General features: G+C 47.6%; 11 protein-coding genes and 1 non-coding gene across 19 annotated transcripts; 4 read left to right on the forward strand and 8 right to left on the reverse strand.

Annotated features, from left to right (window-relative positions):
• The first annotated feature begins 7,273 nt into the window (after positions 1-7,273).
• LOC120656262 (protein POLYCHOME-like) lies at positions 7,274-10,395 on the forward strand. Its single transcript, XM_039934301.1, has 4 exons — positions 7,274-7,585; positions 7,688-7,758; positions 7,853-8,122; positions 9,642-10,395. Exons 1-4 carry the CDS (start codon positions 7,477-7,479, stop codon positions 10,017-10,019), a joined length of 828 nt encoding a protein of 275 aa, XP_039790235.1. The 5' UTR covers positions 7,274-7,476; the 3' UTR covers positions 10,020-10,395.
• Positions 10,396-11,068: 673 nt separating this feature from the next.
• On the forward strand, positions 11,069-15,177 carry LOC120656264 (protein POLYCHOME-like). 4 transcript variants are annotated; one of them, XM_039934304.1, is made up of 5 exons: positions 11,069-11,249; positions 11,344-11,401; positions 11,652-11,817; positions 11,914-12,193; positions 14,339-15,177. In XM_039934304.1, exons 4-5 carry the CDS (start codon positions 11,933-11,935, stop codon positions 14,735-14,737), a joined length of 660 nt encoding a protein of 219 aa, XP_039790238.1. In that variant the 5' UTR covers positions 11,069-11,249; positions 11,344-11,401; positions 11,652-11,817; positions 11,914-11,932; the 3' UTR covers positions 14,738-15,177. The 4 variants fall into 4 exon arrangements, with proteins under 4 accessions (XP_039790238.1, XP_039790240.1, XP_039790237.1 ...); XM_039934306.1 differs by having other exon boundaries at positions 11,748-11,817; XM_039934303.1 differs by having other exon boundaries at positions 11,070-11,249; positions 11,924-12,193.
• On the reverse strand, positions 15,177-16,701 carry LOC120656263. Its single transcript, XM_039934302.1, has 3 exons — positions 16,228-16,701; positions 15,373-16,110; positions 15,177-15,205 (listed from the first exon to the last, which is right to left on the reverse strand). Exons 1-2 carry the CDS (start codon positions 16,545-16,547, stop codon positions 15,618-15,620), a joined length of 813 nt encoding a protein of 270 aa, XP_039790236.1. The 5' UTR covers positions 16,548-16,701; the 3' UTR covers positions 15,177-15,205; positions 15,373-15,617.
• Positions 16,702-17,634: 933 nt separating this feature from the next.
• Positions 17,635-33,328, reverse strand: LOC120656261. 2 transcript variants are annotated; one of them, XM_039934299.1, is made up of 18 exons: positions 33,220-33,328; positions 33,049-33,148; positions 32,542-32,598; positions 32,398-32,444; positions 32,211-32,244; positions 31,976-32,066; positions 31,511-31,602; positions 31,156-31,230; positions 30,616-30,710; positions 29,634-29,763; positions 29,250-29,339; positions 28,598-28,657; positions 19,583-19,674; positions 19,326-19,391; positions 19,141-19,204; positions 18,859-18,944; positions 18,595-18,715; positions 17,635-18,363 (listed from the first exon to the last, which is right to left on the reverse strand). In XM_039934299.1, the coding sequence occupies exons 1-18, from the start codon at positions 33,291-33,293 to the stop codon at positions 18,304-18,306; spliced, it is 1,434 nt and encodes a 477-aa protein (XP_039790233.1). In that variant the 5' UTR covers positions 33,294-33,328; the 3' UTR covers positions 17,635-18,303. The 2 variants fall into 2 exon arrangements, with proteins under 2 accessions (XP_039790233.1, XP_039790234.1); XM_039934300.1 differs by lacking the exon at positions 29,250-29,339.
• A 1,460-nt stretch (positions 33,329-34,788) lies between these two features.
• On the reverse strand, positions 34,789-36,723 carry LOC120656267 (60S ribosomal protein L6-3-like). The gene is made up of 4 exons (XM_039934308.1): positions 36,430-36,723; positions 36,242-36,348; positions 35,238-35,419; positions 34,789-35,141 (listed from the first exon to the last, which is right to left on the reverse strand). The coding sequence occupies exons 1-4, from the start codon at positions 36,642-36,644 to the stop codon at positions 34,986-34,988; spliced, it is 660 nt and encodes a 219-aa protein (XP_039790242.1). The 5' UTR covers positions 36,645-36,723; the 3' UTR covers positions 34,789-34,985.
• A 447-nt stretch (positions 36,724-37,170) lies between these two features.
• On the reverse strand, positions 37,171-40,306 carry LOC120656266 (ribosome biogenesis protein BRX1 homolog 1-like). The gene is made up of 8 exons (XM_039934307.1): positions 39,967-40,306; positions 39,740-39,881; positions 39,308-39,386; positions 39,048-39,172; positions 38,550-38,651; positions 38,359-38,427; positions 38,173-38,271; positions 37,171-37,513 (listed from the first exon to the last, which is right to left on the reverse strand). The coding sequence occupies exons 1-8, from the start codon at positions 40,173-40,175 to the stop codon at positions 37,379-37,381; spliced, it is 960 nt and encodes a 319-aa protein (XP_039790241.1). The 5' UTR covers positions 40,176-40,306; the 3' UTR covers positions 37,171-37,378.
• A 307-nt stretch (positions 40,307-40,613) lies between these two features.
• Positions 40,614-40,774, forward strand: LOC120657786. The gene has a single exon (XR_005668323.1). It is a non-coding gene; the product is annotated as a U12 minor spliceosomal RNA (small nuclear RNA).
• A 14,168-nt stretch (positions 40,775-54,942) lies between these two features.
• On the forward strand, positions 54,943-60,855 carry LOC120656268 (AP2-associated protein kinase 1-like). 3 transcript variants are annotated; one of them, XM_039934312.1, is made up of 8 exons: positions 54,943-55,136; positions 55,713-56,272; positions 56,616-56,781; positions 56,863-56,913; positions 57,198-57,380; positions 57,509-57,605; positions 59,401-60,098; positions 60,180-60,855. In XM_039934312.1, exons 2-8 carry the CDS (start codon positions 55,809-55,811, stop codon positions 60,537-60,539), a joined length of 2,019 nt encoding a protein of 672 aa, XP_039790246.1. In that variant the 5' UTR covers positions 54,943-55,136; positions 55,713-55,808; the 3' UTR covers positions 60,540-60,855. The 3 variants fall into 3 exon arrangements, with proteins under 3 accessions (XP_039790246.1, XP_039790244.1, XP_039790245.1); XM_039934310.1 differs by having other exon boundaries at positions 55,740-56,272; XM_039934311.1 differs by lacking the exon at positions 54,943-55,136 and having other exon boundaries at positions 55,153-56,272.
• Positions 60,856-75,564: 14,709 nt separating this feature from the next.
• LOC120656269 lies at positions 75,565-82,789 on the reverse strand. Its single transcript, XM_039934313.1, has 9 exons — positions 82,362-82,789; positions 82,043-82,270; positions 81,470-81,591; positions 80,569-80,629; positions 79,343-79,483; positions 77,286-77,393; positions 76,808-77,036; positions 76,241-76,489; positions 75,565-76,110 (listed from the first exon to the last, which is right to left on the reverse strand). Exons 1-9 carry the CDS (start codon positions 82,770-82,772, stop codon positions 76,028-76,030), a joined length of 1,632 nt encoding a protein of 543 aa, XP_039790247.1. The 5' UTR covers positions 82,773-82,789; the 3' UTR covers positions 75,565-76,027.
• Positions 82,790-83,658: 869 nt separating this feature from the next.
• LOC120656270 (armadillo repeat-containing protein LFR) lies at positions 83,659-88,129 on the reverse strand. The gene is made up of 8 exons (XM_039934314.1): positions 87,834-88,129; positions 86,472-86,641; positions 85,752-85,885; positions 85,414-85,661; positions 84,691-84,796; positions 84,465-84,603; positions 84,247-84,374; positions 83,659-84,153 (listed from the first exon to the last, which is right to left on the reverse strand). The coding sequence occupies exons 1-8, from the start codon at positions 88,015-88,017 to the stop codon at positions 83,892-83,894; spliced, it is 1,371 nt and encodes a 456-aa protein (XP_039790248.1). The 5' UTR covers positions 88,018-88,129; the 3' UTR covers positions 83,659-83,891.
• A 4,517-nt stretch (positions 88,130-92,646) lies between these two features.
• LOC120656272 (DNA mismatch repair protein PMS1-like) lies at positions 92,647-104,890 on the reverse strand. Of its 2 annotated transcripts, none has more exons than XR_005667854.1 (12): positions 104,517-104,880; positions 104,083-104,406; positions 102,413-103,861; positions 101,777-102,024; positions 101,557-101,683; positions 101,135-101,203; positions 100,941-101,014; positions 100,689-100,754; positions 94,670-94,773; positions 94,409-94,582; positions 94,151-94,250; positions 92,647-93,058 (listed from the first exon to the last, which is right to left on the reverse strand). XR_005667854.1 is itself a non-coding variant. In XM_039934315.1 (12 exons), the coding sequence occupies exons 1-12, from the start codon at positions 104,763-104,765 to the stop codon at positions 93,039-93,041; spliced, it is 3,012 nt and encodes a 1,003-aa protein (XP_039790249.1). In that variant the 5' UTR covers positions 104,766-104,890; the 3' UTR covers positions 92,647-93,038. The 2 variants fall into 2 exon arrangements, 1 of the variants encoding a protein (XP_039790249.1); XM_039934315.1 differs by having other exon boundaries at positions 94,409-94,590; positions 104,517-104,890.
• Positions 104,891-108,404: 3,514 nt separating this feature from the next.
• On the reverse strand, positions 108,405-110,711 carry LOC120653604 (translation initiation factor IF-2-like). Its single transcript, XM_039931312.1, has 5 exons — positions 110,425-110,711; positions 109,575-110,331; positions 109,367-109,423; positions 108,919-109,099; positions 108,405-108,847 (listed from the first exon to the last, which is right to left on the reverse strand). Exons 1-5 carry the CDS (start codon positions 110,709-110,711, stop codon positions 108,405-108,407), a joined length of 1,725 nt encoding a protein of 574 aa, XP_039787246.1.
• Between the last annotated feature and the right edge of the window lie 28,455 nt (positions 110,712-139,166).

A 139,166-nucleotide genomic window follows, 5' to 3' on the forward strand; every position in this document is an offset into this window, starting at 1 on the left:
GTAGGCGGGAGGCATAGAAGCATGAAACAAGAGGGTGCGCACCATGTTGTTGAGTGTGCGCAACATCCGTTCAGCCTTGCCATTCTGTGCAGAGGTATAGGGGCACGAGGTGCGAAGCAAGACACCGCGACTAGCAAGGAAGGTAGAAGTGGCGTTGTTGATGAACTCGGTGCCGTTGTCCGCCTGAAAACACTTGACAGACAAGCTGAACTGGGTATGAGCATAAGCAACAAACTCAACAATATGCCTGTGGACCTCAGATTTATGCCGAAGAGGAAAAGCCCAACAGTAATGTGTGAAATCATCAACCATCACAAGATAGTACTTAAAACCTGATATGCTAAGCACCGGTGATGTCCAGACATCGTAATGAACGAGTTCAAAGGGGGCAGAAGTGCTAGATGATGAACAAGTAAAGGGCAGACACATGTGTTTGCCGAGCTGGCAAGCATGACAAAGACCACGTGTTGCATTATTACATGAAATAGCTGAAATTTTATTAAGTTCACTAATGGCGGCTGGTGCAGGATGACCAAGACGTGAGTGCCACAGCGAGGACGAAGCAGAGGCGATGTGACAGGCGGCTGCAGAGGAGCTGGCGTGGGCGGGTGGAATGGTGTAGAGATCCCCGCCACTATTGCAGCGAAGAATCACGGTCTTGGTCTTCAGATCCTTAATAGAGAAGCCAAAAGCGTCAAACTCAACGGAACAGTTATTATCGCGAGTAAGCTGTTGAACAGATAACATGTTACGAACAAGATGCAGAGCGATAAGAACATTATTGAGTTGAAAAAGATAATCAGCTATAGGAATACTGGAAGTGCCACGACAAGAAATTGGTATGGAATTTCCATTGCCGACTGTGATGAAGGACGGCGAATGGGAAAGACGGGATAGAAGTATACTGTCGTTGGAGGACATATGAGATGTCGCTCCAGTGTCGAGGACCCAAGGGCTGTTGCGCTGCTTCGCTATCTGGTTGAGGGCGGCGATGAGACCGGCCTGGTCCCATGCGCCCATCATGGAAGGGCCTGGTGCAGGGTAGCCGGCGGGCGCTGGCGCAGGAGTCGACACCTGCGGCAGCGCGAAGGCGGTGTGAGCCTGAGGGAAGTGCGCCATGGGAGGGTTCCACTGTTGCTGTGGGCCCCAGGCCCACGGGTTGAAGCAGACCCATGGGCCGGCGGGCTGGGGTTCGCCGCGCGCTCCTCCTTGGGAACCCTGGCCCGTCTGCTGTTGCTGCTGCTTGCGGCCGCCGCCGCCGCGGGGCTGCGAAGCAGGCGAGGACGTTGAGCGGCAGGACGCAGAGGTGCAGCCTGCTGTCGTGGAGGCAGTAAGGGCAGTGTTGGAGGCGACCTTTTTGTCATTGGCAAGGCAAAGTTCCTTCAGGCGAAGCATGTTCACTGCCTCGGTGAAGGTCGGTAGTGGCCTCGTGTTGGCGATGATGTCGGCAGTGTTAGCGAGGCGTGGGTTGATGCCGTTCAGCAGATTGAGCACCAGTTGGCGATCCAGGATGGGGTGGCCGATATTGCGAAGAGCGTCGCAGTCTGCTTCAGCTGTGAGGCGTAAGCCTCGATGGGAAGGTCGCTCTGAGACAAGGAGGCGAACTCCTGGTTCAGGATGACGGCACGCGGCTCCTGGTTCGCCTGGAGCAGATCACGAATGGCCGTGTAGAGAGCACGGGCGGTCTGATCTGGCGCCATGGCGAGGTCAAGAACCTCATCGGAGACGAAGCCGTACATCCAGCTGCGCACACAAGCGTCCGGCTGATTCCAGGTGGGATCAGTCGGACGGGACGTGATGGTGCCGTCGATGTGTCCTAGAAGGCCAAACTTGCCTCACATGGCGGTGAAGAAGGTGTACCACTTGTTGTAGTTTGGCAGCCGGAGGTCGAGCTCAATGGGGACGTGGGTCTTGACGTTGACGGAGGCGTACGGGTTGATGAAGACCGGGAGGACGGAGTCGGAGGAGCCGGGCGTCGTGCCGATGCCAGAGCTAGGGCTGGACGCCGACGAGGTGGACGAATCCGTCGACATGGCGCCGAATCAGATTGATCGGCACTAGGGGCGGCGCGGCCAGGGAAGCGGCGCGGCGTAGGGACAGCGTGGCCAGGGGGCGGCGCGGCCAAGGAGGCGGCACCTGGGGCGGCGCAGCCAGGGAGATGGCGCGGCCGGGTGGGGTGGTGGCCGTGCGGACCGGGTGGCGGCACACGGGAATTAGGGCAGCGGAGGGGTTGGGAGCCAGGGAATTAGGGCCCGGACTCTTGATACCATGTAGAGAGATAGTGAGAGGGGGAAACACCACACACCCATTGTGGGGGGTGACCTTTCATATATATAGCCGAGACGGCTTGATGTACAAGTAAGAGTCAAGTAGACTTAGAGTATAAGACAAGTCAGACTTAGAGTACAAGACAAGTCAGCTATACATATCTCTAATAGTGGTTCTGTGGCGATGTATCTGATTGTAAACGGTATGTGCATATGCTGGATCCTGGGTGTATGTTGGAGCACATACCGGGACTACCGGATTTGATGTTATTTTGGACAGATGACGTGTCGGTTATTCGTGTCTCTAGATGTGGGATAACACGTGGCACGCTCTCCAGCCAGCACGTGTTAACTTTCATCTTGGTGATAATGACCGGCGGTTCGTTTAAAATAGTATCAAATTGGGCGGTTCTCACAACTTTCTTGCAGTACTCAGGCCCTGTTTGTTTCCATCAGCTTTTTTTAGCCCCTGTCATATTAAAAGGAATCTTATCATTTAGGAATATCAAATAAAATTTATTTATAAAACCTTTTTGACAGATGAGTGCTAATTTGCGAGACGAATCTAATGAGCCTAATTAATCCATGATTTGCTACAGCGGTGCTACAGTAACCATCCGATAATTTCGGTCATTATATTTGTCTCGTAATTTAGCCCCAGGGTTCTGTAGTTAGTTTTGTAATCAGATTTTATTTAATATTAATAAATATCAAGATTCTCTTGAATGTGACATAGTCTAAAGTTTAGCTCCTGGAACCAAACAACCCCTCAGTAATGAACTAGAGTTCAGTTTTGGTTTCTTCCTCTATGTTTGTTGGGCCATGCTTTTTATACTCCAATGTGTTTTGTATTTTTTTGTAAACTTTATAAGCTTCATCCTCGATTGCAGAAAGGCTCACAAAACTTGCCTCCTCGCAAACATATAAAATAAAAGACGAAAGAAGATGTACCGGATAGGTCGATCTATTCAAGCTGAACAGAGCACTCTCCAGGCTGCACAGGATTAGGATGCATCAGAAATGTTTAGCGCTTCTCCTGCTCTCCTCTGCACGCACCATTTTCTACGCCGAAGGAGAGCGCTTCTACGCAACCCTTCTCGAGAGCAGATGTGTCACGGAGACGAGGCCTGGTGACAAGGACAGGGAGAAGAGGTAGTCGAGGCTATCTGAAGGATCGTACTAGGCTATGGAGTCCGTGGCTCTGATGCACCCAAGAGTGGCGTACTGTACACCGTTTTTCTGTCTGACCGTGTTTCAGCAAGGCACAAACAGACTCTAATAATCTTCTCGTTCCATCCTTCATTTTTCTCGAGTTACTAGCCATCAGGCCATGACGGCTGGCTTCACCAATGTAATTTATCACAGGTGCAGTGTTAGGTTGTTGCCATTATTTCATCACATGTATTCGACACTCTTTTGCAACAAGTAGTTAATCCGGAGAACCCTCTGATGCTCCGATTTCTCTCCCCTTATTATTCAACATGTTGTATATATTTAGTTGAGCTGTTTATAAGCTGCTCCTGCCTCAACTGCAGAGAATTCTCCTGAAGCTTATTGCTCCATCACAGTTGTCTTCTAGCCCAACGAAGGCAAGAAATACAAACATACAAGACGTGATAGGATTAGGATGCCTCGGCCATGTCCACTCAGAAGTGCTCTGTAGCGATGTGTAGGATTAGGATGCACCAGGATCGTGACTATCTGTGACTATCTGTCAATGGAAGCAGAGCAAGACTCTGCTGTCAGGGCTAAATCCAGACGTAGCACTGCGATCTCAGCGGACGTCAAGCCCACATGCGGATTCAGCTGAGAAAACCCACGGCACTGTGCAGGTGACCACCCTGTGTCGGCTAGGCTTAGTGTCGGCACGCGACAAGTACTGCTGCAGGGTGTCTGTATATGGTAATCTATTTCCTCCCAAATTGTTTCGTCGATTATATTTCAAACTCACTGTTTCCTAGCCAGGATTTGAGACCAGGTTCTGTTACTCTGTTGCGTGTTTGGATTGTTCCAAGACAAAAGAAAACTTAGAAGGAAAAAACATACCCCATACGCGGGTTCAACTGTTTGCTTCTGTATTTGGACCACAGATCTTCATGAACAATAACTCATACTGCAGCAAGCTTTGATAATGTTCTGATTCTTTCTTATTCTTTTTCTTCAAGAAAATAGCAATTCGGCTATGCCTTATGTTATTTATCACTTCACGCTAAAGGCTCCCTTCAGCCTTTTCTGTTATGTTCTCATTAGTTCGTCGCCTCATTTTATCGCATGCCATCAGCATCCTTTTGCGGTCACTAGTTAAATAGAGTACCACTATCCTCATTCCATGTGATCTCTTTCTTATTAGCTATACTAGAATTTGAAAATGAAAATATCAAAAAGCTTACTTTGACAATAATTTCTCTTACACGAATATATATATATATTGATATAACTTTCATACACAAAACAAATAGGCATATAGTTTTATTAATTGTTAGTCCAGATTTATAAGTTTGGAATTTTCAAAACCTAACAAGCCCTAAAAAAGGCACGGAGGGAGTAGAGAAGTAATAATAACATAAGCTACCCTTTTGTATTCATCTGCTGAACCACTGGTAGTAGTCATTGTAAAGCTACCACTGCAAATTTTAGTATGGATCATCAAAATTATAGCGCGCGCACACACAAAGGCAAACATATATAAGTCAGCCAAAGTAGGTCCAATATATGTCGCGCTCTAGAAACCATAGCTGGAAGCATTAAACTTCCTGCCTCTCTTCAAGTTCAACAATGCCATCTGAGCCTTCACTCTTCCACCTCTACTAACTCCAAGTGTCTCCTAAATTTAGAACTCTTTCACTCCAGCTGTGTATGACTTTTAAGTACTCCATCTTCATGGTCATCGATGGTCGGTCTCCTCTTCTTCCCATAATCCTCGGACACTCAACCTTACTTTCAAATTCGGTAACACAGCCCACAACTTGGTATAGACTTAGGAGGCATCGAGAATACATTTACCATACAAAGATGAAATAAGCCTGCCATTTTCCAGGGTGTCCCAAAGCACATCAACCCGACAAAAATGGTGGCCTTGGCTAGAAGTCGAATACCGCAACTTCTAGGATTCGAGTCCATTTATTATATTTTGTAAGCCTATGGCTATCTATCAGGGGAAAACGAGGCTCTCGCGAGCTAAGCGGCTAGCAGAGCGTGAGCATGCTTTTAGGCGGCCAGCCCAGGTTCGGGTCTCGCTACCTCCTTCTTAGTGCAATGCGGGGTGCCTGTCTGCCTCTTCCCGTCGTGTGTTTTTTTTTTCTATCAGGAAAAACAAGTAAGTGGTTCATCCATGAATTCTCATTACTGTCACTCCATTTTCATGATGCATTATCATTTGGGGCATTTCATTACATTCTGGAGTTCGACAAATAGATGAGTGCTTATTTTCATGTGCACATAATTATTTCTCATCTTCATTAACTAGATAAGAATGTTGGGCTCTGATGCTACTGAATATATACACCTTGATCGGAACAAGGATAAAGATCTCTATACTGTTATTTTGGTAGTTTAAGGTTATAATGGCATAGATTAATTTGAAGATTATGCACTTAGATAATTAACTTAATTGATTAGAGATGGGAATCCTTGACTTTAGAATGGTGCTCCAATGGGTTATTAACACATATTAGATATTCATAAATTTAGATACCAAAGAGTTCAGAGTGTGGGACGACAAATTTTCAGTATCAGAGAAGGACAACCGAAGCTCCCAAACCTCTCCTTGCATTCCAAATTTAAATTAGTTCCCTTGACATGCAAGTATTTTGAAGGATCCAAAAAAAATGAAATGTTCCAGTGTGGGCCACCTGGTAAGAAGGATCGAAAAACTTGAAACCCTAGAAATTTTTTTAATATTTTGATAGTATCGCCAACAAACAGAATGTGGGTAATTTGAAGTGAAGTGAAATGATCCATAATAAAAAAAATAGGGGTGCAAATGAGTGACTCCTTAGTGTACCTTCAAGTAGACCTAATTACGGACCACCCGACCCGCTAAACCCGACCCAACTCGTCTAAAAAATCCGACCCGACCCGATCAAGTGACGGGTCGGGTACATGCCAAAATATTTGATCCAAAACTCATAAAAAACCCAACCGACCATGTCATGGGTCGGACATGAGTCAACATTTTTTGACCCGAAACTCGAAGTGACCCGATCCGAACCCAACCCAACCCGATAAATGATCAGGTCTACCTTCAAGGCTCCAACTCTTCTTAGTCAAATATTTGTATTACTCTCCAAGTGGGATCCCATTTTGGAAAGAGCTTCAACTGAAATGGAAAGTGCTTCTTTCAAATCATCAAACCTGAAAAATGAAATCAAAGCATACGAACGAGAGAGAGAGTACCCCGGCCTGATCATACGAGGTCATCGAAATCAAAGCTCCCAACGTGGAACAGAGATAAACCAACCATCACCGGCCTGATCAGAGAGCATTCCGCCGAGCCTAACGGTCAAAAAATTCGAAACCCCGCAGTCCGCGCACCAGGTCCATACACCGAAACCATCCCATCCGTCCATCTGGCTCGCTGGAACAAACGGACGCCCGGATGCTACTCTCGTTCCACCGGCTCGCCAATTTCGAACCCGTTAAAACCCCCGCCGGCGTCGGCGCGTCGCCCTCCCCAAAAACCATTTAGAGCCGTAGGCCGTAGCATAGCACCACCAGGCACGCACGAACCCTAGGAAATCTACCCAGAAATTCCACCCGAATCGGGGCTGTATCGTAGGGAGTAGTCGTCGCGGGGATCGGACAGGCGCAGATCGGGGAGGAGCCGAGCTAATCGTGAGTAACTCTGCGGCTTCTTGGAGGATTTTGGGGGTGGTTTGGTTTTGTTGCGATTTTCCGAGCTGTTTGGTGATGGGGTTTTCCTCTGGTTCTTTCCTTGCAGATCTGCGGAAGGGTAAGGTTTGGCGTGCGGAACTCTGAGCGGCGCGGGAATCTACCAGAGGTAAGCATCGCGAAGCGGGTAGGGATGGGGATTTGGTTGGTTCTTTGGGTTGGTTTTGCTGGTTCGCCTTCGCCCCCAATCGCTCTCTTCAGAAGCGTTTCTTTGGGTTCTTTATGTGCGAATCCCAGGGAAGGTAGTAGATTGAGGTGGGATTATGAGAAGAAAGATCGCGAATTAGGTAGCTCGGATGTTTCATGAGGCAATTTCTTCATGCTGACGATGCTTATCCATGGGTCTTGTCTGCCCTGCGTCGTTCTTGCAGGAGGTAGGCATCTTAGAGCCGTAGGAAAGAGCAAAAACCTGACCTGGACCGAACAAGGTGTGTGTGTGTGTGTGTGTGTGTTTTTGGTGCATTATTTGTCGATGTGATCTCTGAATTCTACTTGCTAATTTGGTCCAAATAATTGTTGCATGGATACAGGAGAAATTTCGCGCATAGTCAGGAGAAGAACGACAGGACTCACACCAAGAACAGAAAAGAGCATAATAGCTGTAAGGAAATTGTGGTTCCTGCGCCCATTTATTGATCTGATGAGGCATTTATATGAACCTTGCATCACTGATGTGCTATATAAAATTCTTGCAGAACTACAAGATGCCTGAAGTGAGGACTGCTACCAGGCCGGCCCTCGCCGACATCTCTGGTGGTGGGTTCTTTATCAGGAGGCTGGCATCGCCAGGAGCTGTGCTGGTGAAGGGTGCTGTCAAGCCGCTGGCTCGAGAGGCCCGTACACCGTCCAGCAACAAGGAGAATGTGCCACCAGTGGGGGCTTTTTGGACTGCACCAAAGAAGAGGAGCCTCTTACCTGACTGGTACCCAAGGACCCCACTCCGTGACATCACATCAATCGTCAAGGTGATGAACTATTTACTTACAGTGTATGCAATGTTCCCTTAATTATGTACCTGCCGTGACCATTTCGAGTTCTCTGGTTTTGTTGTGTTTGGTGCATGAACTGTACTCTAGGATATGCCACAATGTCCCAATGTTGGAGTTGATGTTAGTCATTGAATTCGAAATCCTGGTTAACGGTTACCAAAGTAGTCTAAGGTGTAGATTAAAGGAATGAGCCAAGTCTTACCTTTTTTTCATTAATGTGATACTGTGATTCATATCAAAAGATTCTTATAATTCTAATGATCTAGCAATAATTTTCGCACAAGGCATAACCTATTCTCTTTTGTTCTGTCTTACTTGTCACTAGATAAGACTTGGCAATATTCACAGAATGGTCCGGTGAGCAATAATGCCAATTTTTTATCTGAATACATTTACTTCATGTTCCCTTATGGTCATATTAACCCCAGTATATTAGAGCTTGAATATTTAACCAATTGTATTAGAGGTTCACTTATCGCACGACTGTATTGCTGTACTTGTTTGGTTGTAGAAACTAGGCACTGCAACTACAAGATTGCACATGTCAGTCTGTTCTATTAAGAAGTATGTGTACGAGATGCAACAATTGGCATTTATGATATATGTTCCTAATAGCGAGTAAATTTGCCTGATATTAGAGGTTCACTTATTGCATGAATGACTGAATTGCTGTGCTTGTTTGGGTAGAAACTATCCACTGCAATTGCAATGTTCCACACGTCATCCTGTTCTGTTAAGATGAGTTACGACATACAACGATTGGCGTTAATGATCTAGCTTCATTATAAAGAGTGGATTTGTGACCAAAGGTTATGTACAAGTTCATGTTTAAAAGTTGATAGAATTTTAATTCAGCTGTAGAGGATCTTATTTGCAATGGCCTGTCTTCGTTGCTGCCAAAATATCCATTCATTTAACGTGACCTAACTGAGATTCCTATAATCACACAGTCCATATATTCGATGGAATGTCATCCTTTGTCACTGTTTTGCTGGTTTTGTCATCTTCATGGCTTGTATTATGAAAATATCTTCATGGCTATGATAGTTTTATGTGTTGACAATGGAATTGTTGAAATTACTAAAAGTGATCTTATTGTGTTCAACTGAAATCTTTTGCAGATAAAATAAGCAAGCTTGAAGTATGAATTAGTAGTACCCATACATGTAGACAATATTGCTTTCCATTTTGACAGTAATTTAGATTCTCAACAAACTTTGCTTCATGTTCAGAAAATTGTGATTTGTTCATTTGTAGTCATCATTTGCCTGTGATGTGCTTTTTTTAGAAATATATTAGAGGTAGTTTTATATTGCTATTTGTAAAGTGGGTCAAAATTTGTTTGTCCATTGTTCAGAGTAGGCAGGAAAATAACTCGACCACAGGGACAGCAGGAACATAATATTTGTTTGGATGTTAGATGCATACCTAGTTTGGATGCACTGAGTTGTGTTCCCTTGGAGATCTACTGATGTATTAACTGCAAAACTTGCAGGCTCTTGAGAGGAGAAGTCGCCTACAGGATGCTGCGGCTCGACAGCTGATCCAGTGGACAGAAGATTCTTCTGTGGATCCAATAACTCCAGTACAAGCAGAAAGCACGCCAACAACTGAGGAAACTCAAGCTGTTGCAACCCCTGCAACTTCTTTGGCCGATGACAAGCTGAAGACATATTCTCCATCTGACTGCTCCTTGCAAGCCACTCCATCCAAACCAAATGATCCAGCTCTCTCTGATCTCATGGAGAAGAAACTGTCCAGCTCGATAGAGCAGATCGAGAAGATGGTGAGGCGAAACCTGAAGAAAACTCCGAAGGCCGCTCAGCCTTCCAAGAGGGTCGTGCAAAGGCGCATCCTGATGTTCATGCGATAAGCTGAGAAAGCTCTGCTCTGCATGGTTTCCTATCGTCTGCGGCTTTCTTAGCCGCTAATCCTAACAAACTTTGTCCGCCTCGCCTGAATCACTGCTGAGCTCTCTGCTTGAGGACCTGGGGGTACAGGGCTTACCTAGCTCTCTGCTTGAGGGCATATAGCATTATGGTCACTGCAGTTTCTCTACGTTTATAGCTTCAACTGTGAATAGCCTTCTCTACGTCTTTACTGGAACATGAATCACTGCTGTGCAGTCATTTTGGTTGTGACACATTACTAATTCTTTTGTATCAGCAATGTAGTTCATCCAATGATAAAACCAAAATACGTGACAGATATTGATCCCAATAGAAAAACGGTGGACCATTACTTTGACAGATTGAATACTTTTATCGCCAAGTTTTATTGGCACTTTGTCGGTGACACTATTGGCTACATTGCATTGCTGAATCGTCGCTAGCATGACATGGCGAAGTTATCTGAAATTTGTTTTGAAATAGAATACAGCTTGGACTTTTGAACTTGTGGTAGATAACTAGTAGATATGATGTTGCCTCCAGCATCAGCAACCAATGCTCCTCCTTGCACATTTGACATATCACTCCTCCACTTCCAACTTTCCAAGACATCAAAACCGACACAAGTAGGATGTGAGTGCGCAAGAAGATGATCAATCCAACGTGGAGGGACGATTAGAGCTATCACAAATTCACAATCACTCGACTATTCAAAAATTTTTATTAGCGGAATCTGATCTTCACCGATCACGTTCACGCCTCTCCGAGACTCCGACCTCCGCCAAGGCCAACGGGCAACGGTCCAGCCGCCTACGAATTCGAAATTCGGGACGGCGCCCACGGCCACGGCCCCACGGGCCGTCACGCCGGCCCGTCTCGGCCGCGCGCACCAGGCCCGTACACCGGAACCATCCTGCCCGTCCATCCATCGCGCGTCGTCACACGGACGTCCGGATGCGGCTCTCAGACCACCATGCGGACAACCGGGCATCTCATTGTCCGCCTCGCCATTTCAAATCGAGCAGGCTAAAGGATCCCGCTCACGCCGCAGCCCCCTCAGTCCTCACCCCACACTAGTTCCCCAGCAGCCACCAGAGCGCAAACCCTAGTAAATCCGCCCAGGTACCCCACCCGAACCAGAGCTGTATCGCGGGGACTAGTCGCCGCGGGGACCGGATCGGCGCGGGCTGGAGAGGAGCGGAGCAGATCGTGAGGTGTTTCCTGCTGTTCCCCGGCGGCTGTGTTCTTGCATTTCGTTTTTTCGAGCGGTTTGGTGATGCGGGGTTTCTCTTGGTTCTGTTCTTGCAGATCTGCGGAAGGGTAAGGGGTTTGGAGGCGGATCAGGAGTGGAGGGCGCCTGTTCTAGGTGAGAATCGACGAAATGCTGGGGGTTCGGCTGGTTGGTTCTTTGGGGGGATGTTTCTGCTTCGGACCCAATCGCTTTGTTCTGTTGCATTTCGTGAGTTGTTGTGGTCTGGAACCCTGGAGAGGTGTGATTGATTGGAGTAGGAATGTGGGCAGAACGATTGGGGACCGGATGGTCTTGATGTCACTGATGGTTTTCTTGGGGTCTAGTCTGATCCGTTGGCCTCGTTTGCCTTGCGGCTTTCTTGCAGGTATCGTAGAGTCGTAGGCTCGGGCGTGCCCTGGATTCTAGTTTCCGATTTCATCCGAAAAAAAATCTTTGCATTAATCCACGGGAAGAGCAACAGGACTCAGGGCACGTAGATCCAGGAGAAGAGCAACAGAAATCAAGAAGCCAAGAACAAAAGAGGAGAAGAGGTAAGAAAAACTATGATTCATGAGTCAATTTGTTGACGTCATGATGCATTTCGTGGGTTATTCTGGCATCACTGTCTCACTGATGTGCTATAAAAGCTTCTTGCAGAACTACAAGATGCCTCAAGTGCGGACTGCCAGCAGGCCGGTGCTTGCCAGCCACTCTGGTGGTGGGTTCTTTATCAGGAGGGTGGCATCGCCGGGAATTGTGGTGGCAAAGTGCACCATCAAGCCGCTGGCCCGACGGGCCCGGACACCATTGAGCAACAAGGAGAATGTGCCACCTGCTGGGGCTGTGAAAGCTGCGCCAAAGAGGACGAGTCCCCTGCCTGACTGGTACCCAAGGACCCCACTCCGTGACATCACATCTATCATAAAGGTGCGGACCTGTTTCCTTGAACTGTTCATGTGATGTTCTCCAAATTACCCGTAAATGTAGTGATTATTTTGTGCTAATGTTGAGTTTTATGGTCATTTTGTATATAGTGCATGATCTGTTCTTTAATATGTGCTACAATGTTAGAGTTTTATGATGACCAATAGTGTGTGTTGTCTTTCGAGAAACATTATTGATCTTGAATCCAGAATGCCCCTTGTTACCAAAGTAGGTTCTGGAGTGGAGTTGCTATTGAGAATCTAAAAACCCTTACAGGACTGATGTGCAAGCCTTACACATTTGTGTCTATTATATCACAGTATCCATGAATTCAGTTAGCCTGTGTCCCAATTGCTTGAGTAAGAAGGACAGTAGCATGAAATGTGGTCAAGCAAGCCTTACCTTTCATGCTTAATGCAGTGACTACAACAAAAAGTTAGTGTAATTCAAATCAATGTTTTCAAATCGAGCGACTAATCGCGATTAATCGCGATTAATCGACCTTATCGGTCCAGCGTGCTCGATTAGGGTCCGCGACTCGATCATGAAGCCTGATCGACCGATCGACCGACTAATCAGCGATTAGAGGCGATTAATCGTCCGACTAGGGGTGTTCTCGATCAGGTTTGTGTAACTGGGCTGGATTGCTTGTGGGCTGGTGAGAAAATGAGAGGCCCAAAGCCCACTAGGGTTAGAACTTAAGAGGCAAGACTGGAGAGGCTCCCAGCCAGGCAGTCACCATTTGCTCTATATTCAGTGCTAGACATAGAAAACTAGACACTTTCTTGGCCTGAAATATATATGAGAATATATACTAGTACTTCAGGACTTAACTCCTATACTATATATATATATATATATATATATATATATATATATATATATATATATATATATATATATATATCCTAAATGTCCTGGACGACTAGGGTCGATCAGACCCGACTAATCGACCCTAGTCGACGACTAATCATGATTAGTCGTTTGGTCCACCCATTGTTCGATCAGATGATTAGGCGATTTAAAAACATTGATTCAAATGACATGGTAATAATTGGTTCTGGTTGTAATGAGCACCCTTTTTGTACTGTCCGCTTGGATCTTTCTATTCTCATTTTTAGGTAGGAAGCAATTTAAATGTGCTTAAAACTGGAGAAAGGTTTAGTGGGTAACAAGGCCAATTTTTAAAGTTTGGTTTTTGCCATTTAATCTATGTTAAGTTTCTTACTTTGCAATCTTTTATAGTGTCAGTAATCCAGTATCGTGTAGACTGAGTAAACTATTATGTTAAAGATTCATTAAACACAGGTTGCAGTACTTGTTTTAGTTGTAGAAGCTAAAGAATCAATAAGCTGCACATTTCAGAGTTCTTTTGACTTGTAATAAGTATACTTCAAGAGTTCAGCAACAACTTTATTTGTATAGGACACTTTTATAGAGGATCTTATTTGCGACAGCCTATCAGACCTATGTTGCCTCCCTTTCTCGCTTCTGAGATGACATAGTAAAATCATATACATGGATCCATTCAGGATATTTGCATCTTCAGTTCAGATTAAAATCACATAGAGTGCTCATTTTGTTTTTTGATGTATTCAAGATATTTGCTAGAGCATTGTATTTGTAACTTTTCTTCAGTTTTGACCTTTTACTTGTTCATCCATCATTTAGGTAGTACTATGGAAGTATCTTTATGATGTTGCTAATACAATGTAAAGCAACTTTTGCATGCTGTAATTCTTGATTTGAAGGCTAATATGATATCCATTGGAAATGGATTCTTTTTTGCGGATAAGTAATAATACTTCTGCCAGAATGCCAGATAAAGAATTATATGTGCAGTCACTGTTTTCTAAATCAAGACATAGAGTCACTGTTGCTTACCACATTGATAGTTAATTTCGATTTTGCAGTAACTTTTGCTTCATGGTCAGCAAAGTTTGTTTGTTTCTCGCTAGATAATTATTTGCCTCAGATGAGGTACCTTTCACTTCTTTAAGATAGTTCATACTTTTGTTTGCTGATGTGCTTGAAATTTGCTTCCACTGTTACTGTAGAAAAAAATGTATATGCATATGCATACCTAATTCAGAAGCATCAAGTTATGTTTCCTGGTTAATCAGCTCCTTTACTACTTGCTATTTGCAGGCCCTTGAGAGAAGAAAACGACTACAGGATGCTGCAGCTCAGCAGCAGATCCAATGGATTGAAGATTCTTCACAACAGGTGGATCCAAAAACTCCAGTACAAGAACAGAATGATCCTCAAAGCACACTAGAAGCTCAGGAAACACTGGGTGCTGTTGTCACAAACCTCACAACTTGTGTGACCGAGGGCAAGCCAATGGTGTCTTCTTCTCCACCTGACTGCTCCTTGCAGACGGTTTCATCCAAACCAAATGATTCATCTCTAGCTGATCTAATGGAGAAGAAACTGTCCAGATCAATAGAGAAGATCGAAAAGATGGTGAACCAACAACTGAAGGAAACTCCGGATCAGCCTTCCAAGGTGGCTGTCCAGAGGCGCACCCTGATGTCCATGCGATGAGCTGAACCCTGCTTGGCACAGCAATGGTTCTCCTCTATCTGCTGCTTTCTTAGCAGCTAAGTCGAAGCCTAATTTTGTATATGAACCACCAAATGAGGCATGGTGCCTGCACAGTTTTGCCTTTAGAGAGTGTCTTCCTGGTTCTCTGCACTGGGGGTAGGCTTGGTGTGCTCCTGGTTCTCTGCTTGAGGACCCTGGTAGTAGGAGGGTTGGGAGGGGCTCTAGCCTCTGGCGCTTCAGGGCATGATTATCTATGGATAAACTTGCCATAGTAAGCTTAGTGCAGTAAAACTTTATTTGTATCTTCTCTACCGACCAGAAAACGAATCTTTGTACGTCTTTTTGTTTGTAAAATGTGGCCTTACTACGTAGCAGTAGGATAGACTATTGGATCTTGATGGAATGGTGTTGTTCGGTTAACTAAATAGATAGATGCTGCACAGGGCCGTGCCGGCAAAAAATGGGGCCCTGTGCGAAATTCTAAAGTGAGGCCTAATATACTAGCCAAATAGAACAATTAAATATTAAACATACTATAGTATATATATATATATATATATATATATATATATATATATATATATATATATATATATATACATATATATAGGAATGAAATACATCAAGAATCGTACCTATTTATTCTTAGTTTTATAGTTTTTACTGAAACAACCTCATTCTTGTCGGGTTTCTTGATATGAAATCTTCAATGATAGACTTATAATCAATCTTCTCCAATATGTCACTCTCAAGTGCTATCATGGCCAAATCATTAAGTCTTTCTTGGGTCAGTGTAGAACACAAGTAGGACTTTAGTAGCTTCAATTTAGAAAAGCTTCGTTCTGCTGAGGCAACAGTCACAGGAATAGTCAATAGAACTCTATATGGGATAGTTGCATTTGGGAAAACAATCATGGTGCTTCAGAAACTTTAATATCTCAACAGGGTCCATATTTTCTTTTGGAATGAAATCTTGAAGAAATTTCAATTCGACATATAGATCATTAGCATCAATATCTGATTTTCCATCTTTTGAAAGGGCAGCCTCAAGATTTTCACAAGAAGATTTCAGACTCTGATTATCCAATGACTGTAATTCATCAGAAGTAAATAAGAAGCCAAAATTCTTTTGGTAACCTTGATACTGCTCAAATCTCGTTGTAAGTGAAGAAATAGCTTGATCAACAATAGATAGAAAATAGCTGATTCTAAATGATTCCTCTGGAGATTGAGTTGAAGCATTTGTGTCATCAGGGTTCTCATCAAACTGTCTCTTTCTTTTAATTTCTCGTTTCTTGCGAAATGTTGTACCAATATCCATGTCAAGTGCAATTCCTTTGGCAACCTCCAATGCCTCTAAGAAACCAGTTTCCCTATACCCTTTGAAGAAAGAAATCAGCCCTTGCACTTTCTCAATAGCAACATCTATAAGCATATCTTTTGCCTGCAATTGTTTGCTTACTAAATTAATGGCATATAATACTTCATACCTTAGCCGATTGCGTGATTCCGTGATGGCCTCTGGCCTGATCGATCGGCCTACACCCTGCCCTGCGGCTCTGACCGTCGCAGCGTCGCCCACTCGCCCGGGAGTCGGCAGTGACGCCTGGCGCCTGACCGCCTGTGGGCGGTCTGCCTCGGCAGGGCAGCGGCTCGGCGAAGGGCCCAGGAAGGACGGCGAGTCTGCAGTCGGCGGTTGAAGATGAATCGGCACACAGCAGCAAAGGAGACGATCAGACGAGCCAATGAACAGGCGGTCATGGCCTCGTGGGCAGTCGTGGGCACTAGGCAGGCCTGGACACCTGGTCATGGGCTTTAGTGGTTTACTTTGATCATTTGCACGTTTGGGCCTGTAGAAAGGAGATAAGTAGTTATACTACTTAATGGGCTACTAGAAATTTTTGGGCCCCAGAATTTTGGGGGCCCTGTGCAGCCGCACGGGCTGCACCCCCCTTGGGCCCGGGCCTGATGCTGCAACTATGACTTGCAACAGCATGAGTTATTCAATTGATATAGTTTGGCCTGCTTCTGATTCCTGATTTACTTTAAAACAACAGATTTTTGTTCTGCGTGCTTTACTATGACTTGTTTTTTGGTTTGCTCGTTTTATAGGATCCAGAATTCCAGATACCTTCAGCTTTGTGCCAGCTTCTGGTTTCTCTTGGCTGGTTGGGTGCTCCTGTATCAATTGTTCTTGTCTTTCATTTTCTTAGTGCGCAGAGTATTTGCCCATGCCCCCTATTACATTTCAAATACCACATCTTGGAGATGTGATGAATAATTTACGTTCACTGGGATTTGGTTAGCTGCAACAGCTGGTTCAAATAGTCTTTAGTAACCTGGTTGTGGGAGTTTCTCAGGGCAGAAAACCACCTTCGTGCAGCTGGTATCTTCACAATGGCGCTTGTGCAGTTTGCTGTAACCTTCTTCATCGACCTGGCGCCCTGGCGGTATGTGAAGCCATCAGATACTCAGATCCCGTCCGCCCTAGTGTGAGGGCCAATTGCTCGTAGCATTCCGGTATCTTGATGGCTGCTCTCTGTCAGTACCCGAGATGATGGATGATATCAACTTGGCCTGCCTTTTGGAGATTTTGTTGTTTGGCATTGAATTGATCACCAGTACACAACAGCAGTCAGCAGGCATTGCTGGCCGAGCCGCACCACCATCACCAGGCCACCGCTGCCGTGTCGGACACGAGCACTCGCCGGTCACAGAACACATCAGATGGATCGGCCCTGCAGAAGCTGATGCTATCCGAGTCTGAATCGAAGGGTGGCATCTTTCATCACCTTTAAATAAATCACGGTTCGTTCTTGGCTTCACTTTTAGTAACACAGGTGTCCTTGACATTGATATATACTAATAATGAACCTATTTGCTGCGGAATTGGACACTTTGGAGTCAAGAAATTGCTTGCAACTCATCCCTGGTATAGGGAGATGCACACATAGTACATAGCAGTACGAACAGAGATACTTCTACGGAAGTTAGGTCCACAAGTGACAAGATGCCCTAGCCTATTACAACTCTGCAACTAAATCTTGCTCACTCTGCAACCGAACCTTGCAGTTTAAGAGAGGCCTCAGCGCACATCTTGAGGTGGAAAATCGACCAAAGAATTCAGAGAAAAAGCAAAGATCATGTACAGAATTGAACACAAGTTGCAGAGGTACTACTACCCAGTTACATGGCATATACAGGTATGTCAGAACATAACTCATGTCAGATGAAATAGAATACCTTCCATCCCATGGAAGCATCAAGCATGCCATGAAGGTATGCAGCATCATTGCATCAAGGGCATTTGTGTGAACGGCTGTGTATTCATCAGATCTTCGAAGCAGATTACTGGCAGCATGTTGAATTTTTGTGGGCTGTAATGGCCTCAGATATCTGCCATCTGGTGACCGGCGAACTAGACCTGAAGCCTCTGTGGCACCAGCAAATTCTCCATGCATGCTGCACACAATTCTTTATCACAGGATGGCCATGAGCAAACACCGCTGCAATTCTACAAATGTGCAGTTGGAGATGCTGCTTGAAATGGAGGAAATAGCAGACTTTCATGACTCCAGATTTCTGACAGTCTCGTGTTTTTGTGATAATATGAGCAATGATGAGTACTGTAGAGGTAAATCAGCTGGTCAGTTTTTGAGTCTCGCTCAAATTGATGAGATTCATACGGAATGATATCTGATGCTTAACAAAAGAAATAGATAGATGTTATCACTAATTCTATACAAATATTAACACGTAGTATTATTCGGCATATACATATTTTTACTATTCACTGTCTTGACACTTGCAGAATCAGATTATGTATGAGCACTTTATCATGGCAATAGGAAACCAACCTGTGTACCAGCAATTATGGTGTGGCTGAGTGGATGGGCTGCACAAGAAAGCACCCTTTGGGATAAAGGAACAAGCTTGTTTTCCACAGGTTGATTTTCCTCGAGGCCTCCTGTTTCCTCTCTGATAAGTGGAAATCAGATGAGAAAACAATTATGAATAGCTTGCAATCAAATGAGTTTGATAAAAATAATATGCCCAGGCTCCAGGGAGAAAATGATAGGTGAACAACCCGAAAACAAAATGGTAAAAAAGGAGCAGCTTACTTGTCCACATGGCATGCGGAGGTCATATCTGGATGAAAATCCAGTAGATAAATTCCATCATTCGAGGAAGATCCAACTGCATAAATCTGGAAAGTACAATCATATAATGCGCATTAAATTCCTCAACATCAACAAAAATTCACAGTAGTTAACAGTTCATTAATCAGCATTCGCAAATTGCATTTTGCCTCATAACCCAATATCTCTTGAGCCTTAATTTTTAAGAAGAAAACTTGCAGAGTTGCAGGTGCTAGAATTAAGGGTGCTCTATAATATACTTACTGAAGATGTCGGCAGCCAGGTTGGTTTTCTTAGCTGTTTTTGCAATACCAAGTCTGTGCTCTCCCTATTAAACAAAAAGGAAGAGTATCGCAAGACAATTAGTTCCTATTAAAAAAGGCATACTTCAGTTAAGAATATTTGTAGGCACCTAAGCTTGGGGGACAAAAACATAGTGGGATACTTACAACCAAGCAGGAGGAGGGCAGTGCAGGTGAGTCACACTGAGGTTGTTAATATTCAAGACTCCAGACCTAACATGGGATGTGCATAGCAGAGATTCATTGAGATCTGGCCCATTGAGATGCGCAGAAATGCACTTAAAATGAGTGGAAGAGTTATCATAGACTAGTATGAGGACTTGAAAGGATCATATACGGAAAATTTCTAATAGCTTTTCAAAAAAATTTCTAATAAAATCATAAGGGATATCTGAGATACTTACCAGCCATCATCAAGATGGAAGGCCAATTGATATGAGCAACTAGGATTGAAGTCTATCGACAGAATTGCACTTGAAACAATGTTCGATTGTTCCTGAAAATATTAATGCCAAAATAATGGTTTACAGAAGATATGCATCAGATTGGAAATGGCTCCAAGTTTTATGAATCTTATTAATGTTAAATAGTATAGCACATTTCATGTTACATCATGTAACCTGCTATAAGAAAACAATATTTCAAATAGGAGGGTATATCGTATATGATATTTTTGGACATTTAGAAATGTATCCCAAAAAATGTTATCAAAATATCGGCTCAAGGAAGTGGTAAGAAGATACTTTTTGAGAGAAGATGGGTAGATATGGTGATTGAAATGGGAATTGGGGATTCAGGAGGTTCGAAAAACAATCTCTACTATTAAAACCGTAGTGTCCTCATGAACACCCGTGGTTCTGCCAAGGCCATGGCTCCGCCGCGGTAGAACCACAGGCGGTCGCCCCACGCGTCGACTGGTGGGCCCCACTCGCTCCCTCCCTCGCGCTTGCCCCCTTCAATCCCCAACCGCAAGTGCTTCTCCGCCGGCCCCCTATCCCGACGTCTACGTCTCGCTCTAGAGCAGCGGAGGCAAGCGAATGCCAGAGTAGAGGAGGTCGTCGTCGGAGCGAACCTCAAGCCAAGCAAGTCCCCCGCCACTGCGTTCCCTGCTCCTAGGCCTGGGGCCTCCTCCGCAAGCACGGGAAGAGAGTAGAGCCATGCGGAGGCCAAGCCAGGGCTGCCGTCGCACCGAGGCTGGCTGCGCGTGCGAGCTCATCCGCTCACGCTCGGAACCGTCCCCAACCAGTCCCCCCCCCCGACGTAGCGCGTGGGCTTGATCTGACGACGCGTGTGGATGGCGTCTTGTCTCTCTGTCCCTCACGGACGCACAACTACTGACAACGACGCATAGAGGGAGTGATGTTTCAAGCGAGGCGGTGCAGAGGAAGCCGAGGAGGCCAGAATAGACGAAGAGGACAAAGGAGCATGGGGAAAAGAGGGCGAAGGCGGCAGCAGGCAGACAGAGTGCCTCAACGGGGAAGAGGTGCCGAGCGTTGGGCTTATGGCAGTGGAATACGTGGCGGCATGGACCATCAGTAACGTGGACGAAGATGGAGGCAACACGAGATCTGTACGATGGAATTGCTGCTCTATGGTTCTGCCACTCGCTCCCCCGTCAAAACTCATGTTCATCCTCGCCCCGATACCTCCCAAGTCCCACCACCCCGGCCGCCATTTCTGCCGCCCCCAATGCCTCCACGCTCTACGAGAACACAGAGCTGCACCACCAAGCCGCCGGATCAGGGCACGAGCATGCCGATACGGTGAGGGCAGGGCCCGCCCGGCGCGCCCTACATAGTGCCATGTGCGAAGCTGGGGCCGGGCGGGCACGCGCGCAGCGGGGGTGCGGCCGGATGCCAGCGCGGTACTGGGAGCAAAAGGCGCAAGGCACAGTGCGCAGTGGCGGCGCGGCCGGCCACCGAGCCTGGGTTGCATATGCGGCCGGCATAGCTTAGGGGTGGAGGCCACGACCCGCGACCTCTGGAGCCGGGCTGGGACGCAGCGAGTGCGCGGGACTCGTCACCGTGCCTATGACGGAGGAGGTGATGGTCGCGGACCCTAACGGCGAGGACAACGCCACCGATGAGCAACCCATCATGCCCTTGCTCCTCCGTCGCGCCGCCAGCCCCCATCCTTCTGCCTAGCAGCGGAGCCAAGGGGGTTGCTGGGGGGCTCCAGCCCCCCTCCCTCTACCCCCATGCAGCCCATGGAGCCCCCCAAAGCACCCCTACAATTTTCAACCATGAATAAGAAGAGGAAGAAAAAGAGAGGAAGAGTAGGAAAATGAGCCCCTCTAAATTCCCATCCTAGATCCGCCACTGCTTCTGCCGTGCTTGGCGAAAATGCCCCGCACGTGTAGGTGCTCGTCAACGTGACGCGCGATGGAAAGGATTAGATGGACTCACGGCGGCTGGGAAGAACAGTCGTGCAGGGCGGCGAAGGTGACACGCGAGGCTGGGCAACGCGCTGCCTAGAACTACGGTGTCGGCGAGGCACTAGCAGCAGAGTGGCGCGGTGGAGCAGCAGGCGGGGTAGTAGTCAGCTGCTCCGCGGATGCATCCCGTTAACAAGGGAGCAGGGCGGCAAGGGAGCAGCATGTGGAGTAGCCGGAAGCGGCCATCTATTCGATTCCAGAGGACGGAGGAAGGAGCATTGTTCGGCGGTGGAGATACAAATCAAAGGATGAGCGAATAAGGAAGACAAAGGAGAGAGAAAAGGAGTATAGAAAATAAAAGGAGAGAAACAAAATTAAGAGAAAAGAATAAAAAGAGAATAAGATTATTAATCTACATTTATACTAATTATTTTTATTTCATATTATAGATGTATATAGCTGTATTTCACTTGTATAAGTCATGTAGCTGACTTGTACTCCAAGTCTATACGGCCTATATATACAAGAAGTCAACCCCCCTCCTAGGATGTGTGGTGTTTTACCCTAAACATATATTTCTACATGGTATCACGAGTCCGGACCTCCTCCTAGCTGGCCGTGCGCCCCTCTCCTCTTCCATTGCCCTAGCCGCGCACGTGGGATCCCCCCCCCCACACACACACCCACCTCCTGAAGCCGCCTTCTCCAAGTGTCGCCACCTTCACACCACCACCGGCACAGCCATCCCCAAGCTGCGCCTCTCCCCTCTCAACAGATCCAATCTGTTGATGTCCTCCGAAGTCACCAGCTCCTCCACTACTGCTTCTCCTGCCATGGGTGATTTACGATCAGCCCCTACGCCCCCATCGTCGTGAAGTCACACGTCCCCATGACTCTAGAACTCAGCTCCTCCAACTACACCAAGTGGAGCTCCTTCTTCCTTGCCATGTGCAGCAAGTTTGGGCTGCTCAAGCACATCGACGGGACTCCTCCCAACCCTGTTGATGTGACTTGGGCCCAGAACTACTGCTGCTCCGCACATGCAGCTCCATCTCCGACTCCATCCTCGACTTCGCCATGGCGCCCGACCAGACGACGCGCCAGCTTTCGGTCGCCATCGAAAATCACTTCCATGCAAACAAGGCTCCTCGCTCGCCATGACTCAAGGAGATCTATCTGTTGAGGACCACAGGAAGAAGTCGAAGATCGCCACCGATGCACTTCGCGACGTCGGCCAGCCCGTTTTAGAGGCCACCCCCACCCTCAACCTTCTGCGCAGCATCAAACCACGGTTCAGCACCACGGCCAACTTCATTGCTGGGCAAAAAGACATGACGTTCTCCACCGCACTTGATCAGCTCGCGCTGAAAGAGTTGCGCTTGGCGAACGAAGACAAAGTCGCCGCGTCCACTGCTCTCATCACCTCCACCGCTAGTTGCAGCTCTGCCTGCCACTCCTACTTGACGCCATCTGGCTCCTCGACGCCATCTAGCTCCTCCTCCCAGCAGCAGCAATAGCCACCGCCTCAATGCTCCAAGAAGAACAGGCGCAACGGCGGCAACCATGTGATGCACCCTCCCTTCCCAGTGGGCCCGTGGATCTGCTTCAACCCATGGGCCGCTCAGGGAGCATGGCAGGCCAGCAACCAGAGTGCTGGCTCGCGCACTGGGCCCTCTGGTTCGGACAAGGCGTGCTCGATCCTGGCGCACACCGCCTTCGCCCCATCCCAGTTCTCCCAGGTGTCTGCACCCTCCTGGGATCAGGCAGGCATCATTGCAGCCCTTCAGCAAATGTCTGTCCAAGGCTCGGCTTTGAGGGTCATGGACACCGGCGCCGCCACTCATATGCACTCCTCCGAAGGTTACTGCTCTCTCATACCCCTTCGCCACATTCTTCTATTGTTGCAGGCAATGGCACTCGTATTGCTATCACATCTCTTGGTCTGTCTTTTCTTCCTACCATAGCATCTAAATTTGTTTTGAACAATATCCTTGTCGTCCCATCCATAGTTTGCAATCTTCTTTCCGTTCGTCAATTCACTCGGACAACAATTGTTCAATCAAATTTGATGCCTTTGATTTTTCTGTGAAGGACCTCAGGACGCAACACGTGATTCTTCGCTGCAATAGTGATGGCGACTTGTACACCATCACTGTTGCGGCACCAGCCCCTGCCCACACCCTCCTTGCTGCTTGTGGCACCAGCGTCCTCGCTTCGCCAGAATAAACACATCGCTTGTACTAAAGCAGACTATTCTTCGTGTCATATCTGTCAGCTAGGCAAACACACGCGTCTCCCCTTTAGTACCTCTACCTCTCAGACATCCTCTCCTTTTGAGTTAGGGCACTGTGATGTTTGGACTTCTCATGTTCCTAGTGTTTCAGACTACAGTTATTATTTAGTTATGATGGATGATTTTACTCAATATTGTTGGATGTTTCCTCTTCATCATAAGTCCGATGTTTATGAGCATATTGTCCAGTTTATTTCATATGCGCAGAATCAGTTCAGCCTTCCGATAAAGTGTTTATAGACTGATAATGGTGAAGAAATTATTAATAATTCTACCACTACCTTCTTAGCGTCCTATGGTATTTTATTTCATCATTCTTGCCCTTATACGTCTCCTCGGAACGGCAAAGCTGGGCTTGTTCTTCGAACCATTAATAATTCTGTGCATACCTTGCTGATGCATGCCTCCATGCCACCCTCCTATTGGGCCGAGGCATTATCTGTAGCCACCTATCTTCTGAACATGCACCCCTCCACCTCCGTCTCTGGCGAGATCCCCTATGTGTCTTCATGGCAGCCCTCCCACCTATGATCACTTGCGGGTTTTCGGCTGCCTTTGTTACTCCAACCTCCAAGCGATCTCCCCTCATAAGCTAGCTCCTCGGTCTGCTGCATGTGTATTTTGGGGCTACCCTAAACATATCTCTCTACACACATTAAATCACAATGCAACCAAATCAGATAGCCAGGGGCACAACGGACATTTGACATCTTCCATCCATTTATAAAATTGTAGAAGAAGCCATTTTGCCAAACATTTTTCAAAATGGTTTCAACTCCATCAAAAAACCAGCTTCATCAGAGAAGCCATAATCGAAGCCATTTTTTAGGAGTCGGAACTTTGGCTCCATTTGGTAGGGCTCTGGCTCCTCCCAAAATAGCTCAGTTGTGGCTCCTTTGGTGGAGCAACTTATCTAGTGGAGCTGGACCCGTTTTAGAAAAATGTTTGGTAAAATGGCTTCAAGAGCACTTTAATACATGAGAAGGGAAGAGAAGCCGGTGAAGCCACGTTTTTTTACTCCACCTTTATAGTGGAAGCTGCTTTGGGGCTTCATGTGGGCTTCTTGGGTGAAGCTGTTTTACTTTTACCCGTTTAGTAGGGCTGCACAGAAGCCGTTGGAGAAGCCGGTGAAGAAGGCCTACCAAACGGACTTCTATCAAACAAGCCCTTAGTATTTTTTTGGTACAAGCGTGTTCATCCGTTATGTACAGCACTTTCTTGCAAAATCTGGTCAGGTACATATGTGTGGTGTGCTTATGTGCACAGTAAACATGGTTTCGGTGCAAAAAATATGTGGCTTTGAAGGGCAAAATTATAGTTTGAGGTATTATATGAGCAATGCTGGTAAGAGAATCAATCTCCAATCTGTACAATGGACAAAATACATGCTCTCTTGTTATTTTGACCGGTCAGATTGTCATTTTACATTAGGTAAATTACATCAACTATATTTTTTTAAAAAAAATACCTAATGAGCGAGCATTTACCTTGAATTAAGCGTCTGTGTTTTCTCATGTTTGCTTTGACATAGTTATAAAATTGATGCGCTATATTATAATGTGGCTCAAAACATGATGTTGTAAACATTGGATAGAATATAATGCATTCTCAAAGCACCATGTTTCTTTCATGCTTCTCTTATTAGTTGAAAATTTTTCAATTCTTGCGATATTGCATGGGGAAAATGGATATGAAATAAGGAAGCACTCTGTTTGATGAATAAGTCTTTGATGTAGTCTTTGTGGTCCCTGCAGCACATGGTCCTTGTGCAGCATATTGTCCATCTGTAGCATCTCTAGTCCTTAGCATCTTGGACTGCTTTTAGGAGGCAGGACAGCAGTTAGCATCTAGACAGGACAGCAGTTAGCGTCCTTTCAGTTTAGCATCTTAGACTAGTGGTAGAATATGCCTTAGTTGGCTGGCTGTATAAATGTGTTGCCACCTCTCCCGTTTGAGAGCATGGCATTGTGAGTGTGAACGAAGAAAAACCAGAAAATTTCCCCAGCTTGCCATCCTCTCATCAATGAGAGTAACCATTGAACTACTAACAACTGGCATCAGAGCCGTACTGTCCTGTAGGTTGGACATCTCTTGTTCCGCTCCTTCCCAAGCTCGTCTGAGTGTTCAGCCAGCAGCAGCAGCACCGGCTGCTCCTCCTTCCTCCTTCCCTTCCCCTTCCCCACGCAGCAGCCCCCTGGAGGCGCGCCATATCCGACGGACAGTCTCGGCGTTCGGTCGCCTCGAGCGCACGGCGTCAGCAGGACGCCAAGCTCGCTGCGGCAGAGGAGCGCAGGCGAGCGACAGCGCAAATCGCTGCAGAGCTGGCAGCGGCCAAAGCGGAGGCGGCGGAAGATGCAGCGCCTGCGGCGGCAGCTGAGGTTGAGACCTTGCGCAGCAGCATCAACGGCTCCATCGCCGGCGACATCACTGCCGACGGGGATCTTGAGGTGCTGGCAAGGGAGAGGGCGCGGGAGCGGACGGTGCAGTGGGCGGAAGCCCACCCCCACGGCGGCGGCGGCCCGGAGCCGCGCGCGCATGCCGGTGGCGAGCAGCAGGCAGGCGCGCGCGGCAGCGGCGGTCTGGAGGACCGCGCGCACGCCGGCGGCTACCTGAACCGCGGCGGTGGCTTGGAGCACGCAGAGGCAGTCGGGTCGACGGAGGGCGTGGCCTTCACAGGCAGCACGACCCCCCCCCCCCCCGCCCCCGCCGTGGCTACCACTTGGTCAGGGACGCTGGTCCCGGCAGTGGGTGGCCAACCCTCACCAAGACCAACTACTTCGAGTGGGCTGCGGTGAAGAGGGTGAGGCTCCAGGTGTGGCACATGTGGGATGCTGTCCAATACGACGACGTCGACTACGACGAAGATCGCCGGGCGCTAGATGCGCTCATTGCTGCAGTCCCTCCCGAGATGCAGTTCTCGGTTTCCTAGAAAGAGATTGCCAAGGAGGCTTGGGACGCCATCGCTGCGGCACGCATTGGCAGCGACCGCGCCCGCAAGTCCACAGTGCAGGCTCTTTGCAAGGAGTGGGAAAACCTAGACTTCAAGCCAGGTGAAGACGTCGATGACTTTGCTCTCCGTCTTAACACTCTGTTGCAGAAGATGGTGCTTTTCGGCGACGACACCTACGACGAGGAGAGAGCTGTGGAGAAGCTCTTCCGCTACGCCCCGGAGAAGTACCGGCAGACCGCTCGATCGATCGAGTCTCTGCTGGACCTCTCCACCATGTCAATTGAGGAGGCGATAGGGCGCCTCAAGGTCGTCGACAGCGACGAGCCACAGCCTCTCACATGAGGAATCTTCATCTGCGGGAAGCTCCACCTCACTCGAGAGCAGTGGGAGGCCCGGCGTGGTGACGAGAAGAAGGGGAGCCCTTTTCCTCGACTGGTGGCCGCAAGTGCGGCAAACCGCGCAAGGGGCGCGGAGGTGCCCAGGTCGGAGCACGAGGGCGCGCCGAGGGCGGCGCCCGCAGAGGCGCTCAGGGCGGCGCCGCCGACAGGCCCAAGGCAGCACGAGACGACGCTTGCCACAAGTATGGCAGGCCCGGCCACTGAGCCAAGGATTGCCCACAGCGGAGGCATGGGGGCCAAGCCCACGTCGCGGAGGCCCAGCCGAATGACGAGCCGGCTCTGTTCCTGCTCCACGGGGACATGAAGCTGCACCCGGCGGCACCGCCCGCCACCACTCTACTCCACCTCGACGAGCCGCGCGCCCGAGTCCTTCTCGGCAACGGCTCCGACGACGACAGGATTGACGGTTGGTACCTCGACTCCAGCGCCATGCACCACATGACAGGGCGGCGGGAGTTCTCCGACCTGGACACCAACGTACGTGGCTCCGTCAGGTTTGGGGACTCCGCCGTGGAGATCAAGGGCGTGGGCTCCGTGATCTTCACCGCCAAGTCCGGAGAGCACCGGATGCTCACCAGAGTCTACTACATCCCGACGCTGTGGAACTCCATCATCAGCCTTGGGCAGCTCGATAAGAGTGGCTCACGCGTGGTGATCGACAGCGGGGTCCTCCGCATCTGGGACCATCGTCGCCAGCTCCTCGCCAGGGTGGTGCAAGGGAAGAACCGCCTCTACATCCTCCACGTCGGGGTGGCCCAGCCTCTTTGTCTTGCAGCTCGCAGGGACGACGAGGCATGGCAGTGACACGAGCGCTTTGGGCACCTCCACTTTGAGGCCCTAAAGAGGTTCAGCGCCAAGGAGATGGTGCGAGGCCTCCCGTGCCTTGACCACGTGGAGCAGCTCTGCGACGTCTGCGTGCTGACGAAGCAGAGGCGGCACCCCTTCCCCCAGCAGGCGAGCTTCCGAGTCAGGGAGCAGCTCGAGCTCGTACACGGGGACTTGTGCGGCCCGGTGACACCGGTCACACCAGGAGGACGGCGCTACTTCCTGCTGCTCGTCGACGATCTCTCCCGCTACATATGGGTCATGATCCTCGGCAGCAAGGGAGAGGCTGCGGACGCCATCAGGCGCGCTCAAGCTGCTGCAGAGGCGGAGAGCGGCCGCAGCCCGCAAGTTGCGCGTGCTGCGCACCGACAACGGCGGCGAGTTCGCGGCGTACCCTTGTCTTTAAAATTTTGGATGCTTTCAACTATAGCACTGATGCAATTCTAAATTCTATTTAAGTAGTTAATAAGTACGGGGCTTCCTTTAACAAGTAAAATTCTCATTATCCGATTGTTGAAATAAGTACACTAATTCTATTAGCAGATAAGTCCAAAATAATAAGTCTCCTCTTCTGTGTACCTTTAGTGATGCAATTTTGCCCAACAATGTTGACACCTTCACTGATGATAATTGTTGAACCTAAAAAAAGTTCAGCAAGAAAACAAACCCTCATGTGTTAATACTGCTATACATTACTTCATGAGAAGGTTGGCATGAATTTTTCTACAGCATAGATGGCAGTAAAGTATCATCACATCATTCTATTCAAACTAATAAATAAGCTAGATCGACTAGCCTGTACAATTCCATAAAATTGTTCATCATAAAATAAAAGCTTCTGATGTTTGGCAGCTTTAAATTTATTTCGACCACTATATTGTATGAGTTAGTCCTTAAGAATCATAAGATTCTTTATATTCTCTATGTTTAAAAATATTTCATATAACATCCCAAGTTCTGAACCAACCATAACTAGGCTTCACTGGTTCGGAGATTATGTATTTTCATCTCCCTGAGAATCAATAGTTCTTTTTTTTTATTTTGGCACCTCTAGACTGCTTGTGCTATGGTTTTTTCAGTACATAATAAGATGGGCTAAACAACTATTGGGCGATATGAGGGCATTAGCTAGCATGACTTCCAAGCTAGATCTGCTAAAGCAAGGTGTAAAAGACTGCAGAATCTCGTGTGCTGCATGCATCATGTTAATCAGCTGAACAACTGAACCCACCTCATTGTGGCTTTGAAAAGCACCTGACGCCCTCCCTCCCCGGAGATCCCAAACATGAATTGTGCCATTTTTAGTTGCACCAAACACAGTCTACAAAACAAATGGTAAGTGCCCATCTAAAGGATGGCCCGGAATTTAAACGAATAATTAACTCCTTAAGTTAACAGAAAGGGTGTAAATCAGATGACCCAGCAAAGATAACAAAAAATGTACAGAGCATACTAAACAGAAAATATACATAGCATAAAAAATAACACAGGTAGAAAAGCCGTTTTTTCTTAAATTAACTCTTTAGCGTTAGGTTCATCATGACAAGTTATGCAACTTCAGGCTTAGTACAAGAGATTCATGATATAGATATAACAAATATAAGAGTTAGCATACCCGATTATCTACACTTATCTTGACAGTGTTGAACTGAGACTCTGGCGGTGCCATAAGCTCGAGACAGTGTGTCTTACTTGAGCGCCTGTCCCACATGTACACTGCCCCATCAAGGCAAGATGCAAATATCCTATGTCAAGAGAACTAATAAGTGCAAATTCCATGCATATTTACAACAATAAGATTTGTTTGGCACATTGGTACTTTTGCATTTCAAATACCACTAAGATATTGAAGCACACAAGTAAAACAGATAATCTTTATTCTACTTTACAAACCAACAGCAACCACAAAAAGGAACAATTTCAGTTGATGAACCAACCGGCACCATCATCTGAATCCACATGCTATCTCTTTTTGGATAACCCACCCAGCCCAACCAACCTAGTTGCATTTCTTTCATAATACATCATGTTTATCAGTCCAGGTTTCTTGGGTACCAACCCAGCCCAATTCATCTCACATCAATCAATCCTGATTAGATCGATATGGAACACAAGCCGACAAGCCACTTCTACAGGACAGCTGGAGCACAGCCTCATCTTTCATGTTATACCAAGCCGACTCCTAGGCAACATGCGAGGAGTGCAGCGCACGCCTGGGTGCACATCTGCATGCACAGTCTTGAGCTGCCCAAGAAGGACGAGGATGTCGAGCGGCCAGTCAACACCGCTGCTCCTCCACGCGACTATGCAAGCAAGCAAATGTGCCACCGTCAAATGAAAAATCGCACCTCCAACTATGTGTTCAATTGTTGATTTAATCGACATGGATGGGCAACAAAGGATTTGGACTTGGCAGGGGTGGGCAGGGGTTGTCCCAGGCTCAGGAGGTAGACAAAATAAAATTATCAATTAATTAAAGATGCTTCAGATTCATGCTGATTTTTTTAGTGGGTACTGGAGCAGTTCTCTTTAATTATTGGCCTCATTTCCCAGATGCATCTGTGATTGCATATGACAATCATGAAAATGTTACCTACCGCGACTTCTCATCTGAAGTAAAAGCTATATCAGTCAAACTCTTGCGGGATTCAGAGTAGAGTGCAGGAAATTTGGATTTGCCTTTCTGCAAAACCTAAAATAATAATAACTCAGAATCAGAATGATATGGGTGTTCAGAAAAACTTTAATAAATAAAGCTACAATCCCTTCTAATGTACAAAGATTTACAATATTTAGAAAGGTACTTCGAGATATTGTTTAAAACCTTTACATGGATGAATTTCAATTATTGTACATACTGATGGAAGCAGGTCTACCTTATCTCTGATTCAGATCCACAACACTATTTTTGTCAAATGTTTTTTGTACATCATGCAGCTACCATACTGATAAAAAAAATAGTGAAAAAAATTAAGTGAAAAAAGTAAGAGACAGCATTCGGTTTGGTAATTTAGAAAAAGAAAGAAAAGGGAAAGGATGATATATGATTTGATAGTAAACCAACAGCATGCATGTTTCAAAAGTATCCTTGAGTAAAATTGTGAAGTGCTTGTGAAGAACAACGTTAAAGGGCTTACTTCAGTCGGCGCAGATGAGACATAGCCAATATCAAAGAGGAAAACTTTATCACTTTGACTTGATGTGCAAGCAATCTGCAGCAGATATGTTCAACAATAAAATATACCAAATGAACTCATAAATATCCCAATTTTTGTTAAGAAAAGGAACAGACTCTCTGTTCTCAAGGCGGTAAGGCGGACGCCTAGCAAGGTGGGGCGGCTGGACGCCTAGGCGAGCAAGGCGGGCGCCTAGGCGAGCAAGGCGCAAATCGGTGGACGGCGCATGGACGCCTAGGCGTCGCCTAGGCGACGCCTTGAGAACAGAGAACAGACTGTAGTGCCTAACTTCATAAAGAATAAATATGCAGCATACCTCATCTTGGTTTTCTGGATTCCATCGGACAGCATTTAGGGAAATTCGGTTAGATATATGGAGCACATAATTTGATGAGTCATCTGGGATACCTACCATGAGGGGAAAAAAAGTAACTTGACCTGAAACTACAGACTAAGAACAAATTATAACAGCTTTGCAAAAGAAGATTTGCAGTGCCAATTCTCCTACATCTTGGAGTATTCAAGTACGTCACCATTTAAGTCTGGTGTGCGCAGTGGATACACATATTCTAACTAGAGTTTGCACTGGCAGGAATTTAGCAACAAAAATTGCAGGAGTACATCTGTGTTCTAGAAAAATCAGGTTCTTAACCAGACCTCCAATTTCTTTTATCACATGAAGATAGGAAATTAAAATTAGCTTGTCGAAGAGAAAAGCAATTTTGACTAGAGGACAATATGAATTAGAAAAGAGATCATCTTTGTTCTAGTTTTAACTTACTGCGTGATTGGCCATATATGGAGCAGTATAAAGTCTCGAAGTCATGCACGGTCAGACATCCTGAGAATGTCACTGATGCAAGGTAGATTCCCTGCACAACTAAGATCACAAATGAGGATGCTTTAATATTCCCCTGTATCACTACTTTGTGCCCAAAGATCTGTGGGGAATGAGTTGGAATTGGTAGTCATGATAAACTAGAAAAATTTACAGTTGTACAGAGTATGCATGTTACCTTTTTATCAAACTCTATTGCTGAAATACCCTCCCTGTTCAAATACAGTAGTACATGTTTATCAGTCCATTTAATAAGTACATATTACTACAAAACTGTTAAAGTGCAACTGTAGGAAGGTGACCGTAAACATGACTCTAAATCATGTAAAGTAACACTACAAAGAACTATAAAGAGAAAAGCAGACCTTGCTGGGAGAAAATTCATAGTTGAAGCACTAATCATTCGATCCACCTGATAGGAGCAACAATAGTAAACCCGTCAGTTGGATGAAGTATCGTGGTTTGGCATTACAATTTACAAGTAAAACTCAAATTAACAAGCAGCATACATATGTCCGACACCATTCCTCGCCATGCATGTAATACTTGTGATCAAAGGCTCCAATCTTGTCAAGATAAAAGTAAAGCAGAATATTAAGTCAAGATTAAAATTATATTGCAACGTAAGATCCAAACAGAATACGATGTCCCTTCATTTTCCTTTTTCCAGAGATCATATCTAAACTCCTAGTCCCCAGAGTATAGTCATTAACACCTAAGAACCCTAGGAGTCACCAGTACAAACTGTGAAGCTCATTAATCACAAGGAACCAAAGTATTGCGACATCATAAAGATATTTCTCTTTGATCACAGTAGCTTTATGCTCTACTTTGGCATTGAAACGGGCAGATCTTCCCCGTTATTCCACTAACCTACTTGAACATTTTATTTTTCGAGCAAACGTGGACAGCTTCACATCCTGTTTCTTAACCCATGCTACTAATAATCCCAACCGAACGCAACAACAGAGCCCAAATCAAAACGAAATCAGCTTTCCGCTTCAAGAATATGGAACCTCGGCGAAGGAATCGAGGAGGAGGCGCGACTCCCGGTGCCGGAACCTGGCGTCGATGCGGCCGTCCAGCTCCACGGCGATGCGCCTCCACCGGTGTCTCCTGCGGATCAACAGTGGTTCAGTGAGCAGTGAGAAACCAATGGGGTGTGGCCCTGGGGGGCCGCGAAGCACCTCGGAGGCGGCGGCGGCGGCGGCGCGGGCTCCTCGCCGGAATGAGGCGGCGCCGCCACGAGGAACTTGTCCATGGACGACGGCGAAGCGATGGCGCCAGGGCGTATACAGGGGGCGGGGGGGGGGGGGGCGGGCAGGGAATGTGGCTGTCCCCGAATTTGCATTCAACATTTAAATTTTAATTAATTTTTTTTATAAATTAATATGGTTGGCTTCCCTAATAATAAAAAAAATAAGCCGCCACTCAATTAGGGTTGGATTTTGTTCCCGCCAAAAGGAGTGGTGAAAAAGAGACCGGAAATGCAGCTCGTACCGGGAAAGCTATTCATCTCGCGCGCTACCCCGTGCCAAGCTATCGCAGAAACGCTTTTGTACATCTTCCACCTCCAGCCAGGGGAGAGGGGAGCGCCCGCCGGCGAGCTAGGGGACAGGGGAGGGGGTGGCCGGCGAGGGTGGTTGGTGGGGGGGAGCGGCCACCGGCGAGGTCGGGCGGCGGCGGCCTTTAGATCCGAGGTTGCTGGGTGGCGGCGGCGGTGGTGGAGGCTCCATGGCCACTGGACTTAGAAGAGAAAGTGGGCGAGGGGAGGAATCGACCGGCAGTGGGCAGTGGTGTGTGGGCGGGCGGCGAGGCGGCGCGGCGGAGCGCCGTCGGCGGGGGTGGTGGCCGTCGGCGGCCGGGCCAGGTCTCGGGCGGGGCGGGGCGTCGAAGGAGGGCGGGGATGCGATTTCGATTAGCATGGCGGCGGTGGAGGGCGGTGGCGGAGGCCGCCGAAGCCAGGGGCGGCGCTCGCTGCTGCGATTGGACGCCTTCCAATCGCAGAAGGCGATGAATAGACGCCCCCGCTCGCGCGGCGGCGCTCCGCAAACGCAAATGTGGCTAGTGCGATTGACGAAAACGCGTTCCTTTTTTTAATCCAACACGTGCGTAAAATTAGCTTTTGTCAATCAATTTTTTTCGTTACATTTCGCCATTAAATGTTGCTGTATCCCGCACAAACTTGAAATTTCGTTTGAATTATTTACATAGAATTTGATTCAAAAAGGTGAGAAACGAAACCAGAGAGGCAACAGCTAAGACTACGCACGGCTCGGATTCAGAACGGGAAAGACTACGCAGTATGTGTTAAACCAGTAAACCACTACTGATTGGGGCAAAATATGTGAAAGCTTGAAAATAGTAAACTGAAAGCAAGGAAAGGACTGGGATTATTTTGTTATCTGCTACCCCCTTTGTTCCAAAATATAAGACTTTTTTAGTTTTGGTCCCAAGTTAAAATTTTCCATTACACAATAATGTATCAATATCTTTTTTTTTAGTTTCATACACAAGATGTCGCAATACAAATCGAATAACATTTTTAAAGTAGCTTCTCTTATAATTCGTTTGCTACACCCTTTTGTCGACTTCAACTTAACAGCCAGAAACTTCAGAATCGGAGCGCCGTGCATATCATTGATCTTCAAAAGCATGGAACCACCATTCCAATTCCAAATTTCAAAACCCAGCATATCACGTTGCATCACTCAAGAAAATGTATGTGGTACTGGATAAATGGGATGCCATTAACATCGCATTAGAACTCGATGAACCCAGCTGATAACACATTCATAAACCACAACTATGGATAAAACTTTCTTAAATCTTCTCATAATATTTGACAGGCAGACTTCAATCAGGGATCAAAGGTCCGCTACCCGAGGTACAAAACTTAGAAGTACAGGAGCACACTAGGCAAAACGACTTCTTCAGAACTCCAAAACTAAATTTAGAAGACCATCTCATGGGGCTTGTCACCATCCCTGAGAGAGAACCGGGCACCAAGGTAGGTTTTCAGGTCTGGGACAGCCTCAATAGCCTTGATCAGAGCAGCATCCACAGCCTTCTGGTCATCCTTCTTGAAGTCAGGCAGAGACTTTGACGCCTGCAGATTCAACATACCAGGCAGGGTAATTATCACATGGATCAAAACATTATTGCAAATGAGCCAATGAAACAATTAAGGAACTTGGACGCCTACCTCCTTCTCTGTCTCAAAAAGCTCGCCCTCAGTCTTTTTCGCCTTCTGCTTCTTTTCCCGGGCAAAGTACTTGTCATCAAACTTCGCAGCATCAACACCAGAGATGTCGACCTTGGTGGATGTAGCAATGACGTAGGTCTGGTTCACACGGCGGATCGGTACTCCATTGATCTTGAAAGGCCCTGTAAGGACAACATGAACGTTAAAAATAAGGTTACACTATCAAGAGCAACATACCAAAAACAACTGCACGCATGAACTGAGGCATGTGAATTTAGAAACTACTGGATTGCAACAGTTAACAGAATCAATTTACCCAGTTGAATTTCCTTCCTGCCCAACAAAGGGAACAGTTGATAATTTGTTGAACTTCAAACTAAAGCAACATTCATAAAACGTGCATTCAATAGACAGGTTTCAATTTTCACCACTTAACAAGCATACACCAATAAGTTTCCATCTGTTCAATGCAACTAAGAAAGAGAATATATAACATGTATCTAAAACGTTTTATTTATTCTAACATCTTAAAAATAATCCATGCAAATACTTGCTCAAGCCATGCAACCTTACATCCCACCAAACTTAGATCAGAAACATAAGGCACAAGTGCAAGTGTCGAGACTTGACTCCAAATGAATTCCCTTAACCACTCAAGTCACCTATTCAAGAAAATGTACAGTACTTGCGAAATGACCTACATATAACCACGAAATCATTTTAATTTATGATAAATGAGATGATATCTCCAAGAGAATAAACAGCTACTAAAACATAAAAAAATAAAAAGATAGTTAAAAAACTAGGCAAAAAAACCACAAGCGTGAGACAAACTAACACGGCTCGCCACAATACAGCTTTATAGATCACTGACTAGCAATCACCTACAAAACTTTGCCCATCTATAGAACCATAGATCCACACTACTCAGCAGCTAAATGTAATTTGAGGGCAAAAACACACCAACCAACAGGGAACGGCACCAAAGGAAGAAGCGAGCTCACCAGAGATGAGGAGGAGGCCGGACTTGAGCTGCTTGAGGAACACCACTCTCTTGCCCATGAAGCGCCCAGCGAGCAGGATCAGCACCGTCCCGGGGGTGATGGTGGACCTGCACAAACGAATGTCCGATTCGGATCAAAATGAACACGAACACCACGAAGGCTGCCACTTGCAGGGGGCGATGGGGCACCTGAGTTTGGTAGGCTTAGGCTTGCGGGTGCTGGGAACGCGGGGCTTGACATCGTCGGCAGGGTAGAACTTGGGCTCCGCGGCGGCGGCGGGCTTCTCGGCCTTGGGGAACGAGCCGCCGTGCTTGGCCTTGATGGCCCACAGCCCCCGGCGGTGGTACGCGTGCGACCGGGACGCCCGCTTGATTCCCTGCGACAGCTTCGACGACGGCGCCATTGGATCGGGGCGGTGCGAGGCGCGGCTTCGGCTCGGGGGCTTGGGGCGGCGGCGGGCGAAGAATGGAGCAGAGGGTTTGGTCGCAGAATTTATATGTGTGCGGCGGCTTGGAGGTGGAAACCCTAGGTCCTTGGGCTCCTCTGCATGTTAGGAGTGGGCCTATTTGTTGAGGCCCATTAGCCGGCCTCTCGGGCGAGTGCAGCTTACATGAGTTTTTTTTTAATCCATTTTAGGATGCAGGGATTAAAAGAGCGTAGTACCCATCATTTCATGCAATTTTTCTGCGCTCCAGTACAATTTTTGCAAAAAGGAAATTGTAGGAAATGGGTTTATATGAATATAAAAAATTATTGCTGCTGGTGAACAATCGTGAATCGGCACTGCTGGCTTGACAAATCATCGCTGAAGTGCCATCAAAGGACAATGTCTATGAGCTTATTCAGATCAGCAGATAGCTATCTTAAAGCTTTTAGTTGCGATCGAGCTTCGCCGTTTACCATCCTCAGGAAACAATACGCAAGTGACATGCAGCAACTAAGCCAGTATAGATAAACACGAAAAGAGAACGTGATATGGCCTGATGTTGTCTTATCACTAAAATCCAGTTTATGTAAATAATCGCATGTTTTGTCATACAAGACTTCCACAACAAGGGCACCGGTAAACAAAATCTGTGCTTCCTTAAAAGCCATTGCAGGTCTTCCACACCTTTGACAGGGTCGATGAAAGCACATCTACTCCCCTTTCCAGAGTTCAGCAAACTCATCAGGCTCCAGGGTGTTCTCCATCTCATGCATCTTCCTCCTCACCTTGGCCTTAACCTTCTTGACATATTTGCCTGCCTTCTGCCGCTTCTCTAGTGCACGGATCTGGAGAGAACCAACCAAACGGTATCAGATGTGAAGTTTGGGAAGGGTAAGATGAGATAGTTGGATAAATTCATATGTACAATACCCTAACCCAAGTCCTCAACTTAAACCGCACGAGCTGATGAGCATATCATTTTGCTAGTCAACAGCAATCCAGAAATTTCTGCTTTTGATTGTTGTCTCCAACTAAATGGCAGACAGGACAGTACAGTGGTAACACAACAGGACAGTACAATGGTAACACAACAATGCATCTAAAATTGTTAGGGTGTGCTCTGCCCTCTACTCAATCTGAGCATGTGTGTAATGCTTAATAATGCCTTAAAAATGATGCCGGTGACAACTTTAGATCAAATACCATTCTATTATACTTCTGGCACTCAATTTTTAAAAGTGCATCATGCACTCCATATAAATGTTCCGTGGAATAAATTGTGTGGTATCACCTGCCTTAACAGCTTTCTCTAACTTCGGTTAAAATTTAAGGCTTTGTTTTGTTGTTTGGTTAACATCGAAGGAACAAAAGAATTCATAATATGATTATCCCTTGATGACGAAAACAAATACACCAAGGTTGCATTTACAAAAGGTAGGAAGGTCTACGGATATATTTCAAAAATAAGAATAATACTCGACAACAGATCAGTGAATCAACATACCTGATTGGGAGAAATATAATATGGATTCTCATACCACATAGGACCACCGAAACTACCACCAAATATTTTGATTGGATTCAAACAGAACCTGGGGCCAACCTGTATAGAGCAATTCCAGCAAACGTTATCGTTTAGAGAAAACTAAATAACATGTAAAGTACCCAGATAGAAGCTCGTTGCCAGTACCTCAATAAGTGTCATTTTATCGAGACCTCCTTTATCAACTTTGTCAATCTCATTGTGGGGAACAGAGATCTGTCAAAGTAGTTCTAAAATTCAGACAGTGCTAAGACATGACCAAAATTTTTATTGCATGAAGAAAATTGAAGCTCATCCAAACCAAAATCCAAGCTGACAAAAATGGAGCAATAGGTCACCTGGTAGTTCCGAAACCAAACATGACCATCAATGATGGAGAAGGCAAACACATGGTCATGGAAGGGTTTGGCTTTACGGTGATCTTTAGGAGTAGCAAATATCTGCACAAAAACAGGCAATGACTTCACTATCACCTCCTTAGCTTTAAAAGACCCTCTGATTTTTGTAAGAACTAATCTGACCATACAAAGCATTTGACTGGATAATCAGTATTAACTTCATAACACCATCATCTTTTTTATTCATAGCAAGCAATGGAAATGCAAAAATGAAAAACAGTAGAAGATTTAGAGTCAACACATGGAACTCTTCGGTGCTTATGGATTGAAATCCATCAAAAAAGTTATACACATTTGTTTTTATTATCATTACAAGACCTTCAACATTCAAGTTTGACCTCTTTTATCATCAAAGAGAACCAAATAATCCAGATTAGTTCAGTTCATCTTCATGTCCAAATATTCTTCACAAGCATAACATGTAAAACAGTTATGTACCTGAGTTATCATTTCCTTCACAAGCATCCAATGAGGTTGCTCATCAAAATTTGTAGAAAAAGTAAGAAGCGGCTGTGACCCTTTTAGATGGTTACCAGTAAGCTTCAACTCCTCCATAGTGTGAACTGCAGTGAACATCGCATTATGGTAATCAATAATCATAATGGTTAATGGATAATACTGATGAGAAAAGCAAACAAGTTATAAACCATAGTGCATAACACAGTCACAGAATAAGTAATGTTTGTGTTGTAGCATACCTGCATTAACTAGAAATTTCACTGATGGTCCTCCAGGAGACTTGACCATCCAAAGGTAAAGGTCCTTCTGTTTTCTGCACTGTAATATTCATGTGACAGAAAATTTAGCCACAAATCAAAACATTCTCAGAATCCACAACTCTAGTGTTAACTTAAATCAAAGCATTAGAATTGTGAGATGGTGCATATCTCGTCAAACATATATCCCAATAGAGTATCTAGTACCAGAAAAAAAAAGTGGAGTTGCTAACTAATCTGATAGCTCAAAAACATTCAGAGCGTATACAGGGACCAAAGCTAAAGCTAGGCTTTGCACCACTAGTTATTCAGTTCACACAACCTGCTCTTATACTGAGCTAGCAACCCACAAAATCACAGTGGTGGAAAAAAATGCAGTTTACAGGGAGGAAAAAAAGAGTAGTAGAGGTATACCTCGAAGAAGAGGCAGCTGGAGCAGCTCCTGAGCTCGAGCAGCTCGTTTAGCGCGTTTCCTTTACTCTGCTTCGACTCGACCTTGCTGTCCTTCTTGGCGTGAGGAAGCAGCGACAGGATGTCCTGCATCAGATGCCGGTACCTGCGCGAAGCACGCACGCGTCAACCGAGTCATTCACCACGGGATAGAAGTCACCACACTGCAAGGGGGAACAGGGAGCACTCACCTGTACGTGATGCGGCGGGAGCAGGTGATGAGCACCTTTTCCTTGTTCCGGAACGGCGCCGCCGCGACCGCGGAGGCGGGCTCGGCATCGGGGGCCGGGTCCTTAAAGCCGAAGAGCGTGCGCGGCGGTCGCTCCGGCGCGGAGTCGTCGGGCTTCTCCGCTCCCGCAGCCTCTGCGGGGGCGTCGGTGCGCTTCCGCTTCTTCGCCATGGCACGAGGCGCGTCCCGCGTGGGCTCGACGGCGCGAAGGCGGCGGCGAACGGTGAATGGAGCCTGGAGGGGAGGGAGCAGCCGCTTTGCCTGCGGGGAGGGGAAAGACGAGCACGACGGCGACCAGCTAGGGTTTAAGCTTCTTGTGGTTGTGGGGTTGGGTTGCTGCGTTGCGCATCGAATGGGCTGAATGGGCCGGCATGCAAGCAAATTAATAACAGGCCGAGCCGAGACGAAACGGGCCTGTCCGGGCCGCCCGGAAGAAACATTCATCATCAGCTGTTTGGAACGAGAAGAGGAAGAGCTGAGGAGGCGCGCGGCGCGGAGCATGGCCACGAGAGGAGCGGAGAAATATCCCATACCGGCGAGGTGAGGAGGCGCGCGGAGCGGTGGGGTGGTACATATAGGAGGCGGGGTGCTGCGTGCTAGCGGTGAACCTTGCCTTAAACTAATGAGTAAGGAAAACAAAGCGGTGCGGTGAGAGCCGCTCGCGGTGCGGGGTCAAAACCAGCACGGCGATTTTTGAAGGGGGAAGAGGCTGGCGCGGGTATTGATTGACACTGCCCTACTTTGCAGGACTTGCCTGGGCGGGCCTCCCCGCCCACCAAATCAAGTCTAAACTGTTTCGATAAATATACGAGTACAATTTGATCAGATGACACTCTGCTACCTTTACCTGACCTGACGAATTACATGCACGGCAGGAGTCCGAGCCTCAAAAGAAATCAGAATCCCAGTCCAACTCCTCTTTTAGAAAGAAAAAAAAATAAAGCAGATAGTTGGGCTTATCACTTACCGTTGCTTTTTCTCGAGGAGAATCGATCGTTTCTAATAATGAAGGTTATTGTACGCAAGCAGAAGATCTCTCACCACCTATGCATATGACTATGATTGGCCCAGAAGGGATGTCCAGGTTCAGTTCGTCGTCAAGTAGAGGCTCAAAACAATTCAAGTTTGATCACCTCGAAATTCAGGAGCAGCCCGCATCAAAAACGATGGTCAGGTCGCATACGGAGTTCGTTTTGGACGTTCATTATATGGATGGAAAGAAAATTTTATAGGTGGAAATCGTCGAAATAAGTGGAAATACAGAATCTGCTGCACCACTGTCTTTTAGGTTGTTGGCCCGTGTATCGTGTTGGAGCCTAATTGGGGTGTGTCTAGGGAGATCTAGGTCGACCCTCGGAGCATATATTCAGTAGCCACCACCACATTAGGGCGGGGTTTGGAGTGTTGTTTAGTACTAGTTTTTCATTAAGAAACTAAGATTGCTTCATTGAAATTGTGCGCTACTACAAAAATTCTAACCGAGGTGGGCAAAAATGATTAACCGAGACAGTATTCGCAACCGTCTCGAATGAAAGGTCACGGTAAATGACCTATTTTCCGAGGCGGTTTTGCTGACACCTCGGTTAATCAAATCAAAAAATCAAAAAAGGAAAAGAAAAAAGCCCACTGAGGCCATCACGGACCCGCCGAGCCCTAACGAGCCCATCCACTACTACATCCCGCCACGGCCGCAACCTGCGGTCGCGACCCGCCACTGCCACGTCTTGTCGCCGTGGCCGCGGCCAACCGCGCCCGCCGCCTCATGGTAGCCACCCACTGCAGGGTGTGGCACGCGATCCGGCCCGCTGCAAGAACCGCCAGATTCGGCTGCACCTCCATGCCGCCCAAGCGTGGGGAGGGAGAGGGAGGGAGGGAGGGAGGGAGGTGCGCCGTGGAGAGGGAGAGAGAGAGGAAGGGAGGTGCGCCGTCGGGTGGGGTTGCTGAGGGAGAGGGAGGAGAAATGAGTGACAAACCCTAAAGTCCGGTATATATACGTGTACTTGTAACTGTGCCACTTAGGCTAGCGGGCTGAGCCTGATTTACTGAGGCAGTTGAGTTACAAAGCCCGCCTCAGTTAACTATTAACAGAGGCAATTACATTAGGATGACCACCTCAGTTAATATATATTAACCGTGCGGGTATTTAAGGGTGCCCGCCTCGGTTAATATATTTTGCGAGACGGTTGTGGTAACCACCTCGGTTAATAAAAAATGACCGCTTCAGTTAATCGCAGGCATTAACAGAGGCGGTCCAAAATCATACCCGCCTTCAAGGATCTTTTTAAAGGTCACAATTAATTTTTTTTTTTGTAGCAATGGTGGCGACAAGTCCTATTACTATGATCCAGGGCCTGTGCTTGTTCTTCTCGACTGTGACGATTAGTCCTTTGAAATTGAGAGTTCGAACCCTTTACTCAGATCTGCTTCACATATATCTGCAATTTTAGATTGCATGTTTACTCTTTTTTGTTTGTGCTCTTCTATTCACTTGCAGGAAAAAGCCTTCTCGGCAAGGTCAATCGAGTTGTGTTTGGTTGATTACCAACGGAGCAACTGTGTAACAGTTGCAGTGATTCGAATCGTATCTGATTAGAAGTCCGGATCGCCAACGTCGAGTTCTCTACCAATCGAATCTATCATACCTATCGGATGATCGGGTCTTGTGATGTATTTGTAATGTGCAATGATAAAACATGCTACCAACCTAGATAATACAGCCCAACTCCTCGGTTGTGTGCGCGCGATCAAGCGAGAGACTCTTGCAAAAGGTTGCGGTGATGAAGTAAACTAAAACTAACAATCCTGCAATTCATCCAGTTTGTCGCGCCCTCTAGAAAGTAAGGTCCACCATAATCGCATAAATCAAAATTCTCCATCTTTTAGAGCTATAGTATTTACAGAATAATTAAGGAGTAACTCAATTGGTTGTGTTTGCGCTCATACACTACTCATTTTGATGTCCCACAAAACCCGTTTCCTGCACTTGTATCTCACTCCGGTGGACCTAAAGGCTCTGGTCGGAACTCGGAACACATGATTATTTTGTAGTCGTTCATATGAATATCAAACTATTTTAGTAAAGTTTACCGATCAGGGACAAGTGCTCCCGATTTGTTTGAAAGTGAGCTCGACTTTTCCGTGTCTTTTGAGTTATGCCGAAAAAAAAGGATTTTATTATTGGCAATGAGCTCTAGCATTCAATGACATGTTTGCTCTAGGAAAATTAAAGACAGCAAAGCACCAAGATACAGAGAAAGCAAAAGGGAAGGGGAACTATTCATTGCGTGTGTTACTGCATGCGATTCTATTGTAGAAGGGGAGTGCCGCCCACCGCCTCTCGCACGAGGGTCGGTGAGGGTGTAAATGCATTTAGACCCCTAATGGTTTTTGGTGAGTTAAATAACAATATGATTAAAGATCTAATGTATTTGTTGAAAATACCATGAGAAGAAATTTATTTGAAAAAAGAATTGATGATCACTACATGAAATACGGACAATGGTAAAAGACAAAGACTGGCATTGGTAACAAGCATATACATCATTACCCTTTATGGGTTACTAATAACCTTTCCTCGATAACGGGTAAAGCCCATTACAAATAGCACAAAATAGTAACCTGTATTCTTGAACGTCCGTTACTATAGTCGGTTACCATTCACACCTAGCGTCTGCTCCCACTAGGCCCACAATAAGTGGCGGTAATGAGCTTCACTGGACGACCGTTACCTTTTATAATTCATTAGTAACGGCCTCCGTAATAGAACATTACTTATAAACATTACCAATGACCTGTGGGGCTGGTCCCTCTGGGCCCGCTGTTAGTATTGGTAACGGTGGTTCTACTGTGTCCGTTACCAATGATTTGTTGAAGGTAACGGCTCTCATTTAAACCCGGTTACCCTTAACATTTTTTAGTAACGTGTGTGTGATGACCCGTTACTGTCAAAAGTTACCAATGACGCCACGCGAACGGTCCTTTGGGCCCACTATCAGAATCGGTAACGGTGGTACTTTTGAGACTGTTACTAATGAGTTCTCGAAAGTAACAGTTTTCATTTGATGCCAGTTACCAATATTTAGTTAGAAGTAACGACTGCCTCTTCTAGCCTGTTACCATTGATGTTTGCAAGGTGTCGGTGGCAGTTGAAGCCCATTATCACTGATGTTTGTAAGGCGACAGTTGTCAATTGAATATTTGATACCTGTTACCACTGATGTTAAGGTAACAGCTACCTGCGAAAGGTAACAGGCTGCACATGATATCCGTTACCTATAGTTATGTCAGCCAAATTGGAATGCCCCATTTCCTAGCTGCATCCTAGAAGCAATATATTGTATATGCTACATAGAAGCATTACCTTCAGGTTTACAAAGAAGGAACCTAAAATAAATCTGTCATCATATATAATCTTGTTTACAGTGCAGCCTCTACCTCAATTTTACATTGCCTCACATATCATCTCATGTTCACAAAAATCTATCCTGTAACCTAACATACACAAACATATGTACATGTACATCAAGTTCAAATTGATAAGCACATGTCTTAATCTCAAGTAATCACAGTTTCGAAACAAAGGTAGTGGAACCTACTGTCCGGTGGGATGACAACTTTGACAAGGAATTCACATAGCATCTCCCGGATCATCGCATGTGAGTCTTTTCCCATTGGTTCGAGTTGAGCTTTATAATCTTGCAGAACGCCATGCTTAATAAAAAATATATTAGCAAATAGTAAATAAATAATGTAAGTGATGTTAGGTTGATCTCCTTCCTAATAGGCCCAACGGCCTATTAGGCCCTTAATCCGCGCCCTGATCGGGGGCGTCCAACCCTTAATGGTTGGTGGGCCCCCGTTGCACTCCGCTATAAAGAAAGGTGGGGGCCGGCGGCACATGGCACGAGGTTCACCGGTGCGCCGCCAAACCCACCGAAAACCCTAGCCGATCTGAGGGTACGCAGGAGCAACGGGAAGCCGCCGCCTCTGCTTCACTGGCGTTTCCCCGCTGCAGCCGACTTCCTCCCGCCGTCGCCGCCACCGTCCTCGACATCGTCGGTCCGGCGTCGACCTCTCTGCTTGACTCGTCGCCGCCCTCGAGCGGATCTCCATCAACGAACCTGAGATGGCCGCCGGCTCGAGCTCCAATGGTGGTACAGAAGGTCTCTCTCCCTCTCAGTGTACTTTTGTGTTCTCTACGTTCTAGATCTAGGAACATCTTGTGCTTGAACAAAGAAAAGAGAAAGAGATCCATCTTGATCGTGCACTGTGTTGATTCTAACTTAACATTGGTATTAGAGCCTACACTCGTGTAGATCGAGATTGGTAAAGTTGGATTCGTCTGTGAATCGAAAGAAATCAATGGAAAAGAAAGAATACGATGCAAATCGAAAAGAACAGAAAGAATCGATGGCAAATCGAGTTCAACAGTGAAACCCTAACCCTAACTCTAGGGGAAAGGGGACGCCGGACTTACTGGGTCTATGCGTCACCCATGGCCGCCCTCGTGCGGGACCCGCGCAGCCCGTTTCGTCGGGGCGCGGCACAGGATGCTCTGCCGCTCGCCGCCGGGACGCCGGGGCGCACGCGCGCGGGCTCGAAACCGAGGCGCCATCCATGGCGAGCTCGACGGCGGCGCGCTCACCCACCGGCGAGCGCGCGCGCCGGCGAGCAAGCCGCGGTGGCGCCGCCCTGCCCACTCCGCCGGGCCGCCACGGCCAGCAGCCGTCGCCTCCGTTTCTTGGAGAGAGAAGACAAAGAGGGAGAATGAGCCTAGGGTTTGCGGGCGACGCGGCGTCGCCGAGTTTTGTTACCGCGAAAAGAGCGCTCGGCCGTCCGATCTTGATCGTCGGCGACGGACGGCTGGGAACGGCGGCTGGCGAACGGGCCAGTTTGGGCCCAAGAGGGGCGCGGCGCCGGGCCGGTTTGGCGGCCTGGCCATTGGCTGTTGGGCCGAAGGCCCGAGCGTCGCGCGCGCCGAGCGGGCTGGGCCGATTTCGTGACTGGGCTACTTCAACAGTGAAGCTTTAAATTGTTTTTTCTATTTTCCAGAAGCATTTTAATAGCAGTTTTTGAATAGTTTGATTATAGTTTGATCTCTATTCAATTTTGCACCAACGTGTTTATTGTTTAGAGATAAAAGTTTATATTTTTGCTTCTAGAAATAGAAATTCCTACTTGTTTCCGCTGCAAAAGTCATTACAGTTGTTCTTTACTTTAATTCGAACCAACGAGACAATTAAAATTTAAGAGCATGATTAAAAGGTTATTTTTGAGGATTATAGTATTGTTAATTTTCTGACCAACGTTGTTAATTACAATACTGTAATTTCATAGTTCTTGTGCATTTATTTTTATTTCTGCCCAACGGTGATATAGATTTAATTGCATAAATAGTTGTATGTTCTATTTTGACCAACGTTGGAATTTTACATGCAATTATTGTTATTATGTTCTCACTACTTTTTGAAATTTTCAGCGGGGATGAACTTGATGGGATTCATCAGTCACATCCCGACTCTAAAAGGAGACAACTATGGCGAATGGATCAAGAAGGTTGATCTTGCTTTCGTCTGTGGAGAAGTGGATGAGATAATCACCACTCCAAAGCCCACTGAGCCACCGGCTCCAGTGAGAGGAGATTCTGACACTGATGCTGAGTGGCAGAAAAAGCAAAGGGACTATGCTCCCTTAAAGATGGCTTATGATCTCGAAAAGACAAAGTGGAATAACGCCAACAAGAAATGTGTGGCAGTTATAAAGAACACAATTGATCCTAACATTTTGGGTTCAATTGGAGAGTGTGATTCAGCTGCTGAGTACCTTGCAAAGATAAAGAATCAGTTTACTGGTTCTTCAAAGACTTATACTACACAGATCATAGAGCAGTTGATCACAAAAAGGTACTATGGCAATGCCGGTACGATAAGAGATCATATCATGGGGATGTGTGCTTTGAACTCCAAGCTCAAACCAATGGACTTGGATCTCAAAGAAGAGTTTATGGTGCACCTGGTGTTCGCCTCTCTGCCAAAAGAGTTTGCAACGTTCGTTGTAAACTACAACTCACAGCCAGAGAAGTGGAACATGGAAAAGGCAATTGCAATGTGTGCACAGGAGGAAGATAGACTCAAGAAATAGAATGGTGGGTCTGTCAATTTTGTGCATAATAATAAGAAAAGGCCTTTCCAAGCTGTTTCTTCCTCTAAAGCTAAAGACAAAGCCCCTATGCCACAGAAGTTTCAGCAACAGCGTCAGCAACAGCGCACTCCAGCTCAAGATGAGTGCTTCCACTGTTTTGACAAGGGGCATCGCAAAGCAGATTGTCCCGCTTATTTAAAGATGATAATGGCAAAGAATGGTGAGAATGTAATTTCATTTGTTAATGAATCCCTGTATTTAAAGTTTTCTAAATCTACTTGGTGGATTGATTCTGGTGCAACTGTGCATGTTGCAAATTCTTTACAGGGATTCCGTTCGACAAGGACTACGCTAAGAAGCGAAAGACAAATTAAAGTCGCGAACGGAGTACAAGCAGATGTGGAAGCTGTTGGCGATGTCTCCCTCGAGCTAGTTAATGGTTTCATGCTTGTATTAAAAGATGTTTTATTTGTTCCTTCGCTTCAAAGAAACTTGATCAGTGTATCACGCTTAGACACAGATGGTTTTGGTTGTCATTTTGCGAATGGCAAATGTGAACTATGGTTTGATAATAATTGTATTGGTGATGCTGTCCTTTACAATGATCTTTATTTATTATCTATGCGTGATAAAGTGCATTCTGTATGTAATGTGAATGTGAATGAATCCTTGTCAGAGAAAGAAACAAAGAAAAGAAAGAGAACTCAAGATACTTCATCGAAATTATGGCACTGTCGTTTAGGCCATATTTCGAGGGGGAGAATTGAAAGATTAGTGAAAAGTGAAATTCTTCCACAGCTAGAGTTCTCTGATTTTGAACAATGCGTTGAATGCATTAAAGGAAAATTTGTAAAGCAAATTAAAAAGGGTGCCAAACGAAGTGCAGGAACGTTAGAGATAATTCACACTGATATATGTGGACCATTTCCTGTGAAAAGTGTGGATGGCTATGATTCGTTCATAACATTCACAGACGATTACTCCCGCTATGGTTACATTTATCCAATCAAAGAAAGATCTGAAGCATTGGATAAATTTAAAATATTCAAAGCTGAGGTTGAAAATCAGCTTGACAAAAGGATTAAAATAGTAAGATCAGACCGTGGAGGGGAGTACTACGGTCGACATACCCCTTATGGACAAGTTCCTGGACCTTTTGCGAGATTCTTACAGGAAAATGGTATAGTTGCCCAATACTCTACACCGGGGGAGTCTCAGCAAAATGGAGTAGCTGAAAGGCGCAACCGTACACTAATGGATATGGTGCGCAGTATGATGAGTTATTCCTCATTGCCATTGAGTCTGTGGATGGAGGCGTTGAAAACCGCCATCCATATTCTCAACAGAGTGCCAAGCAAATCGGTGCCCAAAACGCCGTATGAGCTATGGACAGGAAGAGAACCCTCACTGACTCACCTACGGGTCTGGGGGAGCCCAGCTGAGGCTAAAGTGTTTAATCCAAATATTGGAAAACTGGATTCCAAAACTGTAAGCTGCCATTTTATAGGCTATCCTGAAAAGTCGAAAGGTTTTCGTTTCTACTGCTCAGACAGACATACAAAGTTTGTAGAAACGAGACATGCTGTCTTTCTAGAAAGTGAAATGATCAGGGGGAGCATGGTACCTAGAGAAATTGACCTTGAGGAGAAGCGGGTGTATGTGCCTACTCCTATGATTCAAGAGCCATTTTTCTCACTACCTGTTGATGCTGCACCAAAAGTTCCTGAAATAGTGACGTCAATACCTTCTTCGGTTGTTGCTGCGCCAACTATTCCAGTTATTACGGTGTCAACACCTGTCGCAACTCCACCCATACCAACAGTGAGCAAAGGTTTGGAACCTGTCATCCAGGAACCGCCTGAACCCGCGGTTGGACATGAGGAGGAGGTGCTACAGCCCCCTATGGAAAATGTGCCAGAAGTTGAGGCACAAAATGTGCCACAAGCAGTAGCTCTTAGAAGGTCACAAAGAGAAAGAAGGTCGGCTATTTCTAGCGACTATGAAGTTTATAATACAGAAGAGGTTCATATGGAGGGTGATCCCACTTCGTATGAAGAAGCCATGAGAAGTATTCACTCATCTAAATGGCTGGAAGCTATGAAGGATGAGATGAAATCAATGAGTTCCAATGGTGTTTGGGACTTAGAGGAAATTCCTAAATGAGCCAAAACAGTAGGCTGCAAATGGGTTTACAAGATAAAACATGACTCCAAAGGGAATGTAGAAAGGTTCAAAGCACGACTCGTGGCAAAAGGCTTTACGCAAAGAGAAGGGGTAGACTATAACGAAACTTTTTCTCCGGTTTCGTGTAAAGATTCCTTCAGGATTATAATGGCATTGGTGACACATTATGACTTAGAGTTACATCAGATGGATGTAAAGACGGCATTCCTTAACGGGGATTTGTATGAAAATGTTTACATGGCACAACCAAAAGGTTTTGTCATGAAAGGAAAAGAACATATGGGGTGTCGCTTAAAGAAATCCATTTATGGATTAAAGCAAGCCTCTAGGCAGTGGTATTTAAAGTTTGATGAAACCATAAGAAAATTTGGGTTTAAAGAAAATGAGGAGGACAATTGCATTTATGCAAAGTTTAGAAGTGGAAAATTTATTTTCCTGATCCTGTATGTGGATGACATTCTACTTGCTAGTAGTGATGTTGGTCTGCTACTGGAAACAAAGAAATTCTTGTCCTCAAATTTTGATATGAAATATCTTGGTGAAACTTCATTTGTTTTGGGAATTGAAATTCATCGAGATAGAACAAAGGGGGTATTGGGACTTTCACAAAAGGCATACTTAGAAAAGGTTCTAAAGAAATACAGTATGCATATGTGCAAGCCTTCACCTGCTCCAATAGTCAAGGGTGATAAATTTGGGAAATTTCAATGTCCCAGGAACCAGTATGAGATCGATCAAATGAAAGCGGTTCCATATGCTTCAGCTGTCGGAAGCCTACAGTATGCTCAAGTTTGTACACGCCCTGACTTAGCTTTTGTTACCGGGATACTTGGCAGATATCAAAGTAATCCAGGACAGGCACACTGGATCATGGTAAAGAAAGCATTACGATATGTGCAAGGCACAAAAGGCCTCATGCTAACATACAGAAAATCTGATTCCCTAGAGATAGTAGGGTACTCAGATGCGGATTTTGCGGGGGACATTGATGACCGAAAGTCCACGTCTGGTTATGTGTTCACACTCGCAGGAGGAGCTATATCGTGGAAAAGCTCCAAACAAAGCGTCACTGCATCATCGACGATGTATGCTGAATTTGTGGCATGTTATGAGGCCTCGGGGCAGGTTGAATGGTTAAAGAAATTCATACCCGGTTTAAGAGTGGTAGACAGCATTCAAAGACCACTCAGAATGTACTGCGACAATGAACCAGCAGTGTTTTATGCTCACAACAATAAGTCAAGTGGTGCTGCCAAACACATTGACATAAAGTTTTATGTTGTGAAGGAGAAAATCCAGAATCACTCTATTACACTCGAGCATATAAGTACAAAGAAAATGCTTGCGGATCCGCTCACTAAAGGCTTACCACCCAATGTGTTCATGGAACACATAGCCGGCATGGGTTTAAGGGAAAGCCTGTGATTTTTGGAAAAACAAAAAGGGCCCAAAAGATAAAGAATTTGTTTCAAAACAGTGATGTGTGTGGTAGCTGTTGAGTCTATCGGTCTTGGACTGTGATGATAAGGCATGCTCTATTCATTAATCTGTGATGGAACAACTAAAGGAAAAGTTTCAGGTTAAAGTATAAAGTTAAAGTACAAAGTGAGATCAAGGGGGAGAATGTTAGGTTGATCTCCTTCCTAATAGGCCCAACGGCCTATTAGGCCCTTAATCCGCGCCCTGATCGGGGGCGTCCAACCCTTAATGGTTGGTGGGCCCCCGTTGCACTGCGCTATAAAGAAAGGTGGGGGCCGGCGGCACACGGCACGAGGTTCACCGGTGCGCCGCCAAACCCACCGAAAACCCTAGCCGATCTGAGGGTACGTAGGAGCAACGGGAAGCCGCCGCCTCTGCTTCACTGGCGTTTCCCCGCTACAGCCGACTTCCTCCCGCCGTCGCCGCCACCGTCCTCGACACCGTCGGTCCGGCGTCGACCTCTCTGCTTGACTCGTCGCCGCCTCGAGCGGATCTCCATCAACGAACCTGAGATGGCCGCCGGCTCGAGCTCCAATGGTGGTACAGAAGGTCTCTCTCCCTCTCAGTGTACTTTTGTGTTCTCTACGTTCTAGATCTAGGAACATCTTGTGCTTGAACAAAGAAAAGAGAAAGAGATCCATCTTGATCGTGCACTGTGTTGATTCTAACTTAACAAGTGAAAGATGCATAAACATGTTGTGAAGAGTACATACAACAGGTTTTTTGTAGGTTGTTACGTCACACACCAGGTTCAACATGTTAATTGCAATAGAGAAATCACATAGCATGCTCCCTGATAGTTGTTGACAACACTACAATACACACAAAATATTATGTTAGATTAAATGGCATAAAGTAGGGCATAACTGTATCGATAATAGTATGAATCAATTCCTTGCTAGAATAACGGTAAAATCGGTCTTATGCATGAAGTAGAGCCCGGCTAGGGCGGTGCTCTCAGCTTGGGTAAGGCGAGGACGGAGGTGATAGCTTAAGGCTCGGCCTTGTCGGTTGGCCAGCGCAAGGGTGACGTTTTGGTGCAGAGGCGATGTGCGCGTTTGTGGCGGAACATATGAGGGTCGTGCACGGCGAGGCTGTGGCAGCAGTTCGGCGACACAAGGTGCGGCCTTTCGGCTACGTAGGGCACGACGAGGGTGGTGGTAAGGCTGGGCAAAATAGAGGCGGCGCGACGGGCGTGTCTATGTGTGTGGTTTGGCGGCCGCGCGCAGGTGCTTGGCAAAATGCCATAGAGGCACTTGTGGCTACCTAGCCATGAAATTGCGGGCTTGTGTGCAGTCACCATGGTCGTGGCGTGGCCATGATGAGGCGCAGCGAGGCTCCTGCAACAAGAACGGGATGATGGCCTAGGGATAGCTACTGGATCGTTCATCGATGGTGGCGTGCGCGTCGGTTGCAGGGTAGGAGTTGGAACATGACGACGATGATGAGCAAGGTCAAGGTGGAGCCTTTTGACTCTGGGCGAGTGCACGTGCGAGCTCTCAGTCTAGCTGAGGTCGCGACGCAGTCGTGGCACTCGCGGGGCTCCGGCAAAGCCGTTCTGCGATGGCGCCAAGCTGCAGGGGCAAAATGAAGGCGACAATGAGGTCCCTGCACAAGAACGGGAAGGGTGTCCTAGTGGCTTCTACGAAAGGGTCCTCGACGACTATGGCTCATCAACAGCAAAGGTTGGAGGGCTAGGTGCGACGACGGCCTACTAGGTGGCTAGGAGAAGAAGAGGGCAGATCTGTGGGGTGTCGATGCCGGGGCGGGACGAGGTCGTCCAGGCAGAGCATCGACATTGATGGAGTCGAACGGGGCGCTGGCGCGGCGGGTCGCTTCCTCGGCGGCAGCTTCTCCTCCTCTACTCCTCCATTCCGTTCCTCTACCTTTGCTCTCTGCTCTCGAGGTGGCGGTGGCTAAGGGGGGAAGCCCTGGGGACTCTAGGGTTTGGAGAGGCTGGTGGCTAGGGGTTTTTGTAGGGCACGTGCTAGGGTTTTGGCTCGAGTTTCGCCCACGGACGGCCGTCGGACCTTGGCGTGCTGGCCAGGACGTGTGGCGTGCACCCGGCTGCACAGCGCGGGTGCTAGCCTGCTAGGGTTCGGCGCAGGGCTCACGGGCGGTCAAGGACATGAGGAAAAGGGGAGGCTGATGCAGGCGGGGGTAGGCGCGGCCGTTGGGCGCTCTTGTCACGAAGCGTAGGCGCGGTTAGAAGTGGAGCAGAGGAGCGGCGTGGGTGCAGGAGCAGGTCGGAGGAAGAAGGTTGACAGGGCGGTCCCGGCGGTTAGTGACAACGGCAAGTGGGAAGAGGTAGCGGTGGTTGGGCCGATGCGGCCCACAGGCTAGGCCGGAAATGGGTTATGCGGGCCAGCAGGGCGTGGATGTTTTGTTGGGCCGCAAGACTATGCAGCCGGTTGGCCAGCTGGGCTGCCCGGGTTGGGTTAGGGGATTTTTGTTGGTTTGGGCTGGATCTGGGTAGGGCTGGAGTAGATTTCAGGCTAGGGTTTTGCGGATCCGGGTTAAGATTAGGGTTTAGATGGAGCTGCATGGGTAGTTAGTATTTAAAATTAAATTTGAAAGGCACACTTCAAATTTAATTTTCGCGCAATTTCAAGCCATCAAAATAAATCCAAATTGAATTCAAATAAACAAGGTAGATCCAAATAAATTCAAAGAACTACAAATATTCCACACTAGCAAATTAATAATTCTTAGTTTAATTACTAGGAATTTTAGAAGGGTAGAATTCACATTTAATGGGTCTATCTACAAGGTTATCATAATTTTTTTTTGAAATTCTTGTTTTTCAACATTTTAGTATTTTGGAAAAATTCGAAATGTTACACCCATGGCCACCGGCCCTAAAGAAGGAGGTTGGAGGCGGCGGCGGCCCGGCGGCGTAGGCTAGGCGCGCTCCCAGGTGGGATCAGACATCTTTGTGGGCGGTGGTCGACGACGGAGCAAGGAGAAAATCAGAAAGGGTAGGTGACAGGAAATCAGGTGCGATTGGATGAGTTCTAATCGCAAATAGACACCTTAAGGACAAAATAGGCAAAAATATTTTCCAGAGCAAATCTTTTCGTGGCAACACCCTCGCTGGCCCGCACCGGCCATCACCAGGCCACCACTTTGCCATCACCCAGGGCTCCACCACCACTCCACATCTCGGCTTTTGCTTCCTTCCTCCCTTCTTCCATCCGGACGAGATCGCGCCCCCGCATCTATAGTTGTCCATGCAACCCGCAGCCCGTTGGCCCGCCCAAAACACGATAAATTTGGCCCGGCCCAAGCACGGCACGCGCACGGCCCGCTTCCCACCAGGCCCGGGCTGGCACGGCCCGTCAACCGTGCCCGGGCCTGGGCCGCCACCCCCGCCCGTGGGCTGGCACGGCCCGGGACGGAGTTAGCAGGCCCCTCAAACCCTAGGCGGCGCAGCCCCATCCGCGTAGCCCCCTGGCCGGCTCGGGCTGGCCCCCTGCCCCCCCTCGGCACCTCGTCCACGCAGCCGGCGCAGGGCGCAGGCGCAGCGCCCCCCCCGCCCCCCATCCCGTCCCGCCGGCCGGACGCGGCCTCCTCATCTGCAGCTGCCTCGTCATCTTCGGCCCGCCTGGAGTCCTGGACACCGCCGTCCCTTCTCCGCCCTGCCGGCCGGCCGCCGCCTCATCATCTCCGCCCTACCACACCGGGACGCCGCAGCCTCCTCTCTGCCCCGCCAGCCGGCCGCCGCCTCGTCATCTCCGGCCCGCCGGGACGCCACCGCCTCCTCTTCGCCCCGCCGGCCGGCCGCCGCCTGGTCATCTCCGGCCCGCCGGGACGCCGCCTCCTCCTCCTCGGACTCCGCCGCATCGGCTGTCGGCCTGCCGCCTCTCCCTTTCGGGCGCCGGGCGGCCCGGCTTTACCTGTAGTGTCGGGCTTCGTCGGGCCGGCCCGGCACGAAACAGGCCCACGGGCTCGTGCCTGGGCCGTCGGGGAAGTCCGTGGACTAGCACGGCACGACCCGCTATGATATAGGGCCGGGCGAGGTACGGCCCGGTAAAGAGCGGGCTAGGATGGGCCCGTGCCAGGGCCGGGCCGGGCGGCCCAAATGGCCATCTATACCCGCATCCCGGATCCGAATCTCCCTCGAGCTCGGTTCATTGCCTCATGGACAGCTCTCCCGCTGAGGGCCTCTGGTTCATCACCTCTCTCTGTTAAGTCTGTTTCACCTTTCCCATCTCTCGGACACAAGACTCTTTCCTCCCTTCCTTCCCTGGCGGCGACGACTGGGCGAGCGGCGGCGCCATTTGTCCTGCCTTCGCCCAGCCCTTGGCCGGCGACGAGCGTATCCTCCAGGTATGCCCACCCCTTCTCTTTCCTTATGCTGTGCGAGGCGGAGCACCCTAATCCCTAACAAAACTATTTGTATTCGGATCTGAATCCAGTTACAATATATTACCTACTACCTTCGATTTCGTTTGCATGAATTATCGGGTGTACATGTGTACACCCATGTCCTATGCTGGGTCCGCCCCTGGAGTGGAGCAGAATCCGCACATTGTAATTGTGCTAGGTTGTGGGAGATGGATTTGGATCACATTATTGTAATACTACTCGTTATGCCTGTGCTTGATAGTGCTTCATTCACAAAACTAAGGATAGACATCACACTATTAGATAGTTTTGAAATAGCTTGATGAGTATCAAGCTATTGATTAGTTTCCATCTTTGGGGCTCTGATAGTAGACATGGCTTTATCTGGTACTAATGGGCGCACATAGTCACATATCTTGCATACAGCTATCTACATGCAGAGGTATCACGATCTGCATTTCATATGAGTGCAGACATGAAACTTGTAGCTTTCTTTGGACAATTTATTTCATGAGTGGTATTTTTTTTTCAATGATTTCCCATTCACTTTTTGTGTAGCTTTCTGTTGTCTTTTGGTTTACACAGGAACATTTGGAGAAGCATAACAAAAGACAAATTGTGATTTCATTCTATCTATCTCGGGTGTTACTAATAATGCGGAGGCTCAATCCCTTTGGGGGGAAAGCACAGAGTGGGTTGGAAGGTCGGACCATTGATGTTGGAAATGTGAAGATTACAGTACGAAATGCCATTGCAGAAGGAGGTTTCTCTTGTGTATATCTGGCATGTGACACAGTACATCCATCAAAGTCATACGCATTGAAGCACATTATTTGCAATGATTCGGAATCGCTTGATCTTGTCATGAAGGAAATCCAGGTTATGAACCTCCTCAAAGGGCATCCTAATGTGGTCACACTTGTTGCGCATGACGTTTTTGATATAGGCCGCACAAAGGAGGCACCTCTTGTGATGGAGTTCTGTGAGAAGTCCTTGGTGAGTGCAATGGAAAGCAGAGGTAGTGGTTACTATGAGGAGAAGAAGGCACTTTTAATTTTCAGAGATGTCTGCAATGCTGTTTTTGCGATGCATGGACAGTCACCACCAATTGCACATAGGTACTTTGTAGTTTTTATGCTGTTCTGTTTCACTATACAATTAAGATTTCTGAAATTAATTGGCAATTATGGCACACTAGCAAATTGAGTGTTGTAATATTGTTATTTTATTTCATGTACCATATTTGTATGTTGCTAATGTTCTGGGCTGGATTGAAATTTATATACCATCAGCATATGTGTCGTATTAAGTGGACAAAAATTATTTGCAAACAACTTTGTCATACCAATGTGTTGAAATTAGGTGTGAGGGGCTTGTTTGCAGTTGCTAAAACATGTTATAAAGTTCTGAGCATGCATCAACTGTTCACAAATGTTTATACTTCTTTGCCATGTCGTTCAGGGATCTGAAAGCTGAAAATATTCTTCTTGGATTTGACGGTGCATGGAAAATATGCGATTTTGGAAGCACGTCAACAAATCATAAATGCTTCAACAAACCAGAAGAGATGGGAATTGAGGAAGATATCATTAGGAAACATACAACCCCGGCATACAGGGCCCCTGAGGTAAATGAGCAGATGTCTACATGATGGATTAAAATTAAGAAACTTTGTATAACCTCTAATGATGCCATGATGGGCTTTCAGATGTGGGATCTCTACAGAAGAGAAGTTATTAGTGAGAAAGTCGACATTTGGGTGAGCGCAAAGCATACGAACATGTGGTCTTTAGGATGCATATATTCAAACCTTAAGCAAACCAATGACATATCATGTGCTATTCTTACTTTAATTATCAGAGATAGGCAAATTAACTTTGCAAAAGGTTAAATGCATATTTTTCATGTTAATTGTCATTACTAATTAGTGATTGCGCTACTCTAAAGTTTTGGTTCCTATGCAAAGTATGGCTATTTGTCTTGCACTTCATGCAAAGTATGGCTGAGTGAAGTCATTTGACTTTTTTTATTTACCATTGGCAGGCCTTGGGATGCCTTTTATATAGAATATGCTACTTTAAGTCTGCATTTGATGGAGAATCCAAGTTGCAGATACTCAATGGCAATTATCGTATCCCTGAGCAACCCAAGTATAGCACCGCTGTCACAGGGTTGATCAAAGATATGCTGGAAGCGTCTCCAAATTCGAGGCCAGGCATCACGCAGGCAAGAGCTTTGATTGATTGGCCATTCATCTCCATGATACTAGGTTAGTCATAGACTGTTGCATGTAGCTCTAGGAATCAGACAAATAGTTTTTCTTTGGCCTGCGTTTTAAGCTGTATATTTTACAGGTCTGGTTTCGTGTTAACGAGCTACTGCCGCTGGAGTTACAGAAAAGATTACCTGATGGACCTTCATCAGCCATTTCCATGAGTTTGCAAGATGAAGGTGATGTGCTATACGAATTTTTGTCTGTCCAAGTAGGAACACAATTTATTGATTATGTGTGGTTGCCATTGATTCGCAGTACTGCCTAAAGAATTTGTAGATAGAATTGGGATAAATCTTAATTCTGTTTGCTTGTTTGACAACACAAATGTCCACTTACTGATATCAAAGGACCACATGAGGACAAAAAGATAGTGCAAGTTATGTGTCTGGGTTCGGGGATTGGAGGGGGCACACGATGTGTTCAGTGGGTCGCCATGGACAGACACGAAGAAGGATTTTCCTTCTTAATTCTTTCTCACCCTTTATTGATGATCCACGACAGCCAAGGAACTAAATTGGATCTAACCTAATAGATAGAAACTAACCCCTAGCTTATCTGTAATTGACTAAGTTAAGTGGTAAGCAACTAGTTATGTTACAGATGTGGACCTGCTGATAAGATATTGTTTGCTCTATGGATTCACACATAAGGGCTTGCATATCCATGCATATATATTTTTGGCATATCCCGTTATGCCAGGATAGAAATCATTTTTTGAAGCTAAAACCAGTCAGAGTGACATGAAGAACTTGGTTCTATGAATTTTGATTCAAGCAAAGCAGGATTTGCATATCTTCAACGAATAGCCCTTTTGTGTTCTCATTTCTGCAGGAACTTCCTTTTTTGTTTGGGAGAACCTAACATGATTTGGTGACCTAAGTACCTAATTATTAATACGTGAATTTGATATAATTAGCAAATAGCCCGTACGCTGCAACGGGAAGGGAAAAAAATCCTTCCCATACTCGTAGCAAAAGAAAAAAAAAGAAGCCAACACTATCAGGTGATAACTTGATCTATGACCTACATCAAGTACTCCCAAAATGAGCTTCAAACTTTTGCATAAACCGGGCTTATTTATAGTGTCACGTATCAGTGTTTTAAAGAAAGAGAGGGTCATCCTGACAACATAAGTGCTTCAAACTTGCTTTAGAAATAGGTATAGATAACATACATTGGTAAAGCTTCGATAGATAATTGCGGTATGGTTGGAAGCCGGACTCTAGCATGCTTCCACAAGAATTTATGTGTACATGGTCATTTGGTTACCTTATTATCCTATTTAAGTATTTCTTATTTCTGTGGCCTGTCCTCTGACTTTGGTAATTACTACATATACTCTAACCCCCTCTTATACAATTTTATTTTGAATGTTGTATGCCCCTTTTCAAATGTAAGGCACAGTTTGATCTGGTGTTGTTTCCAAGATTACATTTTGACCATTAATAATATGTTATAAATTGTATTGTTCAATACTATAAAACTGGCACCATATGAAAGTACCTTCAAAAATGTATGCACTGGTAGAAAATCTCTATGGTATGATGGACATATTCTGAGGCTGATTGTTAGTAAGATTGAACAGCTTGAATCATGGGTTGTGTGTGTGCCTTACAAAAAGAAGCAGATGGAGTATCATAGTATAGTATATTGTGGTTTTTTCTCTTTTTTTATTAGAGAACTCTTACCTTCTTAATCTTAAATTTAATGGTTATGAACATTCCTTCATAGCAATTGCCATCGTCCTACCATCATTCCCTCATTTAGGATATCAAACCGGTGTGCCATGTTTCCCTGCTGCATGCAGCGTTCTATAACCATCATTTACTATTTTAGCCTGATTGTAGGTCCTATATTTCTGCAAGAAAGAGTGATTATTGGGCAAGGCAACTTTACTATTTTACCATTGTATTTCTGGACATGACTAGCCTAGTGATATTTATTTGTTGATAATCTATTATGCCTGTGTAGGTGCTCATAAAAGAACACATGTGATGCCTAGAAGGAACCCTCCTCCGCCTCCAAGAGAGCAATCTAATAGTTCTTTATTGCATGGAAGCTCAGGGGCAGGAGATGCACCTTTAGGTGCATTTTGGGCGACGCAGCATGCACAAGGTGCTCAAGCTGCGGATAATAGGAAAACTCTGTTTGACGAGGAGCCAATTAAGCCATCACTGTCATCAAAGCAGAACCAAAGCAGGGTGGACACCAGCATCAGTATCCCTGGGGATAGGCATGGTCATTCTGGTCAATTGTCACGAACAAGTAAAGCACCAAGTAACTCTGTGCCCAATAATGGATTCACAGGTGTCTCTGACACAAATTTGTTCACGGAGACACAAAGTTCTGTGAAACTTAAAGTACACCAACCTCAGCCGAAACCAAAATGTGATAAAGATCCATTCAGCAGCTTTGTTGCAGATTTTGATACACACAATCTCAACATTGCTGCTAGTAGGGCATCTGAACTTGAACTTGAAGTGTCCAGTCTGAAAGAGCAGTTGAAGAAAACCACATTGCAGAAGGATGAGATGACAGCCAAGTATGAAAAACTATCTGCAATATGCCGATCGCAGCGTCAGGAGATCCAAGAACTGAAGCGCACTCTTGCTGAGACAACACCTCCATCAAACAAAGTCAGCTCAAGGACACAAGACTCTAGATCTCAGGTGATTGCTCGACACCTATGTCTAATACACCATATTTTGTAATCCTGTGTAAGCATCTTACCTTGAGATTAATTCATGCAGCGAAAGGAAAAGATTGGAGGAACAGTGTGGGAGCTTGAACAAGGAATGCTTGCAAGCAACTCTTCATCAGCCAGTTCTGATGCCAAAACATGGCAGGCATTCCCTGACACAAAGGCCCAGGCTCGACCGAAGGTCGATCATGCAACTAACGGGAGGCAAAACCTAACCAGGAACACAAGCCCAGGTCCTTCTCCTGATGCCTGGGGTTTTGGCACCGATAATTTCAGATCATCTGCAGCAGCAGTAAACACTGCTACTCAGATCAACAACAGGGCTGCTGGTCAAGGGAGCTCCTCCCAGAGATTTAGTGCTGAAGTGGCGAAGAAAGTGGAGCAGCCATCTGGATGGGCTGGTTTTTAATGTCACAGCAACATGTGGTAATCATCATTCTTGTTTGAAATTTGCAAACTGCCCTACGCTGCTGCTCCTGCTCTTGCAGATGGACGAGGCAAGCTGCTGACCCTTTCCTGCTAAAGGGGTTTGACATTGGTAATCTTTAGTGTGTTCATCGTTGGTTGAGCCAACTTAGACGTTGATTCATGTGATCATCTGACATTACCCTGTTAATAAGTAAATATTTACAGTGCTGTACGTATTTCTGTGTATGAAGTATGACCATGTATTGACTGACTGCTCTAGCAGTATCAATGCCAACTTGCCAAGGTATACCGTTCCATGCGCTGCTCTTTTTGCCCCACTTTTGAGCTGAAAGCCTGAAACTGTGGAGGCTAGGGAGTAACAGTCGTTTCCAACGAAGGAAAGCTTCAGTCATTTCACAATCATATAAAAAAGTCCTTTTTAAATGGCTTTTCAAATATGTTTGAAAACTTCAAAGATCATTTGATGGATTTTCGGAGTGAAGTAAACGACACGTTTGATTAGATACTAACACATTTTTTTTACCAAGGTAAACTAACTTCTGATACTTCTGTAGAAAAAAAAACATATAACCTTAGGCAAGAAACTTAAAGTCTATGTTATGTGGGACACAAGGACAAGGAAGTAGACAGAGTTTGTTTTAGATATTAGATTGTTGAAAGCTAATACCATTTTTTTAAAAAAATAAATAAACTGCAAAGCTAATGTCTATTTGGCAACATCGATCCTACCTTATGTCATATTTCTTTTAGAGTAAAATACACTAGAGGTCCAACAATTTATGAGGGTGTGCCATTTAGGTCCATGAATTTCAAAAGTACATTTTTTTAGGTCCATCAACTTGTAATTTGTCACTTAGATCCATAATTTTGAAAACACAGGTCCATGAACTCTGAAAGTGCATATTTGGATTTATAAACTTATAGCTCCGTTGGTAGAGCAGAGGACTGAAAATACTCGTGTCACCAGTTCAAATCTGATTCCTAGCACCGAGAAAAGATCTACCGAATAGATATTGATACAAATATCTTGAGATGGATTGGGGGTACATATTTATTAATAATATAGATTGTGTCACTTAGGTTCATAAACTCAAAAAGTGTTTTTTTAGGTCTATGAACTTCTTTTTTTCTAAGACAATCCATGAACTTCATCTGTGGGTAGTCGTGTGGCCACAACAGACGCGCTCACAAAGGTCACCCCCATATCGCTGTCTATGCATATCTTTTAACCTCTCACCAAGAACCACTCTAGGTGGACCTAAGTCTAATGTCGTCACGAGATTTTTTGCCACACCATCTAACGCCACCATATCCGACCACCCGCACCATAGATGATGTAATATCCCCCATCATGGTACACATGTTATTGAGTCCATATACAACCTCCTCCAACTTTCCCAATCCATCACCCCCTTTGAATCCTAATACATGTCAATAACCTCCAAAACAAATCTTTCATCCATCCTCTCTCTCCTCTCCCTATGCTCTTAATTGGAAATCAGGACTCAAATTTCACCCTTCTAGCAAAACTCCATCAATATGTGGGGACCGTGTAGATTCATATTGGTACGATATCAGTGCATGAAGGTTAGGTGAAGGGATATGGACCTAGGTGACACAAATTACATATTTATGAATCTAGCAATGAACTTTCGAAGTTTGTGGACCTAAGTGACATAAAAGATAAGTTTATGAACCCAAAAATGCAATTTTGAAGTTAATGAATCTAAGTAACACCCTCTTACAAGTTAATGGATCTCTGGTGTATTTTACTTTTTCTCTTACATACGGCAGAATTGACATGTTTGACAAATATGCATGCCATAACTTGACTGAAAATGGAGAGTGAAGTTGATTGTGATAATTTGGCACAGTAAGTTATGGAATCTGACCAAAAAAAATGGTGTTCGTTTACTTATAAAAGATGCCTTTTTTTCCATATCTCCACCAGAATCATACTACATGCTCTTTTACTGTTTTACGGCAGCGACCAAACACTAGAGGTAAAAACTGCGACTGAACCAACTTGCTGTTTCTTCCACGCCTATTGCCGTGTCCGTGCACCTTAGACCAAAGCCGTTGTTCCTCAATCCTGCCTGCTACACCATATATATGCAGGAGGCCGTCCGGTCCGGCCTACTTTTTTTTTTTTGAGCACATGGTCCGGCCTACATAAGGTGGAGTTTAAATGCCACACGGAACATGAAGTGAGCAGCAAAGCCAGCAACAAACAAACACTCATCGGCATGGTGTTTGTTTTTCATTGTTTCCCCTTTCCTCAGCGGCATGGCGTTGGACTCGCTGTTCACTCTCGCTTGTCACAAGGGGACAGAGCCTGCAGCACTCATCGGCTAAATGGATCCGAAGTTGGAGAGGAGAGGCTTCAGTTTGTTGTGTTTTGTATATGAAGCTGTAGGTGAACATATAGCTCTAGCGGAACGGTTGGGCGGCGAGGCACAATGCAATGAGCAGTGTGTGCGAATGTGCGATGTTGCAAAGACGTGTCTGCAAGTACAATTTGGATCAATTCTTGGCGCGCGACAGTGCCGGTCACGATGTGCTTTCGGTGCTTGGGTTTGGACAGTACCCGTGCAGGTGCAGGCTCGTTCAGCCGGTGCTTGCCTTCAGATAACACCAGCTCAGGTCAGAGCCGGATGATGAGTGGTTTTTCTCCTGATTTCGTCAAACATTGATAGATGAGGACTGGGAAGCATAGCATGGGCTGAAGGTTTCGAGATCAGATGGCAATATTAGCTTCCTCATGGGAAGCATTGCATGGGCGAAGAAGTGCCAAGTGGCGCACTTACATTGACTGTCCTAACATACTATCTTTGTGATATGGGATCTCTCTGATTTGGCCTACTGTGTGGGTTTGAAGCAAACTCTGGAACAATCATTAAGCAAACAAATTAAAAAGAAAAACTGAGTCAACTATGAATATCATATCAACTTGTCTTATAAAAATTGTTAAGCCAATATTTCCAATTTTGTCAATTCAGTAACTAATTTTGGGCCAATAGCTAATGACAAACTAATGAGCAAGAACACGGAAGTTATCAAGGTCATTACCCATAAAGATGGAAAAAAGAAATGAAATAAGAACGGTAGTCTATTTTTCCGTCTGTCCGTAACAGATGATAAAATGGTATGAATTGGACTTAATAGAAATGCCATAAACAAAATGATATGCTATATTTTTCCCCCACGCTACACGTTGCAATCGTAGGCCAGAAAAATGAGTTTGGTGGGGCCTTCGCGTGGGCGTCAGAGACTGAAGCTGCTGACTAGGCTTAGAACTGGGGCGTTTACATGTCAAATGGCTGCAGTGCCAAATGGTATCGTTTGGTTATCAGTTTGGCATCGAAGACGAGAGGAAGAAGCTCATTTTTTTTCTTTTTTAAATTTATACAATTGGAGCAAAACAATTACTTTCTCGAATCGGATTAGGCCTGTGTGTTTCTTGGGTGTTCCGTGGATCTTGAAAACTGAAAGGCCCATATAAATGTAACCCGTTTAATGCAATGGGCTCGCACTCAGCGCTTCAAGGCCGGAAGCCCGTTGGGAAGTAGGTCCTGTTCTGTTCTCTTTTTTTTTAATTACCGGGGTAACACTACTGCTTGGCAGTTGCCGCAAGCATGACGCGGCCAGCTTTTTAAGCACAAATCAGGCGCTCGTCACCTGTACACTTGGCAACGTGTCAGTTGTAATCGTTCCTTGTTCTGCTGTGTGGCCTCTGGCCTGTGCGCAGAAATATCATGGTGCTGCTGCTGCCACGTTCGTCTCGGCAAGTTCCCTTCGGGGCGATCTATTTACCCAGATGGGCTTGATGATTAAGTGTCTTGGGGTGTGTATGAAGAAGACAAGAACCCGAACCCGCAAATCCGCGGTGCAAATCAGAAACCGTACCCGAAACCCGCGGATATCCGCACCAAACCCGCCCCGCTGCCATCCTTAACGATTACAGTACAGGTACAAATGGCAATGGGTTGGGTTCGGATCGAATGGAGTGTCTGGGCATCCAAGACCGAAATCCGAACTCGAACCGAACACTATTTCGGGGGAAAATCCATCATCAAAACCGAACCCGCGGATACCCGAAACCTGATTGGATATCCGAAATCCGTTTTATATGACAATATAGTAAAGAGCAATAAGTACTTACTGTAAACATATACATGATATATATATATATATATATATATATATATATATAACATTCACACATATAAACAAGAGAGAATAAATAGTAAATAATTTTCTAAGTCAATTTATGATAAATTTAACAGTTTAAATAAACAAACTTATTATTAAGTATACTATTGAACAAGAGTTTTTATTCGAAACGGTTATCCATTAGGTATGTACGGGTGAAAACTAAACCCAAACTCAAACCCGATAAATTTCGAGACTCCGAACCCAAACCCATTAGATCCGAAATCCGCAAATATGTGACCCGAGCCCGCCCTGTTGCCATCCCTAAGTACAGGTAGCAAAACATCATAAAGAAAGGCAGAGAAGCAACGGTATGCAAGACGAAATCCATCCATTCTGCTCGGCAAAACGACGCGCCGGTTTTAGTTCCGTACTGCTAATCACAGCAAGAGCTAGCCAGCTTAAAAGGGCACGCCTCCCGAGGTGACTCGCTAGGCCCGGTGGCGCGAGCCTGTCACTCCAGCCACGGAGGGCAAAAGAGTTGGTGCTGTGACGAGGCCCTCGGCCCAGCTGTGCCGGAGGAGGAATTTCAATCTGGCCGTGGCCTTTTGGGGAGCTCGCCCAAAAGGCGATCACGGTGGCGCGAGCCTGTCACTCCAGCCACGGAGGGCAAAAGAGTTGGTGCTGTGACGAGGCCCTCGGCCCAGCTGTGCCGGAGGAGGAATTTCAATCTGGCCATGGCCTTTTGGGAAGCTCGCCCAAAAGGCGATCACGGTGACGCGAGCCTGTCACTCCAGCCACGGAGGGCAAAAGAGTTGGTGCTGTGACGAGGCCCTCGGCCCAGCTGTGCCGGAGGAGGAATTTCAATCTGGCCGTGGCCTTTTGGGGAGCTCGCCCAAAAGGCGACGTGCCCGGCCGAGTTCGGCCACACATTTGAAACTCTCCCCGAGTTTCCATACGGATTCCTCACGGTGGCGCGAGCCTGTCACTCCAGCCACGGAGGGCAAAAGAGTTGGTGCTGTGACGAGGCCCTCGGCCCAGCTATGCCGGAGGAGGAATTTCAATCTGGCCGTGGCCTTGGGTTGTGAGCCTGGGCTCAAAGCCAGTGACGGCTTTGGCCCGGGGAGCTCGCCCAGAAGAAGTTTTTTCTTTTTTATATTAAAAAAAATTAAAATTTTAAAAATATATGTCCGTTTTGGAAAATTTCAAAAATATACCCCGGTCACCCTATGGGGGGCGACAGGGCTCAAATGTAATTTTTTTCTTCTTCAAATTTGCAACAAAGTCCCTGGAGAAAAAAAAGAGGGGGCCTGTCGCCCACCCCAGGGGCGACCGACCAGTGGGCCCAGCCTACAGGCGCTAGGGGGGCCGGTCGCCCCTCCCGCGGGCGACAGGGGGGGCGTGCCCCCCCCCCCCCGCGGGCGACCGGGTCAGCCATCCCTATATAAGGCTTCCCCCTCATTCCCTCCTCATTTGACCTCAAAAAATCCACCAAAAATCCAGAAAAAGAGAGGGGTGAGGAGAAGGGAAGCGGCGAAGCTCTGCCGAATTCCGCACTTGTGATCTACCGGTAACTTCTGTATAAATTCGTTGATATTGTATAACAATTTAATTTAATTAGCAGATTAGTTGAATTAGATTTGGTGCTTTAGAACACTGGTTTAGTATTACAATTTGAGTACTATTACAGACTTTTTCAAATAAAATAATTATACATTAGAATAGAATTATGATAGTACCTTATTGATATTGCAGTATAAGACAATAGAATTATGACAGTACCTATATTATCACGCATCGATTTGGTATACGATATGTGCATTGCTTAAATCATTGTTTGTTATTTGGCGCACCACACTATAGCGCAAATGTCTTCGTCAGGATCAACCTACATTCCATGGAGCAAGTGTAAAGCCACCGTACCCGAAGGAATTGATGTGCCAATGTGCTTCTGCGGTTCGTTATGCAAGTTCACGCAATCTGAGGTTTTAGGAGATGACTACGGCATGAGGTTCTTTATGTGTGACAACTACGAATATGATCCACCTAAGCGATACAGCAAAGACCGGGCCAAGGTAGCAGGAGAACATACGCTATTTTTCTCTGTGACCTAACATTGAGTTATGATTCTAACTTGTGTTGGACAAAGTCTCCTCCGCCTCTTTGTGATTTTATGCAGTGGTTCGACACCGTGCAGTCGCAGCAGGCAAAGGACATTGTGGAACAAAAAGCAAGGTGGGCTGCAGAACATTGGCGCTGAATGAAGCACGAGGAACAGCAAGTGGAGAAGCGCAAGAAAGAGCAAGAAGAGATCCGCAAGAGGATGGAGGAGGTGGATCGTAAGGCGGCGGCCGAACGTGAAGCTGACAGGGAGAGAAAGCGAGAGAGGGCACGCCGTGCGAAGGAAGCCGGGGCCGAAGCAATTAGGAAGGGCAAATATCCTAGGTGCACTCAGTAGAGTAGTACCATATAATCCCGGCATTTTACATTCCATAAGGCATGGTAGGTTTAGATGCAACAAAAAATTATCTTGTCGCGTGCACATGCCACTGCAATTAGTTGTTTATGTTTTAAGTTGAGAGCTTAACTCTATGTGTTGTAGCCTTTACCATTAATTTGCAGTTGTAGCCGGGAGTCTATGAAATCTTTGAACTTGTCCTTAATATTTTCGGAGCTTTTCATGTCACTAGAATACTAAAAAACACACATTTTATTAATATAACGATAAGAATTAAGAACTAAGAAATACATCGGGGTCTGCTGCTAAAAAGCACACATTTTCATGTCACTAGAATACTAAAAAGCATCCGGAGACCTCACCTGCCGATGATGATGACAACTACACACTCGAATAGCTCAAAATAGGAACCATAGTGTATCTAGCTGCGAGTACGAGATCACAGGTTGCCACTGCTCAGCACGGCGATCACGGGTTTCCCAAATGTCGCATTCTTTGCCCAGACATACGTGACCCAATAGCAGTGCCCTTCCACCATTTCAAATAGATGTGACAAGACGGCAACCACACCATCTCACCTTCAAAGCAGTCTCTCTGGCGAGGACGACAGACCTGTCATTCTACAGCGAAGGTCTGTGGCGTGTAGTGGGGAAGGCGGCATCTAGGCGCGACCAACCGAGCGGCAGCAATGCAGTGCTGTGAGTCTGCATGCACAGAGATGCATCGAGTAGTCATTTCGAGCATCGAATCTAGCCTTTTCAGTGTTAGGTCAGCTAGCCTCTTCACTGTGTTGTCATGTAGGTTTTTTAGGTACATTTACACTCCACACTCCGGGTATCAGACCTTTGTGCGCCTATAAATACTCCCAAGTTTGTGAACTCCCAGCACAACTCAAACACCAAACCTCATTGTATACCCAATGTCTGGAGGTGGGTCTAGCGGGAAGAATTACCATGGTTTTGGGAAAGGAAAAGGGGGAAGAAAGGGAGACCCCATAATATGGGAGGGGCCTCTTGGACCTGATTCCTTTCCGGAACCAGTGTTTGAGTTTCCGCCACAGCACAAGAGTGAATTTACCAATGAAACTCCTCTTCGACAATACGATAACCGTAGAGAACCGTGGCCAAAATGCAGACATGGTGCGGACTGCTTAGTGCAGATGTGCACTGACGGGATGGATGGCGGTCGGCGTTTCTTTAAATGTCCACACGCATGGGTAATACTCGGTTGTTTCATTTCTTTATCTTCAATGAGACACCTTACATGAAATTTGTTTTACAGTCTTCCGATGCTCCAGAAAACTGTGGTTTTACTAGGTGGGTAGATCCTGCACCAATTGATTCTGTTCAGGAGTTCATCGAGTACCTCCAGATAAAGATCTTTGATCTGGAATGCAAGGTGAACCATTATGAGGAAGTGAGCGAGGGTAACAAAGACGACGAAGTTGATAATACCAGCAATGCAGCCGGTTCACAGGATGAACCATGCACTATTCCTTACTGCAACAGCCCTTGTCACAAGAAGAAGGGCCCTGCGCCTCCGGCACCACTGCTTGCACCACCTGCAATGGGTGGATATTGCGGAGAAGGCTCAACGCAGTTTGCTACGTGGGGGTACGGCTACTAGGCCTACCCTAGTGCTAGTGACATGCTGCATCGTTGTGTTTGTTCTGTTTTTTTTTAAATTACCTAAGGCATGTTAGGTTAGTCCGGAATCTGTTTACCGTAGTTTGTAACGGGTTCTGACATGCCACTGCATGTGTGATGTGTTTTTCATTATTGTTGTATTATGATGTAAAATTTGGTGTTTCACATTACGTAATGCATTTCTTAGTTTTTATTTCTTATTTGTGTGATGTTTATTTGTAATGAGATAGCTGTGGACCGCTTATTTATACACTTCAACGTTCGTCACTGATCACTCTCGTATTTTCCATTACATACAATAGATGGTATGTTTATACTTCGATGCTCCATTACGACTAAGTACGATTCAAACTCGACATTATGTACATGTCTAGTGAATGCAAGTTAGGTACGAGACATACATACAAACATAATACAATATTAACAATACTAAATGCGAATACATCTTAAACCGATGAACATCATATGTTATAGATCATGGCATGAAATCATCTAGGTCGTCATCCCAGTTGACAGATGGTGGTGCTGCAGGTGGTGTAGTATGGCTCGACGAACCTCTTGGCTTTCCCTTTCTCTCTTTTCTGGATCTACGTTCATGTACAGGGGGAGGAACATCATGTGTTGGAGGCCATGGTTTGGGGGGCATGAAGTCATCCATGTCGTCATCCCAGTTAACACAAGTTTGTGCTGCAGGTGGTGCAACATGACTTGACGAACCTCTTGCCTTTCCCTTTGTCTCCTTTCTGATTCTAGGTTCATGTACAGGGGGAGGAACATTATGTGTTGGAGGCCATGGTTTGGGGGGCATGAAGTCATCCATGTCGTCATCCCAGTTAACACAAGTTTGTGCTGCAGGTGGTGCAACATGACTTGACGAACCTCTTGCCTTTCCCTTTGTCTCCTTTCTGATTCTAGGTTCATGTACAGGGAGAGGAACATCATGTGTTGGAGGCCATGGTTTGGGGGGCATGAAGTCATCCATGTCGTCATCCCAGTTAACACAAGTTGGTGGTTGAGGTGCTGAAGCATGACTCGACGAATCTCCGGGCATCTGTTCTTGCGCAGGCCAAGTACTATCACCCGAAGATCTTATCCGCCTCCTTCGTCTAATTTGCGGCATAATTCCACCGAAGATACATACCAATTTACGAAAATTTGGTATCGTTTTGTTAATCAACTCCGTGTCCTCGGGGTAATCCTAGCATAAAATTAAAAAACAATGTTAATGTTTCATAAATATGGATTCGAAATGACGGACGTGATTAGAACTGAATGAGAGTTACCTTAATGTGCATCTCATACACCTCTGGCCGCATCCATATCTTAAAAGAACTTTGTAAGAATCCAATGATATTAGGATAATTTGCTAGTTCACATACTCTCATGTATATCTTCCGACGTTCTAGCAGGTGTCCCTTTACATCTTGCGTCGTAATACCTCGAAATAATATGAAATCTTTAAACTCTACTACTTTGGACAACACCATCTCTATCGTATCATCCGCTAACGGATCCAACTTCTTACTGATAACAAGATGGGTCATGATATCAAGTATTATACTAGATTTTTCTTTGGTCCATGAAAATCCACCAAAATTTGAGGCAGCCATTGCCTTATGCTGCAATATCAATAAGGTACTGTCATAATTCTATTCTAATGTATAATTATTTTATTTGAAAAAATCTGTAATAGTACTCAAATTGTAATACTAAACCAGTGTTCTAAAGCACCAAATCTAATTCAGCTAATCCACTAATTAAATTAAATTGTTATACAATATCAATGAATTCATACGGAAGTTACCTGTAGATCAGGAGTACGCAATTCGGCAGAGCTTCGCCGCTTTTCTTCTCCTCACCCCTCTCTTTTTTCCTGAATTTTTACGCTCAAATGACAAAGGGAATGGCGGCGAATGGCTGCCAGGGCTTAAATAGAAGGGAAGGCCCCTGTCGCCCCCCCAACGGGCGACAGGCCCCTGTCGCCCCTGGGGTGGGCGACAGGGGCCTGTCGCCCGTTGGGGGGGCGACAGGCCCCCTCTTTTTTTTCTCTAGAGACTTTGTTGCAAATTTGAAGAAGAAAAAAATTACACTTGAGCCCTGTCGCCCCCCCATAGGGCGACCGGGGTATATTTTTGAAATTTTCCAAAACGGACATATATTTTTAAAATTTTAATTTTTTTAAATATAAAAAAGAAAAAACCGCCGCCCAGAAGGCGACGTGCCCGGCCGAGTTCGACCACACATTTGAAACTCTCCCCGAGTTTCCATACGGATTCCTCACGGGATACTATCCCTGATTTGTGGGCCCCCATGAAAGATTGTGGCTAAGAAAGTTTAATGGGGGCCTCCGTGTGGTTGCTCTAGGTTTGCTCACTAACCCCTCCCATCAACTCTTTCCCCCCCCCCTTTTTGGTATACAATTGCGTCCGTGTACAGCTACTCGAGATCTTGAATCTGCACATATAGCAAAAGACCTAGCTATCCCGTCATTCTCAAAGGCAAACTAATAAGAAGACACAATTTATCCACACGAGATGCATCCATGTCGGCACGTGGAGAATCCTAAAGATTGGGCTTTGAACTAATGGGTTAGAGCATCATCAAAAGATTAGTCAAATCCCACTCCTCATATTGACATTTAGCTATCCATTTAGCCAGCCTTCATTCTACATATGGTTATACTATCCAATGGACTAGCTACCTGAGTTTGAGAGTTAAAGTTATTGTTTACAATAGGATCTCTGAGTTCTTGCACTAGTAACCCTAGGAAGAATTGGGGACTCGCAATCGGGTCCTTGGCGGGAGCTATCGTGGTTGGGGGTGAAATCTGGTGAGGGGGCTCACCTGTGGTGGGCCATAGGGGGGACTATGTGTTAGAGTATATTAGGCAACTCCAGAGATATGATAGTTTATGATTGATGTAATCCCGTGATAGCCTTCTTTATCTCTAGGGGAGGTGCCTTGCCCTCCAAACTTTATACTCCTATATATACCGCCCAAGGGGCTCATTGCAATACAATCGACTGCATTATACGCATCCTACCTTTCCTACATGGTATCAAAGCATCCTACCTTTCCTACGATTGCGGGGGGATATCTACATGGTATCAGACACCTAGGCTTTAGATCCTGACCTAGCCGCCGCCGCTTCCGCTGCCGTCGCACCGCCCCCGGGGAGATCGATCTCCGCCGGGGGCTACGCCCTCCTAGGATGCGTCGCGGATCCCTCTGATCCGCGCCGCCGTCATCGTCAACCAACAGTTAAGGGACTCACCTCGCCGGTCGTCGCCAGGATCCGCCGCAAGCACCGCCGTCCTCGTCGTCCCTGCCAGTGCATCTGGCAATGTGCCTCCATCTACTCCTCCAGCGCCGTCACCACCGCTGCCCAGAGCGCGGTGTCGCTGCCCTTGCGCGCGAACCCGCGGCTGCGGAGGAGATCGGGGTGCGCCGTGCCGCTGCGCCACTAGGGCATGTCCGGCGGCCGCACACCGCCCCTCCCTCGCCGGTCCAGCTGCGCCGCCTGCGGCCGCCGTTGTACCCGCTGGGGTGGCGGCCCGACCTCGCTGCCTGTTGTCATCGTCGTCGGGCTGCGGCGCCCCGCCTAGTCCTGCTCCGCCGCGCCGTCTCTCCGCCTTCTGTGGCGGGCCGCCGCACCGTCGGAGCGCCACCCCTCCCCACCGGCCCTCCTCTCTGCCCGTCCGCGCGTCGGAGTGGAGCGCCGCTTTGGGTGCACTCCGCGCCCCGATGAGCTTTCGCCCTCCTCCCTTTTTCCCTTGTCTCTGCTTTGACCGACGGGAAGAGGTAAGGTGAAAGATTCGCGGGCAATTGCTACGTGCACCCGAGATGTACCCGTGGGTCCCCTGCTGCTGTGATTTCTTAGGTTTTTCCCAATTCGTTATCGGGTTTGCGTTGCCCTGCCGTTCGTCGTTGTTCATCATCGACACTCCCGAAGGACGAGGTTGCTGCCGCGCCTTCCAGGCTGCAGCGACGATGTTGGTGATCAAGCCACCCTACCGGTGTCATCGCCTTTTCAGGCGGTGGCGCCACTCGCCGCCGGTCTTTGTCAAGCAGGCGCTCGATCCGCCTCCGCGCCTCCAGCCGTTCTCGCACGGACATCGACGCCGATGTTCCTGAAGGAAGACGTCGCCACCCCTAATCTGAGCGCGACACTTGCTGCAACCTACGCCATCGCCACCCCTGTCCTGAGTGTGAACTAAGTCGCAAACCGCGCCGTCTACCATCGTCATCCGCCGCACCGTCCTGCTGCTGTATTCGGCAAGAAGCTGCTGAGTTTGCGTACTCAAGCACCTCGACGACGCTTCGACCCGCCCCCCCTCCACGGCTTCGACCACGTCCACCTCGACCTCGGCTACTACGACACTAAAGGGCTATCATCTACATGAGTCTCCAGTCAAAGCTTTCGCACCGGCGTTCCGACTGCAGGGGGGATACATCTCCATTGTTCTCTAGTCTGACCGTTCGTGTTACTACTGCTACGACTGCGGGGGATGTTAGAGTATATTAGGCAACTCCAGATATGGTAGTTTAAGATTGTTGTAATCCCCTGATAGCCTTCCTTATCTCTAGGGTAGGTGACTTGCCCTCCAAACCTTGTACTCCTATATATACCACCCAAGGGGCTCATTGCAATACAATCGACCGCATTATACGCATCCTACCTTTTCTACACCATGGAGACAAGAGCAACCGGTTTTTGGGGTCAGCTAGGGCAGATCGAGGCCGGGGTGGTGGCTCGGCGTGGAGCTCCTCATGGTGGCGACCATGGCGGGTCATTGAGCTCGTACATGAGCTAGAAGGCGGCACATGACAACAGATACTTCTCCCAGTTGATGCCTGATGGCGATGCTTCTGGCATCGTCAAGGCGGGGATGATTTTGTTCCTTTGAGGCGGCTCTAGCAACATCGTTTTCCCCAACCGTCTTGAGAGGCATGTGTCCCAACACGAGGAATCGGGTTGGTTCTCTGTTACCACCTGCTTGGATGTTTCAGCTTCCCTTTGCGGTGATTCGTCGTCTGGCGAGCTGGGGTTCTTGGCAGAGGCGCCAGATTTCTCAGTGCTTGGCGATGTGATTTCGCCGGGTCGTTCAGCACTCTCAATGCATGTCGAAGTCGATGTGCTGCTCAAGATGGCAATAAAAACCTACTTTCCATTGCCAGGGAGGAGGTCGGTTTCTAGCTTCGAGCTCCAGCCACCAGCGGTGATGAAGATTGGGAGAAGTTTGCAGGGCGGAGAAGATCAGGAGAAGTTTGCAGGGACTAATTTGTAGTTCATTTTTCTTTCAAGGGGGTCCTTGCAAGATCTAGGTTGTAACCATCAAGATTTTCATGTAAAATATAAACCCGGTTTCTAGAAAAAAGAAGCGCATCCGGCTTTGAGGTAATGCTGCAATGCGTCTGGTTATTTTGTTAGTTGTGAAAAGTCACAAGCAGCAGTTCCTTGTTAAGTTATTGAGAGGGAATCACGAAATGTGACCTCTGATTATGGGAGATCTGATTAGAGGGAATCATGGTACTGTATCAAGTGTCAAATTATGCGCTTTCTTTACAGGTATATAGGAGAACACCTGAACTTGGAGTACAGGGCCAATAATGTTCTCCATCGTATTTTAACCATGTAATATTTGAATATTATTTTTCTTATCCGTAGAAGTTTCAGGCTATGGCTTATCCAGCAGCTATGAAAGGTAGGGACTGCTACATACTCCTTCCTTATCTTTTTCATTGCTGCCGCTAGACTCCGATTTGCTATTTGTCGTGCATACCTTGCTGCGTGGTAATCGTTGAACTCCCAATCCCTATGCACAAATTTCAAATTATGATACCAGATTTTACATAGTATGTCTCCATGTGTAGAACAGCCTGGTAACACATGTTTTTCAGCAAAAGCTTTGCATCACCCGTTGCGAGTTTCCGATTGACTGGAGAAGATTTGGTAATCAACTATTCGTAGTAACCTTATAATTAGACTGTATTCTGTGTCTTTTGTTTTCCTTGTGGGTGTGTGGATGTGTGTGTTTCTGTGTGCGTTTTGAGTGTGTCTGTGTGTGAGTCCATGTAAGACTCTTCTTCTCCTTTTAATACAATGATGTGCAGTTCTCCTGCGTATTCGAGAAAAAAATATAATTAGACTGTATTTCATCTATGTGCACTACATATACTACAGCCAATTGCTAAGAAGGGTATGTGTTGTTGGCACAAAGAAAAATGGTAGTGAAAAATTTGAGCTGTATTGACAGTAAAGGAGCAAAATGGTGACGATTGTATCTGCAATTCTGCATATTACAGATATCTTCAAAAGATCTTCAAAAGATTATCTGGTGTCTGGATGGTATGATGAGATGCCTGGTGAGACCCAATCAAGTCATGCTGCCAATATGGCTGCTCTGGCAGAGTTCACATATGACTTGAACAACAATGTGCAAACTTTTGATATAACGACACCAGATGTAGGCACGATGAATATGATCTGGTTGAATTTCACTTTGAACAACGGAATCTCACTACTGAGCTCTGAGCATCTACCACCTCCCGGTGCAAGGCCACGAGCCAGTCTCTCCAGGAACAGTTGGTTTTCAAGCATCTTTGGGTGAAGCTTTTCAGTACGCTTTAGAGCTTAGCTCATTTCACCCATTCTGGTTTAGTCCTAGGATGCTGTCATGCATGTACAAACTGGAAATCTAATAATTATCCCCACATCTCTTTCACATATATGCTATGAGTCTATGATGTATGGATGAAAATAATTATGGTGTTTTTATATAAGAATGACACATAGGATGGACCTATAAATCTAATGCCTTTTCAAACCACGCACGTGCACTTTACTAGTAATTTGAAACCAACGGAGGGGAAGTACTATGCGGTTTTGACAACACGCACCACCGCTGGCCCCACCTCCGGAAGAGGGAGTTGCCCGATGTCATGATCTGTACTGGAGCGGCACTGACGATTTCAATCAAACAAGATATACATGACACGAAAAAGGATCATGACAAAACCTATGCGGAGGGGCAGTACAAGGTTGTATCTGTGCCGTTATAAATTGCACAGCGTGGTGTACTGATTGATACTGAGGTGTCATTGGTTCCTGCGGGCTCATGGCTGGGCCTGCGGTGTTCCTGGTCAGTGTGAAGTTCAGCTTCAAGTGTAGTTGGACCGAGAATCTTCTTTTGTCCTCGGCACACCCCAAAACTATTCTTTCTTGGTCTTTTTACTGCACATAAGGATACTTGACAAGCAGGTGATTGCTAGCAGCACCACGGCTATAATAAAAACTGCAGACAGAATACAGAAGTTATGCAGAAGTTGTAGGGTCCAGTGCAGATGACCCATAAGAACGTTCAGGGGCACTAATAATGTAGATTCATATTGTTGGAATAATTGGCATAGATGCAAGTAGCATACCAGCTATGGTACCAAAGAACAGCAGAGCGAGCCGGTATTGTGTTAGCCATGGAAGCTCTGTCTCGAGAGTACAGTGCCGTTGGAAAGCATGTTCTTGTTTCTTCATTGCAAGCGCACCTGATGGTCGCAGTTCAGATATAGGGAACTCCACACTGTGAACAGAACGGCCCTCAACATCTCTCAGTTCAAGTTTAATGCGCGGAGGTACAGCATTCCAATCAATTTCAATTGCTCCAAAATTTGGTTGGCCTGAAAATGCAACACCAAATACCCAACGATTTAACAGTGTAACCAACCCTCAACACAGCAGGAAATGAGGTAATGCAGGTACTGAAAAATCTTAGCATTCCCCTCAGATGCTTTATAGTGAACGTTCTATAAATGAACTGTATCTTTTGGAGTCTTGGTGAAGAACAGAAGTAATAGCATTTGCTGTTCCGGCAAGAATAGAAAAGGACCTCTGTATCCTTTCTTTTTTAGAAAATGGAATTCAGTAAAACAAAACATTGTAGCTATCCTATACTGTGGATTCATACTTCTACAGTTATGTCCAAGAAAGAGTCATACCTGTAGTACATGATTTATACAGGCAGTTAGGATTTAGGACTCGCATGGTAGTTGGCGTTAATACTGCCAGAAGTCTCATAATAGGTTGAAAGAATGTCGGCACAGAATTGTCAACAGATTGGGTAAGACCACTTGAAGTAACATCATACAATGGATATTGAGCTCCACAGTCGAATCTAGCAATTTCTCCAAAATGAACATCACCACTAATAAATATCACTCCATTTCTCTGCAAATAGTTACAATGTCAGCATATGTTTCATAAGAGAGATGAACATGTTAAACAATCGTTTAGACAATATCATAGTATCTTGTCAAGGACTCAGAACACCTTCAAAAGTTTAACTGAAGGAGATATGCCAGCAACTACTGCATTTTTCTTTGTCACGTCTAAAGGAGGATTATTATTTACCGAAACACACCGAAACTGTGAATAATACTATAATAGCTTGTCCGCAGGGAAGTAATAGTGACCAACCTTGCTGCTCTCAATCAATCTGTACAGCCTTTCTCTCTCCCTTGGAAAGCGTGCCCAGGACTCCACATAGAACAAAGGTCCAGTTGTAGCAGAAAGATTAGACACTACCTGTATTGGCATATGGGGAAAAACAATTACTCCATAGCTATATCAACGAAAATTCCACCACTTTAGCATCCAAAAAAACAAAATACAAGTGCATATATGACTTTTTCTTGACCACAAGGGGAGCAAGGAAATTTTTAATTAAGATTGAAGAGTACAGATTGTAACGAACATGGCCCCATTTAGGTCATTTCGAGTGATTTTGGTGATTGAATGACAACGCAATCATTGGGACTAATGTGTATGTCAAGTGTATCTCATCAGGTCCCTAGATTAAAGTAAAAAGCCATGACAAAGCAAAATACGAAGAAAGAACTCAAAGAAAGAGCAAAATGGACGAGTTCAGAAGAAACACTGTAGAACCGGATGATCCGGTGGAAGGGTCACCGGAGTATCCGGTATGCACCGGATAAACCGACCCAGGGGCACCGGTGCATTGTGCAGTGCATGGGGAGGCCACGTGGAGAAGTTTTCAGTGGGTCCGGATAAACCGACGCCTTCGGTTCGGATTATCCGACGCGTGCAAATGAACTCGTCGGAGCAAGACTCGGGTGATTGTTCAGAGAGCATGTTGGAAGGATCAAGGAGCTCTCTTAAGGACCAGATCAACCGAAGCTACGTCGGATAAACACACCGGAGCAATGACGTCAGCATGGCAAGCACAGAAGAAGGAAAGTCCTGAAGACCGGATGATCCGACGCCAGCTCGGAGTGATGCTTCGGTTTATCCGACCCCTGCTGCATCAGAGATTTGAAAGACCCAACGGCTACCTTTGACTATGAGTGACCGGATTATCCGAAGGTACCAGGTCGGATTATCCGACACCATGCGCAGAAAGAGGTTAACGGCTCTAAAAATGCTAGTTATTTTTGAGGGCTATATATATGGGTTTCCCTGGTCATTTGAAGCTTGCTGGAGTTCAGAGAAGTTCCACACACATTCTCAACACCTCCAAGCCAACCAAAGTGCTTAGTGATCACATCTTTAGGTTTAGGACTAGTTTAGCTCTTGAGTGAGTGAGTGAGTGAGCAAGATTGTGAGCCTTGTGCTCTAGTTCTTGTGTGAACAAAAGTGTATCTCGGTGAGCCGGCCATCCTTGGAGTCTTGGTGACTCGCTGGTACGTCTTCGACCCTCCGGCTTGGTGTGGAGCGGCGACGACAAGCTTTGTGCGGGGGACGTGGAGACCTCTTTCCTTGGTGGAGAAGCTCTTTAGTAGAACCCGGGGCCAAGGTGACCGTGATTGTTCACGGAAGAGACTTGGTGGCCGAGAAGCAATACTCTTTGTGAGTGCTTCAACAACGTGGATGTAGGTGTGCCTTTGTGGCTAACCGAACCACGGAATAAATCCTCGTGTCACAAGAGTTTGCATTCTCTCATCCCTCTTTAAGCTTCCGTATTTACTTATTGCAATCCTTGTTTGCCTTTACTTTCTAGAGTAGAATCTTGATAGGATTGGCTATAGGTTGCATGACTCTTTTGGGATGAGGGTTTTCACACTAGTTGAACACTAGTTGCACATCTAGATAGCATGATCTTAGTTTAATTTATGTGCAAGTAGTTGGAGCTTGAGGTTAAGGTTTTTAGTGAGCCTAATTCACCCCCTCCCCCTCTTAGGCCACGAGCACCCGATTCCTTTCACAGATGCTGCCTGGCCAAGAAAGAAACCATCTCTGGGAGCTACCCACAAATTATATTTTATAATGAAAGCACTAGGGAAATATGCATCAATAGGATATTCTGTGTCCATATAAAGAGCTGCCAACATGTATAACAATCACATATATCATCTGCTTCTTCTTTTTTGTGTGTGTTGGTGGTGGTGGTTGGGGGGGGGGTACCACCAGTCAACCTAGGCAAAACTGATTTAATTATCCCTGGCTAAATTTAGTTTTACAAGTTCTAAAAAATACTTATTTTCGACAGGTATATATATGTGAAATAATAGGTTTACCTGGATAGAAGATCCGATGACAGTGATCTCTGATTGAGGACCATGAAGTTCCCTCTCTAGCCACTGCCACTGAGGATCTCCCAGAATAGTTCCATCACTTAATAGTGGGTCTCTGTGATATCTGGTATCCAACAAGATTACCTGTGATACTGTGCTGTTATCGTTTAATTCAACATTGCTGATGAAACTAATTGACAACGGAAGGGTCATAAGCACTAGTCATATCTTTTATTTAGCCTTGATGCATGACCATTCTACACCTTATACCAGATTTATCATCAGTAGCACTTTAGGATACTTCAAACAACTGCTGGAGCGATGCTTTACATCGAGCCAGACATGAAAAGGTGTAATACATGTGTAAGGTGTAAGCGTATACTAAACTCAATTGGGTAAATACACAGTTCAAATTGGATAAATGTTAAATATCGTCCACAAAGGCTAGATGCTAAAGTTCTCAAAGTTACATATAAGAGAGGAGAGCATGCTCTTCAAACTTCGAAGAACAGACTCAAAATGCATGTACCAGATGCAAAAGCGGCGGCGGCGCCGGGGGGGGGGGGGGGGGGGCACAGTATAGCAGTGCATCACACTGTTCAGGAAGGATTTGTGAAGTCTAAAAAAAGTTACTTTGCCTTTTTGGTATCCTGCAGATATGATTGAGCTTGATCTTGAGTTATGCATCGCTCCATTAGTCCATTATCGAACACGCAATTCCCTATATTTGATGCTTCTTAGAGAGTCTTAGGAAACTTCTACATCTAGTTTTAGCAGAATCTGCAATATTTAGCCGGTTTCACGAGATACATTGCCAATTTCATATATAGCATAAAAACTGTGATAAGGACCGACCCTCATCAGATAAATCTAGCCCGGCTTGCCTGATCTGTTACAGTGGAAGACAACAGCAGCAAAAGCGATTCATTGTTCATTATATGCACACTGAGACAATCAATAACTATCTTTCAACCAAATCCGTGGTAGAAAGAACTGCCAGAAAAGTACAAGGCCCTTATCTGCATTAAACAGAGCTACAAATAACCAGATGATCCATTTTGGGAATAATTTTAGATATTATTAGGTTCATAAGAAAAGGAGGAGAATATATCGAAGACTGAAAGAACCACTGCATCATTGATACAGTTGTGTGATATAAACCTATATCAAAATAAATTAGAAAACCCTTAAAATTGAACATGACATAAGATTACAAGAGACGACTTTACCTTCACTCGTTTTCTTTCAGGGCCAAACATATATGAGGTATAAACACCAGCTTGTTTCCTCCTAAGCAAACAATAATAAAGTATTAACTTATCAGGTGGGGCATTTTCCCCCTTGTTGATCGTTGAAAAAAAAGGGTATTCTGAGGCAAATTTTGGTGCATTGGCTGTATGTATGCGGATCCTAAAACTTATACAGAAATGTCTGGCCACAGCATCAAAGTAGATTTTGTCATAATAAGTGAACAATGAATAACATTAAGGGAAAAAACTGTAAGAGCTGACCCTGTTGTGGTCTTTCTTCTATAAAACTGACACGCAAAGCTTTTGCATGTTTTTGGAAGAGAAAAAATACTATCTTAATTTCTAACAAACAAATCAACTGCAGAAACGAAAAATGGAAGCAATTTACCAGATTACCAGAAAGAATCTGCTACAGCTACATATGTATGCTGCAACTACAAAGGATGGAGGCAAATCAAAATCTAAATGAGATCAGGCTGTTATATCCACAAACTTGATAAGTTGACTGTGATCCATTATGAGATGGAATACAGGGAGAACAGTATCTCAGTTAACTCAAAGATTGTATAATGGTTAAAGAATATAACAAATACATAGTAAATCAGATGCTGCGATCCCACTCATAAGATAATTGCTTTAAAGATGAATTGCTCAAGTAATGTGGTGAATGATGAGACTCAGTATTTCCAAGCTCTTTGTAATGAAGAAATAGAAGTATTGGATGTAGACACAAGTATGTAAAGCAGGTTATAGGTCCAAGCTTTATAGAAATAAATAAATAAGTCTGATGTAAAAAAATCAATTTAGCAAACAATATAACTAGATAACAAGATAAACATGATGCAATTCAAGATTAATTCCAGTATTTCTAAGTGCATACCGTTTACTATCTTCAGCTTCATCCAAGAAATCTAGCAGAAGCCTCTGAGTAAACACTTTCCCACTAAATTCTTTTCCTGCATCATTCAATCCATAATCATGGTCATCCCATGTTCCAATAACCTGCAATTAATGAATTTCAATAAAATCACCAGTTTCTCATATCTTTTAGGAGCAGGAAGAAGCAGCAGTCAAAACTCTTCAGAGGATTTTGGGACTGTCCTAAACGATGTGGCAACTACTCTTTGGTGCCACCCTAGCCCACATTTGGAGATTAAAGATTATATGATATGATGATAATTCTTTCTGAAATGCCTTGTTGGCTGCCGTAAAATAATCAACTCGGGAGTGCAATAAATGGAATTTAAACAGTAATAATTGATGGTTTGTATATTTGTCACGGTAATGTTGTGTCACCGCAATACCAATAGACCATAATTCATCTCATCAAAATACAACTCCCAAAATCTCAAAAGAGCTGCCCCGCAACTAGGCTAGCACCAGCAACCAGCAATCAATGCAGAGAACGATCACCGGCAAGCATCAGTACAAACGACCTGGACCAAAAGCTGACCTGAGCCCTCTCCCTGAGGCTGGCATACCCGGGCTTCGCCTTGGCAAGCTGGTACCGCCTCCGCAGCTCCGCCTCGGTGGAGGGGTAGAACCGCGGCACGTTCTTCCAGGGCCCGACGGTGCGCTCCTTCCCGAACACCCGGAACGGGCGCTTGTTGTCGCCGTAGACGTTGTCCCCGAGCCAGACGAACACCTGCGGGTCGAACGCCAGGACGGCGTCCCAAATAGGCTGCACGAGAGAGAAACGCAGCGAAACAATTCCGTCACAACCCCATCAAGGTGGGCGAGCGTAGTCGCGGAGTGGGTGTTCCGTCGGGCACCTGGGGCGTGCTCTGGTTGGCGCAGGAGCCGAAGGCGATCCTGGACACCACGGCGTCGGCGTCGGCGTCGGCGTCGGCGTCGCGGGCGGCGCGGACGGAGGGGCGCACGACGACGACGACGAGGAGGATCAGCAGACGGAAGGTGGCAGCCATTGGGGTGGGGATGCCGGGATGCGGGAGCGAGCGCGCTCTACCTCCGCTCCGGGGCGAGGCGAGACGGCGATGAGAAATTGCAGGAGGTGGGCAGGAGAGAGACGGGATATTCCAATTTCCAAGGCGTCGGATCCTGGGGCCGGATACCTGGAGGTAGGTGGACGTCTGGCTGGGGGCGACCGGGCGATGGCGGTGGCGGTGGCGGTGGCAGCCGCAGACGCAGGCAGGGAAGAAGAAAGCTGAAGGGCGTTCCCCCATTTCCTTTTCACTTGTTTACTTAATTATTATTGCAGTGGAATTCTGTGGAAATCCACGTGCTGTGTTCCTTCTGACCATCCATTCCGATGTTAACCACGCTGTGAAGCTTCTGGAGACGAACATAGCATGCTGGGATGTGCAATGCCAGCTTCTCCGAGTTTTTTTTTCAGCAAGTTTTTCTCAAGCTCTGAGCCTATACTTGGAGGATCTCTAATTAGCGTTTCTGAATTTGCAAGCCATGGTTTGTCAAAAATAAAAACACTTTCTAATCATGTCACAGTCTACAATATTTCAGTATGCCAGTGCTAGAGTTGGGCTGACCATGACCTTGAGCAGTTTGGAACAAAGAAATTTATCATCAGAAAAGATGCTGTGTTTTTCTTACGAGAGATTTGATCGGGCAGAACTGAAGAAGCCGCAGCCTTTCTTGCTTTGCGGGGATGGGGAAAAGGTGTGATCCGCGGGTGAAAAAAGAAAAGAAAAGCTGCGAACTTGCCGTGCTTAACTTCTCTTTTGCCTTTTGCTTGGGATCAAGCAACTTCCCTGCAAAACTGCAGGAGGCATCACGTTGTCGTTAAAAAGCTCAAGATTTCCGTTCAGGGGAGGCAGCGATGCAGTAGCTTGTAAGCATGTTTTGACCATTTAGTATCTGAACTTCTGAAGCAATGGAACAAAGTGATCACATAGGTAAATCAAACCCTTATCCAGCTACGCAGCAACGCTAGAAGAACCTGTTCTCCAAGAATTGTTTATGGCCTAAACCGCATAGCCCACAACTGTACCATTGCTTAATGGGACAGCACTCCTGTAGCTTCCGTACAAAGCGAATGATCACACCTAGGGACTACTGCTACTACACTGTACTCCACACTCTATGAACACTGCAAAAGCAATTCGAGGTTTCTGATTCCAGCAAATTGTATAGCACGTAAATGTTGTTTTCTAACAAAGCGGGGCTTCGGCAGCCCAAAAAAGTACACATACATTCAGATTAGGTCAGGACGCCAAGCTGCAAACTAGATACAGCTAAAATTGTTACATGCAGTCGGGGACTCAATCCATGGTCAACGAAGTACCTACATCTAGACTTCAACAACAAATTACAGGCCAGCACTTTCATCAGTTTATGTTTCCCCAGATAGCATGCCCCGAGGTCACCTTGTTGCTCGGCCTTGCAGTCAGTTCATACAGGATCCGAGCAAAGGTGTCCGAGTATTTCCCTTCTGTCGTCAGGATCTCAGCAAACGTGTTCTCGTGCACAAGGAGGTGCATCCTGTTTTGAGGCTCGGAGACAAGGCTCTCCAGTATCATCGACGTCTTCCTGCAGACCTCAGGCACAGGATGCGGCGTCTTCACAATCTTCAGGAGTCTGTCAACAGCCCTGGTTCATTTGAAATGACAAAATTTTCAGATTGTTAATGCCACTTCTCCAATATTAGTTTGATCTCTCTAATTGTATGAAGCAGATGTTTACCATCGCTCACTGGCAAGCTTTAGCCTGCAATCCATATTCACTTCAGCTACATTGTAGAGTGCGCTAACAGCAGCAGCCTGTGCATCATATGCTGGCACGCTCAAGAGGTCAACTAGCCGTTTGTATATCTGTATGAAACAACACGATGTAAACAGCTGAGAAAAAAAGAGAGCTCTATTTGTATGCATCTGCATACACTGACATCGAACAGCATGTACCTGTGGAATGACAGGAAGAAGAAACGGCTCATTGTCTGGATTTATTATCAGACGCCCAATCAATTCAGCAGCGGCACAGTGCCATGGCTTTACTGAAGATGAAAGCATACCCATTATGGCATGAACTGCACCTTTTTCACTATCTTGGCCAAAAGAAGGCAAATGAGTTAACCTCAATATAGAAAAGAAAAGGAGAGCATAATGTAGCTTCGGAATCATGTCTCACGTCATTTTAATGAACGATGGCTTCGATGAGCTGAAGATTCTCAAGTCCAACACAGGTGCTAAATTGACAAGGGTCTCCAGCATGTTTGTTATGAGCTCGTCATCTTCTGCTCAATGGCAAAAATCAGCAGAGCATTAGTTCTCAAGTATGTACTAGTCTGTTGGAAAAATAGCTGGATTTAAACCGCCATGACATAAAACATAGTCCCAGGAGCTCATTCAAGCTACAATATATCCAATACACCTATACAAAAGAAAAGTCTCCCATCATCCTTATTTTGCAGTGTAAGACCAAACATAAAGTTAAAATAGGAAACATAGATAATCAGTTTTTTGGTCGAGCTTGTGGAGAACCGATATATCTCGGTTGGTAGAGCCTCCAGTTGAGAGGTCGTTCACATAGGCTTGAACCCAGGTGCTCGCAGGTCATACGAAGACCTCCCTAAAGGGTTCACTACTTCCCTCCCTCCCCTCTCCTTCCCCCATGGTTTTGTTTTTCTTTTCTTTTTGACCATGCAGAATGTGGACTGTAGTAACATGCAGCCTAAATGGAGCATATGAAGGTAATATCAAAACACAAAGTACAACTTGAAGAGCCAAACACTAATATTCACAGTTCGCAGACACATTTGACCATTTCTAAGTTAATATCAGCGATTGACAGACTGCAAGACAGATGCATGTAACTGAAAACTGAGATACAGGGCAAATTTTCAAGCTTTACCTCTATTCTGGTCTTCTAAGCACTGAAATACAGTCTCCAAGCAATGCCTATGTTGAACCATGATAGTCTCATTTTCTGGCATAAAAGAGAAATTACGGATTATATTGGAGGCTGCAATAGCGCACTGCTGCCTTTCTGCCCTCCCTTCATCATCATTGTTAAACAAGCCATCCTCATCAAACCAAAAGCTTGCAGAGCACTTCTTTGTGACACTGGACTCCTCAGTCTTCGACTGATCATTAGAGGCACTGTATGTGCATTTAAAAGAACATAAATACAGCAGCAACAGCCATGGATATTGAGATGGACTATAAGGATCTTGGTAAGATTAAACATACGTGCCAGCATCAGAGTAGACTTTTTCCATGTTCTCTTGACCAAAGCCCGAGAGTGTTGTATTGGCACCCAAAGTTCTTACTCTGGGTGGTTTCAGATGGTCCTTAGGCATTGCAATATCTCTCCATTCATCAATCTGTGCAGGATATCAAAGCATAAGACACAATGCAAAAAAGATGAGTAGCATCTTTTTGAGGAAATTGACAGACAGTACATTGATTAGCAGACTTTAGAATTTATTTTGTGTAAGAACCATGTAAATTAGATGAGATGAGTCTACCCTACTCCCTCTATCTCATTTCCACGTGGATGATAGTACCTGCCACATGGCAAAAATCACCCTGTGGGGTATGGGGAAGAGAATTTGGGGCAACCTTATCTTCTTTTGCAACATGAAGGGTATTAAAACTAAAATAGGAGAAGGATCACGGAACCAAAAGTAGACAAAAATTTCCGTTTGTTTTATGGCTGAAAACCTATATGGACAATGATGCTAGATCCCATAGTTGCATGAAACCAGTACCCTTTTCTTCAGTGTATAAGTTAAAGGGCAATGCTAGCTTGATTAAATATAGTTCAAATGCATTCTGATGCAAGTACAATTAGCACTGATTAGCCAGAAAGAATCAAACATTACATAAAGTTTTAAATAAAATGTAAATTGCATGATTTAGTAAAAGATGAATCAAACTGGAAAGATGAAAAGGGAATTCAAGACATACAACTTGAAGAAGAGCATCTAAGAGCCCAGGAACTTTAGTAAGAGGTGTTGTATCACGTCGGAAGTCATCCTTCTCCTTAAATGAGAGTACTGTAAGGGCATTCAGTGCCCACAGTATCTCTGACTTCAACCCACTTTGCAACGCAAGGACAATTCTTTTATTGTTTTGATCTGAGAAAAGCCAAAAATAAACATAACTGTCCTGCCAAATAGCCATTGCTGGTAATCATTGTTAGAAAATGATAACTTGTGCAGTTCAAGCTCATGACAAAGAATGTAAGGTATCAACTCTAACGAACAGGACAAAACAAGAGTAAATGATAGAGAGCAGGATCACAAAATAAGGCAAGCATAATTGAACCATGTATAAAGTAACTCTTTCCGAGCTTGGAAAAGAAAAACACATGTACAAACATTATAAAACTATGTAGTTACATGCACTCTCACGCAAGGATGTGTGCACATTTGTGAAAAATTCTAAGTCAAAAATCTTATCATCACATAGAAATGTTTGCAGTCAATTCCACCAAGATGTTCATGCAACAGGAATAATTACAGCTAAGTTGACCCGTGACACAATCCAAACTGGAAGTGAGGCATATTACAGTTTCCCCTAAACATTTTCAAGAACAAAAAAAAGAAGAAAAGGTAAGCATCAGGTTCTCGATACTTTGATAGTTCTTTGGCCATCAAAGAACTGAAAAAGAAAAACGAAGTAACTGTCTAAATTGGTCACCAGGTCAACCTCAAACTTGTCCACAACTCTATAGCCTCATGCAAGCCAGAATTATGTGTCTAGCAAGAGGTCCGGCAGAGGTCTGAATGAAATCTTGATAGTTAGTGTTCTATGGCATCACACGGTTTTCCTAAGGTGTATGTTTGTGAGGTCAAACCTTTTCCATTGTGGGCATATTCTGTTAATTGACACGATATTTTCACGAATGCTAAGCCACCACATCTGCAGCATAAATCTTACTATGATGGGTATTTTTCTCCCAACGTTTATTTGATAATCAACACAAGATTCAACAAATATGTATACCTGCAATGCTCCATGGCAACACTACTGCTTCGGAAGACAACCAAACCCAACAAACTAACCCAAAATCTCTCCAAACGTTCACTCAGATGATAAAACCTTGGACCCCCGGGGCCCCATTTATGACATTAATTTCATTGTCAAGCACAGAATTACACGGATCTTAGCAGGTCCAGTAAAAAGAAAGGCATCTAACGCCCCTAATTTTCCTCCAACAAGTCGACCCCAATTCACAGAACCAACACCCGAGCTCTTCCCGCTTCAGGTCCTATAATCCCACATAAGCTGAGTTGGACTGCAAGAGGAGACGAATGAGCGGATTACCTGAGAGGGCCGAGAGGACTTGGAGGGACGGCCCGACCAGCGCGGCGGGCGCCCCCGGATCGCCGACCGCTGTCGCCGCGCCCGCGCCCGCGGCTCCGCTGCCGGCGGTGCTCCCGAACGGGCGGCCGCGCTTCGCCGGCGTGCCGCCGCCGCTCCCGCCGGACTTGCCCGTCTGCTTCTGCATGGCTAGGGTTTTGGAGCTCGGAGCTTCGAAGGCGGAGCGAGGGAGAACGTGCTCGGAGCGGAATTGGCTGGGCACTGCGATGGAGGCGGACAAGGGGATCCGCAGGATTACGCGGACGGTAGAGATTGAGTAGTATCGGCGTCCGCACTCCCCACGGCTAAGAGGCACTGACAGACGGGTGGGCCTACATGTTGCTTGAATGGGACAAAATTATAATGCTAGATGATCTATATACTATATATTATTGATTTTGTAAATTGAGAAGTATGGGTGCCATTTAGATGCTAATTAGGCAAATTAACAATGAATAGAGAGATTTGGATCGTGATCGAACCACTTATCAAGTTTAGGTTAGAAGTTGTTATTCTTTCTCCTTTAGCTTGAAAGTCAGGTTAGAGATCTAAACGACACATTCGAACAAATTTAGAATTTAGTCGTGCATTTGAATTTTTCAAGAAAAGCTCATTTTACTTTTTGATAATTTGCAGTATAAGAAGAGTTTAATACCACACTTCTACCTGGATCTCTAGCATGTCAGCGAGCAGGCCTGGCGCGAGATGGGTGCGCCGGCGCGATGGCATTCTAGGAGTCTATTTTTTCTACTACTCCCTCTGTCCCACTTTAAACGTCGTCTTGGCATTGCTTTTTGCTATCCAAGTTCAGACCAAGTTGCAGGCATCTAGATGCATAGCTATCCAAGTTCAAAGCACCTTGCATGCATTTGGGAAGAAGCTAGAACGACGTTTAAAGTGGGACAGAGGGAGTATAATATAATATGTACAGTCTAGTCTCACATGCCACAATCTAGTAGCAGGTCTTCTGACACAAGCAGAATTGACAAGCTCATCACTGCAGCCTCGATGGACTGCTCCCGATCAAAACCATCAGACCAAACGCCACCACATCAAAAATTTTGACCATCGGTCGATTCTATTCATCTGTCACTTCTGTTTCTTACAGCTAGACCTAGGTGGCTGGGTATTTGAGCCGAGGACTCTAGCTAGCTCATCCAGTAAGAGAGAGGGCATCGAGCATTCGATCAAGGAGCGAATGATATCATGCGCGACCCGCACTACAATACAAATCTAATATAGAGACATTTCTGTATAGAATTTCACAATTTGTCTTTACAAATATGTCATAATGTATTGTAGAGATATTTTTTTGTGATACTTTTGAAAGTGTCACAATTGAGACAATATTCGAGGTATTTTAAATCAAAGAGACAGTTTTTCAAGTCATTTCGTAAAATGTCAATACAGATTATTAGGAGTAAGTTTGAGACACTTTAATTTTTGATCTTAGCCCCATAGAGGTATAGTTTGAGTCATTCCGTTTAATATCTTGAGACACTATTTAGATCATTGAGGCGTGTATAGAATACTCATAAGAATTATACTAAGTATATGAATAACAATTGTTGTAAGGTTGAGATGACTAGCAGGTTAAGGATTGTGCAATATGACATGAGGTCTTGAGGTCGAAGCTTCAAAACTACATCATTCATATGTTTTTCAATATTTTTTAGTGCACCTAGAGAGTAGAGACATATTAGTATGTCATTACAAGTTGTCTTATAGTATATAAACTACATCATTCATATGTTTTTCAATATTTTTTAGTGCACCTAGAGGTAGAGACATATTAGTATGTCATTACAAGTTGTCTTATAGTATATATAGAGACAATTAACAAAGTGTCTCGTCTATCAAAGAAACACCGGATGTAGTGGCATCTCTACGACATAGTCAAAAAATGACTCTACGATTACATAGAGACAACCTAAAATGTCTCCACAAGCTGAAAATAATCTCTACTTACATGTTTTTGCTATAGTGCCGGCAGTAATTTTAACTTAGCTTTTTTTTATTCTTTTGATCTAGCGAGTTTAGTTGTTCAATTATATTCTCTTCATTTTTTGATATCTTATATTTCAAGATCGAAGCCATATACTCATATATATATATTGTCGTGGTGTGGCAAACCACAGCCGGGTGGCGGAATGCACCTGCCTAAGTCCAGAGGGTCAGTACTCGGGGGTTAGCTAGGATTAGTTCGATCTCGCTCAAGAACACGGTGAACACAGCAGGTTTAGAGTGGTTCGGGCCGCCGGAGCGTAATACCCTACATCCACTGTGTGTGCCTTGCCTCGAGAGAGTATGCAAGAGCTTGGTGCTGAGCCTAGCGTGTGTCTGTCTCTCCTTCTGTACAGCGAGCGCCTCCCTTTTATATCTCAAGGGAGGCGCGTACATGGCCGTTGGGTCCCCGACAGGTGGGCCCAACAATGTAGTATCAGATAACGCACTGTCCATACATTATGGCTTTGCAGGCGGAGAAGATCTCACTCCTGGATTTCCTTGCCCGCTCCTGGAATCCCCCGTTCATTATGTCCAGGCGCTGTCTTGTCGAAACGGTGCCTGGCGTAGCTTGCGGCGTCGCCTGCCACGTAGCTGGACGGGCCGTGTAGCTTGCGGTGTAGGCGGCATGATGGAAAAGCGTCGTGCCGTCGTATCCAATTAATGAGGCAGACGGGCTCTGCGCGGGTGCGGCGCAGGCGGCCTCACTGTGTACCTCAGTAATACGCGGTCTACAGTGAGGACTGACAAAGTCTGCCCCGCGTGCCGCGGCAGCAGAGCACGCTTCAATCACCCGCATTTGAATGCGGTGGGTGGGCGAGTGTTCCAGTGGAAGACTCGTGCCCGCGCCTGCGGGACGCGTGGCGGCTCCGGACCCCCCCGGCGGTATGTTAGTTCTACGCGCGTGGGAGGCCTGGATGGACGCGGGAGGTCCCGGACCCCATGGGGGCCCGCGGCCTCGGCTATCGGCTCGGAGCTTCCCCTCCTCAGGGACACGTGACGTCTCCGGATCCGTCCCTGAGCGGGGAGCAGGTCCGGGGCCGTTGGCCCGATGAGGTAAGGGCCTGACCCATGGGGCCCGGCTGCTCCGCCCTTTACCGCGTAGTTACGGATGACTACGCGAGTCTTACCTTGCTACAGTTGGAGTGGGTATCCTTATTACAGAGTACCGACACACACACACACACACACATATATATATATATATATATATATATATATATATATATATATATATATAGTGCTAACCTTCTAGATCTCACTTTAAAATTTCGCAGAGAGCCCCGGTTTATACCGGCCCGGCCCTGTCAGCGAGCAGCACTCGATGCACCGTACTAGCCAAAAGCTTGCTCTCGCGCGCTCGCCTGACCAGGATTTCATCGGTGGTTGATCTAAGTGAATCATGTTCTTGCTAATTCAGCAGTGACCAATAAGGAAGGTACGAGTAGTTCTGGAAGCCCTTCGCACGCACGCGATCGATCGACTGCTCGCTTTTAAGTTTTGAACTTCCCGATTGGTTTTGTTGCCTGCGGTGATCGAAATCATTCATTATGCCACGCATTTTACTTTCCCGAAACTTGATGAGAGCAGCTATAAACTACTGGTTTTGTAGTTGTGGAGATTGGAGAACACTCCTCATCTTTATCAAACTTGGTGAACTCTGCCATCACGGGTGGCGATCCACAAAATCCAATTAGCCAGCGGCATTGTTTCCATTCAATTAGATAGGGAGAGTGATGCTTCAGTTCAGAGCTCAGACTGCTCTGTTCTCGCCACGTGTCGACCGATGTCAAGACCGAGCTAGCCAGCGATCGAGCGTGCTGCGTGTCGCATGCATGATGCTACAAAAGGCAGCTGCGGGTGTGGAAGTGGAACCCACGCGCCATCTCGGCTCCCCTCAATTTGCATTGTGAAGCAAACCATGATCTAGCAGCCACAGCGAAATTGGATGCGCCTTGTGCGGAGCAGTGTGGCGCTGATACGAATGAGAATATGAGATGCAGGGTGGCTCTTCGCAGCTCAGCACGGCGCATGCTGGACCTGCGTGCTCGGCTTCCTGGCCTTCCTCCTGGGAGGAGACGAGTAGGCCGGGTAAGCAAGCGTCCGCAGAGATCTCTGGTGCTCGAGACCCTGGGAATGGGATCGGAACTCCATGGATCGGCAGCTTAATCACTAACCTAGCTTCATTAGTGCTTCTTTTGCTCATGTTCATGTCAGGGCACTAGTAAGGAGTAATATCTAATGAATGTTGTTGGTGGATCGACCTTGCTTCTTCTGATGATAGATCGATCAAGCTACTTTTGATGTTTTCATCGAATCTGAATCTCTGATCCACTGATTATACGTGGAATGTGACTGGTCTCGTCCATCGAATTGAGCAAAGCAAGTTACAATTATTGTCTGTCATGATAAGATGCCCGCGTCTTAATTATTTGGATATGTTCAGTTATTGATTGATAATCCAGCTTTTTTTTTTGAAACGAACCGGCAGGAGAGCTGCCCGCTATATTAAAAAGAAAGATGCCCAACGTGCAAGAACAAAAGAGTTAGCACTGTACAAACTCGAGCACAGAAACTCGCAAAAAAGGAGAGACCGGCCGGATAATCCAGCTTGTTCGCGATGAAAAATTAATTGGTAGGCTTATTATTTCCGTGCGTGCAATTTTGTGCTTCTAAATCTTTGGGAAATGATCTCACGCTACTTTACGAGACATTTTGGCCATTTCATCCTAATAAACAATCGATCATCATTTGTAACCACAGAATGATCAAATACTTGCCAACAACGATGGAAATATAGAGATTAGTTGTACGTGTACGTGTGTTCTTGTGGGCACTTAACTGCATCATACATATGTGGTGCAGTGCTACAATGTCTTCCATATACAAGCACTGAAGCACATACATGTGGTGCTGCAACTTGGACCTGATCGACAGGGATACAAAATAAATTAGTAGCCCCAGAGATTTACGACCGTTCGCCTCCGCAGGCAAAGGAGTCGCATAGTGCGTCATAATTTACAAGCGGCGCCTATATGCTCGAGCCACAATTTATAACCTAAATATAGTAGCCCCAGATAGAAACGTTCTTCCATTGGCACATGGGAGCTGGGAGTAGCGAAATGGGAACAGCACAAGCCCCTCCGCCAATCAGCTGGGCTGCCATCACAACGCTACATCTGCTACTGCAGAATATTTGGAACATCGAAAGGAGATTTGTAAGCGTGAGACTAGAAGTTTATGCAATTTTACTAGGGTGAATGTGGGTGTTCTTTCATTGGATTGTTGTGTACCAAAAAAAAAAGATTGTTCTGAAGAAGATTATTATTTTTGGATAAGTAAACATTCAGTGTGATAGCACAACTTCATGCAACACAGACAGCAATCTGATATTCACAAAATGCATGTTTATTTAAGAGAGGACAAATATCAAACGATTGTTTTAAGAATATAAGCAGCAAACCAGAATACACAAAGGACCAAATAACAAAACTACTCAGTGAGGATCCATCAGTGTTATAAAAGATCATTGAGATACACATCTTGCTCTAGTTGTACAAGACGACAACATCAACAACATAGCCTTTTTTCCCAAGCAAGTTGGGGTAGGCTAGAGATGAAACCCGAAAGAAATAAGTTCAAGGTTCAGGCACATTGATAGCTAGTCTCCAAGCGCTCCTATCCAAAGCTATCTCTTTAGAAATATTACAATCCTTAAGGTCTCTCTTAACCGACTCATCCCACGTCAGTTTAGGTCTACCTCTACCCCTCTTTACATTATCGACCCGCTCAAGAACCCCATTACGCACCGGCGCCTCAGGAGGCCTTCGTTGGACATGTCTAAACCATCTCAGCCGATGCTGGGTAAGTTTCTCCTCAATTGGTGCCACCCCGACCCTATCCCGAATAACTTCGTTCCGGACTCTATCCCTCCTTGTGTGCCCGCAAAACCACCGCAACATCCGCATCTCTGCTATACTCTAGTTATACAAGAGTTCCTCTTTTTTACTTAATGCGCTTATGTCCTCCTTTAACTTTGTTTTGTAAACAGAAGTATCCCATTTTTGCTAAAATCTTAATATGTATGAGTAGTTGCATTTATTTGTTTTTATACCATCTGGTTCAGAATTTTTCAGAACATAAACAAAGCACAAATGGACATAGTACTGACTGCCCCCAATTGGCATTATAGTGGAGCTAGTAAAATTTCAAAACCAAAAAAGTGATAGCCATATAACTAAAGAAAGGCAGAGATAATTGCTTGATTGAGCTCTTACCTTTGTTTCTTATAGCATGCAGATCAGCTAGGTGACGCATTGTTGGCCTCCCATGTGGACAGTTCCAAGGGGACCTTAATCCTGTTAGGTTTTTAAGTATCTGAAGTGCAAAAGCAAAAGGACATGTTACTGGGATGCTCATCTTTCAATGAGCAGTGACACTACAGGGTGAACGCATCAAATATACTTCTGAAAAGATAGAAATGATGTTCAAAGACCACAGAAGTTCAAGCAGAAGCTAACTTAATTTGTAATTACCTTTCTCATCTCGGCTTTTGTTAGTGGATCGCCAATCATAGTAGACATTCGGCAAGCCCTCGAAGCCAACATAGCACGAACCCTCGATGGGCAAACAGAAACAGTTTTATCGAGCTTGTAGCTACTGATTATTGAACAATCTCCTTGACTATCAGCAAGCATGGAGATCAACTCCTTTACATCTAAACAGGGGGCATTAGAATAAGGCCATTTTTGACATGCACAGAAACAAAATTCCCGACATATGAGAAGAAATAATACCTTGAACACCAAATGTAATATTTTTGCTGAAAGGCACAGCTTTCAAAAGATAATGGTTACCAGGGGAAGCATGCAAATCTTCTTCCAAGACGAAACCATTTTTTCTGAAAGTTGAGAAAATGGAAGCAAACAGGTGAGGGGACAATAATTTGCTCAGTATTAGTAATAGCTTTTGTCATGGCTTGTTCCATCAATAGGTGCCAGAGAGGCAAAGAACTTGCATGATTCAAGATGGCATGTATTAAGTGGAAATAAGGTTATCAATTGAGAAACTCCAAGACCACGTTGGCACAGTTGCAATTTTTATCAGACATGGATTGATACTTTTAACATTAAATAGACAGTAAACTTTTTGGAAAGAAAGAACACAAGGAATTGTTAAATGAATGCATGACGACATGAGGTATTATATGACTCAGACTATAAAAGTTCACCTAGTTCCCCCAAGGTTGGTCTAGTTTCTTTTTTTATATGACTTGCAGACTAATACTCGCAAGAGGAATGAGAACAGAGTGTATTTGTTTTGTCAACAAACAGAGAACACTAAAATAAGTATAGACAACAAACTATACATGGATAACACAAGCTGTGGATACAGGCATATGTTCCACAACAAACTGTAAAATAGTAAATGCACATGTTGTTTGAGTAAGCAAATGTTGATTGTTTAGATGTGTTGGTGTATATGTGTTAGGCCCATCTAGAGGCCCATGTACAGCTACTATATTGCCCACCCTTCTAGGGTTTGGAGGAATACAATGAGTCATTTCCTCTAGCATGGTATCAGCCTAGGTTTTCTTTCTCTCCCCTCCTCCAGCTGCCCGCCGCCGCCGCCACCATGGCTGGCCGGCCGCCAGCGCCCCCTCCCCTCTCCTCCTCTCCTGCTGCTGCGGCCGCTGCAGGCGCGCGCGGCCCCTGGCGGCCTGCTGCCGCCCTTGCGGCTGTCGTGGGCGCACCGGCCCTGGCCGCCCCCGCCGCCGCCGCTGCCACCATGGGCGCTGGCGCGGCCGCCACTGCCTTCCGCGGACCGGCACCCCTCGTCGCCGGGGCTGCTCCGGCCGACGCTGCTCTCGCTGCGGCCCTCGTCGCCACCAAGTCCGAGGCTGCGGCGGCTCAGGAGCGGGTCCGCGCGGCTTCCATCACTTGGGAGCGCGAGCGCTCCGCGGCCGACGCTCTTGCTCGCTGGGTCGCCGAGGCGGAGCACTACATCCTCCTTTCCTCCGGCCAGCAGCCCGTCGTCCCCTTCGCCGAGCACGCCGTCTCTTCCTCCCACCAGGCTCCGCCCTCGGGTTTTGGACCCCGGCTCGACCCGACCGATCCCATGGTCGCCCAACTCCACCTTCAGGCCGCCGGTGTCCAGAACATCAAGGCTCTGGTCTCCGTCCTCCTCGACCCTATGTCCTCCTCCTACGAGCGCTAGCGGGACCAGGTCCTTCTCGCCCTCCGCCGCTACGCCCTCGACGACCACGTCCTCCTCGACACGCCGGTCGAGGCGTGGGACGTGGTGTGGCTGCGCCTCGACAGCGTCGCCATGTCCTAAATCTTTGGGACCATCTCCCTAGATCTGCAGGACATCGTCAGGACTCACGGCGGCACTGCACGACAGGCCTGGCTGGTGCTCGAGGGGCAGTTCCTCGGCAACGCCGAGTTCCGCGCTCTCCAGCTCGACGCCACCTTCCGCCCCTTCGCATAGGGGGACCTCTCCGTTGGTGAGTTCTGTAGGAGGATGAAGGGCATGGCTGCTGCTCTTCACGACCTCGGGTGCCCGGTGCCCGACCGGGTCTTGGTGCTCAATGTCCTGCGGGGTCTCAACTCCACCTATGACCACCTGCGGACATGGATCACCCGCCAGAGGCCCTTCCCCTCCTTCCTGCAGGTCCGGGACGACCTCGTTCTCGAGGAGATCACCAGGGGTCCCGCGACCGGCTCGTCCTCATCCTCCTCCACCGCGCTTGTGGCTGCTCCACCGGCTTCCTCCGCCTCGCCAGCCACCTCCCTCCTTGGTGCTCCTCCCCCAGGCAGACCAGGGGTCGGGGGGGGGGGGCGTGGTGGACGTCGTCGGCGGGGGGGGGGGGGGGGAGGCGTGGTGGTGGTACTGGTGGTCCTGCTTCTGGTGATGCTAGTACCGGTGGGGGCCCAGCTCCCGCTCCTGCCTCTGCCCCTGGAGGTACGCCCTGGCCATCCTTCAGCAACCCATAGTCAGGGCGCATCTCGATATGACCGTTACAAGGTCGGGGGGGGGCACTCGCCCATAGCAGCCGACGGTCATGTTCACCGGTGCTGCTCCCCTATTCGCGCCGTCCTGGACTCCACCCGCTCAACCCAGCCAGCCACCGATCTGGCCTGGGGGTGGGACCAGGCCGCGCTGGCGCAATCTTTCAGCATCATTGGGCTGACACCGCCGGTCAGCACTGAGTTGATCGCCGACTCGGGTGCCTCCTTCCACACCACCCCATATGTCGGTATCATCTCTTCTGTCCGACCCCCACATCCCTCATGTCCTTTTTTCCATCATGGTTGGCGATGGGTGTTGTCTTCCAGTCACCGCCGTGGGTTCTGCTCCTGGTTCTTTCCGTCTTCCCATTGTCCTTGTTGCTCCTCAGATGATTCATAATATTCTTTCCATTCGCCAGTTTACTGCTGACAATTCTTGTTCCATCGAATTTGACTCCTCTGGTCTTACTGTGAAGGATTCGGCTTCCCGGCGTCCGCTCCTCCAATGTGACAGCTCGGGGCCCCTTTACACCCTTCGGCTTCCTACTTTCGCTGCTTCGCCTTCGACTTCTTCATCTGCTGCCTTTGCCGCGACGCCGTCTTCCACCACCTGGCACCGCCGGCTTGGTCACCCCGGCCGCGACGTTTTGGCTCAGCTTAGTCATAGTACCGATGTTACTTGTACTAGGGCTCCTGCTGAGCACCTCTGTCATGCGTGCTAGCTTGGTCATCATGTTAGACTTCTTTTTTCTTCTTCTTCTTCGCATGCGACGCATGCCTTTGATCTTGTTCACAATGATCTATGGACTTCTCCTGTACCCAGCATTTCTGGTTATAAATACTATCTAGTGGTGGTTGATGATCTCTCATTAGTCTTGGACTTTTCCTTTCCGCATAAGTCTGAGACCTTTCCCACCCTCCTCCACTTCTTTGCGTGGGTGTCCACTCAGTTCGGCCTCACCATTAAGGTCGTCCAGTGTGACAACGGACGTGAGTTCGACAACTCTACCTCCCGTTTTTTCTTCCTCTCTCGGGGTGTGTTCAGCTGCACATGTCTTGTCCGTATACCTCTCCCCAGAACGGCAAGGCTGAGCGGATGATTTGCACGACGAACGACGTCATGCGCACCCTTCTGATCCAGGCCTCTCTGCCTCTCCGCTTCTGGGCTGAGAGTCTCCACACTGCCACCTGCTTGCTCAACCGACTTCCGTCCACTGCTTCTCCTGCTCCCACTCCACACCACGCTCTTTTCGGTACCCCTCCTCGCTACAACCACCTTCGTGTCTTCGGGTGTGCATGTTATCCTAACATCTCCGCCACTGCTCCTCACAAGCTGGCACCCCGCTCGACTTGTTGTTTCTTGGTTGCTCCCCTGACCACAAGGGGTACCGATGCTTTGACCTCACCTCTCGCCGGGTCCTCATCTACCGACACGTTGTGTTTGATGAATCGAGCCACCTCCTCTACACCTTCCCCTGACCCCGAGTTGGAGTCCCTATTTTCACCTGACCCGGTGGTTCAGCCACCTTTGTCTGTCTGTCATTTTCCTGCAGGTTTCCCTGGTACACCGGCTCCGCCTCTGGTGATCTCTGCTGCGCCTCGCGCGGCCCTGGTGGCTTCTGCTGCGCCACGCGCGGCCCTGGTGGCTTCTGCTGCGCCACGCGCTACGCTCAGCCGGTGCAGGTGTACCGGCGTCGTTCGGTGCCGGCACTGGCGCCGACTCCGGCTCTGGAGGCTCCTGCGTCGCCTACACCGGAGCCTTCGCCGCCGCCACTTCCATCGTCTCGCTCTCGTGTTGAGCCGGTGGTGTACTACCCGCCCGTCATCCATCGGGACCCTGGTCATATTCATCCCATGGTGACTCGGCGGATGGCTTCTCAGCCCGCGACTCTCTCCGCTACCGAGAGCCGCGAATCTCTCCGGTACCCTCCTCTATTTGCGACGCCCTGGCGGATCCTCACTGGCGTCGCGCGATGGAAGAAGAGTACGCGGCTCTTCTTGCCAACCAGACGTGGGACCTCGTGCCACGTCCGTCTAATTGCAATGTGGTCACTGGCAAGTGGATCTGGACGCATAAGCGTCGGGCTGATGGCACACTGAATCGCTACAAGGCTCGTTGGGTTCTCCGGGGTTTCACCCAGCGGCCTGGCGTGAACTATGATGAGACTTTCAGTCCAGTGGTGAAGCCTGCTACAGTGCGCACGGTCCTCTCGCTCGCTCTTTCCTCGCTTATGGCCCGTGCACCAGCTGGATGTGAAGAATGTGTTTCTCCATGGCACTTTATCAGAGACAGTCTATTATAGTCAGCCAGCGGGAATTGTGGACTCTAGTCGTCCGGACATGGTCTGCCGGCTCAACAAGTCTCTATAGTCTGAAGCAGGCTCCTCGGGCTTGGTATTCTCGATTTGCCACGTTCTTGCTGACATTGGGGTTCACCAAGGCTAAGTCTGACACTTCTCTGTTCATCTACCGCCGTGGGGATGAGACTGCCTATCTACTGCTCTATGTTGATGACATTGTGCTTGCAGCCTCCAGTCAGCCGTTGCTTCAGCGCATCATCTCCTCTCTGCAGTAGGAGTTTGCTATGAAGGATCTTCGTCAGCTCCATCACTTCTTGGGTGTTACTGTTGAGACTCGCCATTCTGGCCTTCTCTTTCACCAGCGGCAGTATGCACTTGATATTCTGGAGCGGGCTGGGATGACTGATTGCAACCCATGCTCCACTCCTGTCGACACTCAGGCGAAGCTGTCTGCTGCTCTGGGTGATCCCGTGGCTGATCCTACTGCCTACCGGAGTCTTGCTGGAGCCTTGCAGTACCTCACTTTCATCAGGCCGGACCTCACATATGCCGTTCAGCAGATCTGTCTTCATATGCATGATCCCCGGGAGTCACATCTTGCTGCGCTGAAGCGTCTACTCCGTTACGTCCGTGGCACTATTGACTTCGGCCTGGTTCTTCACCGCTCTCCCTCTGCTGAGCTAGTTGTCTACACCGACGCTGACTGGGCTGGCTGTCCGGACACTCGCCGCTCCACTTCCGGCTATGCTGTCTTCCTGGGCGGCAACCTTGTCTCCTGGTCGTCCAAGCGGCAGCCGGTTGTCTCCCGCTCCAGTGCCGAGGCGGAGTACCGTGCTGTCGCTAACGGCGTGGCGGAGGCGTCCTGGCTTCGACAGCTCTTGGCGGAGCTCCATAGCCCGCTCGCCAAGAGCACGCTCGTCTATTGCGACAACGTCAGCACCGTGTATCTCTCCACCAACCCCGTTCAGCATCAGCGGGCGAAACATGTGGAGATCGACTTGCACTTCGTTCGCGACCGGATTGCTATCGGCGATGTTCGGGTCCTCCATGTCCCGACCACCTCACAGTTTGCCGACATCTTCACCAAGGGTCTCCCCTCCTCGACTTTCTCGGAGTTTCGCTCCAGCCTCAACGTAGCAGGTGGCTAGTTGTGGCTGCGGGGGGTGTTGTCACTGTGTGTGCTTTCTTTGTTCTCCAGTCTTGAACTCCGCTGCGCCGGTAGTTCAGACTGCGCGGGGGGGGGGGGGGGGGGGGGGGGGAGGGTGTTGGTGTATATGTGTTAGGCCCATCTAGATGCCCATGTACAGCTACTATATTGCCCACCCTTCTAGGGTTTGGAGGAATACAATGAGTCATTTCCTCTAGCAAGATGCAACAAACATCTGGTCACATAAGCAACTGAATATTACTACATCATCAATTAACATTCATCACCAAGTTGTTTGATCCTATAAAGTTTCAAAAAAGTTGTTTGATCCTAGAATTGAATGGAAGACAATGAATACCTGATAGTGCTCAGGTTCATAGAAACAACTACTTTTTCCTCTGGCGATAGATCAAGCCTCAGTGGCCTGCGTTTGAACATAATCATAAATACCCAACAGAAATGATGCATATGGCAAATGATACAGATAAACATGATGCTATCAATTATAGATCCGTAAATGGAAACATTCAAACATCATAGAGGTATTGAGCGAGTTGCCGAGTGCAATGTATAGAAATAGGAGGTGAAAATGATGGGTTCGCTGACTCACTGGAGAAGAGGCTGTATGTTCAAAGTTGTTGATTGTGATAGGACCTCAAAGTTGTACTTCTCATCAGCAGCATGCTAAAAACAAAAATAAAACTTCAATTGCTATACACAATGTGCCTTGCAAGTTACAACTCACATATCCAGGGGTTTATGGCATCACAGAATTACAAAAAAAAAAAAAAGTATGCAAGATACCTGATCTACAATAAACAGATCCAGGTTAAGCTTTCCGATGATAAAACCAAGATTAAATTGCCCAACAACCTAAAGATAAAATAGTTAGTTCTTGAAAACAACTGCATACTGCAATATTTCATTCGGCCACCTACATTGGAAAAATAAATATGATCAAGCAAATAACCAAAGAGATCAAGTTCTATTTATTCATTTTCTCGTTTTCTTGCAAGCTACTTTCCAGGATTTGGCAACACTTCTCACTCAAAGCACGAAATGAGTATGAGATTGTCCAAAATTTGAAAATAAGAAGAAAAAAAGGATCATTGAGATAGTGGAAAACGCTTCCATCCATGATGTCCAGCATATCTTGATGGTATATTTCACATGGAACCTTAACAAAAAGGAGCAGTAATCTTAAAATATAAGATTATGCCAAGCACCTCCATTTCTCCAAAATCATCTTTACTGAAAAGCCTGTCCAATTCATTGGTGGCTGCAGCTAATGAATTAGATTTTGCCTCGTCACCTGAGGGAACATATATATCCAGTGTTGCGGCTTTATAGCACCTACACAAAGAAAATGAAACTATTAATTCAGGAAACGGTAATACAAATCCTGATATTGATGTAAGTTATTTGTGATGACAGTAAAAATGTTACCTTGTAGCTTTTTCAAGACAATTTGCTTTATTTGCATGTGATATCCTAAAACCATTATTTCTTCTTCTCCTAAGATCAGCAATAGTAAATTGCATACTGGGATATTGTACAGATGCAGAACATACTGCAGCGCCTTCATCATAATCATGAGCATCAACCGAAGGCCTACCGCTCAATGTATTCTGATGTTCGACTTCAGAATATTTATTGGGAGCACCAGAAATTGGAAGGCATCGATCATGCACATCCTGCAAGGATTCAGCAGTAAATTCAATGGAGTGATGGAAACAAGTTTTTTCGGTTTGAGTTAGGCTCATACCAAACCACATGTAACCAAAGAAACTATTCCAGAAGCAATGCATATTACTTTTATAAACTAAAGACAAATGCCAAAAGTAGATTCATGATGTCTTATTAATTCAAAAAAATTATAACAATAAAAATGGAGAAATAGAAATTCATCATGACCTCTAAATTTAAGAACAACAAACAAAGCATTTAACAAGAGTGTCAAGAATAACAAGTGAGCAAGCAGGATAAGAACATCGACAAAAAGAAGTAAGGTATTGGTAGTAGCTCAATCTCCTGCAAAATATAATGTAAAGGGCTGCGTATCTGACTGTAAACACTGCATACCACATCAGGTTCTGTAGTGTGAACATCACATGGACTTGATACTTCTGCACCATGGGTCACAGTATTAGGCAGTTTTGAATGCTGTGGTGAAACATCTGCCCTCACAGAACCAAATGATTGTGAAGAATGATATTTTAAAGAATTTGTTTCCAGAGGCAAATTGAACTCAAAAATATCAGATGTGCTTGATCTCAATGGAGCTGGTGAATTTGCTTCTAAACTTGTTCTCCTCACTTGTTCTGAGCCTGCCCTTCTCCTCAAAACTGGAGTTTCAGAGATAACACTGCAATTATCTTCGTGCTTCTGCTTATTTGATGAAACAAAGTTTCCTTCTAAACTTGTTCTCACCTGTTCTAAGCATGTCCCTCTTCTCAGCACTGGAGCTTCAGAAATAAGATTGCAATCATCTCCGTTGTTCTGCTTGTTTGGCGATACAAAATTTGCTGCTAAACTTGTTCCCCTCACTTGTTCTATGCATGTCCCTCTTCTCAGCACTGGAGCTTCAGAAATAAGATTGCAATCGTCTTCGTGCTTCCGCTTGTTTAGTGATACAAACTGCATAAGAGAAGACTGAACAGTAGTTGATTGGGTAGATTTTGCAGCAAGTCCTGTTCTAAAATGGTTTGTTTCCGATGCATAACATTTTCCTTCTTTAGGCAATCTTTTTGGTTGGTCATATGAGAAGGATGGAAGCCAAGCAGATCTATCAGCCTGGGCAGCTGTGCCTCTTGACAGGGGGCTCACATCTCTAGATGTGGCTTCAATTGCTACCTTTGTTGCTGAAGAAGGTTCTTTCTGGTTCTCTGGTGAAATCTGATCCTCCATGTCCATTTCTTCATTGTCATCACTATTGTCAGGAGATGAAACATTGTCTGCTGCTATCAAATTTGTGTCTTCATTATGGCCATCTGTAACAGTATCCTCTTCTTTTTCAGGCTCTTCAACATGATTGATCGAAAAACTGCATTGTTGAGGGGAGTACAGATTTTCAACAGCTTCCCGTAAAGACCGCAGAATCATACTCTCAGAGGAGAAGAAAACTTTTCTCTTGTCAGGTGCTACATTCACATCATAGGATGTAGTTGGAATACGGAAATCCAGGATAGCCACCGGATATTTCTTTGCATTTGTGCTTCTGTATAGCTCATTAACAAGTTTTGTGATCTTTGGCATATCAATAGGTCTGCCATTCACATAGAAGAATTGTCTATCTCCTGAATTGCGACCAGTACCAGGTCCAGGTTTTGAGAGATAGCCTTCTACTTGGCAGCCATCTGCGATGGTAACACCAAAGGGCTCAAGACACTTGAAAGTGTTCAGACCAAATATGGTAATGATATTGTCTTTCATTGAACTGCTGCCTTGAGTCCTAAGCACCACCATTTTAGAATTTTTTCCGACGGTATTAGTGCAAAGTAATCTGACCCCTTTGGCAATCAAGGCATAAGCCTAGACCAGGTAAGATTCAACAATTAGTAGCAGAAGGTAAGTAGACAATCAGACAACAAAACTTAAGAAATGATCTGAACAGGACATGCCTACTCCAAGAAGGAAATAAATGGAGATGTGTGACAAAAAATTGTTATAGGGGAACATTTACCAACAAAATTTGACAGACACGCGCAAAACATGCAAGATAATCTTAGAAAACTGAAACAGAAAAAACTTACATTCAACAGGGAGATCACTTTCCCATACTCTTTCCGAATGTTCCTACTAAACTCCTTGCTCCTGACCGGCAAGGTGGAGAACAACTTCTCGACGGTCACCGTGGTTCCAACCTGCCGTGCGATCTTCCTCTGGTTGGCCACCACGCCGGAGTGCTCAAACTCCAGATGCGTCCCAATGGGCTCATCCTTGGTCCTCGTCTCAACCGTCAGTTTCCCCAGCGCGCAGAGCGAGCTCAGCGCTTCACCCCGGAATCCGAATGTGACCACGGATCCGAGGTCGGAGAAATCCGATATCTTGGACGTGTGGTGCTTAAGTGCAAGCGCCTATTAATTGCCAGCGACTGGTGAGCTACGGGTAATCAAATGGCGACATTGAACCTGAGGGAAATGGGGGGGAAAGTGATGGAATCTTCCATTGGGGACAACTGCCTCACCTGGAAGTTGGCGGGCGAGATGCCGCAGCCGTTGTCGGCGACCTTGAACCACTCCTCGCCGTAGGCCTTGAGGCTGACCTCGACGGAGGTGGCGCCGGCGTCGAGGCTGTTCTCGGCGAGCTCCTTGACGGCGGAGGACAGGTCGAAGATGACCTGGCCGGAGCAGATGCGGTGCACCACCGCCTTGCTTATGGGCTTGATCGCCGGCGAGGAATCGCCGCGCCCGCCTCCTCCCCCTCCTCCAGCCATTCCTCCCTTAACCCTACGGCGTCGCGGTGGAAAGGAAGGGGCTTTCCGGCTTCGGCTTCCTCTGGAGTCTGGAACCCGCGCTACTGGCAAGGCAACCCGGCAAGGCAAGCGCTCCAAGCACGAGTGGGGGCGAGACGCATATGCCTCGGTTGGGCTTTTATGTGGGATTGGCCCAGCTGAGTTATGAGACTCGATAAAATGGGCCGTTTTGTAAAAAGAAATTTAGGCCCATATTTTTCTCTCTAAATTAGGCCCAGTTTTCTGTAAGACAAAATTTCAACGCAGCAAAGTTTTGGTTGAGTGGCTAACCCCAGCCAGACTCCAATAAGCCACTCACGCACCACCGAAACGCTCGCGAACCCGGGGCGGGCGTATAGGACCTAGGAAACTAGGGTCCGGCGACTCCGACGGCGAATTTCATCGCCAGCGGAGGATCTTGACATTTTGTTGGCTTCTGAGTGCTATCCCCTTCCCGCCTCCTGTTCGGGTTGATAAAAGGGACTGATCTAATCGGTTTTCCGACCTTGGCAGGGTGACAGTTAGGGTTGCACTTCCTGTCGGGTATCATGATTAGGGGCACCCTAACTAGAAGACTAAATCAATCTTAAAACGCAAAGCATATATTAGGCAATCGGGCTCACGAAGGCCTACAGCCGCCCTCCGATCCGAAGAAAAGAAAAGAACTCAAAGAAGTCCAAATCCACGGCCCACGTACGCAATGCGGCCCATCCGAACCCCCTCGAACCCGCGGGGCAATCTCCGCCTCGCTCGAGCGCTCTCCGCCGAGACTCTCGACAGCGCCCCGCGTCTCCGCCTCGCTCGAGGCCACCCCTCGACGGAAAGGACAAATGGCCACCCGTTCACCCACCCGCTGTACGAAGGCATTAAATACTAACAACTCCGCCACGACGCCTGGGTCAGACGGTGTCAGGCCACCACTCCGCACAGTGGCTGTGACCAGGGTCTTCTCCGCCAACTCCGGTCACTGCACAGCCATCCCTGGCGCTGTGGCACCACTGTGGGAACTTGCGATGCACTGTACGAATGTGCGCGGTGCTGCTTCTTCCACTGTGCTGCCAACTCCTCGTACTTTCCATGTACTATTCCCTCCGGAGAAAGCCTCGAACGGCATGGGCACGACCCTCGGACGCGGTCCGGACCTTGACCAGATCAAGACCCCCGCCTGCAGGACCCTCGGAACACCGCCACGTCGAGCGCAGGAGACGGTACCCTCTACAGCGACCACCACGCCGCCCACTGGAGCTGCCAGGACGCCGGCGCGATCTCCGCAAGACCAAGGACGACACTAAGGACGACCGCCACGCCCGGCGCCTCACCCTCCAGTGCGGCACATTGTACTTTCTACAGTAGTCAGCCACTGCACACCCCCGATTTAGGGAAGAATGACGACTTCTCCCCCTCTTGTACATGCACACCACCCCTCCTTGTGTCTATAAAAGGGGGAGGCGGGCTCTGTCTTTGTCGGGCTCTCACTCTCCAACGCTCAGCACGACTGGTAGAACACATACACCCTCTCCTGAGCCCCGATATTGGCACTTGCCTCAATCATCTCCTCCTCTAGCAAAGACTTGGGAGCTTCCCTCTCTCTCTCGCCTTGCTTGTACCTCCTACTACAGGCACCCCCGGTGCAAGATAGTATAGTCCACTCGCACACCCTTGCTGGACGTACGGCCCCGCGGCCGAAACTAGGATAAACTCCATGCGTTCCTGTGTTACCTCTTGTATCAACCATCCAGGGTGAGGAATCACGCAGCACGTTACTAGTTGGTGCCAGGCCCCCCGGGTCAGGACACCGACAGTTGGCGCGCCAGCTAGGGGGAGCGCTGTGTGACATCTTGTCTTCGTTCCCTCTTGTTTCCTAGATGGAAGACGGGCCACGCCCACACCCGACGGGCACGGTGCTCCGGTTTCGGAGTCTCGACTTCATGGCTACCGGCGACGGCCACGACATGGAGCTCCTCCCGCTCGAAGCCAATCCCGACTCACCGACACCACCGCCCCGGCACAGGAGGCGCTCGGGCCGCGCGCGCGGCAAGCACGCACGGAGCAGCGCAGAGCGGCTCACCTCAGCTCCCCCACGCGGAACGAGGCTGGCGTGTCGCAACCCAGCGCCGTGGCGGAGAACGTCACCACTTGACCATCCTCGACTGCAGCAACAGTGCCTCCCAACGAGGGCGCGTCTGAGCCGTCGTCCCTTCCCTTCGGGACGCACACCCCCGCTGCGACCCACGCTTCATCCGTCAGCCCCCACGTAGGCGTGTACGAAGACTCGCCGGGTCATCACCTGATCTCGATCCGCAACCACATCGCACCACCGCCTGACAGTTCGTACCCCGACTCCGCGGATGAGGGGTTCGTCTTCGTGCGCGAACGCGTCGCCCCGGACTTCTCCGGAGTTCGCGATCGCGAAGCATTTCTGGCGTTTCAAGCTGCGGCGGACTACTGTTTCGCCTGCTCCGACGACTCCAGCGAGGGGGGCTACGATCTCACCCGGGAGTTCTTCATGATCAAGCTGGCGGAACAAGACGACGTCGCGACGAACGACGCAGAAAGCCCACCGGCGAACTCACCAGTTGAGCCACTGGCGAACTCCGCCGCAACAGCCACTCCAACGAACGGCGCCCTGAACTAACGCTTGGAATATTCAGCAGCTACGTGGCTTCTATCCTTAAAATTCCAAGCTCTTTGTACATAGTTTGTACTCATATTTTGTATTTCCCAGAATAATAAAGGAGTACAATTTACTTATTTATTTTCTGGGAACCTTCCGAACCCTCGGGGGCTCGGGTGCGCACGAACACTGAGGTAAGCTCGGCTTTACCCTTGGTAAAGCCCAGCCTCCCTCGGGGGCTACTACGGGGGGAACCCCCGAACGTCCCCGTAAATGCCACCATTTTTTCGAAAAATTTTCGTATCTAAGGTTCTCGTATACTTAGAAAAATGGACGCGAGGCATAAGCCTCTATGGAACGGGCCGGCCGAGCCGCGGGACCGCCTACGCCTCTGGGATACGGCATCCCCCTCACCACCCTACGCCTAAGTTGCTTATGAACGCAAAAATTTCTTGCAGAAGTTTATCTGAGTCACATACGAGAACACGAAAACTTAGTAATAAAAACGGTGCGCACGAACGCACAAGGCCTCGAGCGGCCACACTGACAATTTACATCAATCTGTTTACTCGCACGAACACTGAGGTATGCTCGGCTTTACCCTCGGCAAAGCCAAGCCTCCCTCGGGGGCTACTACGGGGGGGGGGGGACCCACGCACGTAAATTTTCGTATCTAAGTTTCTCGTATATTTAGGAAAGTAGACGCAAGGCATAAATGACTACGGAACGGGATCGGTCGAGTCGCAGGACCGCCTACACCTCCGGGATACGGCATCCTCACTCGCCTCCCTACGCCTAAGCCGTTTGTGAACGCAAACTTCCTTGCTAAAGCTAATCTATAATACATACGAGAACACGAAAGTAAAGCAGGAAAAATGAAGGCTCGAACACACAAGGCCTCGATCGGCCACACTGTCAATACATATCGAATAACTTTCTCGCACAGAGTCACAGTAACGACAAATTACTAACTGACTTATTTACATGCGCTTCGAGGCCCAGACTCCCTATAGATTGCCCTCTCCCCCTTGCGGATCTTCAATGGCGTCGAGGTCGGCTATGGGGGAGATGTCATTTTCGAGCTTCTTGGGCAAGACGGCGGCGTCGGCGTCATCCATGGCAGCTAACGCGGCGTCCGCACTGATGCCGGACGCAACGGCGTACCCCGACGACACTAGCTGGAGGTCCATGTCGTAATGCATCGAGGCCACGGCGAGGGCTCGTTGGACACCGAGGCGGAAAGTGCTCTTGGCATGCTCGGCGACCCGACCGCCCAGCGATCGCAGGCGGCTGGCCACCGAGCTGCCAGACAAGGCACCCTCCTCCTCGAGCTCCTGGCACACGGCCACGGCGGCCTGCTCGAGCTCTGCGTACTCGTCCTGCGTCGCCGTGAGCGCGGTGTTGACAGCCTCCTTCGACACGGTCTCGTCCGCCACCGCTTTCTTCAGCTCTAAATGAGGAAACAAAGATAAGCCTCAAGCAAATCGAGAATCGACTTAAGTAAAAACCTCATACACTCACCTATGATGTCTCCTTGCACCTTCTCCAGCCGAGCCAGCGTGGCGTTCGCTTGCTCCTGGAGGGTGGACAAGGAGGCCTCCTTCTCCTTGACCTCGGTCTCTGTGCTCCGAGCAGCCGCCTCTTGCTTCGCAAGGGCGGCATCCCTCTCAGTAAGGGTCCCGGAGAGTGTGGCGGCGGTTGCCTTCTCGCATTAGAGCTCGGCCTCCATGCGCTAGAGCTCGGCCTCCTTCTGCTCGAGCGCCATCCTAGCTCGCTGCAGCTCGGCAGCCTGCGCCCCGACCTCCTGGGCTCTCCGCTCCGCCGCAGCCCTCTAGGCGTCGCGCTAGTTGGCGGCCTGCGCCAGCTCCTCCTCCAGCGCACGCTGGCGTGCCCCCAGGTCGGTCACCAAGGTGTTGGGCTTGATCGTCCGAACGACCAACTTGGCATTGTACTGTCCAAGCCAACGCACCTGGGAGTACAACCGGACCAGCTCGGCGCTTTTGTTGCGCGAGATTTCCCTCAGCCGCTGCAAGCGGAGGGACGTGAGTAAAACACACGAAAACAAGATAAAAAACGAGCAAGTCCCAGGGAAAGGCACCTACCTTGCAGATCTGGAAGTTCGTAGTCCTATGAAGCTGTAAGGCGTGGTCGAGGGTGGCTTGAATCTAAGAGCCGACCTCATATAGCGCGTTCGAGGCCCCCTCCTCCTCCTTCTCGTAGCAAAGAAACTTTGAGGGGACCACGAACTGAACGATCGCGTAGTTGGCCCCATGACCGGGCCCCTCGGACGTTCCCACGCCGAGGATCTCCTCAGACACCGAAATGAACTCGACGATCCGATTGGTGACGCTGGTCGCAGTAGCCGGATCGATGTCCCTCGGGTCCCCATACTCGTCGCTACTCAGCGGCAGCTCCACCACTAGCTCAATGTTCTCCGGTGCCATTTGCACCGGCGCCGCTGCAGCAGCACTCTCGTCCCCGGACCTCGCGGGCTCTGGGACGCAGGTCTTTTCCTCCAGTGGCACCGACTCCTCCACCGTGGCACCCTCGACCCCAGCCCTCGAGGGCTCGGGGGCGGGGGTCTCTTCCTCTCTTTGGCCGGCAGGGCGCTCCTGTGCGTCCCCACCAACCCCTCCTTCTCCTGCTCCCGGCCGGGCGGCGCTTTTCGTGTCACCCCAACCGGCTTCCTCCTCGGCGTTGGCCCGGGCGGCCGCCGCGGCGTCGTCCTGACCAGCGCCGCCTCCTTCCTCTTGTGCTCGGGCCCGTTGGGCCTCCACGGCCCCCTGAGCCACCATTTCTGGGAGCTTTACAGCCCCCGCCTCTAAGACCGGGTCCACTCCGATCGGGGGCTTCGGTGTCGTGTGCGGCGTCGCGTGCGGCTCGGTCTTGAGGGCCTTGGTCGGCGCGAGGCGGGCCGCATTCCTTGTGGTGGCCCTACAGCCGGGCGATCGAGGAAGAAAATGTTGAAGTCAGCAGGATTGGAGGGTCGAGTGAACGAATACAAAGGGTAAACTCAATATCACTTACCCCGACCGGGCGCTCATGCTGCGCTTGCCCGTGCCGCTCCCCCGGGCCCGCGGCACGCTGACACCTCCCGACGACTGGCCCGAGGGAGTCACCCTCGGGTCGGCCTGGCGCCTCGAGGCCGTCTGCACAAGCGTGTCCGCGCTTGCCGCAGACCCTTCGCCACCCATCGACGCCGCGGGCGCGGGTGTCCTCCCGCCCGATGCCGGTGGGGGCGATCTCCGCTCTGCTCTCGCGGCCGGCGGATCCACCAGCGACCCCGGTGCGAGCCTCGCCACACCCAGCACCATCAGTGAGCCCTCGCCACCACCCCCTCGAGGGGCCGACGGGGGACTCGCGCCCGTCACCACCTCGTAGTCATCAGACTCCGAGAAGTTGGGCTCGTTGTCCGAAGAATCCTCCCCCGCAGTGGAGTCGGGCGTGGGTGGTGGCGAGCGCCCCTCGTTCCGTGCAATTTTGCACTCCTTCTTGTGCTTTTCCTCCCTCTCCCTCTTCTTGGCGGCGGCCTCCCTCACCGCATCCTTCTTCTTCTTTGCCGCCTCGTCACGCAGGCGGTTGGCTTGGCGGTCCTCCGGGACCGGGGGCTTTGAAACGTAGACTTTGTGGCTTACCCCCTGCGAGCGCGACCAAATCAGGAGCAAGAAGTAGGGAAGGAAACAGCCCAAAATTGACAACGACTAAAAACCAAACTCACCACAGAAAGATACCCCTCCTCGGGGCGCATCTTAATCTTCCAGAGATCCTCGGAGTTGGAAGGGAACTCCGCCACCGCACTCCTCGCCCTCCGGGCAGCAACGTCCTGGGGGAGCAGCACGTCCGATGTCCTCGAGCCCTCGGCCAGGGCCTCGGAGGTAAGCTCGAAGATCGGCAGACTCCTCTCCACGAGAGGAATCACCCTCTGCCGATGGAAGTTCGCGATGACGGCCGCCGCTGTCAGCTCCTTCTTCGCCAGGTACCGCAGCGCGTTGGTGAGCACCTCGAGCCTGGCCTGATGCATTGGGGGCGACACCCCCCAATTCCACTTCTCCGGCCTCTCCCGGAGCACCTTGTTGGGGAACGGCGGGGGCCGTCCGCCGTCGTTGTGCAGGTAAAACCACCCTTGGGTCCACCTGTCGTTGTTCGTGGTCATCCTGTTGGGGATGTACAAGTGCGACCTGTTCCCGCGCACATGAAGCATGAGGTCGCCGGCGCGAGCGTACCTCTTCGACTGGCCCGAAATGTTCTCGATGTAGAGCTCACCGCGGAACAAATGGACCCACAGCTCCCAGTGCGCCTCGATCCCCAGGTAGCCCTCGCAGAAGGTGACGAAGACCACCGCCTACGAAATGGAGTTGGGGCCGACATTGTGCAGCTCCACCCCGTAGTAGTCGCACAGCGCGCGCATGAACCTGCCGACGGGGGCGCCGAACCCCCGCTCGTGGAGCCGCACAAGGCTGAAGCGTCCCCTCATAAGAGAAGACTTAAATGTGATACAAAACATCAGTCCCAGGAGGCTGATGCCACATTTATTACATCAGATGGTTCAAAACCTTACAAACCTTGGCGGACACTCGATACAGATGATAATAATAATTAACCAGGCTACGACATAACACCAGACCGCGAACCACATAGGGTCTACTACGGGCTCAGAGTACTGCGACAGCGGAGGCATCTCAACAGGGCCGGTTCCACAGGCAAGGTTGGGTGTAGAACGATAACCCTACTCGGCGTCGTCTGGTACGAAGTCCGGGTCTTCTTCTGTAAAAAGTAAGAGTGGGGTGAGTACAAACGTACTCAGCAAGTCCAACCACACCCACGGAGGGGGTTATAACAGAATAATATGCATAGGTAAATCAAGGATAAGGTTACGGTTTAATTTGCCGAAAAGCGATACTTTATGCAGGGGTTTATTTTATAGAAAACCATTTAGAAATCAGTTTTTGGCATTAACACAGAGTTCAGGTTTTAAAACTGCTACCGGACTCCCCGTCCGACGTAGCACACGGCACAACTGCCGGGACCAATTCCAAAACAACTCACACCAGCCCATCCCAAAGAAACACTAGTTATGTGACCACACCGTAACTCGCCCAATACCGTGGGCACGGACTATTCGAATAGATTCTTAACTCTGCAGAGGTGTGCAACTTTACCCACAAGTAGGATACCACAACTCGAACACCGTCGTGTCGGTGTAGATCCCAACATAGCCATTACCCACCATAGCTAAGCCTGACTAGCCATCACGGGACGCACCAAGGGGTCATTGACCGTTCACTTAGGTATAACCGGGCATAAGTCACTCGGGGCTTATCCCTTTTCCTTAGTCACCCGTTGCTCTCAGCTCTCCTGATGGCTATCACACCAACTAGTGGGATTTATGCTACGCCGTTGCCCATTCAACGGTCGAGTGGTTTGCACGATAGTGGAGTTAGGTGAGATGACACACCAACTCGGTCCTTAGACACGACAAGATGGATATCTCCCTTCTTTGCCCTGCCACACAGGCATAAGCACACCAATCGGCAATTCACACAGAAATGCCGTCCATCCCGTCCATACTCATTTTTCGAAAATCCACATTTTATTCCCTTCCCACACGCACACATTTTCTTTATCAAATAAATTTTATTATGAGTAGAGTCCTAAGCGTTCTAATATCGATTAACGTCCAAGCAAAATCAGACATTAATCTAGGTGGTCAAGGAATAGTCGTCACAAATCAAGGGGTGGCTATCCAACCGTGTTTTCATGCAAGTAAAACATATGTAGTTTTATAAAACAGGCCATTGGGTTGTGTTCATAAAAACTAGGACAGAAACATGCATCAAAGGATGGGATTGAACTTGCCGTCTTCAAAGCCTTCGGGGAAGTCCTGTCCTTCGGGCTCGGGGTCGCGGAATGGGTCCTCGTTCACCTGCTCACAGCACTGCTCGTCAATGGGTTCTCCTTCGTTCACTCCATGGTCTACAGCGCACACAAACAAGCACACAATCAAATCAAGGATTTGTCGTCGAGCTCGAAACGGGAACACATGAAATATAGAGCATAGAGTATTATTTTTGAATGGTTTCTGAATGGTAGGGCCAAAACTGAGTTAAGAGAGGCGGGGTAAAATTTTAGGTTAAACCGGGGTCGTTAGGCACATAAAATGATGGGTCAGGGGAGCGTTTAGGCCCTAAACAGGGGTTCAGGGACCTAATTGTAATTAAGATTAAGTAGGCAGGGGCTTGGTTTATATTTTAGAAGTTTCTTGGGTTAATCTGAAAGGGTTAGGGGCTTAGTTGTAATTAACTTTATATGGTGGGGGTTTATTTTGGGAATATAACAAAAGAAGGGGTTTTAATTGAAAAAGGCTTTAAATGGGTGGGGTTTCTTTAGTGAATATAGAAAAGTGGAGGGGGTTCCTGGCAAAAATGCCAGTCCTCTTCCTCCCCCGCGCTGGGAAAACAGGGGAGGGGTAGGGGCGCGCCGGCGGCGGCCGATTCGGCCGCCCTGGGCCTCGACGGCGGCCCGGGGTAGAGGGGAAAGAGAGAGGGAGCTGCGGTGAGATGATCCCCTGCCTCACCTCGGCCGGAGATGGCGTGTGGCGGTCCGGCCACGGCGGCCAGCGGCGGCGGTGCTACAAGGCAGGCGGCGGCGGTGCTAGGGGGGCAAAGGAGAAGCTAGGGCGGCGGCGCTAGGAGGGCAAAGAGGCGGTGGGCGGTGGCACTGCAGTTCGTGGGGGCACCGGGGTGCTCCTTGGCCCCCTTTATAGGCGGTCAGGGCGGTGGCAGTGGGAGCAGGGTGGTGGCCGGCGGGGCAGGCTTGTCGGCGGCGTTAATGGCGCGGGGCGGCAAGGCTCACCATGGTGATGCGACGGCACGGCGCGGGGCACTGGTGGGGCGTCAACGGCGTGCGAGCGGCGAGGCGACGTGACACCACGGCCGGGCGGCGACCGCTGCAGGCGGCTCTGTGCCGCGGTCGACGCTGCTGTGCAGCGTCAACGCCGGTCGGCCGTGGCGTGGGCGCGCGCTCGGCTCGGGCGGGCGCGTGGGTGCGCGCAGCGGCAGTGCGGGCGGAGGGGCAGCAGCGGCGCGCGCGAGAGCGGGGTTCCGGGGGCGTGCGTGAGCACGAGTGCTCGTGTGGGCACGGCCCGGGGCGGTGTGCGCGGTGAGCGGCTCGGCCCTCGCGGCGTGGCAAGCGTGCGCGCGCGTGCTCGGCCCGGGCTGGCGTGGCGCGGCGCGGCACGGCGCTCGGGGTGTGGGGGCGAGGCTGGCGTGCGGGCAGGAGCAGGCCGGGCGGGCTCGGGGACGAGAGGGAAGGCGCGGGCACGGGTGGCCGGGAGCGGGGGGGGTCGAGCGTGCGGGGTAGGAGAAAGGAGAGAGGAAGGGAGAGGGAAGGAGAGAGAAAAGAAAGGAAAAGAGAAAGAAAATGGGAAAAAGAAAAGAAAAAGAAAAAGGAGGGGAAAGAGAAGGGAAAAAGAGAGGGGGGGCGAGCGCGTCGGCGCTGATCGCGGCCGCGGTCGGCCATGCGTGTGTCGGCCGCGTGCGACGCGCAGGCCGAGGGCCAAACAGGGATGGGACAACGGAAGATTTGGGTGCCGGCTCGGTTCCTCGGGGTATCGGGAAGTCAGGCGGAAGAAGAAACAAGAAGGGATCGAGCTCAACGACAAACAAGGATTAGCGCGTGATTTATTTTTGTTAGATTTTTGGGATGTTACAAACCTACCCCACTTAAAATGAATCTCGTCCTCGAGATTCGACTGATCCTTAAATAGGTGGGGAAATTCCTTCTTCAGAGCATCTTCGCGTTCCCACGTAGCTTCTTTTACTCCGTGCCTGCTCCACTGAACTCTGCAAATTCGTACTTCGGAGTTTCTGGTCCTCCTGGTGACGGTGTCTAGGATCTTCACCGGTATTTCCTGATATCGCAGGTCTGGCTGCAGATCTATCATTTCAACCGGCACATGCTCTGCCTCGGGTAGCCTCAAACACTTTCTTAATTGCGAGACATGGAAGACGGGGTGGATATCCGACATTTCTTCCGGTAGCTCCAAACGGTATGCTACCGCTCCAACTTTCTTCAAAACTCGGTATGGTCCAATATACCGAGGGGCCAATTTTCCTTGTACTTGGAATCTTCGGGTTCCTCGAATGGGCGATACCTTGAGATACACAAAATCTCCTGGGTTGAAACTTATTTCGCGTCTCTTCTTGTCGGCGTAGCTCTTTTGTCGAGACTGGGCTGCTTTCAGCTTTTCTCTAATCTCGGCAACTCTTTCTTCTGCTTCTTTTATGAGTGCGGGGCCGACTAGGGCTCGTTCTCCAACTTCTGACCACATCAGAGGGGTTCTGCATTTTCTTCCGTAGAGAGCTTCAAACGGTGACATGCCCAAGCTTGCTTGGTACCCGTTGTTGTACGAGAACTCGGCGTAGGGTAGACTCTGCTCCCAATCCTTGCCATAAGTGAGGACACATGCTCTCAGCATATCCTCCATGATCTGATTTACCCTTTCTGTCTGACCATCTGTCTGTGGGTGATACGCGGAGCTAAAGTCTAGCTTGGTGCCCATAGCTTTATGCAAACTTTTCCAAAATCTAGAGGTGAACTGGGTTCCTCTATCTGAAACGATTCGGCTGGGCACACCATGCAATTTCACTATGTTCTCTATATAGAGCTTAGCTAGCTTCTCCCCGTCATAGTTGGTCCGTACGGGTATGAAGTGAGCTGATTTAGTAAGGCGATCCACTATTACCCATATGGAGTTATGTCCTTTCTGGGTTCTGGGCAAGCCCACCACAAAGTCCATTCCTACTTCATCCCATTTCCACACCGGAATGGGTAGGGGTTACAGTAATCCTGCTGGCTTCTGGTGTTCAGCTTTGATTCTCTGGCAAGTATCACAACGGGCGACAAATCGTGCAATATCTGCCTTCATCCCATTCCACCAATACTTCTGTTTTATGTCCATATACATTTTGGTGGATCCTGGGTGAATTGAGTAGGCCGAGTTATGGGCTTCATCCATGATCAACTGCCTGAAATCTCCTTTCTGGGGCACACAAATTCTGTCTTTATACCACAACGTTCCCTTATTATCAACTCGAAAATCTGGGGCCTTATTTTCTCCGGTTTGCCTCCGGATTTCCATCAGTCCCTTGTCCGACTTTTGGGCTTTCCTGATTCTTTCTTCCAGAGTGGATTGAACGTTCAGCACTTGGCTGGAACCTCGAGGGACAATGTGCACATTTAATCGTGCCATTTCTTCTTGTAAATGGTCATTCTTAGGCCCATAAGACTTCCAACTTAGAGCATCGGCTACTACATTTGCTTTCCCTGGGTGATAATGAATTTCCAAATTATAATCTTTGACTAATTCTAGCCATCTTCTTTGCCTCAAGTTCAAGTCCGGCTGGGTGAAGATATACTTCAGACTTTTATGGTCGGTGAAGATTTCACACTTATTTCCAATCAAATAATGCCTCCAGATCTTAAGTGCGTGCACTACGGCTGCAAGTTCTAGGTCATGGGTCGGGTAATTTTGCTCATGAGTCCTGAGCTGACGGGAAGCATAAGCAACGACTTTCCCATCTTACATCAGTACACAACCCAATCCTTGTCGAGACGCATCACAATAGATAACGAAATCCCGATGAATATCCGGCAGGGTTAGCACTGGGGCTGTCGTCAATCTTCGCTTCAACTCCTGGAAACTTCTTTCACACGACTCCGTCCAGGTGAATTTCTTCTCTTTCTTGAGCAGCTCTGTCATGGGCCGGGCTATCTTAGAAAATCCCTCAATAAATCTCCGATAGTACCCAGCTAATCCAAGGAAACTCCTGATCTCACTCACATTGGTCGGCGGCTGCCAGTTGGATACTGCTTCGACCTTCTCGGGGTCTACTGCCACTCCTTCTGCGGTCAAAATATGACCAAGGAAGGCTACTTTCTCCAGCCAAAATTCACACTTGCTGAATTTGGCGTATAGCCTATGCACTCTCAGTTTTTCCAAAACTACCCTCAGGTGCTGCTCGTGCTCCTGAATGCTCTTCGAGTAAATAAGTATGTCGTCAATGAAGACTACGACAAACTTATCTAGCTCGTCCATAAAAACTTTATTCATGAGGTTCATGAAATAGGCCGGTGCATTTGTCAGTCCGAAAGACATCACTGTGAACTCAAACTGTCCGTATCGGGTAACAAAGGCTGTCTTCGGGATGTCGCTTTCCCTAATCTTGAGCTGAAAATATCCGGACCTTAGGTCAATCTTGGAAAAATACTTGGCTCCTTTTAACTGATCAAAGAGATCATCGATCCTGGGAAGGGGGTACTTATTTTTGATAGTGACTTCGTTTAGTGCCCGATAGTCTACACACAACCTCATACTTCCGTCCTTCTTCTTGACGAATAGAACCGGGGCTCCCCAAGGTGACGAACTTGGCCTGATAAAGCCAATCCGTTGTAGTTCCTCTAGTTGTTTCTTTAATTCTGCCAACTCGGAGGCTGCCATCCTATAGGGTCTTTTGGCTATGGGGGCGGTTCCAGGAACAAGATCAATGACAAATTCTATGTCCCTATCTGGTGGCATACCGGGAAGTTCTTCGGGAAAGACATCGGGATACTCATTCACTACTGGAATTTCTTCCAAGGACTTGGCTTCCATGCTAAACACCATCGGGTTTGCTCCACTTTCCCGGGTATGGCAGGTCACTCGGACTCCTTCTGGGTTTGTTAGGTGTACTACCTTGTCCGTACAACCTATGAGACCATTGTGTTTGCTTAGCCAGTCCATTCCGAGAATCACATCTATCCCTTCTGACTTAAGTACTACTAGGTCTGCTAAAAACTCTACCCCACTTAAATTGATCCTTACCCGTAGACAACCCAGTTGACATCTGATGTCTCCTCCGGGCGTCCGGGTTATTAGGGGTGTTTTTAGTAGTACCGTAGGTATTTTATGTTTCTCCACAAAACTCGAGGATATGAATGAGTGTGATGCTCCAGAATCAAACAGTACTGTTGCAAGAGTTGAGCTGACTAGGTACTCACCGAGTACTACGCCCTGGGCTCCTTGAGCTTCCTGTGCGTCGATGTGGTTGACACGGGCTCGTCCAAAAGACTGCTGGGATTGCCTCTGCTGGTTGTTGTTGTTGTTGCTGTTGCCACGGAGGGGCACTCGGTTGGCACCGGTCAGAACTGGCTTGGGTCCGTTCACTGTGTTGGAGAAAGCCGAAGTAGCAGGCTTGTTCTTGGCATAGGGGCAGTCGGCGATGAAGTGACCCGTCTCACGGCAGTTGAAGCAGGCTCTCACGTTGCTGTTGTTGTTGGTGACCTGGCTCGCATTATTCTGTGAGGCCCTCATGGTGTTCTGGCTTCTGGGCTGTGTGTTAGGGGCACGTGGTCATGTCACTTGAGACTGAGTTTTGTACTGCATTGGGGCTTGGGACCTTGGTGCGTTGTAGCTGAGACTTCTGGTCTTCTGAAAACGATCCTGCTGGCGAGACTTACTCTCCAGAAACTTGCGCTTGTTCTCTTTCCTTTCATCAATCTTAGCCTTCTCGGTGAGGATTGCCTTGTTCATCAAGGTGTTGAAATCAGGATAGATCTGAGGGGTGAGCAGGGTCCTGAGTTCTGGGTTTAGTCCCTTCTTGAACATGTCCTGCTTCTTCTCGTCGTCGTTCACTTCATCTGGCGCATATCGAGACAGCTCCATAAACTGGTGAGTATATTCTTCCACCGACATACTCCCCTGCTGAAGTGCGCGGAACTCATCTGCCTTGCGCTTCATGGTGGCCGAGGGGATGTGATAATGGCGGAACTCCCTCACGAATTCATTCCAGGTGATGGTGGAGGCATCTCTGGCAGCAGCGCAGTAATTCTCCCACCAGGCTAAGGCAGTCCCGGTGAGTTGATGTGCAGCCAGAAGAACTTTATCTCGATCCTGGCACCCAAATGGCTCGAGCTTCCTCTGGATCACGCGGAGCCAGTCATCTGCATCCAAGGGGTTGCTGGATCCGGCAAAAGTGGGTGGCTTGGCCCTCAGAAAAGCTGTCAGCTTGTCATTAAAGGTCTGCTCTCGTGGCTGCCTGTTCACTAGAGCATTGGCCAGTGTCTCCAGTATGAGAGTCTGGTTATGGATTACTTGTGCCAGGTCCACGAAAGGTGGTGGTGGTGGTGGTGGCAGCTGTGCACCATGATTTTCTCCTCTGCCCTGACTCACTTCTTGTTCTTCCTGAGGATGGTTTTGCCCGTCAGGGTGTACCCCTGCATCAGCAGCTGCAGGGTCCCTGACGCGGGAGGCCCTTGTGAAGCTCCGGGAAACCATCTGCAGAACGAGTGGATTGGGACTAAGATTAGGTGATGTTTAAGTTGGTTAAGTCGTATTTTTGAAAGGCAGTGTCTATTTACTGCCGGCAAGCACACAATCAACAAGCAATCATCACAAACAACAAGCACAAGCAACTTTATTACAGCAAGGGTGGTACAACAAGGGGCAAGGTCAAACGCGTACTACACAACCGGGTACACAATTACAAAAGAAAAGGGGCACTGATCTTCTTCGGACCACACGGCTTCATCCCTTGACGGTCGCTAGCACTTTAGGCTGACTCATCGGCTTGAGTGGGTTCCTCCCTCGGAAAGGAACTCACGACCTCCGGGGAAATGAGTGGTCCCGGTTCGCCATCCTCTAGTCCTCCGTTTTCCCGGGGTTGCGTTGTGGCTTCTCTTGCGGCGGCGTCCGTAGACCTTCCAGGATTCTCGGGTGGGGCTAGTGGGTTTCCAACGAGTGGTCCCCATCCAAAGACGGGCGTCCCGAGCAGAACATGGTCTTCTCCTATTGCCGGGACTGGGGTTCCACTACTAGCCCATTCTTGCATATGCCGGTCTCGGGCTTGCCTGAGGCTCTCCTGAGCAACTGCTTCACTGCTGACCGCTGCTGCGGCTCTTGCCTCAGCTTGGACTGCTCGGATCTGTTGCAGTCTTAGTGCGAGCTCTGCTTGCTCGGCTCGATGGGTCTGTTCCCTCAGCAAGTTGGCTTGCTCGTCAAAGAGCTGATCCAAGGAGGCTAGGTAGGTAGCTACTTGGTACAGGATGACTTCTTCATGGCGGCGTCGTTCCAGGCTCCTCATTCGAGCTTCCCAAACTGGAGTCCTGATGGCTGGTGGGAAGAACCTCATTGGTGTGGGGGTGAGGTGTCCTTCGAAAATCCGGCACAGATAACGAAGTGCTTTCCTGACGGCTAGGAGATAGGTGTCCTGGTGCCTAAACCCTGTAGCAGTCACTCGCCATGACAGGATGTCGGGGTAGTGGTCACTTCTAGCGACGACTAGGATCACCCTGCAGCGGAGAGTGCCATGATGCTCGTACTCTCTGCTGTAATACCTTGGGCGTTCCGTGACGCCAAGGCTCTCCAGGGCGTTGATCAACAGGCTGGGGAAGCCAGGTGCAGCTTGGCAGTCGCCCTGGGTCCAACCTTCCTCAGCCATTTGAAAACAAAGATATGGTGAAAAACTTGCACAAATATTTGCGGTACACAAAGGGGTAGATGGTTTTTATTTATGGCATCATGGGGGGTACAACTTCATGGGTACATGATTATTATTAGAGCAAAGGTTCTAGCTTGGAGACAACTCCTATCATGGAGACTCTTCCTCGATCCTAAGAGGGCGTTTCTTCAGTGGGAGATACTGATCCATCATGTCATCCTCGGTCTGAGTTCCTTTATCCCAGTGGGTCTCTTCAGGATCTTCTTCTTCAGTTTGAGTTCCAACATCCCAATGGGTTTCCATGGGCTCTTCTTCTTCGTCTTCCTCTATCCATCCTCCTATTCCCCAGCGAGCCTCGTACCTCCGCATCCGAGCTTGGAGAGCGGCTAGCGAGTCCTCGGCGCGTGTGGCTCTTGCTCGCTGTTCTTCCAGTTCTTCCTCTTTTTCATCCATTTGGACTTGGAGGGCGGCTAGGGAATACTCGGCATGGAAAGTCCTCGACCGTTGTTCCTCCATCTCCTGGGTTGCTTTTTCTGCTCTGTGGACCTGCTGTTTCAGTTGTGCTGCTTGCTCGCGATAGAGCTCATCCAGGCCGGTGATATAGATGGATAGGTGAGAGACCGTGTCTTCTAGGTCTTCTTCTTCTCTTCCAAGTCCTCTCATCCTGGCAATCCATGTGCGTCCTCTTCCTTCAGTCGGCGGGAAAAATCCCATAGGAGTCCGCTGGAGGTGATGCCTGTAGATCACACGCAGACGTCGTAGGGCTTTGCGGGCGGCTTTCCGATAGGTATCCGGGAAACGGAATCCAGTGGTGGAGATGAACCAAGGGTCCACATCAGGGTAGCGGGTGCTTCTTGCTATGAAGATCATCAGGTCACACCGAAGAGTGCCCTTGGAGTCATACTCCCGGTAAAGAAACTCTGGCGGATCCACAACTCCAATGCGTTCCAGGCTGAGTATCAACAACTTAGGAAGGCCGGGCTCTGCGAAACAGATTCCGCCGATCCATCCATTGTCAGCCATCTGGAACAGGGCAAGAACCAAGGGTAAGTGTTTGTGTGAGGAAAGGATTAAGGATAGAAAAGTCCTAAGGTGAAAGGTCCTGAAAACGGTTTTCGCTCCTAGGGTCACGTCCTACGGCCAACCTACGGCTCTGATACCACCTGAAGCGTCCCCTCATAAGAGAAGACTTAAATGTGATACAAAACATCAGTCCCAGGAGGCTGATGCCACATTTATTACATCAGATGGTTCAAAACCTTACAAACCTTGGCGGACACTCGATACAGATGATAATAATAATTAACCAGGCTACGACATAACACCAGACCGCGAACCACATAGGGTCTACTACGGGCTCAGAGTACTGCGACAGCGGAGGCATCTCAACAGGGCCGGTTCCACAGGCAAGGTTGGGTGTAGAACGATAACCCTACTCGGCGTCGTCTGGTACGAAGTCCGGGTCTTCTTCTGTAAAAAGTAAGAGTGGGGTGAGTACAAACGTACTCAGCAAGTCCAACCACACCCACGGAGGGGGTTATAACAGAATAATATGCATAGGTAAATCAAGGATAAGGTTACGGTTTAATTTGCCGAAAAGCGATACTTTATGCAGGGGTTTATTTTATAGAAAACCATTTAGAAATCAGTTTTTGGCATTAACACAGAGTTCAGGTTTTAAAACTGCTACCGGACTCCCCGTACGACGTAGCACACGGCACAACTGCCGGGACCAATTCCAAAACAACTCACACCAGCCCATCCCAAAGAAACACTAGTTATGTGACCACACCGTAACTCGCCCAATACCGTGGGCACGGACTATTCGAATAGATTCTTAACTCTGCAGAGGTGTGCAACTTTACCCACAAGTAGGATACCACAACTCGAACACCGTCGTGTCGGTGTAGATCCCAACATAGCCATTACCCACCATAGCTAAGCCTGACTAGCCATCACGGGACGCACCAAGGGGTCATTGACCGTTCACTTAGGTATAACCGGGCATAAGTCACTCGAGGCTTATCCCTTTTCCTTAGTCACCCGTTGCTCTCAGCTCTCCTGATGGCTATCACACCAACTAGTGGGATTTATGCTACGCCGTTGCCCATTCAACGGTCGAGTGGTTTGCACGATAGTGGAGTTAGGTGAGATGACACACCAACTCGGTCCTTAGACACGACAAGATAGATATCTCCCTTCTTTGCCCTGCCACACAGGCATAAGCACACCAATCGGCAATTCACACAGAAATGCCGTCCATCCCGTCCATACTCATCTTTCGAAAATCCACATTTTATTCCCTTCCCACACGCACACATTTTCTTTATCAAATAAATTTTATTATGAGTAGAGTCCTAAGCGTTCTAATATCGATTAACGTCCAAGCAAAATCAGACATTAATCTAGGTGGTCAAGGAATAGTCGTCACAAATCAAGGGGTGGCTATCCAACCGTGTTTTCATGCAAGTAAAACATATGCAGTTTTATAAAACAGGCCATTGGGTTGTGTTCATAAAAACTAGGACAGAAACATGCATCAAAGGATGGGATTGAACTTGCCGTCTTCAAAGCCTTCGGGGAAGTCCTGTCCTTCGGGCTCGGGGTCGCGGAACGGGTCCTCGTTCACCTGCTCACAGCACTGCTCGTCAACGGGTTCTCCTTCGTTCACTCCATGGTCTACAGCGCACACAAACAAGCACACAATCAAATCAAGGATTTGTCGTCGAGCTCGAAACGGGAACACATGAAATATAGAGCATAGAGTATTATTTTTGAATGGTTTCTGAATGGTAGGGCCAAAACTGAGTTAAGAGAGGCGGGGTAAAATTTTAGGTTAAACCGGGGTCGTTAGGCACATAAAATGATGGGTCAGGGGAGCGTTTAGGCCCTAAACAGGGGTTCAGGGACCTAATTGTAATTAAGATTAAGTAGGCAGGGGCTTGGTTTATATTTTAGAAGTTTCTTGGGTTAATCTGAAAGGGTTAGGGGCTTAGTTGTAATTAACTTTATATGGTGGGGGTTTATTTTGGGAATATAACAAAAGAAGGGGTTTTAATTGAAAAAGGCTTTAAATGGGTGGGGTTTCTTTAGTGAATATAGAAAAGTGGAGGGGGTTCCTGGCAAAAATGCCAGTCCTCTTCCTCCCCTGCGCTGGGAAAACAGGGGAGGGGTAGGGGCGCGCCGGCGGCGGCCGATTCGGCCGCTCTGGGCCTCGACGGCGGCCCGGGGTAGAGGGGAAAGAGAGAGGGAGCTGCGGTGAGATGATCCCCTGCCTCACCTGGGCCGGAGATGGCGTGTGGCGGTCCGGCCACGGCGGCCAGCGGCGGCGGTGCTACAAGGCAGGCGGCGGCGGTGCTAGGGGGGCAAAGGAGAAGCTAGGGCGGCGGCGCTAGGAGGGCAAAGAGGCGGTGGGCGGTGGCACTGCAGTTCGTGGGGGCACCGGGGTGCTCCTTGGCCCCCTTTATAGGCGGTCAGGGCGGTGGCGGTGGGAGCAGGGTGGTGGCCGGCGGGGCAGGCTTGTCGGCGGCGTTAATGGCGCGGGGCGGCAAGGCTCACCATGGTGATGCGACGGCACGGCGCGGGGCACTGGTGGGGCGTCAACGGCGTGCGAGCGGCGAGGCGACGTGACACCACGGCCGGGCGGCGACCGCTGCAGGCGGCTCTGTGCCGCGGTCGACGCTGCTGTGCAGCGTCAACGCCGGTCGGCCGTGGCGTGGGCGCGCGCTCGGCTCGGGCGGGCGCGCGTGGGTGCGCGCAGCGGCAGTGCGGGCGGAGGGGCAGCAGCGGCGCGCGCGAGAGCGGGGTTCCGGGGGCGTGCGTGAGCACGAGTGCTCGTGTGGGCACGGCCCGGGGCGGTGTGCGCGGTGAGCGGCTCGGCCCTCGCGGCGTGGCAAGCGTGCGCGCGCGTGCTCGGCCCGGGCTGGCGTGGCGCGGCGCGGCACGGCGCTCGGGGTGTGGGGGCGAGGCTGGCGTGCGGGCAGGAGCAGGCCGGGCGGGCTCGGGGACGAGAGGGAAGGCGCGGGCACGGGTGGCCGGGAGCGGGGGGGGTCGAGCGTGCGGGGTAGGAGAAAGGAGAGAGGAAGGGAGAGGGAAGGAGAGAGAAAAGAAAGGAAAAGAGAAAGAAAATGGGAAAAAGAAAAGAAAAAGAAAAAGGAGGGGAAAGAGAAGGGAAAAAGAGAGGGGGGGGCGAGCGCGTCGGCGCTGATCGCGGCCGCGGTCGGCCACGCGTGTGTCGGCCGCGTGCGACGCGCAGGCCGAGGGCCAAACAGGGATGGGACAGCGGAAGATTTGGGTGCCGGCTCGGTTCCACGGGGTATCGGGAAGTCAGGCGGAAGAAGAAACAAGAAGGGATCGAGCTCAACGACAAACAAGGATTAGCACGTGATTTATTTTTGTTAGATTTTTGGGATGTTACAAAGGCTCACAATGTAGCTGCTTGGGGGATTCGGCTCGACCTCCTCCGGTCGCGGGGGGATCCACAATGGCCGCGACGAGTTGGAGTTTATCGGCAGGAGCCTTTTGTCGGCCAGTTGCTCCAGGACCGCCGCGGTGGCGGTGGACTTCCCCCATGGCAACAGCTCCTCGATCCGTGCCATCGCTTTGAATCAGGCGGGGGGCACGGGAAGCAAGCTCCAACGATGGCAAAGGTGTACTCTCTCCTCTTCTTCTTCCTCCTCTCGCTCTTGGCTCTGGGCTCTGGATGCAGGGGAGGCGGAGAAGGCAGCGGAGGCGAGAGCAAGATGGCAAGGTAAGCCCAATCGATTCCCCCTCCCACGCTAATATCCATCAAGACGAGCGGATTCACAACCGCAGCCCCGAATCTGCCGCATTGAATGCGGTAGATTTTGCTGCCGCTGACAGCAGGGCCCCATGATTGCAGACGCTCCCACGTGCGCGCTCGGCAATAATTGCGGCGCGGTAACCGACGGGCGCGGCGGGATTGTAGCACCATCCCATCCGCCAGCCGCCACCCACGCCTCTCCGCCTACCCGAGGCAACCGCCTAAAAAGGCGTGCCCGCATAGCCCTCGCGTACTACGCCACGTCAGCCACGATTGGCGGGAGACCCGCGCACGACCGGCAACTCCACGCCATTTAAGCGAACCATTACGGAATATTCCTCCAGGGATTCCTTACCGTCGAAGGAAATCAATTCTGAGGCCTTTCTGATCTGGGGTTCGAAGCCTGGTCCATCGAGGGTTCGACAGGTGCCCCAGATCACCAGAGTCAGGGACAGCATGGGCGTGCCATATAAGCGACCCTCGAACGCGGAGTTCGAGACGCCCTACGCAGTGTTCGAGGCCAGCCGAGGGTGCCTTGCAGGAGGGTTCCATCGAGGGAGAGCACCGAGCCCTCGGACCCTATCGAACGGGTCCCAGTCCCACCTAGCGAACCTTTGTGAGTGCTTTAGGAGACGTGTCCCCGAACCGTTAGCCGAGCCTCATCGAACAGGGCATGGACGTCCACTTGAACCACCCGGTAACAACTCACTGAAGCAGCCATGGCTTGCGGCCCGGGCATGGGTAGCATGGCGCGCTTCACCCCTCCTCCCTGTGGTGGGGCTACGAGGGTCGTAACAAAAAGTCGAGGGCCCCCTGAACGCCTTCACTTAGGCCAGGGCTCGGAGCTCCCTGCACACTGCGGGTCAGGCCACACGCTCGAATGAGTCGGCCACCGCCGGCTGTGAAGTTCCACGTGTCGAACGAACCCCCCTCGCATGATCGTCAAATCCCATGGCGCTCTCGACCGACCATCAGAACGGGACCAAATGAGGTTGCGGGCCGCTGCACCAGCACAAAAATGCTGAAGCCGGCTGAAAGGAATACCGAGGCCGGCTGAAAAAGAAGCTGGGCGATCGCCCCACCAAATCAACCATGCAGAGAGACGATTATAGCCCTTGGACGGGTGCAAGCACTCCTCCAAGGCCTCGGGGGCTACACCCACGGGTGCACTGATGCGCCCCCACGGAGGAAATTTCACACATTCGAGGATCGAAACCCTCTGCAGACTAGCTCGGACTCTCCCATCAGCATGACGGCGACATCCCCAGCAGCTGCGCCATGGTGCTCGAGGCGACTATGATCTGCATAGACAACTCGGAGTGGCCTCCCCACTGTTTCTCCTACGAGGAACCCCGATCGTCGCACCCCGGGCAAACTAAAATTCCCACGGTCAGCACCCGAGTCACGCAGGGGCGGAGCCCAATAAGAGCCCGTGGGTGCCCCGGCACCCCCTCCAATTCCAAAAATTCTTTAGAGCAAGTGAATTTCGGCCCTATAGCACCCCCAGTCCCAAATAAAGGCACCCCCATCAGTTCAGCCAACAGCCCGAGAGGGAAAAAAAAGCCCACCACGAGTCCAAAATTAGCTTCCTTCCATCCGAAGCGTCGCACCTTTCGTCTCCCTCGCGATCGATCGTTTCGCCTCCCTGGCTCCATCTGCCGCCGGCCGGCCCTCGTCCACAGGGGCCTGCTCCGCTGCTCGCCCAGGTTCGCCCCCTCGACCCTCCCAGCCTCCCTGGCTGCTGCCTGCCTCAGTGCCGCGCCGTCGCCTCGCCTGTCAGACCGTCAGGCGGTCAGGGCCAGCGCCACGCTTCCTGCCCGCCCTGCACTGCAACACTCCAACAGGCCTGCCGCGGTGCCGCCCCTGCCCAGTTCGTCACTTCGTCAGGCAAATAAGATGGAGCTAGCTAATTGATTTTGGCTTGCTGCCCAATCATCACGCTGCCGCCAACAGGCCAACAGGTACTCGCCTACTTGGTGGTGTTGTCCGGCTAGAGCTAGCTAGCTAATTGATTTTGCAATTTAATTCTATATAATTGATGCTGCAATTTACTGAATGCAAATGATTAAATTTTAGGTAATTATGGAGAGGTATTTTAAGCGGAAAGCTAGCTGCCTGGCTGAAGATGAAATCAATTGGGATGAGGAGATTCAATATGACCCCGGTTTAAGAAAAGAAATTGATTCTTATCATCCTAACTTGAGAGAAAAGGTGAGAAGAAAATACTTGGAGAATGGACCTTGTCAACCTCGCGGAATAAATTTCCCTCTTCTAAATATTGGAGAGAAAGATAAGCAAAGGAGATTTATGCGAGAATGGTTTGATGAGTTTGGTCCTTGGCTTGAATACAGTGAGAAAACGCAGAGAGCATATTGCTTTTATTGTTTCTTGTTTAGAGAAAAGAAAGATGCAGGATATGATGCATTTGTGGTTAATGGTTGGAATGGTTTTCATAGGAAAGAAAGGCTAAGATCACATATGGGTGAGGTTGGTGGCTTACACTATAATGCAATGAAGAAGTGTGATGATTTGTTAAATAGAAAGCAACATATAGATGTACAATACAATCAGATCACTGAAGTTGCTAAGAGGGCGTACTTTACTCGGTTAAATGGATCCATTGACACTGCTAGGCTACTGTTGAAGCAAGGATTGCCTTTCCGTGGCCATGATGAGTCTAAAGAATCCTACAATAGAGGGAACTTCAAGGAGTTCTATGATTGCTTAGCGGAACATGATCCAATATTACACAAAGCCGTGACTACAGATGCTACAAAGAATAGTTGTTTGCTTGCTCCAGAAATTCAGAGGGACATTGTTGAATGTTTTGCAAATGAGATTATGCAATCTATCCTTGAAGAACTTGGGGGTGATGTGTTTTGCTTGCTAGTTGATGAGTCAAGAGATGTTTCTTGCAAAGAGCAAATGGCTGTGGTCTTGAGGTATGTTGACAAATGTGGGATTGTGAAAGAGAGGTTCGTTGGCCTTGTGCATGTGACTGAAACAACTTCTTCCCACCTCAAGTCATCCATTGATTCTCTTCTTGCAAAGTTTAAAATAAGCTTAAAGCAATGTCGAGGCCAAGGATATGATGGTGCTAGCAATATGCGAGGTGAGTTGAATGGCTTGCAATCTTTGATCTTGAGAGATAGTAAAGCAGCTTATTATGTGCATTGCTTTGCTCACCAACTTCAGTTAGTTATTGTGGCAACCATGAGAAAGCATAAAGGTGTTAGCAATTTTTTGAACATGATTTCTATCTTACTAAATGTGGTGGGTGGATCGGCTAAGAGAAGGGACATGATTAGAGATATCAATTATGAGCAAGTACAAAAGGCTTTAGGTTGTGGGCAACTTGAGACTGGGACAGGGTTAAATCAAGAGCAATGTCTTCAAAGACCCGGAGATACAAGATGGAGTTCTCATTATAAAACTCTAAAAAGTTTAGTCAACATGTTTCCTACAATAGTTGAAGTGCTAAAGGTTGTTGAAAAGGATGATAGAGATTGGAAGAATAGAGATCAAGCATCAAATCTTTTGGTATACTTCCAATCTTTTGACTTTGTCTTCTATTTGCATCTCTTATTGACTACTTTAACTGCCACAAATACATTGTCATTAGCATTGCAACGCAAGGATCAAGACATTGTGAATGCCATTGGATGTGTGAATTCCACTAGACTCCATTTACATGATCTTAGAAGAGACGGTTGGGACAAACTATTAGATGAAGTGAATGAGTTTTGTGACTTGCATGAAATAGATAGAGTGGAAATGGAAAGTACATATATTGATCCTCGACAGCCTAGAAAAAAATCAGGAATTACAAACAAGCATCACTATGCAGTGGATTGCTTTAATGACATTATTGATTGGTTAGTTCAAGAGCTTGATAGCCGATTTAGTGAGACAACCTCTCAATTGCTTGTTTGCTCAGCCGCTTTCAATCCAAGAGAATCATTTCAAGCTTTCAATGGGGAGAATTTGATGAGCTTAGCGAAACTGTATCCTGATGATTTTAGCAATGATGATTTGAGGGACCTTAGCCACCAACTTCGCCTTTACATTGCTGATGTGAGAGCAGATGATAGATTCTCCAACATAAACACTATTGGTGGGCTCTCTCAAAAAATGGTTGAAACAGGGAAATATCGTTTGTACCCATTGGTCTATCGACTTTTGAAGCTTGTGCTAGTATTGCCTGTCGCCACATCAACAGTTGAGAGATGTTTTTCCAGCATGAAGATTGTGAAAACAAGTTTGTCTAATCGTATGGGTGATGAACACCTAAGTCATAGACTTATTTGCTACATAGAGAAAGAAGAAATGAAGAAAGTTAGCAATGAGGCTGTGGTTCATTGTTTCATGACAATGGAAGGAAAAGGGCGTAAATATGATCTCTAAGAGGTAATATAGTGCATCTACTTTAACTTTCAATGGACAATCCTATATTTTCTTTGCTAAATAATTGACCTATTTGTTCTTTTTTCTTTAGGTTCGATCATATATTTTGCTATATGGAACATCTTTTGTCAACGTTTTGGGTTTTTGGCTAAAGTGATCAATGGCGTGTTTATTTAATTATTTTGCTACGGACTACAGATTGTGACTGGTGAGTGTTGTTTCCTAGCCTCTACTAGTTTTCGTATCGTATGTATTGACTATTGACTAAATTGGCATTGCCATTATTAGAATACATTATCCTTTATTTGAATATCATATGAGTCTTGATGAAGTTGGGCACCCCCCACCCATTAGCTCTAGCTTCGCCCCTGGAGTCACGCCCTCGAGGGATCAAGCCTCTGTAGGGCTGATGCTCATTCCTACAAAGGCTCGGGGGCTACTGTCGGGTACCATGATTAGGGACACCCTAACTAGGGGACTAAATCACCCTTAAAACGCAAAGCATATGTTAGGCAATCGGACCCACGAAGGCCTACAACCTCCCTCCGATCCGAAGGAAAGGAAAGGACTCAAAGAAGCCCAAATCCATGGTCCACGGACGCAGTGCGGCCCATCCGAACCCCCTCGAACCCGTGGGGCAATCTCTGCCTTACTCGAGGGCTCTCCGCCGAGACCCTCGACAACGCCCCGCGTCTCCACCTCGCTCGAGGGTAGCAAGACTACCCTCAAGCAAGCGGATCAACTCCACCTCGCTCGAGGCCACCCCTCGACGGAAAAGGACAAATGGCCACCCGTTCACCCACCCGCCATACGAAGGCATTAAATGCTAACAACTCCGCCACAACGCCTGGCTCAGACAGCGTCAGGCCACCGCTCCGCATAGTGGCTGTGATCAGGGTCTTCTCCACCACCTCCGATCACTGCACAGCCATCCCTGGCGCTGTGGCACCACTGTGGGAACTTGCGATGCACTGTGCGAACGTGCGCGGTGCTGCTCCTTCCACTGTGCTGCCAACTCCTCGTACTTTCCACGTACTTTCCCCTCTACAGGAACCATCGAATGGCATGAGCATGACCCTCGAGCGCGGTCCGGACCTTGACCAGATCAAGACCCCCACCTGCAGGACCCTCGGAACACCGCCACGTCAAGTGCAAGGGACGGTACCCTCTACAGCGACCACCACACCGCCCACTGGAGCTGCCAGGACGCCGGCGCGATCTCTACAAGGCCAAGGACGACTCTAAGGACGACCGCCACGCCCGGCGCCTCACCCTCCAGTGTGGCACAGTGTACTTTCTATAGTAGTCAGCCACTGCACACCCCCGATTCAGGGAAGAACGACGACTTCTCCCCCCTCCTCTACATGTACACCACCCCTCCTTGTGTCTATAAAAGGGGGAGGCGGGCTCTATTTTTGTCGGGCTCTCACTCTCCAACGCTCAGCACGACTGGTAGAACACACACACGCTCTCCTGAACCCCGATATTGGCACTTGTCTCAATCATCTCCTCCTCTAGCAGAGACTTGGGAGCTTCCCTCCCTCTCTCGCCTTGCTTGTACCCCCTACTACAGGCACCCCGGTGCAAGATAGTACAGTGCACTCGCACACCCTTGCTTGACGTACGGCCTCGCGGCCGGAACCAGAAGAAACCCCGTGCGTTCCTGTGTTACCTCTTGCATCAACCATCCAGGGTGAGGGATCACGCAGCACGTTAATAGTTGGTGCCAGGCCACCCAGGTCAGGACACCGACACTTCTGAGGATGGGTGGAACCATGGCGGCGGAATCATCGAAATCGCTGGGGAAGAAGGAAGTCTCGCCAAAGGACAGGAAGAAGCAAGAGAAGCAAGTTGACGATGACAAGAAAAAAGAAACTGGCAGACTCCGCGGAGGAGGATCGCCGGGTCCAATGAGTTGCATCACGTGGAACTGTCGTGGCTTGGGCAACGCGGCGATAGTGAAGGAGCTTCGCGAAATTGCGAAGAAGTTTGCCCCTACCGTGCTATGTGTCGTTGAAACCCAAGTAAATAAGGCACGGGTGGAAGGTTTCAAAGGTACTTTAGGCTATAATAATGCTTTTCCTATTAGCAGCTCAGGTCGCAGTGCAGGGCTTGGCTTGTACTGGAACAAGAATACTAAGGTAGAAATTTTACCGTTTTCTCAGTATCACATTGATTCAATTATTTCTAAAAACGGTGGTGAGCCGTGGAGATTTACATGTGTTTATGGCGAAGCTCAAACCGCTGAACGCCACAAAACATGGGATATGTTGAAGTTTATTAAAGCTTCATCGCCACTACCATGGGTCTGCATGGGTGACTTCAATGAAGTGTTGCATAGATCCGAACATGATGGAGTTCAAGAGAGGAGTCACGCTCAGATTGCTGGTTTTAGAGAGATGGTGGATGTCTGTGGTCTCTATGACCTAGGCTTTGAAGGACGCAACTGGACTTTTGAGAAGAAAGTTGCAGGAGGTTCCTACTGTCGGGTTCGGCTTGATCGTGCCCTGGCAACAGCTGACTGGTGTACGAGATTTCCGATGGCGAGAGTAACCCATCTTACTGCTGCAGCGTCCGACCATGATCCTATCATGCTAAGATGGCAGCAGGTTTCTGGTCGTAAGGGGAGAAAGAAGAAGAAAATGTTCAAGTACGAGATGATGTGGGAAGCCCATGATCAATTCTTTCCCATGCTTGCGAAGACTTGGCTCGATGCGGGGGAAGCCCGTACTGTGAAAGAGCTGCAGGAAAAACTAGCATCGGTATCTGGCAGTCTCAGTGAGTGGAGAGTCAATTCTTTTGGCAGTGTGAGACGGGAACTGAAGAACCTGTACGAGGAACTAGAGCAGCTACATGCGGACCATGCGTGTTGGCCCATCGCATGCAGAAATCAAGGTACAGGAGAGGATAGTTGAATTAAATCATCGGGAGGAAATAATGTGGAAACAACGTTCCTGAAATATGTGGCCGGCTGAGGGTGACAAGAACACATGGTTTTTCCATCTCCGTGCAAACCAGAGGAGGAGGGGAAATCAAATTACGAAACTTAGGAAGTCCGACGGTGAGATCACAGAAAATGAAGTGGAGATGGGTGCTCTAGCGTCGGCTTTCTATAAGGATCTCTACACGTCTGAAGGGATAGAGGACATGGAAAGTGTGCTGTCAACAGTGCCGGTCAAGGTCACAGTAGCCATGAACGAGCAGCTGATGAAGCCTTTTGAGAAGGAGGAAGTAAAGACAGCTCTTTTCCATATGTCTCCTACCAAGGCGACGGGTCCGGAAGGGCTATCGGCACACTTCTTCCAACGCAATTGGGAGCTGTGCGGTGGTGAGATTTCAGAAGTTGTACTTCGAGTTCTAAGGGGAGAGGATGACCCAGCAATAATTAACAACACATGCATCATTTTGATCCCAAAGGTTGACAGTCCAGAGGAGCTTGGCCAGTTTAGGCCTATAAGCCCGTGTAATGTGATTTACAAGATTGCGTCGAAGTTAATGGCCAATAGACTTAAACTCATCTTGCCGGAGATTATATCTGAGGAACAGTCTGCCTTTGTGCCAGGACGTCTGATTACAGACAACATAATTACAGCTTATGAGTGTATGCACTTTATGAAACAAAAGAGAGCTCGGGACAATCGTTTTTGTGCTCTTAAGCTGGATATGAGGAAGGCGTATGATCGTGTGGAGTGGAGTTACTTGAAAGCTATTATGCTCAAGCTGGGTTTTCATCGGCTTTTGGTGGACAGGATCATGTGTTTGGTTTCTACGGTCTCATTTTCAATCTTCTTCAATGGTGACCGGCAAGAGAGTTTTATGCCTTCAAGGGGGATCCGGCAAGGTGACCCAGTCTCACCCTATTTATTCTTGTTAGCAGCAGAGGGCCTTTCGTGCATGTTAAAGTCAAGGATTCAGTCATCAGTTCTCAGTGGAATTAAAGTGGCTTTGTCAGCTCCGGTTGTAAGTCACTTACTCTTCGCAGATGACAGCCTGTTGTTCTTCAAGGCAAATAGAGAGAGTGCTGAGGCAATAAAGGAGGCGTTGAACAATTACTGTCGAGCCTCTGGCCAGCAGGTAAATATGAACAAATCATCAATTCACTTCGCTAAAGGTGTTGGTGGCAGCATACGAGAGGAGATCAAAGTTCTGTTGGATGTCCATAACGAGGCTCTTAGTGAAAAGTATCTCGGCATGCCAATTGATGTTGGCACATCTTCGAATGGAGCATTCAAATATCTCAAAGACTGGGTCTGGAAATGGGTGCAAGGTTGGCTAGAACAAGCACTTTCAGCCTGGGGGTAAGGAGGTCTTGATCAAGGCTGTGGCTCAGGCAATCCCAACGTATTCGATGTCATGCTTTCGACTGCCCAGGGGATTGTGTAAACATATTGACAGGCTCCTTCGAAGTTTCTAATGGCGTAGCAAGGAAGGAAAGAGAAGAACCTGCTGGGTAGCTTGGGAGGACAAGACGAAACCGAAGTACATGGGTGGGCTTGGTTTTCGTGACATTGAGCTGTTCAAATTGACTTTACTCGCGAGGCAAGCCTGGAGAATATTACAAGAGCCGTTGTCATTGAGTGCACGGGTCCTTAAAGCTATGTACTTCCCTGATGGCGACTTCTTGGAAGCTCAGATTGGTACATCGCCATCTAGAATTTGGAGAGCGATCGTTGATGGCAAAGATGTGTTGTGCCAAAGTTTAATTCGTCGCATTGGGACTGGTGAAACAACTGACAATTGGGCGATGAACTGGATCCCAAGAGATGGTCTTATGAGACCTATGTCCAGGTTACAAGGAAACAATATGAGAATGGTGAGTGATCTTATTGATAACACGACTGGATGCTGGGATATGCAGAGGCTGAAACAATCTTTTTTGCCAATGGATTGGGAAGCAATTGCTCGTATTCCACTGAGTACCAGAAGACAAGCGGACTTTTGGGCATGGCACTACAAGAAGATGGGTGTTTTCACCGTCAGATCAGTCTACCGGATGCTTGTGAGCAACCAGGAGAAGCGAACGGACTGGATCGAGCACAATCCAGGTAGATCAGACTGTTCAGCCGAGCGCAAGGAGTGGACAGATATTTGGCAAGTTCAAGTTCCGTCCAAGGTGCGCCAATTCCTGCGGCGCCTCGCTCGGCAATCGATCCCAACAGGAGACGTTCGACATCAACGACACATGGCCCCAGACAACAGGTGTGTTGTGTGTGGAGGATTGGACTCGTGGAAGCACTCCTTAATTGAGTGCCATCAGGCGAGGTGTGTATGGGCGCTGCAGAGTGAAGAGATAGTTGATTTCATTAGCTCTACATAGCAGCAGGATGCTCGAGGATGGCTTCATGAAGCGATGAATTCACTGAGCCATGATGTGCTAGTGAAGATGGTGGTCACAATGTGGGCGATCTGGTATGCTAAGCGGAAGATCATCCATAAGAATAATTACCAGAGCCCATTATCGATACATTGTTTTGTGGAAAGATTCTTGGCTGATCTGGCCGAGAGCAAACCGGTGCAGAAAGAGTGGAAACCGGCCCAAACCAAGCAACCTGGTTGGATTCCACCACCACCCGGGTTCGGGAAGATCAATGTTGATGCGGCTCTCGCGAAGAACACAACCAAATTCACGATGGCGGCTGTGGCTCGTGACGAGGCTGGCAATTTCCTGGGAGCCTCGGCACTGGTGATGGAAGGTATAACCGACCCGGAGATGGCAGAGGCGATGGCATGCCGTGAAGGGATGGCGCTGGCTAGCGATCTGGTGCTCCAGAAATTCAAGCTGGCATCGGATTGCCTGAACGTGGTTCGGAATTTGCAAGGAACCGCAATGTGAGCTTATAGACATGTTATTCGCGAAATTAAGGCAAGAGCGGAGGACTTCACTGAGGTCAGGTTTATTCATGAAGGTAGAGAAGCTAATGGAGATGCCCATAGACTAACTAAAGGGTCGGTGCATGAGAGTTTTGATAAATATGTGTGATTTATCACTCCATCAAATAGAGTTTGTACTGCTGTAAACGCTCTTTAATATAAAGAGTACGCCTTTCTCTCTCAAAAAAACGCACCACCGAAACTGTTTTTGCGGTCGACCGCGTGTTGCGCTTGCCGCGGTCGACGCGCGTGCACGTGGGGCGCAGTATGCCATAGTACACGATAGCTTTCATTTCATCACCTTGGGAGCAGTGGATCCAGCACCGCTGGTGACAGAGAAGGTGACACCGGCACCGGTAGCAGCATGGATGGGAGGGGTGGTCGACGGCACGTGTTTTTTCTCTTTTTGCTGATAACTTTTTTTTTACAGTTTTTCATAATTTTGCATGAACATTTTTTTGCAAATTTTCATGTGTCAGAATTTTCACCATTTTTTGTTTTCTTTTATTTTTATTTTGAAATTTTGTGTCCAAATTTTTATCTTCAAGTTTTCTATTCTTAGATTCCTTTCATCAAATTTTTCAGTTGCCGAATTTTTTCTTGAACAAAGTTTTTCTAGACTTTTCTTTTTAAATTTTATCTCATATCCCATCCAAATTTTATGAAATCTTAATGTTAAATTTTTTTCTTTCAAAAATTTTCAGCAAAAAGGTTTCATGGCTAATATGGGGCAAGCTTGGACTAGCCTGGCTCTAGATTCTAGCCAGGGTAGAATAGCCCACGAACCAAACAGGCCTTAAGCATCGAGGAAAATGTTATATATATATATATATATATATATATATATAAGAGGTATGAGGTCATTTAGAATTGATGTTATAGGGCATGCTAAGCATCTTCAACGGATTACGCATCCCTCTTTTCAATACCAAAAATTTTGATGTTTCGATGATTGGAGGTTCTCCAACAGATTACCAATCCAATCCTTACTATCTAAATTTTTTTTAACACCAAAACCCACCTCCCTCTCACCTAAATAAACGAGATTTTCTCTCAACCCTATTTTTGGTGATTGAATTTTAGTAGTCTACCATTACGAAAAATATAAAAGTAGTTATTAGTAAGAGAGAGTATATTTTGAATACTAAGTATGAGTAATATGTTGGAGATGCTCTAAATAGGAATCATGCTAATGTGGTCTCTTGATCTCACGTGGTGACGTGGTTATATACTCCTCCTTTAAGTTAACATTTTATAAGTATTTTGTATCGTATATAGTTTCATGTCGCGGAGAGGCTCGATGTTACCATGGATTGTTTATAAACACGACACAAGGAATGGATCAACAGAGCGCTCACTGGTCCAACCAGACCAAATGCATCCGACGGCTTGGTTTTTCCCCATAATTTCAACCTAAGCTCCGGTCTTTATTTCTAGTCTATATCTATAATCTATCCATATCTATACTATTCTATTCTATATCTATTTATACTATAAAAGTTGAAATAATTGAAAACATTTCTCATCAAGATTAGGCCCACCGTACCCCTCACGGAGGCCCCACTTGTCAGGCCAAAAGGCTTGACGAAAAGGAGGGGGAGATTGGTTTCATCAATGTTTTCCACAAAAATCCTATTATTTTTTACACCAGCAATTTTCTATACACACCTCTTATACCCACATATTACTTTCCTTTAGCATACACATATTACTTTTCTTTGCACATATATTGACCCATAATTCATGTCATTTTTTCTTTTGGAAGGATAATAATTGACATCATTGTTTATGGAAGGAAAACAAAGACGTGTATTAACATATTAGTTTCCTTTAGTATACACATACTTTCCTTTGCACATACGTTAACCCATAATTCAAGTCATTTTTTGAAAGGATAATAATTAACATCATTGTTTATGGAAGAAAAAGAAAGACGTGTATTATTTTTAGAAGAAAAATAAATGGCATTGTTACTTGATGGTTTTGGAATGATATTAATTGACATCATTGTTTTATGGAAGAAAAAGAAAGACGTGTATTATTTTTAGAAGAAAAATAAATGGCATTGTTACTTGATGGTTTTGGAATGATATTAATTGACATCATTGTTTTATGGAAGAAAAAGAAAGATGTGTATTATTTTTACAAAGAAAATAAATAATATCATTGTTTGATGGAAGGAAAATTAAATACGTGCTTGTGACACATACATTTTCTCTAGTATTTCTAAAGTAAACAAAAATTCCTTATCCATCAATCGGAATCTTAATCCTTATCTCTACCATTTCTAAATAAATAACAAACAATAATTATGTATTAATCTTTAGCAGTACCAACGTACAGATATATTTGCTAGTAGAACTGATACAGTTTGTTTTAGGAAAAGAAAAGCGTGAGCATGTTTGTCCAGGAAAATAACTGTTTCTCTTGCATGTTCGTCTGATCCACCAACTCACATGCGTGAGCTTCTTGTTTTTATCTCCTCTCCTCAAGCTTTATCGTGCTACCTTTCCCCTGCTGATTTAATAATTGTTCTAAATGCCGAGATGAAACTACAAATACATTTTGAAACTTTCGAGCTACCAAGAAAGTTGTACAGAGTATCAACCAAGGCTCTGTCCAAAACCACCCCACCCGCCCCCACCGGATTATGGCAAGCCGGTGGCCGGTCAAGCAAAGCAGCAGCCGGACAGCGGTGCACAAGCCCAAGTTGGCCGCGACTGCGTCCAAAGAACGTGACGAATCCGCAACAGAATACTTGTTTGTTTCACTCAGCACACCTAGCGCTAGAAGAGAATTTTGTATACATGAAGTATTAAACAAAATTTATTTGCAAAACTTTTTCAAAGATGGATGTAACTTTGCGTGACGAATATAGTGAGCTTAATTAATCCACGATTTGCTGCAGTAATGCTACAGTAACCGTCCTCTATTTATGCGGTCAAAGACTTCATTAGATTCGTCTTGCGATGTAGCGCAGGAGTTGTTAAGTTAGTTTTGTAAACTGTATTTATTTAATATCACTAATTGATGGTAAAAAATTGCTACAATAACATAGCCCTACTAAACCAAACAAGCCCATATGCGTGCTACAATAACCTAGGCCTACTAAATCAAACAAGCCCATATGTGTCCTCCGTTCCGAGCTCATTCATCAGTCAAGCTCTGTTCATTTCCGATTATAAGCCGATTTTGGATGGAAATAAGCGAGAATCCCACCCAAATGCGTCGACTAT

Source organism: Panicum virgatum, chromosome 1N (assembly GCF_016808335.1).
Source record: "Panicum virgatum strain AP13 chromosome 1N, P.virgatum_v5, whole genome shotgun sequence".
NCBI lineage: Eukaryota > Viridiplantae > Streptophyta > Magnoliopsida > Poales > Poaceae > Panicum > Panicum virgatum.

Excerpts from the sequence above, each read along its gene's own strand:
- LOC120656262 (XM_039934301.1), top strand. The coding sequence starts at position 7,477 with ATGCTGACGATGCTTATCCATGGGTCTTGTCTGCCCTGCGTCGTTCTT. Across the intron at positions 7,759-7,852 it reads CAGAAAAGAGCATAATAGCT|AACTACAAGATGCCTGAAGT; the intron begins GTAAGGAAATTG and ends AAATTCTTGCAG. Across the intron at positions 8,123-9,641 it reads ACATCACATCAATCGTCAAG|GCTCTTGAGAGGAGAAGTCG; the intron begins GTGATGAACTAT and ends CAAAACTTGCAG.
- LOC120656264 (XM_039934304.1), top strand. The coding sequence starts at position 11,933 with ATGCCTCAAGTGCGGACTGCCAGCAGGCCGGTGCTTGCCAGCCACTCT. Across the intron at positions 12,194-14,338 it reads ACATCACATCTATCATAAAG|GCCCTTGAGAGAAGAAAACG; the intron begins GTGCGGACCTGT and ends TGCTATTTGCAG.
- LOC120656263 (XM_039934302.1), bottom strand. The coding sequence starts at position 16,547 with ATGACCAGGTGTCCAGGCCTGCCTAGTGCCCACGACTGCCCACGAGGC. Across the intron at positions 16,111-16,227 it reads GAATCACGCAATCGGCTAAG|GGAAACTGGTTTCTTAGAGG; the intron begins GTATGAAGTATT and ends CAAAGGGTATAG.
- LOC120656261 (XM_039934299.1), bottom strand. The coding sequence starts at position 33,293 with ATGGACAAGTTCCTCGTGGCGGCGCCGCCTCATTCCGGCGAGGAGCCC. Across the intron at positions 32,245-32,397 it reads ATGAATTTTCTCCCAGCAAG|GGAGGGTATTTCAGCAATAG; the intron begins GTCTGCTTTTCT and ends GTATTTGAACAG. Across the intron at positions 29,340-29,633 it reads AGATAAGTGTAGATAATCGG|ACTGTGTTTGGTGCAACTAA; the intron begins GTATGCTAACTC and ends TTTGTTTTGTAG.
- LOC120656267 (XM_039934308.1), bottom strand. The coding sequence starts at position 36,644 with ATGGCGCCGTCGTCGAAGCTGTCGCAGGGAATCAAGCGGGCGTCCCGG. Across the intron at positions 35,420-36,241 it reads CGGCCTCCTCCTCATCTCTG|GGCCTTTCAAGATCAATGGA; the intron begins GTGAGCTCGCTT and ends TTGTCCTTACAG. Across the intron at positions 35,142-35,237 it reads TTTTTGAGACAGAGAAGGAG|GCGTCAAAGTCTCTGCCTGA; the intron begins GTAGGCGTCCAA and ends TTGAATCTGCAG.
- LOC120656266 (XM_039934307.1), bottom strand. The coding sequence starts at position 40,175 with ATGGCGAAGAAGCGGAAGCGCACCGACGCCCCCGCAGAGGCTGCGGGA. Across the intron at positions 38,272-38,358 it reads ATAAAATGACACTTATTGAG|GTTGGCCCCAGGTTCTGTTT; the intron begins GTACTGGCAACG and ends TGCTCTATACAG. Across the intron at positions 37,514-38,172 it reads ATTATATTTCTCCCAATCAG|ATCCGTGCACTAGAGAAGCG; the intron begins GTATGTTGATTC and ends GGTTCTCTCCAG.
- LOC120656268 (XM_039934312.1), top strand. The coding sequence starts at position 55,809 with ATGCGGAGGCTCAATCCCTTTGGGGGGAAAGCACAGAGTGGGTTGGAA. Across the intron at positions 56,782-56,862 it reads CGGCATACAGGGCCCCTGAG|ATGTGGGATCTCTACAGAAG; the intron begins GTAAATGAGCAG and ends ATGGGCTTTCAG. Across the intron at positions 56,914-57,197 it reads GTGAGAAAGTCGACATTTGG|GCCTTGGGATGCCTTTTATA; the intron begins GTGAGCGCAAAG and ends TACCATTGGCAG.
- LOC120656269 (XM_039934313.1), bottom strand. The coding sequence starts at position 82,772 with ATGGGGGAACGCCCTTCAGCTTTCTTCTTCCCTGCCTGCGTCTGCGGC. Across the intron at positions 81,592-82,042 it reads GCCTCAGGGAGAGGGCTCAG|GTTATTGGAACATGGGATGA; the intron begins GTCAGCTTTTGG and ends CATTAATTGCAG. Across the intron at positions 76,111-76,240 it reads GTTCTTTGGTACCATAGCTG|TTTTTATTATAGCCGTGGTG; the intron begins GTATGCTACTTG and ends TTCTGTCTGCAG.
- LOC120656270 (XM_039934314.1), bottom strand. The coding sequence starts at position 88,017 with ATGCAGAAGCAGACGGGCAAGTCCGGCGGGAGCGGCGGCGGCACGCCG. Across the intron at positions 86,642-87,833 it reads AGTCCTCTCGGCCCTCTCAG|ATCAAAACAATAAAAGAATT; the intron begins GTAATCCGCTCA and ends GGCTTTTCTCAG. Across the intron at positions 84,604-84,690 it reads CCATCGTTCATTAAAATGAC|TGAAAAAGGTGCAGTTCATG; the intron begins GTGAGACATGAT and ends TGGCCAAGATAG.
- LOC120656272 (XM_039934315.1), bottom strand. The coding sequence starts at position 104,765 with ATGGCTGGAGGAGGGGGAGGAGGCGGGCGCGGCGATTCCTCGCCGGCG. Across the intron at positions 94,774-100,688 it reads ATGAACCTGAGCACTATCAG|AAAAAATGGTTTCGTCTTGG; the intron begins GTATTCATTGTC and ends CTCAACTTTCAG. Across the intron at positions 94,251-94,408 it reads CAAAAGCCGAGATGAGAAAG|ATACTTAAAAACCTAACAGG; the intron begins GTAATTACAAAT and ends TTTGCACTTCAG.
- LOC120653604 (XM_039931312.1), bottom strand. The coding sequence starts at position 110,711 with ATGGTGCTGGGTGTGGCGAGGCTCGCACCGGGGTCGCTGGTGGATCCG. Across the intron at positions 110,332-110,424 it reads AGCATGAGCGCCCGGTCGGG|GGCCACCACAAGGAATGCGG; the intron begins GTAAGTGATATT and ends GCCCGGCTGTAG. Across the intron at positions 108,848-108,918 it reads GGTGCAAGGAGACATCATAG|AGCTGAAGAAAGCGGTGGCG; the intron begins GTGAGTGTATGA and ends TTCCTCATTTAG.